We start from the raw sequence: 144,179 nt of genomic DNA, 5'->3' as shown, positions 1-144,179 counted from the left end.
ATTTCATGTATTCACTACATAATTTCAGAAACAGAGAAAATCCTGCCATTAGAAAAACTTCAGTGGACGCTATTCGGATATCAGGTCAAAAAGGTGAGCACTTTGTGGATCTGAAATATGAAAGGTCATGTTCCAAATTACAGATAAGAGATATGGGCAAAAAGGAGAACAGGATAGGAACTGAGCCTGTTCCCTTGATACTCTGTGCCATTTTCAATTTAAATTTCAAACAACAAACTACTACTACTAAGAATGTAAAGCTTCTAACCTCTCTGCAAAGGAATCAGAAAAAGTGAAGTCAGTCTGCAATGCATATGTAATAAAAATCAAGTACAAATCAGATCTTTGCATTTAAATTGTAAGCCAAACAGTGCTGAGTTACTACTGGACAATAACTATAATAATTATACTTATGGTAGGCCTTTTACTCGGGACAGCACATTCCTAAAACACTAGCCTGGAAAACAGGTATTTCATGTATTGTGGAAATAAATGGGTATTTTTTCCAGAATGAAGTAGCAGTCTTTTACAAATATTTTTGTGCCTAATTTCTTTAATATATTCTCCGTTAACAGTGTTTGACCAAGAAGATATATACTTTGACTTTATCCTTTTTACACATTACAAACAAGGAGCGAGAATGAGCTGTTTTCTACCTATCAGCATAAAAGAACCAAAGAAATACCACAAACAACAACAACAACACCACCACCAACAACTTTTTTCATTATTTTTGACAAAGTAGATATAATAGATGTAATAAGACTCAAGAGAGGAAAAGGTTTGGCTGGCAAGATTAGAAGTTCGCAAAGTTGAAACAGATACCCTTCCTCCTCACTGGTCTGCTAGGTGCTGCAGAAATGTACATGACATCCGTTACAATGGAAAATGTTTTAGCTGAGTATTATAAAAGATCGAGACTTGGGTCTTGAATCTTCTTGGGTGAAGCTTGGGTGATAGCTTTATAGTGAGATAAAAGGCTATGTGCTCTAGCATAGCAGAAAGCAGCTTGTCAGGAAAATAAATGGAAAGAGGACTCGAGTATCAGCACCCAATTTGATACAGTACTGGTAGCCATCAGTGTTGTCTTGCTCAGAGCCAGCTAGGTCTGGGGTAAGACAGGATGAGGGCCATTGTGCAAGACCAGCTGGAAGTCTGTCATTTATGGTAAAGATGAGTTAAAGTTGGGCCAGTGACAGAAAATGGCTACCAGGGGAAGTAGGGAAGTTGTGGGACTGTCTTCTGGGAGGCCTCTGCAGGAACGCAGCTTGCTTAAGCCCAACAGAATAAAAGCTGGCAGAACCTGAGACCACTTTGTATTCCTACACTGGGTGTAAACACCAGGCAGAGACAGACAAGAACTAAAAAGGAACTGGGCTAAAAACACCAAAGACGTCTCAGGTAGAACTCTTTATAAAGCCCAAGTAACTCAAGTGCAACTGCACTGTGTACCAATAATACCTCTTCTCTTAAAAATGCACTCAAGTAAAATAAAGACTGCCATGTACCTCTGTTACAGAATTACTTTTTTAATGGTTGTTTAGTAAAGATGAATCTGAATTTCAAGCACCCAGACAGTTCTCAGCTCAGAAGGAAGAGCTTGATCTTAATGGACTGAACATCCCTGAGTTTGACAGAAATACTGCCCTTCTTTACCCAGTAATTGTATCTCATTCCCAATGTATCAGTGGACTTCTCTCAGGATTTCTGTGAAAGTATGTATTCATCACCTAGTTAGGCAGACTTCTTAAATGATAAGAATCACTGAGAAAAGAGATCCCCTTTTTGTTAAGAAAACCTAACCTCATAAAATGCAAGGTGACCTTGTCATTTGTAAACTACCCTTGCCTGCTATGAGAAATTATGAAGCATAAAATGTGAGAAAGTATTGCTTTATTTCATTTGCAGACATCTCAGTCCAGAACTGCTTCATTTCATAGTATCCTTGTTTGCAATAAAAAGATGAAACATCTATGGGGATATAAAATAATTCTTAAAACAGGAGTGATAAAGCATGATATTTAATTTTATTTTATCACAATAAATAGATCAAAAAAGACCAACTGAGCTACGTCATGTCTCACTGAACTTTTTGATTCATACCCTCTAAGCATTCAAAGTGTTTTTTCCAGTCTAGCTATTAATGTCACTGGCAATATGAACTTTCACCACTTCCCCTTGGAAAGTATGCCATGGTCTGATAAAACCTTTAGTGTCGAGATAATTTAGAACAGACATCAGGAAAAGCGGATTTTATTTCATTTTCATCTTATTGCACCTCCCTCTCAGTTTTTTATCTTCCTCCACAACGTTTTATATACTCAGAGATGGTGAACATCATCTCCCCCTTTTAGGTAACCAAGTTGCATTTTGGGGTCTGAATTTTACGTGCATTTTGTAGTCGGTTCCTACCACAACTGGAGTAAGCCATTTTGTAGCTAGTCTAAGGGGTAGTAAACAATAGGCTGCTATAGCTCTTTTTGAACACAGATGTTGAAGTGTCTCTGAATAGAGTGATGACATGAGTGTGCCAGGAGTTGACGCCCACTGAAAGCTTGGTTGCAAAAGTTGAGTCATACGCACATCTAAAGAAGAACACCACACATTTTTGCAGAAGAGCTTTGTGTGTGCCTACATGTAAATTGCTGATGTGCCATTAATAAATGTGCCAGTAGGAGCATGCAGCCTAAATGCCACAATTTTGTAATCTCAAGGCGGCATGTAATACACCACGGATAACTTCTTGTGTGTAGCGTGTGTGCACGAGCACATGTGTGGGTATATTTGAGATCTTAATGCAAAGAAAGCCTGAAAATAAAAACATATACTCCAATGTCAGCCACCAGTGGACCACACAAAATAAATGAAGTGAGCTATTCTGTGATCTGCCTGTGTATGTGCACTATCATATCCACAGTGTTAGGTGGGAGCACCAGCACACAAGGCTACATGTACTTTGGGGATCTGCATTATAGAATCTGCCACAAAATCTACCCCAGTTAGAAAACCATGTTGCAGAGTCTAGAATAAGATCTAATTTTTAAAAATATGTGGGGAGTTCCCTAGCTCTTTTCAGTCACCAAGACAGCTTAGGTAGTCCTTAACCCCCAAGTAGTTCAGTGCATTGTGTGGATATGTTTATTTGCATGGTTATGCTACAAAACTAATCAAGTAATTGGTGGGGCTGAACAAAAAAATTGTTTTTTTTTCTGCTTCCATAGGGTTACTTTTTCAGCCAGATCTGTTCTTTTACTTAAGCCAAGGCACAGCAGCTACAATGACAAAGCAGAAATGAGTGGGCAAAGCAAAGGCTGCTTAAGTATTGCTGCTGTGTATGTGCAACACAGTTTTAGATAAAAATATATGCATGCTCATGTATATATGTATGTCTGTGTAGATGTGTGTGTGATATGCATACATATATATGTGCATATACATGTATGTACGTATACACTTACATACACACACACAGTATAAAGAATTAAAACAATTCTAAACCGATTTCCCAGGCCCCCTAGTCTTAACATTTGCACTGTAACAGACCTTTACCTCAATCGCAGCATTAATTCTTCAGGGTCATCTCCTTCACACTGTTTTTCATCTTTTCCCAACCTTCACAGTTTCTCAAGAAACTCAACACGTTTGTCATCAAACTTTACAAAGTTGCTGACAAAATCCAGGGAAAACAAAAATAATTATACAATGCTTTATCTACACATTAAAAAGTAAAACAAACAAAACCCACCCAAACGTTTTGTCTGTGAGAATAAGAAAAGTGTTGGAAGGTTCCTATTCAGGTCAACACATTTACAAATATCTGACAATGTCATCCTGACCTCTACTGGAAACCGTAAGTATTTGCAGGATTAAATCGTGGAACATCAGTAAACCCAGAGCAACACATCATTTAGAGATGTAACAAGTATTTCCCAGAATCTTTTCAACATTGGTTACGAGACACTACATGGAATAGTAGCGGAGAGTTGCAACACCACCAGCAACTGAAGAGGACATAAAAAAATATAATATTTTGGAATGTTCCAGTATGCTCACTTCTCCAGCTATGTATAGGGTTATGTCTTCTACAACTATATATAGAGTTTAGTAGATGCACTTGCTTTTAATCTGATCATTTATCTGTATTAATTTTTGCACGTCCGTTAAAGTAATGGAAATATAAGGGACTAGGAGTCAGAGTCACAATAGGTACAAACATTTACATCATATCATGATTCCTAAAGCCCTTAGTATTTAGAAAATTAATCTAAAATTCAAAGCGACATTCAGAAAAGGCAAGAAAATTATCTTCTGCTAAAATCTCAAGTACTTAAAAGGAACGATTAACCCTTCCAGGTTCGTACCAGAAATCACAAACGCTGCACAACTCAGCTATGACAAATCCCGGAAGACATTAGGAAACTTACAGCCTGGAAACTGCAATTGAAATTTGTACTTCTGCATTTCAAAGCAACTATATAATTTACTAACACATTAGAAGTGACATCAAAGCTCCTGGAACAGTTGTAGTTAGGCTCACTACTTTCCTCAGTACATAAAAGTTATATAATAACCTCTGAGAGGCTCAGAAAATTTCTATGTTTTGAGCAATTTTGGTGTTTGCTACTGAAGTTGCTAAAGATGAGCCAAATTCAGAATTGTTCTACTCTGCTTGTATCAGATTCACGGAAAGCCAGAGCCTGCCATCCCAGCTAGGACTTCTCTTGCAAAATCAGTATATGCTAAGTGGGATCTCAGCTGGTACAAACGACTGTAGCTCCAGGGACATGTGTGAGAAGACACACATTCCTCTATGACCAGCTCTTATGGTTTTGCATTTAGCAACCATCTTTGCCTCTGCTAAATACACATAGCTTTTTTTGATAAAACACTAAGGAACTTTATTTATTAAGTATTTCTTCAGACATTACTCTCATTGGGACCCCTTAGAATGGCCTCCCAGACAATACCCTCCTTTAAATCTTTGCTCTGAACACAGGCAAAAGTAAAGGTAGATGAATGTGAGGAACCGCAAATGGAAGATTCAGTAGGACAGAAACTCATACTGAGCAGCTGAAACCAGTGTCCCAAACTACATAGGGAAGTGTGTATTCCATATACTATTAATCAAAGCTACCTGAAGCTATCTTGACTATGCAACAACACAAAGTCTTGATACAGGAAAGCACAGAGTTGTGAGAAAAACTAGAATGTGGCCTGCTGCAGTGAAACTGAGGAAAACAAAGCTTCAGCAGAGAGCAAGAACCTTTCTGAATAGGGGCATCTGGCAAGAATACCATTCCAAACAGCATTATTTTAAGACAACAGAATGACTGGACGTAACCTAATATTAAAATGGCACACGTTTTGAAGAGCTCTTGTCGGTGCACACCCAAACGCTGCATATTCTTCCAAAGGCAAATCTAGTACTATGAAGGCTGAACCGGGAGTGGGGAGCTATCCTTCCTGCCATTACAAGTTATGGAGCATCTCACATGCCCACTTCCCTCTGACATAACATAAGGTGATAAATCTGCTTGACATAAAGCAGTTAAGGAAGAACACAAGCTTACTAAATGCATCTTTAAATCAAGGGCAGGATTCTCCCTCAGTACTAGATCAAAAGCTCAAGTTATATTTAAACTGTAATGAGAAACAGCCTTATTTATTGGTGGTTGGGGCACAGGGCCAAGAAAGCTTCTGTGTTCCAACTCTGTAGCATGCCAAATACTTTACTTTTGGACAAGACTGTGACTCCATTTCTCCATCACGTAACCAAGGATTATAGTATTTGGTTACCTCATAACAGCTTTAGGAGAATATATATAGTCCTCCTGTGTTGTATTTAATAAACTCCTACCCTACAGGATCTGTAATCTAAATCTAAAAGTTTTCAGATCAAATTGAAAAGAAAGCATGGGAAAAAATGTGAAATAGAAAAAGTAATTATTACATTAGAATAATACAATTTCAGTTCTGATGGGTTATTATAAAAACACCAATAAGAAAGGGTCAAAGAGACCCTTGTTTCACTAATTGGCATGTTGTTTAGCAATGGGAGAAAACCAAACCACCCTCCAAATGATAGGTAACCAAAAAAAGTTAATCACCCCTGGTTCTTTCTATATCAATTAGTTTCACCCACAACAGCTATTTCTTACAGCAGATTAGGCCTTCAGCAACCCACATACAGCCCAATGACACTGAGGATATGGCTTGGTCTGCATGCCCTCTACCTCCTGCTCCAGAGAGAGCCAATCCTGTAGGAACCCACCGGGAAACAACAACAAAGCCAAGTATTTGCCTGTAAGGAAAGCAGCAGGGACACTATGGCTGCGGTTCTCTGTGGAGCCACAAGCCACTCCAGATGGAACAATGAACAGGTATTACTGCTGAAAGGAGGGGAATGTGTCTGGGAGCAGCTCTGCGTACTGCACTGCAGGCTCGAGTGACAGATACCCAATGTACAGCTCTCATACATCCACAGCCAGCATCCTGTGGTGCCTATGTACACACGCTGCCTCTGCCCCCCAAAACAATAAAGTCTCAAGGCAAAACCAGAAATGCTGGCTCAGTCTCACTCTTCTCTCAACCCACTGCTGATCCAGGTGAGAAGAGAGGCTCTTCACCCTATGCTAAATACAAGGTGACTTGGAGCACAGCAGAACTTTCTCAAAGCACCTGGGTGGTGATGCAGTAAGGACACCCCTGGCAGCTGGGGAGGTGGGAGATCTGGGAGGCATGTACAGCATGAGCTGACCACACAAGTTCTGCTCAGGCACAAGATTTCTAATGGAGTACAAGCAGGTGCTAAATCCATATGTTTTTAATAACAAACATGTTTATGGTGGTGCCTTTCACACTTTATTAGTTGAAGTCTATCCAAGCACTCCCATGATTGACATTCCAGTATCATCATAAAGAGAGAGACCACCTCTTACAGCAAAGCGTTCATGTGCCTTTTCAGGCTTTGTGAGTCCAAGAATCTATCCACAGTAAAACTTTACTGCATGCAGCACAATAGAAGAAGAAGAAAGGAGAAAAAGTTTAGCTTTCAAGTCTCAGACCAAATTTGTAATATTTACATTTTGGAAAAATAAAACACCTTTTCCTCCAATTCTTCATTAACTTTATGCTCAAGGCCACTTCACATTCACATTTTTTGGAATAGAAAAAGAGGTAAGATGCAGACTTTTCTAAAGAGGCCTTGAACTTGCTGCAGCATCCAGGAACTCAGCTCTTCAGCTGTCGTCTAGAAAGTAGATGATGTATTTTCACAAAACCTCAGCGACATAAAATAGACATGACCTAATAGAATAAGTGAAGATTTTGAGTTTCAACAGTTGTAAGTTCTTCTGAACTAAATTCGATTTAATACTTCAGAGCAGGTGTAGACAGAAAGCATGGCTGCATATCTAGATTCAGAAGTTCTAGCATGAGCTACAATATCTGATTTTATTAAGTAAATCAGAAAAACTTTGGAATAAAGAAGTTAAAGCAAGCATATCATTCACATCTTGTTAGACATTTTAACAAGTTTAACATACCTGAAAAATCTTGAGTGAATCTTCTACTAAAAAAAAAACCCCACCACCACAATTTCTTGAACTGGAACAGGTTCTCCACTGCAGAATAGCAAGAGGGTTTCTAAAGATGTAAATACAGAGTTCTCCTGCAAGTCACTGTTGCTTATAGGCAAAAAGTTTCAAAATATGGACATTTGTGTTGTTTGTTAACAAGAAGCTAAATTTAACTCATAGTTTGAATGGTGCTTGACCAACAGTGCATTTGATCTGTACTTGCTGATCTGACTACTGATATTTAACATGGGAGAAAAACGTGCAACGATGACAAAAATGAATTATAGTTTAGAAAATTATTCTTTTTAGAACTATTTTCATCTTCAAAATTGCTTGCCCCCAAAACTATTTTCAACTTTAGCTTAATTCCATTTCTGAAAATTTACAAATCCAATGAAGTGTTTTATAAGTAGTAAGTGATAAGAAGGAAGATAAATGATCGCCAAGGGTCACATTACTAGGCAGAAGCTCAAGAGACTCAAGAGACTGTTCTTCATGAATCTATTTATAAATGTGATGCAACCAACTTGCTTGCACAACGGTATTGTGAAGAAAAGACTCTCACAGTCTGCCCGATAAAAATTCTACAGAAGCAAAGGACATAAAAGTGAACATACAAGGAAGAGAAAAGATTATTAGGAGGTAAAGCATTTCTTTGTCTATACAGAACACAATAAAATTCCTTTTACTAATTATTTTGACATGAAAGGTGTTCCCGCTATAGTGGCAAAATGCATATTTAATGATAAAGAGATTAATACAAAGACTTTTGAGGCCTAACAAACATTTTGTTCAAAGTCATGCCTTTTATTTCCAAGGGTGGGCTTTTTCCTTTGTAACAGTAAGATTTGGACAAGCTATAGATAAATGTTTTAAACCAGATCAGCTTAACGAAATAGCGCTATTTACACTTTAAATACAAGTGACAAACAACTTTGAAAAAAAAGAATCATTTAAATATGAAAAGCTTCTTTCAGGTTAAAACTACGAGACCCAAAGCTGGAAGCCAAACCACAGTTCTTTATATACTAGCTGCTAAAATAAGATGAGGGTTATGTCCTAGAGCGGTCTTCTATCGGCAGAACTCCCAAGCTGAACAAATACTTTCCAATAATTCACTGATCATGCTATGGACTTAAACTACACGTAAAACCTAGGGAAAGCAGAGAAGAGATGCCTTAAACTCTGCACTGAAAGTCAGTGAGATTATTCCCACCTCTGCCAAAGATTTCTTACATTATCTTTGTTATATCAACCAGAAGCAGATTTCCCAATATCCAGAAATCAAAATCCTCAGCCTATATCTTCAACATAGTTGAGTATCCATTTGGTGAGTGAAATACAGAAAAGACATCCATAGGCAGCCTGCTGCCATGGGGACACTTAAGACTTGATTCTTCAGCAACTGAAATTGTAAATTTTTTGTGTTGAGGTCATGAAAATTTGATCCTTTTTTTTTTGCGCTTCACTTTACAGTCCTTGCAAAACAAACAATACTGCTTTTTTTTTTTCTTTCCCCTCAAAGAAAGTCTTGTGTAATTAGATTATAAGAGGCTCGAATTTTGTCTCTTTTCCACACATAAAGTGAGACAGCAGAACCATAACTCTGGCTGGAGCTTTTAAGCACAACTACAATAAAAATAACCCTCCAGTCCTTTCTATGTATTACTCTTTCTTAACAGACAGTTACTAGATATGAATAAAATTATGTAAGTCATATAATAAACCAGAATGTTTTGACAGTGGAAATTGATACATTGTTTCAGTCTCAGCACAAAAGATGAATAATTCCTAACTGGTTACAGGATATACGCTATAGACAAAAATGTTCTCTATACATTTAACTCCATTTTAGAGGGGAACAAAAGGCTTTCTAAATACAGCTATATGTTTTGGCAGTTGTGACTTGGTGACAAAGCGCTACATGCCAATGACTGTCAATGTTGTTGAGACTGGAAAAAACACAACCTCTGAGTTTGCACAGTATTACTTGGCCAAAGAATATGCATGAGCAAACAGAGACCTCCAGACTGGTAACACATTTTGGGCTAGCCTGAAATGCTGTGAGGCTTGCAAAGTCAATGGCTTTGAAAGCTGGTTTAGACCCCTTTTGTAGCTCTAATTTAAACACTCAAGGTCAACAGGTTAAATCATGAAATCAGTGTGAACTTCAGTATAAATCACAGGACAGAGCCTATAAGGACTTTCCAGGTAAGCATAAAATGGTCCTAAGAGCAAATCTGTGGGCAACTTAAAGCTGACAGTGCTTACAGTTTCAAGTGGACAGACTTGCCTATTATTTCTATATAATGCTGTTACACACATGTAACCACTCTTTCTTGACGTATTATATTTATACATGTGCTATTTTATTTAGAGGATCTGTTTCCTCCTCAGGAAAAGTTAGGACTGGAGCTTGTAAAGAAACACAGTTCTTTACAAGCAATCTTTACTTCAATTCAAGTTCTAATTGTAGAACTTGACTAAAGGAAAATTATCAAACCTTTCTAAGCTTTCCATAAAATTAAAAAAGGAAAATCATACATCAAAATCATAGTCACACCTTACCCCAAGTTCAGCAACTATGAAAAAAAAATAAAATAACATCAGGTGCACCATTACTAGAGTTTTTTTTTCCTGTTTCTTTTTTTTTTTTTTTATTAAAGCCATATCTCCTCCTCACAACTTCCCTCATGAATCCCATAAAAGCAGTAGATTCATTTTTGCTTCTTGGTTATCATTCTTCCTTTTGCTTTCCTACTCTAGCTTTACTCAAGGAAATATCAATCAAGATACCACCTTTCAAAACATATTTCCATGTCTTAATTTGCATGTTCTGTAATACTCAGAGATCTGCCAAAAATCAATCCTTAATATGTACACATAATTCCAAGCAGTGAAACTACCATCAAATCTGAAAATACAAAAAGAAAGCAATCTTTCCCAGGTCTCTCTGAACACTCAGACACATCAATTTGCAGACCATTCTGATCATCTTCCAGAGGTTCAGCACACTTTGGCTGATGAGTGTTATCAAGTGAAACCTAAAGGCATTTTCAATGGGGTTGAAAGTACACGGGAAGCAAACAGATCAGAGCGCACTGTACGGAGAATGTTAAGAGGGTAAACTGCATTCATGGCACAAAGCATTTTCACTTTTTCAAAGAATCTAAGCTGTAGGCATTTTGCTGTTACAAAAATACAAGATTTTTTCCTGAACTTCAAATTTGAAGAACACAGTGTTTAAAAAGCACATTAAAAAACAGTGTCAGCAGCCCCTACCTTTTTTTCCAAATCTGAGGGAAAGGGGTACAGATCACATAAGACATATGAAAAAAACCCATATCACCAGATATGGAGTTTATCCAATAAAATTCACATGTACATGCCAAGATAAGTCTTATTTAAATTTTGTGGAGCCACAGAAGCAAGGCTAGGTTTGATAAATTAAAGTTGGATCTTACCGCTGTGCAGCTTGCACTAGTCCCTCCTTTCCCACTTGCCCCCTTGGTCCCTGGACAACAGAATGAACTCATTTTATTTACAGTATAAATTGTCCTCCTACTGAGAAGGACAACATTGCACCTCTGAGCAGAGCAAGTTCAGTACATTATTTATAGTCCAATTTTAATTATTTAATTTTTCATAACCCACTGAGAAAAAAATTAACTGAAAAGACAAGCAACATAAATGTCCCAATTTTTCCTTCTGCACACTCAGGAGAGAGATTCCCTGAGGTTTACTGTCTCAGGAACAAAAAGCTAATGCTATCCCCAAACAGAAAAGCATGTGTGGAGGCTGTCTTAAGAGTATGATGTTATATCCCTATAATATACAGACTGCTTCTTAATGCTCTCTGAATTGTTAACGGAAAAAATAAAACTCACTTCACCCAGGTAGCTCTAAAATACGTGCATGTATTTTTTAGACAGAGGATAATTTGTTGTTACAGAGGCAGAGTTATGAAATCAGGTCTCTTGTGGAGAGCCACCTTTTACATAACTAAATCAAATCCTAAGTCAATTGTCCACAGATTGGATGGATCCAAATTGGATCCAAAGATCCCTTTTCCAAGCTCTAGAAGTAGCATTTTCATTTTCTTTTTTTCTTTTTACAGTAGGCCATGGTGTCTTTTTCTGTGGAAAAGAGGAGTAATACTAACCTTGTTTTACTCATAATACAGAAGCTCCAAAATAGATCTGTTGAAGTTTGCACCAAAATGCTTGTCTCAGTCTTTGTGAAATAGTAATTTAAAATAATATGAACCGAAAACTGCTGAGCAACACTTTAGGGAGCAAGGAGCAAATACCAGAGAAGCTTCCAGTAAATGATGCAACAATCAATTAACCAGTTTATCTACATTTAAACCAGAATAACCTCCCCTTTCTTATATGTCTCTGCTTCAGTTATAGCCCTAGTTTTAAAACCAAATGGAGTATTTTAAATGACACTAAAACACACCTGATTTATGAAACACTGTTTAAACTACATCATCTTAACGGGCCAGCATTAAAAGATCTAATGGTGACTGGTGCACATCATTTACATTTCCCCCTCTGAGGGGAACAAAGATTTACAGGGCTTCATTTGAGCACTAACTTTGAATACAGAAATAAAGTGGCTTAAGTACCTTATCTTGAATTAATGAAAATTGAAACCCTTTCAACACAACAATGCTGGTTGCAAAGGCTTGCAGTATATACAACATTTACAATTACTAATGACTAATTACCTACTAATTAAACATAAGTGGCATTGCACCCTAACCAATGGCTGTATTGGGATACCACAACATTTCTTTATTCTAAATGGTTAATTACTGCAAAGCATAATGTAAGACTAGATCTACAAACAATACATGAAATGCAGATCTGCTTGTGAGGGGACAAGGCCTTCTCACCAGTTAGGCACTTCAGGATACGATTCAAGCCACCACGTTACTGAGGAGGCAGAGTTTCAACATTGGCATGTAACTATTTAGAGCTAGGTAATAGGAAATGCTGAGAATTAAAAAAAAAAAAAATCTCCAGTCTTATGTCTCACCTGGATATCAGACATTTTAATCAGAATTTCAAGAAAGTGCCCATTCACACTGGGGATTCAAAGCCAAAAAAAAAAAAAGTGTCCAAAAAATGTCCACACTTTTTCCCGTTTGAGACTTTTCTTATGGCTTGAGACTTTCTGGCTAATTGGTCCTTAAGATGGCTAGTCTCGTATCACATGCTTTCTTCCTTCTAATGAGTTTGTAAATTTTCCTAAAATTTTCACTAACAGCAAGTAAGATCAGAGAGGGGGCTGTGTTTCACAGCAAAGAGAAAGGTGTTTTTGAAAATGCAAGGGAAGTTGTCAGAAGCTTTGGCACAGGTTTACTGTGAAATTTAATGTATATCTCAAAATATTTCATCCTTTATCAGGCATAAATTGAATTCTTCACAGGAACTTAATATTTCTCTCTCCTAAAAAAGCACACTGAAGGCAGACATTAGGAAAAGGGCTCAGGCACCTCTGCAGCCTTCCTTCCTACATCATAACACAGCACAGGAATGCTGTGATCACAGAGGTATGAGACAGGAGAAGACACCGTCCAACCAGGAAGCCTGGACACACGAGGCAAAAAGAAGCATAAGGAAGAATGGCAAATTAGCTTGTTGAATCTTGTATAAAAACTGGCATATTTGATTATAGAATGCCAAGTGAAATAATTATTCTAATCATTGTTTTCCTGAGTGGTTCACATACTGTAGTGAACAGAAAACCAAAAATTTTTCTGATATCAAAGAAAATATTTTTTATTTCCATGGCATGAAACCCTCAGCTTTGATCTATTCAACAGTAAAGTTATTCTCAAAAGAAGAGAGTTCTTCACAAAGTCTTAGCTGGAGCTATTCAGCTTTCTGAACTCTTCCCTTATCTCCCTCATATGACTTGTGAAAACATCTCTCACCCATATTAACAGCAACTTCATACTTTGATGGAGTTTTGAAGCAATTCCTTATTTCTTCTACATAAGGACAAATCACTTTAAAAAATAAGCATTCCTTGGCCAAAAATACATTAAAGCATAACATAATCAACTGTTTCTCACTTAAGTGACTGAAAAATTTATAAGAAAAGGCAGGAGAGAGTGAGATGAAAAAAAGGAGATAAAATAAAGGTGTGAAGAACAGCTTAAAGAAGGAAAAGCTATAGCTTCCTAGAGGCACAAGAAAAGTAAACGTGTGTGTGTGTAAGTAGCAGAAACTCTACAGGGAAAAGGGAATGCAAGAGAGAGAAAGGAGTAGGTTTGTTTTGCTTTTAAAATACGCATTGATTTTTTTTTTCCTGGAATGACACTCTAAGGCTCACCAGTAACTCTTTTCTGATAGGTTTACGTGCTGCTTTCTTTTTCTTATTTCAGAGCGCAAAACTGTTAAAATGCCAAAGTAGTCCCAATTCAGGCTGATATGCCAAGACCTTGTCAGTAGTAGAATCTCTCTGTAGCATATAAAAATAAATATGTCTTTTTGTACCAAATCTGGTTTATGTCATGCTACAGTTTAACTATTAACATGACTGAGAGGATTAATGCAACAGCAAGTTTCCTAACTTACAAAAGATCCTATATTTTACACTGGGGTTACACAAAGACCCTCTTCTAAAACAGATACTGACAGAGACTAATAGTAGATGCTGTAACTTAATCTCAGAACCCCGATGATGTCAAACCTCTTGAGCATCATATACAGTTTATGGTACGGTATTATCACAATCCTTCAATGGAATTACAGTTTCGTAACTAATCTCTCCCTATCAGTTACACTACACAGAAACTGTGAAGTCCGCATACAAAGAGACCATAGGTGTGAATGATTGCACTTGAGTCTTTTCCCCCAACCATATTTCTAAGCCTGAGAGTAATAAATGGCGCACCAGTTATAAATGGGCAATAGGATCAGTGGAACTAAAAGCTGAGAGTTCAAAGAAAAGTCACAATTCTTAAGAGTTCAGGAAAAGGCCAGAGGCTGATGTTGCAATGCTTAATGATAAATGGCCAAGGTTGTTATACTCCAATTAGAGAAGATAGGTGATTGGCAAATAACTGCGGCAATGTGAATGCTACAGCCTCAGACCATCCAAATCACCTTACTAGTGAGTGTTATAGTTTTCCTGTATCAGTCTAAAATTTTTCCTTGACAGAAACCGAATAGCCATAAATAAAATAGCCAGAAGAGGTTCTGGTAATAAGGAAATTAATCATATGAATTAAAAATAAATCAGTCACACCTTCACTAGCCCACATGATGACATCAAAGTCTGAGAGAAGAGGGACTTCATCATTACGTCTATGAACCAGATTTATCATAGCAGACTGAAGGCCGAATCTACTGACAATTTAGGTACCTAAAGAGGGAAAAATTCAGGGACTAGAGGCATACAAGTTCAAAAGGCTGACCCAGGAACAAATTTGCACAGACACCTGAATGTCTACCTGTGCAACTCAGAGAAGTAGAAGCTGACAGCATCTTTCTTTTGTAGAAAGGGTATAACATTTAGACCATTTTCTCAGGCATTGAAAAAATTGGGTTCTAGACCCCCCCAATACTCTCACAACCCAGGTGAACACCCTACACACCAGGAGCACTTTCCATCCTGCACTAGTGTACAATCAGGAGATGAAAACTGGAAGAAGCACTGGCAAGAGGGAACTTGAGGACCTGGCCTTCTGCCATTCCCATGCAGGAAGGAAAGATAAGATGGTTCCTCATTTCAATTTCAATATTACTTCTACTTTTTAGCCAACAGACTAATGTAAAAATAGTCACCATGGTGAGGCTCGGAACAAATCTCCTTCCTGATAGATAAGATCCAGATTCTAGATAAGCTAAATTGGAGAGATCTCCAGACATCTTTAGAAACAATTTCCTGAACAGACTTTCCAAGGCTGCATTTCCAGGGTTTGTTCAGAGCTGGAGGCACCAGATTCCCAGAATCTTCTTATGTCATGATCTTATAATGGTTGAATTTGCAGGACTGGGGTCTAAAATTGGATCTCAAGAGTGATCATGCAATGCAATATACAGAAAGGTTTGCATTAGGAATTAATTACCATGTATTTTCTAAATCCTTCTCTCCAAAATAAACTTCATCTTTGCTTATTGCTTTTTATTGTATCTCTGCAATCATAACAAAAAAATAGTTCTATGTTAAATATTTTTACATAAAAGTTTGAACAGTAATGAACTAAAACCAGATATATATTTGCCAGAAGATGCTTAGACATAGAACATGAGGAAATTTTACATGAAACAGCTATTCACGCTACCTGAAAATAATTCTTCAGAGATGTACATCAGTGCCTACAACAAAATTACATAAAAGAGAACTAACTGGCCATCCTCACTTTCATATTATAGACTTACACGATGGAATAAATGTCATAGTAACGCTAAAATAATTCATCTATAAAGTGAATGATAAGGCCAAAACATTTAAAAGAACTCACCTTTGAAGACGAGAGTTGCAATGGGAATAAGAAACACTGTTCACAAAATCCAGAACATTGCTCAATGTTCTTTTAAATATCGCTATTCGATTTCCCCTATCAAATCACTCCTTACCATGGGACTCTCCCCTTGTTTTGAGAACTTAACTAAAAAATAGTATAAATGTTCTTAAGTAAAACATTCATAAGGCAGGAAATGGGGAAATTAATTCCCCATCTCACTCACATATACAGATTGAACACAGAGTCTTTATGTGCTCATATAACATTTGCTAAATGAGAGTTCACTCCCTCATTACAAATGCTAAATGGGTAAGCTATTCAGTTCTTCACTGCAAAGTCACTACCCTTGGTTCATAAAGTTCCTGAACTACAAATTGCTGGAGGTTAGGAAAATATTCTTGGGAAGTATCGCTGTATGCTGACACATTACACGTTCTTCCTCAAGCATCCACTACTGGCAACTGTCAGAGATGCAACGCTAGGCTACATGGAGTTGTGTTACAACCCCACAGGGCCACACTAATAATACTGGGACTGGTTACAGTCCTGGTATCACAAACACTACACGTGCAGTTAACACTGCTTCCTTTATTCTCGTATGTCAGAGAATCGTATTTACTGTACCAGGTTTTTTCCAGTATGGTTTGGGAGACATGCTCATCTGAGTGTAAGGAACATGCTTTCATCTAGTTGTATATTTTGACATCTAACAGTATTTAGAGGTAACTCTTCCAAATGAACCTGTCTTAGCAAGCAAGCAAGCCTGACTGCTCTGTAAATTCTCTGCAACTTAAAATGCAATTATTTCCCTTCGTTTTGTTCCAATCACTGGCTCCCCTTCTGAAGCATGCCTGAACACTCACCTGGGCACAGCATGGGGAAGTCTTGTTTAGCCTCATTCCCCCACTGCTTCACAGTCAGCAGCACAGGCAGGAAAGAGGAGGAGGCAAGGAGCAGGTGGCAGCATCTTGAGGGTAGGCCTGGGGTGGACAGGAAGGGAATAAAGCAAGGAGACAATGATGAAAGACAAGAGAACAAGGATGAAGTTACGTGGATGTCTCCAAAGATTGATCTAGAATAGGACAGTGGTTCCCATTCATGAAGAGAATGAAAACTACTGAAAAAAGAATCAGTCTGCAGAAATCCACTATCAGGTAGTCATCCTTTCCTCGGCTAACTATTTTGTAACACATTTAGTGGGGCCTACACTCATTTTGCAGAGGAGTGTATTTTTAATACATTGTACCTGGAGTCTCATTTAACTTGCCTGTAATTCATTCTTCTCTTTTGCACTTCCCTCCTTTTCCAGTTCCCTCATTACCTACATACCTTCCACAGCAAAGCTGGGATCTCAGACAGACTAACTTGCTACACAACCCTAATTCACTCCTTGCAGGTCATCTGAGCAATGTATGGCATTCAGCAAGTATTCTGCAAGTGGTAGAAGGTAAGAGAGGCGCACATGGTCACATGCCCATTTGACCGACAGTAATACCCATGTTATTACAGACTGCCCTACAAACTGACAGAGAATCCTGTGGAAGATCAACAACAAAAGCCACATCAGCACAGAAACCGAGGGCTGTCAAGGTTTGCTGTTCATTCACTATTATGGACCCAGATTCACTTCACAATACCCTAGCTCTCAGGGCACATGTCCTAGCCATCTGGGATAGACTCACACGTCTGATTTGGTTGAAGGGGGATTTTAAATGATAGAGAAACCTTTGTGTTCAAGTTGTTCCAAAAGTGAATTCTTCTCAGTGATTCAGAAAGGGGGTTTGAACATTGGTCTCCAAGATCTGAAAGCTGTAACCTGATCACCAGCTATTTTAGAGAAAGTACCTCCAGATCTGCTGGAGATATTCCACTTTGTATGAACAGTGCAAGGAGACAATGCCTGGACCACTCATGGCTGGGGGACACCCTCCAGCCATGCAGGAGGGACAGCAACCTCAGCCTGAACCCCAGCTTCCTAGTAGGAGCTTTCATAATGCCATTACTTGCTATTTGACAGTAGAACCTTTCTTTTTCCCTCCTCTTCCACCCACCCAAAGGGTGGTCAGAAAGATTTCTTATGAATCAGAATTAGATCAGATTTCTTTAACTAGACAATTACCAATCAGGTCCATTCATACAAGGCAGACAAGGGGCAAATGAAAAGCTGTGTAAGCATCCTAAGAATACCTACCTAGAAGCAGCTGACTGAAATGAAAACCAGAATTCAGCTTTAGAGAGGTCTGGTTTCTCTCCGACAATTTCAACCTCTGAGACAAAATTAGCCATTTTGAGAGCAAAGATCAACGTCGCTTCGGAGTCTAGATATCAGAAGCTGGCAATTGTTGCAAGGCAAACACTGAACTTTGAAGTCCTGCACTTTCATTTAGTACAGCAAAAGTCCTTATCACTCATACTTAAACCACAGTGAGTTTTCTACAAAGTGCAGATTGTACTGAAGCTTTCTTGCAAAAGACTCTGAACTTTATCTTCCATTTTGAGAATACTGCTCGAAAAAATACAATTTGGCACTTCAAAAGAGACACCTGACTTGTCCTTGTTTCAAATGATTGCCCTTATAGCCCTTGAGCAACTGCAGCTTTGGGAGCATTTCAAAGTGAAATGTTCTAGCACTGTGTTCATTTGGTATCAGAGAAAGTAGTTAGTCTGAACTACTATAATTCCCATTATCATCTTCTCTGCAAATGTATTACCGCTTAGTGAGACATACAGCTTAATTTTCTCAGTCTTGTTTTTTAGCTATGGTACCTAACATGGCTGATACTTAAGATGCAGAAAAGGTGTTTCAATATATTTCTTTTCATCAAATCTGAAGAAAGTAATATCTGCAGCCATTTAGGGCAGTAATAGCTGAAAAAACATCATTACATTCTTAAAGCTTGTGTTAAAATGTAATCTGTAATTCTTAAGAAAACAATCATTATCTTTCATCTCAATGAAATATACACAGTATGTGACTGTACACAGACACGGGTTTTTCTTTTTTTAAACTTAAGTGACAGCACGTGAAAACACAGACACTTTGATGTATATATACTTATGCTCTAAAATAATTTGCCATATTTGAAAGAAAAAAAACAAACCAGCAAAAAAACCCCAACTGTAAACTCAGAATTACCAATATTTTTTTGCATTTCATTATCCATACTGCTTCCTATTAGGTTCTCAAATATACTTCATCTGATTTAAAAACTTATAGCAAGGTTACCAAGAGGAACAGAATCAGGTCAGCACATTAAACTAGATTTTTCTTTTACATCGGCTCCCAGGCAAATCTTCAGATTTTCCATGTTATTTACAAGGACATTAAGAAGGTCTTGTTTTTTCTACCTCAGTGATTTAGTCTTCCCATATGCAGATGTGGTAATTCTTTAGAAGCTGGTTAATTATATGTTCTAGCAATAACAGCAGGATCTTAACAGAATAACTCTGATTTACCGACCTTATAAAAAGTCTGTCCTTACCTTTCAAAATCTGATTTTACTATAGGATATGCTAAATTAGAATAATAATTCTTAAAATAAATTAGCAAAAAAAGTCAGTGTCTGACACCTCAAGATACAGCTACAAATACAGTAAATGCTTTTACATAACTATTTGACAATTTGTTTAAAAATATTTACAAAAATAATTTGTAATATCAGAAGTATCAGAAGTTAAGCTATTATTAGAAATTACTTGGTGATGTGATGTTCTTAAACAAGCACCTACTAGTTTTGTCAAATACAATTTGCATAGCTGCAGTACACTCCCACACAAAGTTTTGTTAAGAGATGAGGGAAAACAAGATCTTCATTCAGCTAGATTTATTTTTTTTAACTAGTATGTATTTTGCATTCAAAATAGGACTAGGTTTTTTTCTAAACACTACTAAACTTAGCCTGAAGTATGAGGATTCAGTATTAGGGTGCAAATGTCAGATTTAGAGATGCTTCTATTCAGATATTTTACACTCAGACTACATGGACTCTATTCATAACCCTGATTTGACACAAACCACAGAACATCTGGAACCACATATTTTGCTGACTTGCTTCATGCTGCATTTAAGTATTTTTGGGGTCACTGGTCACCTCAGCTGTTCACTGTCAGAGTCAGCCTGGTGGCCAGAGCTCCGTCAAGTTCTTTCTCCTGATCAGGAAATAGCTGAACAGCTTCTGCCTTATCTTCCACTTGCAGAAGCTTGCAGCAAGGTACCCAATAATGACCCAACAACAACAAATAAATCCCGCCGCTCTTGTGGCTACCTAAACGTGCTCAGCAGCTTGCACGACTGGACACTAACCATAAGACCAAACCGGAACAGATTCATCCCTAGGCTGCTTTTGTTTACACTTAGGAAACAAACTGTTCTTTAGTTACTGGAAGTTACATAGCTCATAAAAAAATATTTAATATTCTTCCTATAGCATTTGATAGTACATTTCTATCAAAGATACTGTTAGCTTGGCTGGAAAATCACTTAGGAAAAGACTTACCTTATGTAGAGTAGACAAATTAAACCCAAGTTTTCAGGTTGAGACTTTTTTTTTTTCTGTCTAAGGATGAATTTATCTCTTTTCAGTTCAGTACCTCTGTGCTCTCTTCTGACCTAATTTTGCCCGTGATAAATGCCAGAGTTTCAGTGGAGTCACTTGAGCTCCTGTAAGAAAAGAACTGAAGTAAAAAATAAATGCACTCAACATTCCTGCTCTGACAGATTGCTTGTCAGGACACTAAAAGCCTTGCAAGGCTATAGGTGAGGTAAAGCCCCAGAACTGCCATTCTTCAGACAAAATTGCATTTTGGTTTTCTACTAATTATTCTGTACTAACATAATGAAGTTAAAGCTCATTCAGACTAAGCAGGTCTACAATTTGTACAGGCCTGATACAGGCTGTTTTACAGGATTCATTCCCAGGGGTATTGCATGGCTAGAGGACATTCAAATTAAATTTCAGCCTTGGTTTAGACAGGAGAAAGGCAACAAATGCCTTCTACTGAGAGGTACTGCAAAGCACAGCTGGCCAAAGTAGTTTCTCAATTTAACTACTTTTTATTCTTTCCCTACCCAAGCACCGTACAGGGAATGTTTTTCACTTGCTGATAGAGGGTCAGGAAACAGGAGGAAAGATTGAACACAGCTGCATCTGCTCTTGCAGAAACAGGCAGAAAATAACCACAGAAGGTGCAGGGTGGCTTCACATTCCAACCCTTCTGGGTGGATCCTAAGGTGCAGCAGAGGACCCGCCACCAAAGCCCATGTTACAGCACCAGGCACACATGAAAGCTCAGATGCATCAGGTAACAGAACGATAAAAAGGGCTGTGCTGGCCAGGGCCAAAAGCTCTTCCAGCCCCATATCCTGCCCCTGACACTATCCAGTAATGAATCCTAGAGGAAATACAGACGTAAGCACATCATGATTTTTCCTCTACTATATGCTCCCAGCTTTTAACATCCTGAAGCCTTGGGGCTTACAGAACCAGCAGGTGTTTCCTTCCAAGGCTACCAGCAACATAAGGGCTCACTGATCACCCATGCTAAAGCCCTCCTGGATTTATAGAGTTCATTTAGCTCTGCCTCAACACAAGATAAGCACCTCACAGAGCAAAGACTTCAACTGGAGGAGAAAACTGAAGAAAGTATATCAGAATCTCATAACCACACAACACATTTAAGGAAGAAGAGTCTTTCTCCAGAAACTGTCCCAAAGTATGTGACACCTTATGAAACAGTTGGTGGGGGGCCAACAATTAAACAATATGGGGCTATATGATATATAATCTTAAATTGCCCTCTACTGTGCTCTCGTGAGGCCCCACCCAGAGTGCTGTGTCCAGCTCTGGGCCCCCAACGTAAAAAAGGACACGGACATGCTCAAGCGGATCCAGAGGAGGCCATGAGGATGACTGGGGGGCTGGAGCACCTCCTCTATGCAGACAGACTGAAAGAGTTGGGATTGTTCAGCCTGGAGAAGAGAAGGTTCTGGGGAGACCTTATAGCAGCCTTCCAGTACTTAAAGGGGGCCTACAGGAAAGATGGGGAGGGACTCTTTAACAGGGAGTGTAGTGATAGAACGAGGGGAAACAGTTTTAAACTGGAAGAGGGTAGATTTAGATTAGGTGTAAGGAAGGAATTCTTTACTGTGAGGGTGGTGAGGCACTGGAACAGGTTGCCCAGAGAAGCTGTGGCTGCCCCCTCCCTGGCAGTGTTCAAAGCCAGGCTGGACAGGGCTTTGAGCAACCTGGTCTAGTGGAAGGTGTCCCTGCCCATGGCAGGGGGGTTGGACTAGATGATCTTTAAGGTTCCACCCAACCCAAACAGTTCTATGATTCTGTGATAAGTCTTAAGATAATTTAATAAAAACATTATTAAAGGATTGTTTACAGTAGAAACTGCACTTCATTGTGCTATTTTAATACCATCATCAGGTTCGCTTATCCACTGAAAACACTCCAAAGTTGTTTTAACTTACTAAAAAACATGCAAGTATCTGACTATTCTTCTGAGGTCTCACAGTTTGCTGAACAGACAAACATTGTGTTACTTAGTGTAAGAAAGGAGTGCCCAGTTCCATCTCCCACTAGCAAAAAAAAGAAACCCAAAACATAAAATATCTTACCTAAAGCACACGAGAACAAAAGACTGCTTACGATGTTAACACTCATTTCATATGACATGAGCGAGAAAATACTTTCATCAGAAGAGCAAGTTATCTTCCATTAGAACATCTCCATTCTTCCTAGAATGCCCCCTCAATCCTCTGAAAATAGAAAAATAAATGAAAATATAACCTTTTTTTAAGGAACAGGATTATCAGATTTTTGAACTAATAGTAAAACGCAGTATTGCAGTCATGTTAAGGGTACAGTGCTTCCCAAGTCTATATGATAAAATTCCTCAATGTCTTAAATGATTGACTGAGGCTCTGAAAAGTCAATATTTAATAATACGTCAGGTCTGACTTCCAGATGCCCAAGTGATCGTTTAAAAAAAAAAAAAAGCAATATTTAAAATAGTATAGCTATAGCTTTTCATTATTGCTAGGATGGGTAAATTCACATGACTATCGCAGAACAAAGCATACACATCGCTTAGGTATCATCAAAACTTGCAGACCTGCGTAAGAGGAACATGTTTGTAAAAGTATTTATAGTTCACATGCTTGTTTCTGAAGGAAGATTAGACAGCTTTCATATATCTTATTGCTTAAACATTTCCTCATCTCTGAGAAAGTACTTGAATTTTCAAAGAAGGATTAAGGAAATTAAGTGTTGTCCCCTATTGTCAATGATACTCAGCTGTTTACTGTAGTAGTGTCTCTTTTGAAACTCACCCTAAAATAAAAATATTCTTTTGCAACCATTAAAGACCCCACTGCTTCATTCACTTCTGATGTCAGAATAATAATTTTTCTTTTCTAATGCTATTTTCTTAAAATCAATTACACTATTACTTACACAACATGCAACTGGTATCAGAATACCAGTTAGGGAAAACACAGCAGCAATATACTCAAAGCTTCATATTGCTGCATACATGTTCTCCTAGTTTTGGTACTCCTTTTATAAAAACTTTTTAACTTATACATGAATTGTTCTGGCCCTTAAAACTTTTCCTCAAATTGCTGAATAGGATTCTAGAAAAAGCAGTTGGGAATGCAGTAGAGAAAAAAAAAAAAACAACGGAAATCATGTTTTATATGTGTCTAATGTTGTTCTTTGACTTCCATGATTACAGAGATAACAGAATTTCCAAAACTGGAATTGGAAACTGCACGTTTCCTCCACTTCAAAAATCAAGAAGGGCATTTAAATCTGAGAACTGGAGAAGGAAATTACAGGATTACATTCAGTGCTAGCTTGTAAAGCAAAATATTGACACAGAGGTTGTTGTTATGATTATTATTTTTAAAAGAGCACCAGAAGAACTTAGCACCAGAAACGAAGAGGACTAACTGCTAAAACTCGTCTTCCTTCCACGTCTGTACCACAGCAGGAGTCCTGGTAAGGCAAGGGGCTTAGGGTGCTACCTAGCAATTTCAACAGCCCAGTGCTGAAGACTTTTGCAAGGAAGCATCAGCTGCGTGAAAACAACTCCTGTGAACCTGTCTGGTTTCTGCGGCAGCATCAATATGGTAGCAGTCTAGATTCAGATCTCTTTCTTGTAAACTTTTCAGGCACCATGGAGAAAGAGTTGCCTTGGTGCATTTATGCCACTTACTCCCAAGAGGATTTTGCACAGTGGTTTCATCTACTACAACTGAAAGGACTGGGAAGCAACTAATTCTGACAGGAGCGATGACAGCAACTCTTTTTTTTCCCCCCTCCTTCAGAAGGAGATGAGTACAACTAAATAAGGACTAAAAGCTGGATTCTAGGACCAGTTGCATCTAAATGCTCATTTCAGCAAGGTTCTTTTGCATTGGTATCCAAGTTGCTGCTGCTGTTTATGCAAACAGTGATCCATGGCAGCCATGCAAAAAGCCACGCACAAAACATTCCTGACCTCCGGAATCCTACAGTTCACTTGGGACACAAAAGCCTTAACAGGGGAAAAAAGGTACAAGCTAGAAGCTGAAAATAACAGTTTAAGTCCCACTTTTCTCTTTAGTATTTACCCCAAAAAAATAGCTTAGCTGAAATTTCATTTAGCCCAGAAATAGCTAATAGCTGAATAATTCCCTATGGTGCACACACTCCAGCAGTTTTAATATGAGCATAATAAAACTGAATTTTAATTGACTTTGACATTACAATTATTCTAAAATAAGTGTTATTCTCTTTCAACTATATTGGAAATAACTTTTTCTTTCATATAACCTACAAATGCTATTCAAGAGAAGAAACACAGATTAGACTTGGGAGTGTGAATGTATCAGATACCGAAGGCTAACTAACATTCTGGAAGGTGTGTTTGCTCCACACAGCACTCCCAAAACCTGTATACTTGTATTTGACCTATTATCTCTATAGATTTTTCAGTTTCTTTCATACTTTTTATATGCTTCATTACTTTTGAAAGTGATTTTTAAAATTATTAATTTTTCAAAAATCAAAACAAAAAATCTTTAAATCATTTTTAAGGTTGCACATTTGCAGAGGTCTGAGTAGCTTTGAACAAAAATATTGATTATCAGCTTTCAAAATGGAACCACTGACCCCTTGCAAACAAATCTGCTTACATGGCAACCAACAGCCATCCAGAACTTGCTAAAATGTGAGTCTGAAGGTTTTGGTCTTTTTCTGAACATAGTTGTCTCTCTCAACAGTATATTCCATTTTCTCCTTCGTGGAGGAAGAATCAGAATACACACATAAACACACACATTTGTGCCAATCCCAGACTACAGCCAGCAACTGTTCTGTTTAATCTATAGGAGAAAGAGATGAAGACTGGCTTGACAGTAAATAATCAAGACTTGTTTTTAACATATTTCAGACTTTCTTGAGTAGGAAAGAGGGAGCATTCAATCGGCTTCTCTACAAGTGGTTCTAGAAGAAAGATTCAATACCCCAAATCAGAAATGTAGTCTTCAAACACATGGCCTAACCTTATTTTTCTTTTATTTCTGCTCAGTTTCCTTTCCCTACACTGGGGAGGACATATCTTTCTCCACTCTGTCTTTTAAAATAAAAAGATGTTCAAGACAGGTATTCACTCTTACCATTAATGATTTTAGTACACTAACAGCAGAACTTTTCTCTCAGCTGGGGTTTCAAGAATATACTCTAATGCAAACCAGAAGGTGATGATGAGACTACACATCTCCAAGTTTTGTGTTCCTCCCTGCCTCAAGGGAGTGTCAGGTCCAACTGCTGAAAGGCTCTATTTGCTCAGGGATACCTGCTCATAAACTACAACAGACAATACTTGGCTCTCCAAAATTGAAAGCATGTTTCCAAGAACTGTATCATCAGTCCTTCAGAGGAAGAATAGGGCAGGAATCAATTTTTCATACATTTACAACCCCTCATTACAACATATCATATTAAGATTTTTCCAAGTGTGCGTCATTTCAGACCGTACAGCTTACAACTGTATATTCCCACTGATCATTTCCATTACAGCATAAACTTTGCTGAATGAACCACACAAAAGACTTACAAGCCTCGATACATGAAGAGGGGATAGTGCTGCACTAGGTTAGCTTTAACACACAGGACAGTGAATCAGTTCAGAAATCTCCCAGTATATCTAGAAGTAGATTAACAACAGCAAAAAGAGAGACTATAATGACAAAAACCAATTTACTGCACTTTCATTCTGCAACAAGGCATGCATATAGCTGGTAATAATGTAAGGGCAGGTAAAGTACTGTTTGTCTGGAGTTTATAAAAAAAAATATGCTGGTTTTATCTTATTTCTCCCACCACTGTACCTACTCCATTATGAGAAATTCCTTATCTCAGTCTGGCATTCCATAGCTACAGGTTGCTCACTCCAGGCTAAACCCAGCAAACTTGCATAAAAAGAACAAAGACCCGTGTGATAAAAAAACTGAGTGTTATTACTGCACGCACTAACTCCACCCTTGACTTTTGGCAAATCTTCTCTCTGATTATTTTGTAATGAGTATGATGTGCAACTGAAGAAAGTTACTGTGACTTTTCAGCAAAGCATTTGGAAGTGGGACTATAGAAGAAGCTCAGCATCAGAAGCATGACATATTTCCTTCTATTCAGCGCCAGGATTTTGACAGAGCAGGCTGGCAGCTGAGGACTGCTGTCAGCTCTCGAGCATTCCATTTGCAAAGTGACAGAAGTCCATCGTCACCAGCCTGACAGCCGTATGACGTGCTGCCAGCAATCCGCAGCGTGACATGGCCAGGACAGCAAGGCTGAGCTCTGTGTAGCAGGTAGAACATCACCTTTGGTCAAGAAAGCAGGAATGAAAGCAGCAAGCACAGAGCAGCTGCTGGGTTAATGAAATGCATCAAATAGCAGCTCTTCAGCACGGACACCACAAATGGCCTAGTGCTGGGCTCAGTTCTCCAGCTCTCGCAAAGTGCTGTAACTTACAAGCAGTCAAAAAGCATTTATTATGGCAAGAAAGAAAAATGCAACAGGTCTTGAGAGTTGGGCGTTTTAAACTTCCTGTTGATATATGAAAACTGAATATCAGAGATTTTGTGCTGTAAGTTTGCCTTCTATTTAATATGGCAAGTTTCTTTCTTGATCATATGACTTCATAAACTATTAGGTTGTTAAGGGGAGAGAGAAGATTGCAGAAGTCCTAAAACACATCAGGCCAGGAGAAAATACTTCCAGGAAAGCTCTTGTAGATATGCTACAGCAGACCCAAATTCCATCCATGACTTTGATCATATCTAAATATCTCAGGTTATCTCTGTCATTTTCATATAGTGCTATTTTGGCCTTGCACACATGGGACTGAGCAGCACAGAAGAGCAAACATTGGGCACCACTTGAATTCATCAAGAATTAAAAAGTCACCAACAGTCCTGGTCCAAAAATTGTACAAGACTAATTGTACTTTCTAACGTGTCCAGTGTTCCTTTGTAGCTTTTGCCTCCCTCCCCTCAACTTTGGCCAGTCATTTTCAGTACTCCATAATGTCCATCTTGGGGTTGTGCATACGAGGAACTCCTTACTGTCTGTGGGATGAAGCAACTGTTGTAATATGTGCCACGGGAAAGGCAAACATTCAGCTTCCTGGTAAAATCCCAGCTAGTTTTGCAAGTGGTAAGCAATGCAGAAGGTGAGGCAGAACGCTCCTTGGGCACCACCCAGCCCAGCATTACATGCTGCGAACCTGCACTCAAGCACTCAGTGCCAGGGCACTGCCTTCCTCTCCTGTACCCCTGGCCATGGCAGAGCAGGGGCCCAGGTGTTTTCCCTGCTCTTCCTTCACCAAGGAGCCACCTGACCCTTGCCTGCCCTCTGCTTGTCAGCCCCGCAAGTGGAACCAATAGCTGCCTGCAAATTAGCTCAGTACATGCTGACATATCACTCTGGAAAGCCTATTTAAAAGGTTAATAACTTCTAAAATCCAATTAGAGAGCCTAATTAGCTAAAGTAATCTTTGCTCTGCCTACTAAATCTCAAAACTAGGTGAACACAATAAAGATTAATCTCTTCTTCATTTTTCTGTAGGCACTGAATACAATGCTGGAGAGCGCTGAACACCTCTGTTTTCAGGTAGGCGCTGCGATGACACCTTCTTCAGAGCAAGTTCAACTACTGCAGAAAAGCTCAAGCCACACAGATCTTGTGTACCACTGTCATGACTGAAGTATCATGATGCTGATACCTCAATCCTGACAAGCAGGCAAGTGACACTGCCATACATACTAGAATAGAGACAAACCTGCCATTTTTGGAGCAGCTAAGTGTGGCACATTGGGTCAAAATTATCTGATTTGCTAGGAACAGCAGCAGTTAAAAACATGTTATAGACAGCAATTTTATTTCTTCACTCAAGTATCTCTGTGGAATTCTTCTTTTGTGACTTGGACCAAGTTAGATCATCTTGTTTTCACTATTGCTTCTTCACATGTACGGATTTCCAAACAGAGAAAAAAACCTCTTTGTTACTAACCCACTAACTGATTAGCAGGTAACTGGCTCAAGACACCCACCTGCAACCCTGTTCCACCATTTCATAAACTATTCTTTCTCTTCCCTGCTAGGCATTGACAACAGCCATTAAAAAAAGTAAATGAAATAACTATTTTCCTAGAAACTTAAAAAACAACAACAAAAGCTCCCAGAAACTTCCTGTATATGGCTATCCTGAATCTGTCATCAGCACACAACCTCAAGGCAGAATTATTAAACTCACAGTATGTCAGATTATTTTTTAAACATCTTCTAATGACCTACCCCCCAGTCTCTTGTTCACAAGCACCCCAGAGTCTTGTAAAGCCCCACCAGTTTCCTAGGAATGGTTCCTGGGAGCTGGCACCTCCTGCCAAAGCCATGGGATAGGTACCAATCAAAAAGTGAATTTCAGAGCAAGAGGACCCATGACTAAAAACGTTGCGCTATCGATCACTGGCCATTTTAAAGTCAGAAAGCTGTTTAGTAGGAATGGCAACACCAACTACAGCCATTAGAGCAAACCACTGGAAGATGCTGCCTGCCCTAACAAAACACCTCATCACTTCAGGCTTCCTCTGGTAAAATCTACACCTTATTTCCAGCTCAAGGAAAGGAAGAAATTGTTCCTATTCACATGAAGGCATCAGCAAAAAGTGTGAAATTATTTTCCCTTGCTGCAACTGGTATGAAGCGTCATGAGAGAAAAAAAAAATAACGGCCCCGGGCCAGCTGCTGTGCCGTTCTGCCCAGGCAGAGCGAAGCACCGCACCAACCGCCCAGCAATCGCACCCCCAGCGTTTAATGGCTCCAGCACCTTCGGGGTTCACTCCGGAGCGCCCGGACGGACGCACGGCGCTGCCCACCAGCAGTCCGTCAGGAGACGAGCCCAAAGCAGAAGCACCGGGCAAGCCCCCCCGCCCCCGGCAGGGTCCCTCCAGCCCCGCGGCACGGCGGCAGCCGCGGTCCCCGAGCAGGGCCGGGCCAGGGTCGCCGAGCAGGGCCCCCCCCGGCCCGTGCCCCCCCGCCCTCCGCTGCCGGGCGGCGGGAACCGCTGCCGCCGCCGTCACGCGGCTCCCGGGCAGCGCGAGCGAGCCCGCCCTGGCATGACGAAGCTCCGGTGGCCTCGAAGGGCGGCAGCGGCACCTCCCGCCTGCCCAAGGGCTGAGGGCACCCCCCGGTCTGGCAGAACCACGCCCCGAGCGAAGCAACGCGCTCCGGCTGTCGGTCTGCAGCTTCCCGTCACCCAGAGCCACACTGCGGTACTTTCAGTAAATCTGTGCAAGCAGAAGAAACGTAAAATATTTCAGAATCTTTTTCCCCTGGAGATTAAAACCCCGCAGCCGTCCCAGCTAAGCAGCTGCCTCCATCGCCGAGAGAAGCACTCCCGTTTTTAACGGAGGGCGGCAGTGATACACCGCAGGCCCGAGCGGACCCTGTTCCCTGAGACTACGCATCGCCAGAGACGCTGGAGTGATCATTTGCAGAGGCTCTCTAGAAAACATAAAAAGTACAACAGGCATAAAAACAAAACAAACCCAGTTCAGACAAAAAGCCACAGACACTGTAAAATCTGCAATGTAAAAGCATTGTCAATAATACATATGGTTTATACACTTAAAGAAAGGCTGTCCAAACTAATGCATTCATTTTAAATGATTTCCTAGGTAGGCCAGCTGAAAAACTCAACAGAAAAGTTAAAAAAAAAAAAAAAAAAGAGTATGTACAGACTGTCACTGAGCATTTCATGAAAACTTCCAGATTCCTAGTTTAGGGAGATGGGCCGTTTAAGATAAGAAATAGAAACTTTTAAAATACTGTGATACAGTAGGTAAGAGCTTGGTCAAAATTGAACAAATACGAAACTTCAAGTGCATTAACTGTATTCCTCATCATTAGGTTGTCGCCACATAAGGCTTTTCAGAGAGGAAAGGTTTAATTTTCAGCATATCTGTGTTCACTTGCAGTCTGTCTGATGTCATTTTAACCCAAGTGTTTATCTTTCTCTGGTGTACGAGACCTACTACTAATGCTGGAATTTGTAACTCGGGGACTTAACGTGTAAAAGTAGCTTCCCATATGCAACCTGATAATCTCCTACACAACCCTGCTGCACATGCTGTCGGGACATTTGCTATTACTCTGGAGAACCACGAAAACTATTTCACAACAGCACACTGTGCTGGTGTTGAAGAAAGTCTAGTGCCAAGTCTAACCGCACCAAATAGTCCAGGGAGCTCCTACGGGGGGAGACCACAGACCACCAGAGCAGATATCCCATTACAGTCTTGTAGCTCTTAATGCTGCCCAAGATGGCCCTAAGACCAAAAGTTTATGTTTTATTCCAAAGATGCTTAGGTGGTGTCATGATACAGGTTTCTTGTTACTGGTAACTACTTTCCAGAGCAAGCATTACTAGTGAGGGGAGGGGAAGGAGTCAGGCCCTGCAAAGACCTCTTCATCAGTGAGCTGAAATATAAACAATAACTGTCAAAATCTGGAAATAGTGTAAAATTTGAAGGAAGGATATACATTGCCAAGAGTCTGTCAATTACAGTGTGGCTGAGACTACTCACAGCTGGATTCAGTTGAGTGCAGATTTAATATAGGCTCCTCTGCACTATTTAGGAAGCAAGAACATCACTGATCCAACAGGGCTAGTACTGTAGAAAGCAGAGGCTCAGAAGGGACTTAAAAATAAGTAAAAATGAGCTTGCAGGTGAGACACTGAGCAGGAGAGTGGCAAAGCAGGCACTCAGCCACTGAACCAGGCTGCTGGTGGACAGACCTGTCAACTCTGCACCCACTCTGCCGGTGCATGAGCCTGGAGTCGCAGCTCTGCCGAAGGGAAGGGGAACGGCCAGTGTGCAGACAGTGACTCCTACGGAAAAGAAGAGGCTTCTCCCAACTGTTGCCATCCTTCCCACTTCCAGAAGTGGCATGCCTAGCTTCCTAGGGCTCCTTCCAAAATGCGCCCATTTCCTCTCCGTCTTCTACAGCAGAATGGAGCCTGCTCCTCCACCTCTCATGGCCAAATCGAGCTTTGCCTACATTGCTGAGAAGCATGAGTCTCCTCTGGGCAAAGAGCCTACAACTGATCAAAAGAAAGATGAGGGAACGCAGCAGCCTTCCCTCTCCTGCTCTGCAGAAATCCTGATGGATTATCTCTGTCCGTTCACACCTCTTCATGTTTCTGTAGTTGATAACACCTCCCATTTCTCTTCTGATCTCTGCTGGGATCAAACTCACAATACTTTCACTCTGGAAAGAGGTGTTAAGACTACAGTACTTAGAAGCCCTCCACATTTACTCATAGTCCAGCACTTCCCTTTAGACATTCTTTGTATAACACCCTTTTATAGAGGGCTTGTAAACAGCATTTTTAACTATTAGCACACCACTTAAAACCAAATTATTCAATCTTAATAGCAGAAATAATGAGACAGATTAGTTTAAAACCAGCTATATACTAGCCTCTCTTCCACTCTTAGCCAGATCTTACCAGTATTTGATAGCTACCTCAGACCTCTTGTAAACCTCTTTGCCAAAAAACTGATTAAAAAAAAAAAAAAAAAGAACATAATAGTTTGCCCTGAGCCCAGTACTTAGTTTCAAAAGTGCTTTGGTTGGGGCAGTGGGGAATTAGCCAAGTAATAGGATAGAGATAACTGAGGATAACTGCAAAGTTTCACAACTTCACTGAACTTCTGATAGAAAGTAAGACATCTGAACTCATCATACTTTCTTATCACCAAGAATTCACCATATGCATTTAGAAAACAAGGCTCTTTAAAGAAAACATACATAAAGCAAAATACCCATAAAATTACTACACAGCAGATAAAAATCCATCATAAATACTTTTGATTATTTTTAGCTGTATGCCTACTCCAGGAAAAAACACACTATGCATGCATCTGCCCTCCCTAAGTGATTACAGCCAGTTTTAACACTTGCCTGATTTTACCTAGTGGCTTCTATTTTCTTAGAAATGATACCCAGCTTTCCTAATCTTGTGTGGCACTGTGTCAAGGGAGAAATTATTTAATTTTGTTACTAATTAGGAAACATCATTATGGCTCTTCTCTGTCAACTACAACCAGCAGGTAATTAACTCCATTGCTTTCCATCTCAGTTAATTTCACAGAGCACAAACCACTACAAAATCTCTTAAATAGCCCAGATAACACAGAGATGTCACTGTCTTCAGTGGAAAAGACAAGAACAATGGCAAACAAAATCAGTACTGTTTTACTTGCCCAGTGCAAGCATTAAACTGGACCAAGAAAAAGGGGAAAGGGAGTCAATTCTTAAAACACAGCAGTATAAATCTTTGTATGTAAAGTATATTGAGTACTCCATCCCACAGATGGATGCTGAAGCAAGAAATTGTCTGTTCAAGTATCTTGCAACAACTACATAACTAAAACAACCATTAGCTGAGAGTGGAACAAGTGTCTCTACCAAGTACAATGACAAGTCTTAATCTCATGTTCAAAGGCATTGGGGATAACAAATCTTCCTTCAGAAATTCAAAGGGAAATTGTACATATTCCAAAACAGAATGTACTTGTTTAAGATCTCCCTCAAGAAATGGGGATTTTGTTATTTGATTTTGTGGGGAGGGGTATTTTGGTTAGGTTGTTTGGTTGGTTTGTTGGGTTTTTTTTTTTAAAGAATGTGCTTCATGAGATTCAAAACTTAAGTAATCTTTCCAAACAGAAGAGCTTCATAAGCAGATTACAAGAATGTATTACCTTAAACTATTAAACGTTGCAAGACTTTCAGTTCCGTAGATCAAGGTTGCTCTCAAAAGCCTAACACTCCAACCTCTTCCCTAAGAAAGCATGAGGTTCTCTTCAAATTGCAGTACTAACACTGACTTTTCTCTTAAAATTTACTTGAAAAAGTTTTTTCCTAATCCATATAAAAGTTTACTATGTTTACATAGCAGTTCCCTCCACATTATGATTCTGTATTAGCTTTAATTTTAAAAAAATCAAAAACAAACCCGCGCCAAACTCCCACAGCTTTTCCAAGCCCTTAGTTGTGCACTAATTCAATTAAAAGTTTCACTGTTACAGATTAAGGCCACAGACAAAAGTTTTGTTTCTTGAAGGAAATGTACAGGACTTATTGCTCTCTCCCTGTTGCCTGCATGTCCATGAAATACAAATGGATTTAGAGAACTTTAACACAGATAATGAAGAAGATACAGTCCCACAAAGTGATAGGAAATACCTAGATACAGAACACAGCTATGGGTGGGGACTCCACAGATACCAAATCAGAACATAGCTGCTTTTTACCAAAATTTGTTTGACCGCAGTTTTAAAAATTCAAGACAAAGTGTGAGGATCAGGGTAAACTGAAGATTTTTCAACGTCAGGAATAGCCTCTACAGCCTTCATAAACCTGGACAGATAGAGCTGAGATACAGTGCACGAGACACCACTCACGCTTCCGAAGTGCCCAGTTCATAGTGCTCGGTTAAGACAATCTCCAACAAATTACTTACTTTTTTTTTAGCGTGCCAAGAGACTATACAAAGCCTGCAGCTTGAACTAACTATCCATAACTTTCCTATTTCAAGCACTCAGATGCTGAGTTGCCAGACAGCATGTGTGTGGTTGGTGTTATTTGACCCACAGATCCTGCACAGGCATATACACCAGACTGGTTCCAAGAAAAGCACTCAGGAGCCTGCAGAGGTGCAAATCAAAGCCCACACTGATCAGATGGAAGCAGAGCATCCTGGTTTCCTATCACTAGCTCCACCTGGTAGTGAAGGCACAGTGGTTAGATGAGATGATGAAGCAAAAACCAAACTAACTAGAAAGCCTGGAAAGTGGATACTCAAGTGACTTAAATGGGGAACAACAGGGCAGGGAGGCAGTAAAAAATGAAATGAGTAAGTTAAAGAACCATGGAGACCAAACCTTTGAGAGGTACTTCAGTTAAGATATGAAGGGAGAGATGACAGATCCTTAACATTCATGATGAATCCATCCAGTGAATGCCATTCTGAAAATAAGCCTTTCTTACTGTACTTTCCCAGCCTGTGAGAAGGGGATTTGGGTTGATCCTAACCACCAGAAAGCAAGTCAAGCTGTTCTTTCAAAGTGCTGCCTCAAGAAGCTGTTTCTGAGAAGTGAGAGGCTCTTCCTGCTACTTAACAGTGAAGACCTGAAATTCATGAAGAAGAAAATTTCATAGCCAAGTCCAAGATTTTAAGAGCACGACTACAAAGTTGAAGCGCATGCGTGTATGGTAGCAATGGCTGGAGCTATAAGAAATACAGGTGTCTGCAAAAGTTTTGTAGCTTCGCTCCCGTAAGGATCAAAACTGAAACAGGAAAGCTGAACCAAGCAGGAATGTTCTGCTGATGGAAACTCAACTAAGGGAATACCGATACCATTAGTCTGCCTACAAAGGAAGATGCTCCTTAGTACTTAAGAGTGTTTTCAGTTAATAGCTTATCCATCAAGACCAGAATTTCAGAAGACCTTCAAGGACACAATACCTAAAGGAAAAACTGGGTATCAATCACATGAAAAATAATTCTGCTTCACTTGAAAGAATCACTGCCCTTTTGAATTCTACCGACTACATCTGCAAAAAGACCTCTTTTGCTAAGAGCTTTTTCATATCTGTATTAATATCCTCTCCAGAAGCAAGTAATGGAAAGATGCAACCACTTTCCTATCAATGCCAAAACCAATACCCATTTTTGTTGCATCCTTCTAGACACAAAACCAGAATATATTTTTTAAAAATTAATGCACATATTTATGTTGGAAAGTGCTGCATAGATGAGGTATTTATTATATAGAGTGGTGCATTTTTTCATCAACATTCTTAACGTGTGAGCCTCCCACAGGCTCAATAGGTTTTGAGAAAAGAAACAGCACAAAATGAAGAATACAAACAACAAACATTGACTCTCTTTATGGACCTTTTGTTGGACAATATCAGATTATTTTTTGTGTTCTACTGTTTATGTCAGGTACCTGTCTGGAGCTGCAGTCTTCACATGCATACTGGAGTAGCCTGAAAATAATCTGAAAGATATTTAATACAGACATGATCAGATTTTTGTTTTTTAATGCCTGAACATGAAGTGTATGCTTTTCACTTTGCTTATACTTCACATTTTCTAGAGCAAATCTGTTCACTGCATCAGTCATTCACTGCAGTTAAAGTACAGATTGTCCACAAAGCAACGGTGACTCAGTAATGAAGGTCTTGTCTACCCCCTTGCATCTGGTGTGATTTCAAATATCATCACATCTGAGTAGTACAAATTAACTCCATCGATCCTCTTCATTTGTTCAGATTAATTCTGCTGCTGCTCATGGTCTTCTGCTAGGCTGGAGTGAACAGATCTGCTATGGCAGCTTTAACTAGAAACAACAGGATTTTTGGTACTACCAAAACATCAGTTAAAGTGCAGCAATATGATAGGTCAGCTAAAAAGAAGGCATATGGGTGAGGGAAACAACTGAAATTACTGAAAGACTGCAGTGCCTTCAGGGTCCTCCACAGTATGAAGCAACATCTGGGAAAAAAAAACCCTTCCGTTTACTTGACGGTGAAGGTGATTTAGTCAATGAATTTGGGTTAAATTCCCTAATCTGTGTGTGTTCTATAAACTGAAAAAAAAAAGCCTGATAAAGTCTCGTAATTCCCATACTGAAGAGAAATATCTACTTATGTAATTCAGTCACAGATTATTAGGTGCCCAAATGAACTGTGAGCTTTACTGCCTTACACAGTGACTTACACAGGTTTTGTGCTAGGCATCGTGAATCCAAGCTATCAGCTATCTTATTGCAGTGAAAAAAAAAAAATCAAGACTTCTAAGACAAAATAGTATCTTAATGATTTAAATTAAGGTTTAAATTCATACAAGATATGTAAAAGATATTAAAATTGTAGAATACATATATATTTATTTCTGCTCTACTAGAGACCTTCTCAATTCAATGCAAAAATTCAAGTCATTGCAAAAGAATACATATTTTAGTACTACGAACTACAATGGATTATTTTCTTACTTTAAGAAACAAAAAAACTGAAACAAACTGAACAAATAATCTCGTCCTTGTTTGGTTCCTTTTAATTTAAATATCTTAGATATTCTTCCCAAATTAAATACTTTCTTCCTCTTTATACCTTAAAGAGAGTGCTTTTTACCCTGTGTTTGTCATGGAAGATTACACAGATGATGAGAGTAACTGGCTTCCGCAGGTTTAGATGGGAGCTTTCCTTAGAAGTTTTCACAAATATTCACATTCAAAACCTGTTAGCAGTAAAAAATGAATTTGCTCTTTGACTTTTGTTTTTGCCATTACTGAAAAAGGCAAATGAGACGTCTAATCTGTTCAAAGCCTTGTTTAAGAATACACAGTGCTAAGCAGGCATATTCTTGAATTTCAAATCAAAGTGCAACAGATGCAAAATGTGAAATATTTTTAAAATATATCTTCACCCTTTTCATAATATGCATATATTTTTCCTTGAAAAGTGGTATTTCACACATCAATAGTTTCAGACCTAAAAAAAGGCTCCTGAGTAGTACTGCACTTGTAAGACTTCAATATTGTATTTATAAAAAAATTGATAAAATAAATGGATAGTTTGACAAAGTATGAAGCACTGCAGTATTGAAAACAGAAGAGAACATCCCTAAAAAGATTTTGAATTGAAGGCCACACTATTCGCTGTATATTGTGATGCAGTATCTCTCAAGAGTGAACAACTTTCAAGATTGATACGTCTTAAGATTGAACTCCGTCTTTTCTGGCATATGAGATGCCTACATTTATGCCCACTACGTTTTTAGGTGGTCTGAACTTAATCACTCCTTCCCTCCCTCTGCGTTCTTTCATTAGTAGATATTCGAATAAACACCACTTGAAAGCCTGTAATGAATAAGTTGAGTGCCGCTCCAATAAAAACATACAAACAAATATTCACATATTTTACTATTCTAACACAAAATGTTCTCTATAAAGAGTAGGAATCAAAATAGTGTCAGGTAACAGGATTACCTAAGGATGCATTAAATTTCTTTTTCCACAAAATAATTCAAGTTTCTTCATTAAAAGCAGACAGTATTTCAGTTCTACAAAGTGAGCCCTATAGATCCTTTCTTTCACTTCCAATAGAAATTTAATTAGGACGAATAAAAGATTTCTGAGATATTGTTGCAACAATAGCAACCCATTTCAAGTAAGGAATTAATATAAGGTTTTATTTCTGTTCATTTACATGACTAAAATACCAATTTTTAAAAATGGATTAATTTTTAAGCTTCACAAATTCCACTTTTTTAAAACCTTTATTTCCTCTGCTTAAATCAATTTCTAGAAATTTAGCTCAGAGTGTAATATATTTCTACTGAAAATACTTATAATTTTTTTAATTTTTTTTTTTTTTCTAAGAATAGAAGGAAGGTGCCATTATTGGTCTGCTTCAGAAGCCAGTCCCTATCATCAGAAGATTCGGCATGGCCACACACACATAAAAGTGTTCAAGGTGCAGTATCATACAGATCAGTAAAGAATTTACAAAAAAACATAGTGTATAATACTGTGACAGTTTTTCAATATATTCACATACAGTAATCTCTGACTACCTGTAACTGAACTGGCCATAAATCCTGAAGAACCTTGTCTATAAAATTGAGTAACCCATCAATATACTGTATCTCTTCTAAAAATACCCGTATTTTACACCAATATACAAGGTATCTGCTTGCAAACACAGAAGTAGCCATAAATAAAACTTTATTCTTTCATTTCATTTACAAGCTACCAAGTACCATGTATTTACACAGCACTGGACACTTAAAGTAGTTGCAGTCACAAAATGATCCAGACAGCTGTTGATAAAGTAAAGGATCTTAAGATAAAAGCAAAGTAATACTGTAACAGATAAGTGGCAAAAAAGCAGTTTTGCCATAATGGTCAGACTTGCATGTTGCATCAATTCTGGTTGAAACGACTGAGCGCCATGCGATTCTCAGCTTTAATTGTTTGCAGTCTGGCTAAAGTTTGTACAGTCATTTCTCTTTTGCAGTTATTAAAATAAAAAAGTTAAAAACTATAGCAGCAACAAGCAAACCCTGTGACAGGAAGGCAAGGTTTAAGAACTAAAAAAGTTTATACAATGTGCTTAGGAAGGTTGCAGAATTTATCTTCCATCGGCTGGAGTTCGACTGAGTGACAACATGATTCGGGCGTATCTTTCACACAGTTCATGTGTGGAGTAGGAGGGTAACTTTGGCGGGTCATTGAAACCTTTAATCTCTGTAGAACAATCTAGCAGTTTTGGCAGGAAATCTGTCAGCTTTTCTTGCAAGTTGGCTGCAAAAAACCCAAGAAAAACAAATATAAGCATTTACGTCTGCATGTGGAATTCTCCTTCTTCTGCTCAACATTGACTTTTTATTTGTGGGTGGGAAGAGGAGGAGTTTCACTTGGAATAATCTACTTCCTTCAGGTCTGCCAGCAATAACTAGGACATACCAATTCCTCATAAAATGTTAATATAAATGCCCTTTCAGATGGCCTAATACCACAAATGTTTTTCCATTCAAAAAGCATGTTTCCTTTAAGGTCTAATACCCCAGTGCAATATATGGAAAAACTGTTTATTTCAATATGTATGGGATTATTCAAAAGTCAGGGTATCTCAAAATACATTACCAAGGCACAAAAAGATACAGGCTCAATTCAAGAACTGAAAAGATCACGTTTATAAAAAAGGTGCACAAGGGCCTTTTACCTTAATGAATAAATAACTTACGTTCCATTTCTTGTCCAAGGTAGGAACACCAACGGTTTCTCATATCTTCCACAGCAACAATATCTTTTTCTTCCATTTCATCCACCAGTAGTAATGGCAAACACGGGACAATAAGCTCATTCATAATGATCAGGCCATTATTTACTTCCTGATCATCTCCTGATTCAAACAGTGCTGCAGCATGTTCATTTAGTTTCTTCATAAACCACCACAAAAAAGGAAAGCCTTTAAGTATACAGCATTTCACATTCTACCACGCATCAGTTTGTTTATTTTAAAGCACAGTCCTCCTACTAAGCTACCTGGTAATTTGTATTAACCACAGTTGCGCTTTAACATTTACAGCAATGATGCATATACTGTATTAAACCCCCTGATCTTGTGCCACTCAAGCCACTTCAAGTGGCCTCAAGCCACTTCATTTGATACCTGCCAACTCAACCTCTGCAGCTCTTCCTTTTCAGTCTGAGATCCTATCACCTGTTTTTGTTTTCTCACTATTGCTAGAAGTGACATAATCAAGGAAAAAAACCCCTTGTTTCCTGCTGTCTTTTTTTAAACATTTGTCTCCCCGTCAAACTGTGGCAACAGGGTGAGTCTGCTCACGAACACTGTCAACCATTATTCTTACCAAGCCCAGACACGATGGCAGTGAGCACACTATTTACAATCATAAATATGATTATTACAAAAAAAAATGGGAATAATGTTTTCCTTCTTACTTTTGGTTTTTTCCCTTATATAAGTCTAAGTATTAACTTGTTAACGAAAGGGGGTTTTAGTTGATTTTGTTTTACATGATGGCAACACTTTCCTACTAATTAATTTTGTTAAAGCTATGCAGCAATTTCAACTTTTGGAAACATACTTCACTCTTCACTTACTAGCAAACATTCTCGTCTGTAGTGAGATATCAGCTCTTCATCATGCCCTCTGTACGGGCCTTTGGACAAGAGTTCTTTGTTATTCTGGTAAGCATAGATAAGGTAGAGCAAGGCTTCCATATAGCTGAAGTAAAGAAACAAAAACATTAGATGCAACATCCAGGTATCACCTGTTTAAAGGTAACTACTGTGCTTTTCAAAGGACAGGTAACTTCACTTGCTTGTTTGACTGTAAATCCACCCCTCCCCACCAATCTCTTCATAATGTTTTTTCTACCACACGATTTTGTCTTTTATGCACATTAGAACAATTTATTTTATTATCAGGTTAGATCACTTGCACATGAAGTCTGATCCAAAGCTCACTGAAACCAATGGGTATCATTTCACTCCAAAAATAGCTTTGGATTAGCCTTGAGTATACATGAAAACTTAATTTTTCCTGTGTGCATTTATGTCACATCAGGTTTGATCTTCTGTTGTCACATACATCTTGATAGCATTCTACACCTTTAACAAATAAGATTTAAAGCTGTCACCTTATTTCTAAAAAGTAAACTCTGAATTTTTAGCCTCACTAAGTTCTTCCAAAGTACCGAAGTCTTAAATTGATAGAAGACGACACAACAACATTTCACAAAAGCAGAAGTGCTGCTGGACTCTTGATATGTCAGTCTTTAATCTAAATGCAGAAGATAAATACGAGCCTAATTGTTAATCTGCGTGTGAAGGTATCTCTGTTGATTTTTATCTGTTAGGTTCTTAGGTCCTCTGTTACTCGTCCTTTACCAGTCTCCCCTCACACTGTTGCATACCATTTCCAGAAACTTGATTCTCCCATTTACAGTAATGCCAGACAGCCACTGAAAGCAGTTCAGGCAGCAAAAAACAAGCAGTTAGAAATCTCATTTTTATTCAAACTAAAATAAAATCTAGGAAGAGAATTTTCCTAATGGAATGGTTAGAGGAACAATATGTTGTGCACTCACTCACTCCTAGTGAGAACAGGTGATCACGGTTAAAGTTTAAATTACTAAACCAAACCACCGAATGACTAAAATATAGCTAAAACATGTGTGAGCACACACAGAGCATACCTGAAAAATACACGTCAGAATTTTCCAAAGTAGACCAAACTCAAGACTTACAGTAATGCCTCCCAAGGAGACAACACAAAAAAGGAAAAGGCTACTTGAAATAGCAATGGTTCCTTAAAGCTTTACCTTTTAATATCCCTGTTTAGAAGATCAAGATGAACCCCAACACCATCATTTCTGAATCTACTGTGCAGTTTTTTTATTCCACTATGAGATCTGCTCATAGTCCCCTGCAATCCTAAATATTTTTGCTTAAGTAATACAAGTACAGTCACTGTTCTCCAACTTTTTGTCCTCAAACTACAAAGCCATGCCTTCATTAAAAGCAGTAGTCCTATTACCCTCTCCTCATGTCTATTTCTCCTACTCATGAAAACTCTTCACACCACTGATCACCAACACAACTAACCAGACAGCAGGAAACTTAATGTAGGAAGAAAGGGGAGAAGATGGTTGCAAGGAACTGGAATTGCTGGTTTTAGAGTCAGAGGAGCAGGACCTTCTCTCCCTTTCCATTCATTCCATAGTTCAGTTATTTGTGAAACTGCAGGTTGAAATTACAGCATCAACAACTCAGTTGACCCCAATTAAAAACATGCTGTATAAGATAGCGGCCTCATTCCCAGTCCCTCTCTTCCTACTCCTTCCCCCAGTTGTGTGACCTTTCCCTGAAACAACTGTAGTGCCATCTCACAGCCAGATAAGCTGTTTTAAATCATCATTACTGTACATCCAAGCTTGGAGTTCTTATGTATCTTGAGAGTCTGAGGAATACGACTACAGTGTAAATTCACAAAACAGTCTGCCTTTCCACACCCGAAGTGCACAGAACTCCAGCCTGTGAAGTCTAAGCCTAAAATCACTGAAGCTGCTCACAGAATTATGGAGCTCATTGGGGCTAGGCTTTGGAAAAGATGCAGAAAGCATAGGCTGGCTAAATTTTAGCACTGCTTTGAAAAAGTCATTTCAGTCAAAACTGAAAAACTATATTGGCTTTCCAAGAAACTTATAAAAAGCAACTGCTAAGGTCTACAGTTTGTGCACTTTTCAGTTACTACCACAAGAGTGAGCTGCAGGTAAAACTCCTGCTGAGGTTCCTTAGCTGGCTGCATTTATTTCACCCAAAGCACGTTCCGTTCCTACTCTACAGTACAGTTTGAGAAGATACGCCTGAAAAACCCTTTAATTCTCCACCCTAAGTGAAAAGAGGGCCTTGTCAACCACCTTAAGGGATCGTGAGTGAACACAAAGTAGGCATGAAAAAGATATACCAAACTACTTCTTTAATGTTGATTTTGTGTTTGTTCAATACAGTACAATTACTTAAGGAAATCAGAGACCACCTGGATAAAGGCTGATTTTCAGCTCCATCTAGAGATTGAGTGCTGCTAGATATCAACTCGTTTTATTAAAACTAAGAAAAGTTGGTCAATTGAGGGAGATAGGTTTCTGAAAAAAGCCTCAAAACCGTTCTGGTAATGGAGGTCGTATTTTAATTATGAAAGTCTATGTTTCATAAATATTTTTAAAGTTACATTTTGATTTGTTAATAAGGGAATTGGAAGAGTTCATGAATTCAGTCTCATTTTAAGAATAAGGATGGCAGTACTGCCCTCTAGAGTGTACAAAATGTGAACCTCAGTATCTCAGTCCTTTGGGAACCTGTAGCTGAAACATGGGTGCATAATTGCAATAGATGCCTTTGGAGCAGGTCAACGGATACCCAGATCCTCACCCATCCTCTAAACATGCTTAACTCTAGTCTTGCTGTCTTTGTATTAAATACCTCTTGAAGCATTTATGAAATTGCGTTTCTTGCCAAAGGGAATGAATGCTACACTACTTTGGATGTTAGATGAGTCTGATAATATAATATTTTTTATTTCTGACCAGTATCAGAGTCTAAGACTGGTCATTATAGGCTTGTTTGCTAAATTACAAAGATGTTTGGTAAAAAATGCCTCACCCTAATTCTCCAAATTATGGTAAATAATGGAAAACTATACCAAAAACACTGTTCAACACAGAGCAGAAACCTGTGCTTCCCTCCCGCCTCGGAACAATCAGAATATATTATGGTAAGAAGCATATTATTGAAAACACTGGTATTTTACAGCTGAAGGTGCGATCCAGTGCCAAGGAACTTGAAGATCTTCCATTCCTGCCTGCATGTTTAGAGCGTGCATGAAGTCTGGGGGTAACAAGAAGGGTTCCTATATACCACACCAATGCCTGTGACATTTTTGCCTCCTTAAGGGATCAAGCAATACAAGAGTGTTTATTTTTCAAGTAAGCCAGGCAATCTTCTGAACAACCTTTTTATAGAAGCTGTTTAAGACTGACAAAGTACCACCTTGCAATTTAGATTATTAATGAATGTACTATTTATTATATGGTAGCAACCAGAAGACAAACCAAGACTATGGGCTCATTGTGTTAGTCACTATACAAAAGACATAGCTTGTCACAAAGACAAGGCAGTGTCTTTTCCAATCAATCTTCCTGTTTTGTTTGGGGCCTTTCTTTTTTGGGAGCATAAGCATAAGACAAGAAAGAGAAATATGAAGCAATTTACTACAGAACATACAGAAAAGAAATCAAGTTTGATTCCCACTATAATTCCCCTACCTACTGCATTATACATGAAAAATCAGTGACTACAGAATTCTTTTCACAACCAAAAACTTGTATCATGTGATAGCTCAATTTTCGTACCACAGATGTCAGCCCCTGGGTATTTTGCAGTTAATCATTTCATTCCTTTGGCTGAGCATGGAAGGAAGAGGTACTTTTGAACAATTCCATTTCAAAGACTTTTCTGCAGAATGCTCTGAGGCATTTATACTGCAATCACCATCCTTGTTGCATGTAGTAGATCAGAGAATAAGTTTTAGTTGTAGCACGTTAAGTACATAAATGTCACCCATTTTATATAGCCACAATTCCTGACTTGGTTCAAAAAGAGAAGGGAATGAATCATCACTGCCTCAGAGAGCTAAGAAGAATCAGCTACAACTATGACAAGTTATGCATGATAGTTTTCCTCAAGTGTTTTTTCCCCAAGCTTTAAAGACCATTGCAGGTGAAATTTTGGATCAGACAAATGCAGGAGGCAAAACTTTGCTTCTGTGGAAAGACCCAATAAAAAGACAGGTAAGACAGAGACTTGACTAATTGTGATCACTGATGAAAGCAGATAAATGTATGTGCACATGTGGTGCCAGAGAGGGAAAATTTTTATGTCTGAGGGATACCCAAAGCACTAAGAGTAGGAGAGAAGGAGGAACAGGGGTGCACGTGGAGGGTGCTCTGAAAAGAGTCCATCGCTTCATAGGGAGATTGGAAAAGGAGATTAAGAATAGAAAGCTGCAGGAAATTTTGAGGTAGATGCAAGTCTGAAGACATTAATGGACCAAATAAATGCTTAACTAAAATGATTAACATGTTAAACAATTCTTAATTTAAAAAATAGCTTTACTTATCAATATTACATTTTGCTTTCAAATCACTCTACTACATTTGAGTTCTATACTACCACTTACCTCTTTTTTTGGAAAAACTCCAATCCTACCATGAGAAACATGGTTGTTTCCCTGAAATTTCTATAGTCTTGATGCCATCTCTGCATATAAGAAAGGGTATATAGAATTTCATCCACAAACATGAAATACAAATTTTTTTAAGTGTTTTTTTACCACACACTTCACTTAGTGCTGAATACTCACATTAAGTGCTAAGGACCCCTAATAAGGTTGCATGTGTGAGAAGTCTGCCTGAAACCCCCCTCCCTCAATAAAAAGAGACAATTCTTAAACATCTAAAATATTTCTAGATGAAATTATTTTTATGGAATGTATTACCATTTGAAAGGAACACAAAGCATATTTGGAGTACTACAGTCAGAATTATGAGATCCCCTTTTTCTTCTCAAAAAAGAGTTGAGAAGCTGATTGCTTTTTTTTCTTCCCGACACTACACTCAGTTATTTTCTCAGAAAGTGTTAGAAAGCTTTTTCATACACTAGATATTAAGCTTAACTTTCAATATAAGAATGACATAGAAAACACCTGAACACTTTACATGGGAAGTGACAAAAAAACAAATGCAGTTCAGACTGTGGGGATGTTTATATTGGAGCAAAACATTTATCTTACTGCATCACCATTTGACAAAGTGACTACTGGTACACTTCACAGGTAAATGCTCCAAGTGAGAAAGGCGTTCTTACTGCAGTTGGTTAGTAGCCAACTTTCAATTGCTCATGAAAGATAAAATAAGGGACAGCATACCATAATACATAATCACTTATAGATTCAATACAAAGAGCATGAGAAAGGGTCCATGAAATGCCAGCTCACTATACAGGACAAATACTGGTATAATCTTTGGAGAAACCACCAACTTTCTGTCTCAAGAGCTAAAAAAGTGGCATGTATCTGCAGGGGAACAGAAGACACCCCCGCTCCCTCACACTCTTAAAGCTAAGTCCAGAATTGCTTAGTCTACCTGTGCAATGCCATTCAGAAACTGGTAAAATACTGAGCCTTGCACAGCGTAAAAAATGCAACAGAAATTCCACTATGAGAGTTCTTTCCCCTCATAGGCTAGGGAGGGCACATTGTAATGTAGTAGCATCTGCTGTAGGTCCTGAACCCAGTAGTGAAAAGTGACAAGTAAATATTTTTCATTTAGTTTGTTGAGGGAAAGAATTCCCATAGTCCTCCTGAACAAGCTGTTTGGACTTAATAGCACAACAATGAGCTATAAGTGGTGCACTGGAATCTGCCTAGGTCATAAATATCCACTGTTAAGAGGTCTTAATAAACAGTATTACACAGAGTTGAAACTGATGCTGTAAAGCCAGCTACAAACTTAGCTTTAAGTATGAGATGAATTATTTTCACAAATATTAGTCACGATTATTTAATGTCCAAGATTTTCTCTTTTTTTCATTCCAAGTTTTTCTAAATAGCACAGGAGGAAAAATTAAATGCATAAACTGGTTATATATGGTCTTGGCAAACAAAAGAATCTGGTGTTCATAAGTCAATAGGAATGGCTGCAGAGTCAGCTGGGGGAAAAGCACAAATGTAACTGTGCCCGTGACCCAGTTATCAAGATATGTAAGGCTGGGCTTAGACCACTCTCACTCCTTCACTGCCAGCTGTTTCTGACTAGAGAAAGCCAGTTGGCTCATATGGTGATTAGTTACAAAATACTGTTAGTCATGTCGAGACACATTAAGTAGTGAGGCCAGACTCAAACTTTACATTTATTTACAGCTCAAGTCATTGGAATTACAGATGTGGAAAAAAAACAGCTTTAGATCAATAGATCAGAGCATACTTCCTACCAATAAATGGTCCTTCAATAACCATTTTTAACTTCTCGGTATAAGACAAGAAGAAATTTGTGAAGGTAAAATTCAGCTTACTGATAACTATTTCACGTTACAATTTAATTTAAAGCATAAAAATTACTGACCTCATACTCCTCCATGTTTACTTCATCTGGCTTTATCATTTCAAGTTTAGCCTGAGCAACCTTCATTATGTTACGGCACCTTACAAAAAGCAACAAGAAACCATGGAGTATTACCGGAAATTCACAAAGGATATTATCCATACAAAGCAGCCTCAAACAATATAAGCTACAGCCTTATGCAAAACAGTATGAAAACATTATGGAAAATGTGCTTTTTATTATGCATGGTATAATCAGCAGGAGGGGACTGTCCTCGTTTAGCCAGGATAGGGTTAAGTTTCCCCAGCAGTGGGGGGGGAGCTCTAGCCGGGTTATTCAGATACCATGCTGACATCACATCCTGGCGTCGAAGCAAGACGGGTTAACACGTGTGTTATGCCATCGCGCTTCTCACTGCTGTATTGGTAGATAGTTTGCTCTGTTCATTGTTATTACTGTTATTGTTATTGTTGCTGTTTGTTGTGTTGCTGTTGCACTGTTGTATTAAACCTCTCCTTATCTCAGCCCCGGGGCTTTGTATTTCACTCCCTTTGTGGGGGAGGGACAGTGGCCGCGTGGTCTCAGACCCCGGCAGGGACTAAACCACCACAGGGACATACTTTCAAAGTACGTGTGATGGAGGCCTGTGCTATTTAAGAACTACTTCTTGTTTTATTTTGCTAAATTGCCACATTGGTCAGTCTTTCTTTTTAATTTAAAGTTCAGATGGCTTGTAACTCCCTGATACTTACTTTGCAGAAGTAACAGCAGAGGATTATTCACTACACAGAAATCAGAGTACTGTTCTCTACCTCTCCATTTATTTATTTCTTTAAATAGGTAAATATATGGAATTTTGAGTGGAAAAGAGACATTGTCTTGCTTTCAACTAAGTTACCCATCTAGCCTGTAAGGCTTTGCTGTCTACTGCTGGCTTTCAGGACAGTGAAGAAATGCAAGTTACACAGCCTTACACTGTGTTTTGAAAGAAGGTACAGAAATCTACATGCAAAATTATGACCAACACTGAGTATTTCCTTATTTCATAGCAATAGAAACCCAACTTCTTGTTTACTCTTTTTTATAGAGATTTTTATAAAGATGGTATTTTTTTTTTTACAAAATAGACCTGCAAGCTATTAACTAGAAGACAAACACACACACTAGCCTTCCCTCTACTGCATGCAATATCTGAAAACGAAGGGGCATCTCCACACATCAGAAAACATTTGTGAGGACAGGAAATGAGACATGCAGATCTTATTACCTTTCATCAAAGCTAAGATTGTGATCTCCAAACTGTTCCAGTAATGTTCTCTCAATTATCTTCTTTGGCGCCTGGTTTTGGATGAAGTAAACAATTGCATGACGCAAACGGTAATCACATTCAGGTGGTGGATCTTCCTGGGCTAACTTTAGCAAACGTGTGTATTCCAATTTAATTGCCTAAAAAATTTTAAAAATATATGTTATTCTTTCTGGCTTTTAACTCTTATATGTCACAGACACTAACATAATAATTTTTGTCCCATGGCCTTTTGCCTACAAAATAATTTAACCATTCCATAGTTCACCCTTCTAACAAGTCTGAACTACGCTAAAAAAATAACCAGACAAATACTGAAGTTGTTTCTGTCTCTCCCCAACTGTATCTTGCCAAAATCCCTGGTAGACCTTTATTTCAAAAGCAGTCCCAATCCTGTGCTACATCTCCCTGAGAGAAGGTTTACCCAATCCCCAGAGAGGCTTCTTTAAGCATTTACAGTCCAAAAGCAGTATAATAATTCAGACACTTTACTTAAAGGAATCGTCTAATATCTCTAAGGTAAAAAAAGGTACCTCTAATACATGGTTAAAATGCAAATACGTGAATAAACCAAATTCTACAGAAAGTTTAATGAACATGTATGGTTTTGGAAATGCTAAGCAAGAACAGAAAATGTTTTTCAACAAAAATCGAATTGTAGGATTTCTAAAAAATATAATACTTCAATACGAATAGTATTAGTCTCCTATAGGGCAGGATGGAGTCCTCACTGAGTCTTTTAGATCAACTTTAGAGGTCAGAAGTGTTTACTTTTCCAGCTTTGCCAGTACATTAGATTTTAATGAATATCATCTGTTATGTTCGTTAGATTTTATTCACTAAAACTATACAGCATGAACAAGAGCAATAATAATTAGAAAAATAGTGACAAATGTTAATGTCTTCCATAATTTATCTCTCAAAATAGGGAGGTGATCAGATTGTTTGCTAACACTAGACGTTGACTTGAAACAAGTGACTTAACCCAGTAGCTTCACACATTAGCAAAGTTTCAATACAACATATGCACAAAATAAAGCTCCAAAGCAAGCAGAAAAATACCCTGTTCAATATTTCAAATTCCTTTATGCTGAAATACCTGGCAGTAGCAGGTAACTTCTTGATGTTTAACTATCAGAAATCTGGGCTTACATCCTCTACTAATACACATTTTGTTTCGGGACTAAACATGTGGGTAGGATACTATTCATACAGGCCTAAACACAGAGCATGTAGAGAAATTTAAAACTTAAGAGAATGTTCTGCATCAATATTTTTAAATACTAATCATATGCATTATCATTAAAAAGGAAATTTGGGAGAACTGATTATAAATATCAAAAGCCACTGAGTTTCTACTATCTTACATCGGAACAAGTTCTACCATTAGAAAACCAACATGGATAACTACACAATTAAACCCTGTCTATCGCCAGAAACAAAAAACAATTGCTATTTGGCATTTAATTTTTCAGAGAATTACTCAGAAGTACGAAAAAATGCAACACAAACCCTACATTTTTATATACATTTCTAAACAAAATAAAATTGTATACTACAGATTCAGAAATCCTCTGTACAATGAAAAAAACACCACCATCTCTTTACCCAGAATACAGGAAAAAGGGATGGTAGAAAAAAGTACTACATGCTTTCACTTTTTCACTGAGAATGTTATATAAAGATCTTAAGGCAAACATTCTGCAAGGAACTGTCTATAAAGTTTAAAGAAGGATGATTGGAAAAGGTCATTGATCAAGAAATAGCTTAGTGGGTTCATATCAGTCACATCTCAAGTCTGAGATCTAAAAGGGGAGTGAAACCTTGGCAGTAACAATGACCCACACCAAATGGGTTTTACCTGGGTTACACTGAAATAAAGACATCATAGAAAAAAACCCCACAATCTTCTGTAAACACTCATTTTCTAAAAAACAAACACATGAAGAAACTCAAGAGTATAACAGTATTAAAAAATATCATAGAAGCCTTTACAATAGATCCAATGGAGTAACACGAGATTTTATCTGATGTTTCAAAATACGAATTTTGTTACTAAGATCATTTCATCTGCCTATGTTCATACTAACGTATTCCTCAAAAGTGAAGCATGTTCCACCTCTTCTACGTTACTGCAAACATGACTCAGCAGAAAAAGAGTAAGGAAACTTTTCTAGTCTCCAACAATTTAGCATCAGAACATTTTCTCAGAGACAAATTCTGTCCCTCGTAAAGTGAAAATGTTAAAGCATTCAAAATTAGAGACCGAAAAACACTTCCACTGAGCATTGTTTTGATAACTCTGAAGCACTGAATGGATTTTATTTAACTGCATTTCTGTTTTTAAATGATCAAAAGACCCTTCATCTTCAAAAAATAATTAGGTGTAATTAGACTTTCTGGTAACGAGTTTGATTTGATCAAATGAGGGGGTTTTTTCCAACTTAAAAAAAATAAGATTAACATCATTTCATTAAGTAATACATTTGAAAAAAATCACAACCCAGCACAGAATCCCAAACAAAATCTATTTCACTAAACAGAGGCCATGGCAGGTGTGTCTCCATTCCCTGAGGGCAGGCACCGTTAACAGACAGCCCTGCAAACAAGTGTTATGGTGACAACACTTCTCTAAGTATCCATTACAAAAACCCACACAGACAAACCAACCCGTAAGATTTCAACTTCCTTACCAAGGGGTTGGAGAATTTTTTGTTCGGCTGTTGTTTGTTTCTTTTGTTTTTTACAATTTCTTCTAGTCCAACTATGCCATAACAATTAAGAAAACAGGCTACAACTCAATAACAAGCAAGAAACTTCTTCCCTCTCTCCAAATCATATTTGAGAGGATTTTGCATCATGTCAAAGTAATTCCTTTCCTAATACCCTGAAAAAGATCATGAGCTAAAAATGCTCTGAAGTTTGTGTATTTAAGAAGACTAACACATTTTTAAATCTGGTATCACTGTGAAGAGTAATAACAACAAAAAGCCTAACATCTCATTCCCAGCAATAAAACACTGCATACATAAATAGACTGACATCCATGTAGTTACACAAAAGAAAGTAATTTAGATTTACTAAAAATCTTTTAAGGAGTACAAAACATGTCTTGGAAATAAACAACAAATGACTACACCCTGATGTCCCAAACAGTCTAGCAAAGGCATGGTTTTTGTTTCTAACGGGGAAAAAAATGCATATTCTTATTGATTACACATCTAGGTTTCATGTTAATTGCTACCACTATGAGAAAGCTAAAATGCAGAAAGGTATATAAGCTACTGATATCAAGGTAGTGTACTGCTGAATCAATAGGGAAATAGCTGTCTATTTTTCAGGGGAGAAATGTCTAAATGGATGATATCATAGAAGAGTACATATAAATGCTGAAACAGTCTTAATATGCATCAAAGGGTGAGGGAAGAAGGCATATCTAACAAGAAAAGTCAGAGGAGAAAAAGTTGAAAATGTTAGTTGTACCTTAAAGAACCCTGCTTCTGGCCCACACCTGTCATAAACATTCCTGGCTTTACCTATAGCCATGATAATACCTTGCATGTTCGGGGTCAGCATGACCTGCCACAAGGGATTTAAGGTAAAAGTTTTGAATGATTAATATTTTAATGACCAAATTCAATATGCTTTTAGTCTCATGCAAGATAAAAGCAACTTAATGCATGCATACATTGAAATGGCACGTTTCAATACAGATCTGGTGTGCATATTCTGCAAATCAGTCATGGCATGTGTATGTATTTTTACTGTAACAACATACGATTAAAGGAAGCTTACAAAAAAATATTGAAGAACTGTGTCAAATACAATTTAAAAGTTACATGGTCAAAACTTCCCAGGAAAGGAACATGCATTGTTCAGCATTAGTATCCATCAGAAACTGCCTGCATACTGACTAAGTGCTACCCATGACCACCAAAGGATTAAAAAAAAGTTTCAAGTAGAAAAATCACCCAATCACACTTTATATATACTATACAAAAAACATAGTAAACTACACTGCCTGTATTTTACGCATATTTCAACATCAAAATAAGGGACCATTGCTGCAAATGCTATTGGTCCCTGAAGCATTTGCAGACAAATTCTTAAAAATCAGACCCAAAACATTTAACAAACACAAAGTGAGACATAAGACTCATCTCGCAGCTATTCATATCAATTATATACAAACAATTTGATACATCTAGGTTACTCAGAAAGGCCTTTCTCCTTTGTTATCTGTGAGCAAAGAAAAACACTCACTCTCTCCTTGCCCAGGGTATGGCCAGCACAGCAACTGGCACAGCAACAGAAGTTGAAGAACCCTAAACTCTCCAGAAAAGTTTCCCACACATAAGAAAAATGTTAAAAAAAAGTGAATACACTTACAAAAGGAACAGGGAAATAGGGAAGAAAGTTACCATCCTCTAGAAAGATAATCGCATGGGGACAAGAGTAGAAAAAAAGAAAAAACCCAAAAAAGCAGGTCATTAGGTGAGGCTAAATCCTCATGTCTTTAAAGGTGGAGACTACACATCTGTGAGAAGCCAAACTCAGTGTGATGATGTCAATTAAATCATTTTGTTCCCTATCCCATACTCCCAGTTACCACTGATCACAATTACAGGGCAGAATGACCTGAAATACCCATTTGCCTAGGGAAGCAAAAGCTCCCCATAGCCCACAAGAACACATGCTCAGACACCTGAGAATACGGGCTGCACCAACACTGTTCCCAACCAAAACAAACATGGAGTAATCTGTGTCAAGGCAGGACAGTTTGATGACCCAGCAGTGTTGGTTTCTGCTGCTAAAATAGGGCAGCAGAAAATAATGTCTCTCAGGATACATGGGCATCTCATCTGTTCCTGAAGTAGTACTAGTTACACCCTCCACCCTGGGTCTGAACTGGGAAAAAAAGAATTCTGGGTTTTTTTTTGTTTTGTTTTTTTTTCTTGAGTTTTGGAAGAGTCAGCTCCACCAGCTATATCAGTTTCAGGTTATTTCCATGGATAATTTAATCCTTCAAGTCTGAAAAGCTTAACCTTGGCAAATAAGGGATCGGACTTGAACATTAGCTTTATTGGACTGACAAGAAAGCACAAACATTAAGAACATCACTCACTATCCTGTCACTTTTTAAATAATGTAGTAGTCCACAGTCTATCACCAGCATTTCAAAGGCTATCTGGCCTAACACAAACATTCAGCTTTCACAGCTAAAAAGACAAATGTACCTCCAGTGTAAATGGTACCATGCAAAGCGTGCCCAATTAGAATAGCTTGTGCCTTCCTTTCGTATTTCATTACAAATTAAGACATTGTTAAGGTTACAAATCGCTAAGCATTTAGTTTTGCAGAAATCTGTTAGGTGTCATAATGTGCCAACATGCCAAAAATTCTTATCAGGCAGCACAAGAAAGCACCGAGGAGGAGCGGTGCACACGACTGCAATCAAATGTACCTCATCGTCATAACCCCCCTCCTCTGACTCAATCACAAAAGTCCCTACATCAGGAATCGCCACCTCTACAACTCGCTGGTTAGGAGCTGGTTGAGCTGGGGCATTATCAGAGCTCTGCAGAAGAAAACCATTATCAGTATGTGTGGGGGGAAAAAAAATAATCAGAAAATAGAGATAATTATGGAGAGATGCAAACTGATAGGCTGATCAAGTTAAAATGATGTGCATTGCTGAAGTTCTGAAGAAAGTTATAAATATCACTTATAGGCTCTAACTGATTACAATTTCGTAACACTTAAAGCAGCACATTTTAAAATTAAGCCATAATTATTTAAAAGATTTCATTTGTTCTTTATTCACTAATTACATCTCTACAGGTTAGTATGCCAGTACTGCAACTCTAACATCCATTATACATTTAAGGCAGCTGTTAAAGGATGAGTCTGTGAACCACCATGTCTTTCCATACATTTCACCAAAAAATTACTAAATATATTTGAAGTATCTGATAAATTCATAATAAGGGATGGCAACAAGCCGAAGGCTAACATTTCCTGATGCTCTGGGGAAAAAAATACAAAAAGCCTCCAGCAATCAAAATATTTGAATATTTAAAGGTGCATTACATTCAACAGGTTTATTTTTTTAGAAGAGTAATTAGACAGAAAATCAGGGGAAGATTATGCTAGTCACTGAAATTCTTGCTATGCTAATTTTAAACAACAACGGAGGCAAATCTCAGCTCCTGTCCTCTATCACTGTATAACAGACAGTTTACAACATTTACAGAACTTAAACTTTGACTCTAATCAATGCAATCAGAGTGCCCTGCTACTTGTTCTGCAACTATTACAATAGTCTCATTTTTTAACAGAGATTCCAGAAACACATAGCATCTATTTACACCCAGCACTGTATAAATACAAAGGAAGACTGTGCAATCAGAGGCAGAAAAAAGGACAAAAGGGCAGAAACTGGACATAAGTGATCATGTGGTGACTAACATACAACCCTGTTACACGGCTTTCCTTCTCTTAAAATGGACAAAAAGTGAAGGAAAGAAATATGCCTGCATGTCAGAATGCATATGGAAGTAGAATAATTAAAAAGCATGCTGATACAAAGGAAGCACAATTCTGCCTAAGTTAAATTTGGGTATGCAGAGAGCAGCTTTTAAACATTAACAGAGTACTTTCAGATCAGCTAGAAATTGGCTTTAGATTCTAGCAGCTGAAATACATTTGTTTCTAAATAAAAGAGTTTGTAGTGTTTGGGTTTTTTTGGTTTTATTTTTAAAGAGCCATCCACCTCATTGCAGAACACTGCAGTGAAAATATTAGAATGAGACAACCCGCATCTGCCTCACTAAGCTTATCATGATGTTCCCCGCGTGGTTGCTCTTGTAAAGTCCTAAGGCCTATCACTGTGCAGTGTGACATTAGCCTAAACTAAAACACGGGATCCACAGAATCAAGTCTGCAAGATTCTTCCACATCCCACTGGGACAGATGCCCACGAACCCTAGAAAGAAGACAGCATCATGCAAGACATTTTATCATGGGTTTGGTATCTTCATAGCTACCCCTTCAGCTGGAGGTAACTCATATTAAACAGACTCCCACTAAGTTGTTCTATATTCTGAAAACTCAAAAAAGTCAGATATGCAGTAGCCTGAAGTATTAGTGGTAGAGCATCTTTTCATCCAGGGCTAGATTAGTTTCCTTGTTGGCTTTGATTTCAGTTTAGCAGAGAAAGCATGCTTCTCTGCTCTCCTGACACCACAGGAGAGGGGGATGGAAAACACGTCAGGTCTATGAGTCAGTAAGTTGTCACATCATTTTCAAAGTCTTTAAGAGGACTTTCCTGTTGGCCCCAAACGTATCTGTGGCTAGACTGCTTTCGTTTGATGAGGATTCATACCTGAACTTTGGAAGCATGCTTCAAATTTTGCACAGATCTAAATTGTTCATATCTCTACTGGTTACTAGGGGTGCCTAAGCTACACTGTATATTTTGAGTATTTTATCTTTACAGATACAGTTCCAAGACAGAAGCACGTATTGCTTCAATGGCACTTGCTTTTGTGGCAAATATATTGGTCATTTATTTCTATACTTCTAGGGAAGAAAAAAAAATGCTGAAAGAAAAAAACTGTTAAATATTGGTTTCATTATTAACTCATTAAGGTGTTAATTTCCAATTCCTGTCAGTATTTGTTGCATGAAGTGAAAACACCATAACCCAACACTAATTCTTAGAAGCCTTTTAAGTTAATATATGCATCTGATGAATCACAAAAAATAATTTTCATCAAGTTGTGAATTTGCATTAAAACTACAGAATATTGTTGAAAAAACCCTTATTTTTTGAAAGCTACTTTGACTTCCATAGGTCTTTCAAGGGAACTCAATTATAATCTTCTATTTCTCAGATAAAAACATGAATGTTTAAAGCAGTATTTTTCAAGTCTTTTACATAGAACATCAATGTTTACCCCTCAAAAATAAATGGAACCATCTAACATTTTGAAAAGATGGTGGGCACAAAAACGATTGTCATTTGAACAATATGCTGTACTCTTGACAAGTACTTTAATCACATAGAGGACATCTATCTTAGTATTTTTCTTCTACTACACCCATTACTATAGTACACGCTTTCTGGATGGACTTCAGCATTGGACAGTCTCTGAAGAAGCAACAATTTTCAGTTCAAAGTTTCTACGCACACCCCCTTTTTATCACCTAATATATCATTTCCACTTGAAAAATAAAAGCAAAAGAAGTATTTCAAGCTTCAAAATATCCTCACCGTATCCATTATAGCTTCTGGACCTCTATCTTCTTGTTCAGCTAAAGCTTTATTGATTGCTTGTACAGAATCTTCTTTTAAGTGCTTTGAAATATCAGTTCTTGATGGCTGCTCTAAATATTCGGGTTCTCCTGCTTGAACTTAGTGACAGAAATAAGATAACAATTTTTTGTGTTAACATGAGCGTGAATTTTGAATTGATTTATTTGGATCACTGTCTCAGATAAAGTAACCCACACAGAAAATGCAGGGTAGGTCACACCACTCACAAATACAACTTCAGACCAGTCTGTGTCTCAGGTCATTTTGAACACTTTCATATAAATGGATCCGTGATTTTATATTAGGAACAACAGATCTGTCGTGTCTATAGACCCATTAAAGCTCTTGAGTGAGGGGTGTTGATCACCTCTCGTATGGGGGATGACTGAGAACAAAAATGAGATTCTACTTGGACTTTCTGTGGGATACAGACAAAATATATGGTATGACCTACAGCCACTTGAGTACCAGATGTACTTTTACTTTGCGAAATAATCAACACACAATATTCTTCTGACTTAAGGGAAATGTCAAAGTCTCCCCCACTGAGGGCAATAAAATTGATTAGCATAAATAGTGTCTTCTATTCCTTACATGATGACAGCAAATTTTGGCAGACATAAAACATTCATTTAATACTTTCCATTACTTACAAAAGAACTAAAACCAGTCTCAAAGTGTTTGTGAAGTCAAAACATATAGAAGATGAAGTTACTCTCCACAGAGTTTGCAAAAGGAGAAATGTCAATAAATCACTGCACCTTTTACATTCAGTTTGTAGTCATAGATAGTCATGAGAAATGTATGCTCAGTCTTAATGACTCAAATACAACAAGAACATCTGGACAGCAGTCTCACTATACAAATCCATCATGTCATCTTTCACGTAATGTACATACAGCCTTCTGCAATAGAGCAAAAGGTGGATGTAACCTAAAACCTGACAGGTTTTTCTGTGTCAAAGCAGGCATATGTTTTATAGGCAGATTGCCAGTGGTCTTATTAGCTAGGTTCCTACCAGCACTGGCCTCACTGTTGCTGTTCAGAGCCTTTTCCACAGTTTTAACACCCTCGTTTTTACGTAATATTTCTTAAGTAGGCCCTACTATTGCTACCTATTCAATACATCACACCAAATAAATTATTCTTCTCTTCTAGTAGGTCTTCTACTCAATCACTCTGAATAGAGGAATATACATCACTTATGGACTCATAAATTCTCAAAACAGGTGAGACCAGTTAATCATTACCTATCTTAAAAAGCCAAAGTTCCTATGGAAAAGAAAATTAATTTAGTAAAAGCTAAGCACAACTGGTAGGGAAAAGGCAGAAGAACCAACAAATAATTTTTTTCTTTAAATCAAAAAAAAGGCAAAAAACCCCAGACTAAACTTCAAGTACAGTTATCCTGGCCAAGTAAATAGTTATAATTCAAGATTACACAAATTAACTTTTTCTTCCTTTCTTCAACTGCAAAACAAAATATAGAAAACCCAGTAATTTTTGGTTCTACTCTTATTATAAACAGGTAGAAGCAGCTAACCTGGAGCAGGTGAAGGTGCTGGTGCCCTGGGTATCTGAGATAACAACTTCTCCTGCTGTGCTTTCTGGGCAAGTTCTACATCCCATTCTTCAAGTTCTTTTTCAAAACGTTTATTGTCTTCCTTGACGTAATCTCTTAGATCAGAAGGTAGCGTGTCCATTCCAACAAGGATCTGTCCTGTTTCTTTGTTAAATTCCTCTGCAGTACCATGAAATATAAGTTTCAGAGAAAGAAAGAACAGGGGGAAAGAAAGTATGTTCAAGAAGTTTCCTCCAGTGAATTACTGGAAACATACAGTACAGCACCAAAACCCCAAAACTGTATTACTTTTAACTGGTTTTATTCTTTGTCAGGCACTCCTCTGCTACCAAGACGTACAGCTACTGCTCTTGTGATCTTTGGATTATACGTTCTTGGGCACCATCAGATCGCTGCCCTTTTGAAAGATGAGCCTTTTGGGCCATAAGCACCCTATGAATGTGAAGATTCAGGGAAGAACACTCACAAAAAAACCATCACACTTCGATTGCATTACTGCTGCATGGAGCTGTACACAACTCAACTTCCCAGCTGAAAAGAGAAAGCAGAGTGGGCCTACAGGGATTTGCGAAGTGAACTGATAAGAACACCAGCTACATTGAGTAACCTTCCTTTTTGCTTTGAGAACAGCCTCTGCAGGAGTATCCCAAATCTTAGGGGATCAATCAGCTGTAATTGTCCCCCAGCAAGCAGGCCTCAGATTTAGAGCAGCACAGCTACCCTACAGGCCCATAAATCCTATGGCTATAAGTCCACAACTAATCTGGCAATCTAGAAATGTCAAGTTAATATCGGTTCTCATTTAAAAACTGAAAAAATGCTCACCCTAGCTTTCTACCCTATGAAATAACAGGAACATGAAAATTTTCCACCACCTCTAATTGAATCTCTGGCCGTTTTCACAGTCAGTTCCCTAGCCACCATTATCAGGCCACACAACACTCACGCTAAGGGATCTTTGCCCTCTCTCCAAACACCTCCATACAAGCCTTATAGTTACATACTACTACATGACCTGAAAAAAAATTTCCCAATCCATGTATCACTTTGGTTTCACTTGTGGTTGGTAGGGCTAAGCTATTCATATTTCAATATATTACATAAAGCTTCAAGTTTCCACACTCCAGTAAAGTTCATCAGGGTTCTCAAGCTTATAAAAAAAAGCTACACGAGGATATTAATGTCAAGAGGCTCATATCACCTGGCTAAAATATTTACAAATTAGCAAACTTAGTTTATTTTGCTCTCTTAATAATGCTGAAACATTGACATTATCTTTATTAACCTAAAAGTTGAACAACCATTCCACCCACAAAAACAATCTAACAGTTATGAGCATAACTAGAGCTTTCAATAATTATTAAAACCATTTCAAAAAACTGGAAATCCATCTGAAAGAAGCTCGCTTTGTTAATATATTCAGCTATTCTATATCATGCAAAAATCTTATCCATAATATTACCTTGTATCAAGTATTGTTCCTTGTCATTGATATACATTAAACAATATGCACTGGCATTCCTGTAACCACCAAAAGAGTCCCGTTCCAACTCTTCCCAAGTTGACTTTGTCACAGAAATATCATTGTACTTCATCCATCTGTTCTGGTGGTGGTCATAAATATATGCCCAGTAGTGTCCTGCATTAGCTTGACCTTCATGAACTAGTACAGCATGCAACCTATAAGGAACCTTAAAAAACAGAACAAAAAACCCCAAAATGTCAAACTCTCCTTGCCAGCATTTAGTTCCTACTACCTGCCAGAAGTAATAGCTGCATTAAAGAAAAGTAGCAAAAAATAAAGGTAAACAGGATCAAAACATGACACAGAGGACAAACAAAAAGGTAAAACTAGCAACCCACTAAGCAAAATGACTTTGAACTATTTTACATACCACTACTAGTTACAAGAGATCTTAGAAACATTAGTAAGCCTATAGCATACATGTCTACTGTCTTTACTGTCAGGCATCCCCTTTTCTTAATTCCTTAATATTCCTACTTTCCTTGTACCTACAAAAAAACCCTCAAATATGTCAGCCTTGAGTGTCTATGATTTGCTCCACTTCCTGGTAAATTTGTCCTGAAGTCTGGAAAGGTATATGTAAATGCAAGAAATAAACTCTGGGCTTTCTACATGCCGGTAAGAGTTTATTTACAGGAATATCTGGGAGCTGAATACTTCCATTACCCAAAGGTAAAATTCTTAGAACAGGAATACAACTGTCTTTCCAGTATTTTAAATGTATCATTAAGAGCAGCATGGAACACATGAAGAGGTCCTCTACTCCTCCTGAGACAGACAAGGAAGATACTAGTTTCTAGGATCAATGTAAAAAGTATCCCAATGGTTTCATGTGTTCACTGACAAGTAAAAAAAAAAAAAAAAAAATGGGAAACTTAGTTTCTATGTAACTAGTTGGAAATCTGAAGGAGAGAGGGAGGGAGGCAGAATGAATGAGTGCTTCCTTACAAGTCTTTCAAAAGCATCTTAGTGATTGGCTCATTTTAACCTGCTGAAACAGCACATGCAACATAAAAGGGAAAACTGATCTTCCCTGCTAGGCATAGTATGCCTGAATGACAACAGCTCAGCTAGTATGAAAAAACCCAAACCATCTTTTATAGGTGTCACAGTCTGGACTGTAGATAAACAGCCTACTTACACAGTGTACTAAATATTTGTTGTAAATACCATTTGAGCACGACAATAATCAGTAACCATAAATACATACATAACCATGACTTGAGAAACTCCTTGAAGTTATTTTTAACCTGATCATCCTCTTCCAGGCTATATGGAAGTACTGGAGATTTTGAAACCCTGAACTGTAAAGCTGACTGCACTGCAGCTGGAATCAAAGTTTGTCATCCCAGAAACCAAACCGCACTGTAGACCTCCCAAACAAAAGAAGTATACACAGAAGAAATCCTAGCAAGTCCTTAAATCTGGATGCTCTGGGGTTTTTAACATCTGTTATCAAACCAGCGTGAAAGCCTTAAAACAAGCCCGTGACTATGCACATAAATATATGCGGATCCTGATTTTTAAAAAAAGGTGAGTGAAGTCTCTTTACACTCCAACAATAAAATTTCCTCACCCTAAAAAAGGGCATTAAAATCCCAGTTGAATTTAAATCATTTTACTTAAAACCATGCTAACTGGGTCAGCTTGAGGGCCTCTACCCCTTCCTCAAGCTCTGGAGAACCAGCTGTCAGTCATCCATGCTAAGCTTCCATGAAGGTTCCCCACAGAGGTCTGTGACTGGGGGGCAGGCAAGTTCAGTGCTGACAGGTGTCTCTTGTGATAAGCCATTACATCAACAGTAATTAACAGTATAGGGCAATACAACAAATAAATAGTTGGCATTAAACTTCTTAGCTTACACTTACTACTCATGAAACAGAAATGGAACTTCACCAACATTGTCACATGTAGCTACAGAGCAGCTTATATCAGACCTGATATATCAAAAATGATGTCCCACAGGAAGACCAGGTGGGTCTCATTTCCCTACAGCAAGTTCACTGAAGGGGGCAATAATCAAATAAGCAGCTGATAAAACCTATTCCCTCAGGAGAACATGACAAAATAAGAATTTTGGGAATATATTTCATATAACAATTTGATGAAGTTTTTATGGACAACTATAGTTTCCTTTGAATCAAAGGGGATACAAGAGATGAAGACTCCTTAAATAGTTCATACAAACACTAAGAAGTACCCTGCAAAAAAAAGCTTTCCTTAAAAAAAAAAAAACCAAAAACAAACCCTAGTTTTATGTGCCCAGGCCTTATCGATTCACAAAAGGAAAGCTTTCAGTCCTGCAATTGTATCATTCAGAGGAAAACATCAGTACTGTGAAACTGCTCCCAGAAAATGGGGCAACACTAAGCTATCCAGTCACGCAGATGCAGAGGTAGACAGGGGAAAGTAGACAGCTATATGCACCTGCCTCCTTCCTACTGTGCCAAAACACCCACCGGGACAAAACCATCTGAGCTGCAGAAGGGCAGCCTTCACTTCCAGCCTGTGATTTCAAATGGGTTCAGCACCTACTTGTTCCCTAACAACCATTTAACACACACCACCACTTTCAGGCATGGCACAGGAACCTCCTCTACAAGTCTATATACCATCTTCATCCTCCTCCGTTTCTGGAATTCTGTTTCAAAACAAAAACAAATTAAAAAATCTAGTCTACATTATACAAATCTGTACTAGGACAAAGTGTTTTAATAAATCTCCTTTTTCCATTGTAATGATTGCTGACTAATATCTTTGCCATCCAGAGATACTTCCTCCTACAACACCTAAGCCAACACAGGTAGACTATTTGGATGTGAGATCACAAAATTACTTAATTTTACTGCTAGATGACATGCAGCCTGTAGCCTTCCTGTTCCAACGTAAGTATTAAGGAAAAAAAATGCCTGCCGGTTGCAAGCCTAAAGAAAGGCATCTAGGGAAGTCTGCCTGAAATCCTTCACATCAGAGTTCAGCTGCCAGGAACTATTACAAGCGATGTACAAAATGAAAATGTACCTCAAGGAAAATTGTAAGCTGAACAGATCTGACTTGGAAGGAAAATAGTTCTCTCTACTAACATTAAGTAACAGAGAAAGTAATCCTTAAAGTCTGTCAAAGGGAGAGAACATAAGTATGTGAACATAAGAAACACCAGAGGAGCCATGACTCCATAGTAAAGCATTCTGAAAATGCTGTTCAGATTGCACAGCATGAGAATCTCTTTAAAAGGCAGCTCAGACTAACAGTCAAGGTTGTGACTGATACTAAGACTAGACAGAGTTTAAAAAAACCCAACAAAACCAAAACAAAAACAAAACAACAACAACAAAATCCCGCTGGCATTATTAACTACAAATTAAAATCAGGAGCCTTGAATTCCCAAGTATTAGTAGAGAAGTTGCAATACACAGTCGCAATAAGCATCGAAGTATAAAAATAGTTTCTTGTGACTAATGCTTTGGCACCTTAAAGCCATAAGATTACCTAGCAATATGGTCAAATCAGGGTGAGAAAATTTTATTGCGTTATACAAAAACTGAAGTTCTGCATTCAAGTCAAAAAAATGGATCAGAGGCAGAACATATTTGGGTTTTTCATTACAAAGTTGCTTAAACTTAAGTATGTCACCTGTAAAATATTGTAACGCTGTCTTTCATCTGACTGCATAATTAAAAGGTTTGCAAAACCCTTTGACTTTCCAATGAAATTTCTCAGACCACTACATATAGTTCTTGTATACTTGCTCTATTTTCAAGTATCTAAGAACTTTTATTCAAGTGACAAAAAGGATTATTTTGAATTCTCATGCAGAAATTGTACTTACTTGGACCATTGTTTTGTCAGAGTACATCAATTCAATTGTCCGATGTATTCTAGATATACTTTCTTGTAAATCTAAAAGAAAAATAAAAAAAGAAGCTCTCTTCCATGAGGCTGCATAATTGCACATGGCTACATCTTTATCTTATCTCATTAAAAGCCAAACAAGGGTACATTTCACGTTTGGTGCATCTGTTTATCTACCTACATGCCAAACACTAAACTTTCTTGGATGATAAAGCAGAGAGTGTGATTCGTGATATGCTGCTGCTTGTTTCCTACAGCTCAACCAAGCCCACCCCTTCTGGAGCAGCTGCTTCCCTTGTTTCCCCTCAGAGCAAAAGAACAGACCATAAGCTCTACCCACCTCAAAAAGCCTTCACTCAGAAACTTGCTGAATTTTCCCTTATGAAAGGGGTCGCTCTACCCTAAACACGCCTGCAGAGCACCGTCACAGCATGGGCCGAGCCGCTATCACACTGACAGCTCAGACACATCTGCAGAGACGTTCTTTGGCGTGGATCCCACTGTTGTTTCACTCTACTCCCAACACCACGCACCCAGAAACCTGCACTGAAACACCTGCGTACACTTTGCTCAATGCCCACCCAGTTTGCATCTTCAGTTTATATGCCTCCAGTCTACCACAATCTCTAACAGACTTCCCTTCCTATGAGCTAGGGACAAGTTTAGAAGTACGAAGCAAGCAGCACACATGGACATTAAGGCAGTTTCCCTCTCTTCCACAAATCCTTTCCAACAGCAAACGTATTCCCAAGCTTGTGACATTACCTCTAGTGTCATTCTCTACTTCAGTCCTCCAGCGATGTAAACAGCCTTCTAGGACAGACAGCTCTTCCTCAGTGATGTGCCTTGGTGCCGGATGCATTGGCAGATCAGGAGGAATTCGCGATTGTGTGAATGGTTTATGTATTACTGATCTTTGTACAGGAGATGTGCTTGGAACATCTGAAGATGAAGGTCCCTGCTGCTCTACTGTGCTACATTCATTCAAAACATGAAATACAAAAATTGAATCATTATGTACACAAACTAATAGCTACACCATAAAAATAAGCTTTTCATCTGAAAACAAAAATTTTAAAGGTAATCATTTCCTACAGTGCAATCCAGGAAAGGTACCTACAATATCAATGTGGAATTAGCATGTAAATTCTGAAAACTTTGTGGTGTACTACGTTAGCACAATAACAACTCTGGATGCCATTACCAAAGATAAAGGAATCTGAATTGGATCAGTCAAGCCACAGTTTGCTTTACTTGAAATGCTATTCACCACTGTCAAATAATATCATACAAGTAATCACTGTGGTCTGAAACATTTAGTGCCAAACTGCAGAGAGAAAAATCACAGCAGCTCGTCTTATGGCCCATTGACCATAAAATTCAATAAACAAGTTCTCCGTTTAGTAAGTTCTTCATGTGTCTTATGCCTAGCAAACTTTCTTTTTCCAATAGCCTACGTACAAATTAAGCTAACTGAATAGCAACAATGAAGGGACCTCTGATATTTATAGCACACTGGAAATTTAGCACCAAACCATCTAAACTTGTTCAAAACAAGTCTTCTCACTTAAACAGCAAAGCAGCCAAGCTTATGAGACTTCTACAAGAGCAGCAGAATATTAAAAATGAAACGGTGTTACAGATTTCCCACCTACATGTAATCATATAAATAACAGGAATCTGAAGATTTTTCTAGCAAGCCACTGACTCTTTACTTTGTGTACAGCATCATGATACAGACTGAGGAACCTGAATTCTTCAGTAGTTTAGAAAGTTCTGAGAACATCAAGAGCTAACAATGTGACAGCACATAACATGCTGTTGTGTTTCTACAGATTGACAAAAAAGTCTTACATTTTTACAGAACAAACTTCCTATATAGAAGTTTGAACAAAGTATATTACTTTTGATATTGTATCTCATGCAAGCAATGGTAGCTTTTAAAGTCTGCCTTCTCTTATCAATCATCACGATTTCTACTGGCATTATATCAGTAAGACATCGGAAATCTTCTTAAGGCTTTGTAGATTCATTTACTTCATTGTTCTAAACTACAGAGTTAACCATCTTGACTGGACGAGAACCTAGAACCCTACTTTCCAAATGCCATGTAAAAAGCTCTGTTGTAAACCGTTAGTGACCACCTAGTCAAGTCCTAACCTAAGTTAAACTCTATTAACTATTACTAATAGTTACTAGCTTTAATAATGAGAAAAATGACATTATTGGACCTTTGTATTTCCCTGATATTTTGGCTACTCTGTATTTAAAAATTCAGACTGTTATGTTCCTGACAACTTTGGTGAGAAGGGTAAGCTGCAACGGAGAAAAGGAACTTAATTCCCAGGCAAAATTTAATAGATAAATTGTACATCAGAAACCCTGAAGCTCTGTGGGACATCCATGCTGCCCAAATTCAAATTCTTAAACAATACATTTGGGATGCAGTGACCTCACCAGATACTGTGTCTATTCGGAATTGTAAGCAGAATTGTGCTTTGTTTGAAAATAGTAATTTTCCACCTAAAGACATTTTTATATGTACAGGAGACAAACCCAGTTTATTAACATTTCAGTTTGTTTATTCAAGTTTGTCATGCTTAAAAATACTTCTTGAAAGAGCAGAAACTTGCGCTATACCCCTTAGGAGATGCCTAGTTATCTTGTGAACAAAACAGTTAAACTTCCTGCCCTCTCTCAGCAGCTGGGTTTGCACCAAGGGAATGACTGGCCCCACTTTGGGAGAGCGGGAGGCAGCCCTTACCTGGGCGAGGTCTGGGCCGGCAACGTGCCGCTGGCAGGGGCACTAGCACCCAGGTCATCAACAGGAGACGTGCACACCGGCTTGCTGGAGGCAAACTCCAAGGCATACTGCAGGACATCTACCAAGGGGAATCGTTTAGGACCAGAACCATAGCTTAAATATCTGTTAACCATAAAATGTATTAATGCCATGACTCACAGATACCAAAAAAAAAAAAATTTCTGGTTGACTGCAATTAAACAAAACAAGCCTTTCCTAGCATGTTTCATGCATTAGAATCACTGTGCTTATACACAGTTTCCAAAGAAAACAGTAAAACAAGAGAAATACAGAAGGGAAATCTAGAGCAAATAGCTACACACAAAGTGTACAGTTGAAAGGAGTTATTCTATGTAGCCCATAATAATATATGCATTTACACAGTAATCTATAGTACCGTTCTAATCTCTGTTGTAAAACTGTGAGGTACTCTTTGAGTCTCTTGATTTCATCCCGTTTAATTCTTGTTATTTCTCTGTTTTTGTGCATATACCTGTAAAACATGAAATTCAGAAAGAGGTGTCAACCTATAGTATCCCAACACTGAAACAGAGGTCTGTACCCATCAGCCATACTGCTTAATGCTAACAAAAGCTCATGCTCTCTAGAACCAGCAACATATTAAGCAGTAGAACAGAACTGAGAAAAAAAATGGTAAACCCATTAAGCCAGAAGATGCTTCTTCGCAGTGTCAAAAGCTCTGTTCATACCATGGATGACAAACATGTATTAGAAAGCTTCTAAATTAAGTGGTTTAAGTAGCAGCCACACAGTAATACTCCTATTTCATTGTTTAGGCTCACAAATAACATTCAGTATCTAACTGAAAGCCATCATGGTATTTTACCTCTCCACATAAACTGCATGCACTGATGCCTAGAATCCTCTTCAAACCACACAGTCTGTCTGGAACACCATGAAATATCTGACTTCTCACCCTCTTTCCCAGATGGATCCATAAACAGTGTGTTTTTTCACAGTATTTAGCCCGTGTACACAACTACCTAGCAATCAAAGAGTGAAGTGCAAGCAGGTTTTGGCACAAAGCAGCAGTGTGTCTTAAATTGTCATTTATGTGTATTTTCTGAAACACATAAAACCCATGAAAATTTTAACCTGTCTAGCTAGAACATAAATTTACTGTGATTTAAGCAAGTATAAGATGCACCAGCAACTTTACCAAACTCATGAGATTTAATTTATATTCATACTAGGACTTTGTTGATAATATTATACTGTACCTGTCCAGATACAAAATTGGAGGAAACTCTAATTTGTTGTGTATCTTCTCTGGTCTCCCCAAAGCCTGATTAAACTCAAATCTTGATAGCTCAAAAGTTAAGACAGGAGGAAGCTCAGTGAACCAGTGCTGAACAAAAGAAAAACAGAAAACCCCATAATGAATGCCTTCCAATAGCAGAACTTTAGTAATATTGGTACAATACCTGGAGACTGACATAGCTATGGGAGAAATTGGGTTTAGAGGGTGGATCAGCATAAGCTTTCTGAAGTTCCCATCTTTCCCCTTCACTGTAAACAGAGACTATTTGTCACCCATGATGCATCAGAGCTTTTCAACTCATCTATCACTATTTGCATTAAAGCAGAGTAGACAGGAAGGCTTCTTCCTTTCACATTTGTCTCACTTGTCCTAAAAGCAGCCTATGCTTGAACCTACCTCTGCCTTGCCAGCTGTCCTGTTCTCTTTTAACTCTCCAATGCCACTGAAAGGGTTGTTTACACTTTATCAAGTGCTCTTCCCACTAGTCCCCTCAGACTCGACTTTCTGACCCTTTCATTCACCTGACATCACTCAAAGTTTCTAATGACCTCATCTGAAGCAGGACCACCCTCATCTGGGCTGGATCAGACAAGCTCCCTCAGCACTGTAAAATCAATACTTTTTCTTGAAATCTCCTCCATACTAACAATTTCTTCTGAAGTTTCTGCTCATGTCTGTAATCACTGCTAACCATCCATGGGCCAACCCCTGTTATCATCACCTTATCCTGGTTTTCTTTGAGTATTCAGTAGAGGTCTATCCTTAGTCCTCATTTCTTTAGTTATGTAATTTGTTTCTCAACAACAAGACAAATTCAGCTCCAATTCCAGCATTAGAGTTCCTTTTTTCTCTCCCAATTCTACAACATAAAACCCACAGTCTGTGCATTTAATGTATTTTGGATGTCTAACCATCAACTCAAGCTTTGCCAATTGCAGCAGACACCATTGCCACATATTTCTGACAACAGTGCTCATAGCCCAGATGTGGCATTTGACTTGGGGCTCACTTCAAGCTCATATCCAGCCAAATATCTTGAATAGCCTTTTCACACAATACCTCCAAGACAGCCTTTTCTTCCTGTGCTCATAGCTAAAATTTGGGTCCAGGTTCTCATCACTCCACACCTCAGTGCAGGGTTTCCTCTCTTCTCCTCTTGCCTGGAGTTAGCGCCCGTAGCCTTGTCACACTAACAGACTTCCAGGATGTTGCTGAATTTTCCCAGTTCATTGCCTTCAGCACCACTCCTCTCATCAGTTTACATGCAAAGTGAGCTGCCTTCCCATTTCTTGCCTATATCAGCTTCCACTAACCACCTTTTCAGTTTTAAAGAAGACAATCATGACTCTCTCTTGCAACAACTTCACACAGCAGTAAACCTCGATGTTAAAGTCAAAGCTACAACCACAACCCTTCCCCCTAAACCCGTTTTATTGCAAGACCCCCAAACCACTTAACAATGACTAAGATGCTGATGTGCTGAAGTTCAACCACCATGATGCTGACAAACATTATCTCATTTACCCCACGCTCTTAACTTCAAGTATGTGCATTGACCTCCACCTTCTTTCGAATTTGGATTTGAGTTCCTTGGGAAAGGGAATATCTTTTTTTCTGTTTGTACATTAGCTTGCTTACACCCTACTCCAGGACAGAGGTTTTTAGGCATCGTGATAATAATAAGAATGATTATAATAATGAACAACAAGCTAAATACCTCATTAGAGCCAATGGTGGGAACAAGGAAAAAAAAAAAAAAAGAATGTTACTTTCAGGGTCTTTCAACACATGCAACTACCACATTAATATTACTCTCTTTAAGCTTTGATATCTACCAGCTCAGATGAATGTTACTTGAAGTCTTTCTTCACTGGAGACAGACTCATTAAAACTACAAGAAATTCAACTTCCTTCAGTATTTCCAAACCTTCCAATGCACTGTAACATCTTTGAGGCATTACATTTAAACATAACTACTAACAGCAGCAATCACTATAAATAAATTACTTCAGGGAAATGTAACCAGTTTACTTGGCCCTGGTAATAATGCAGTAATATTTTTCTAAATTAGGACTTAACACATTACCTTTCTTGTTTTGCCACTGTTGTCAATCTGTCATATGACTATTTCACTTCCATTTCCACATGCTAAGAAGCCAAGCCGATTAAAACCCTGACAGTTTCACAGAATTCAAAGCTTAACACTCCAGACCTGCACATGACTATCCTTCTGTTCCCCATAGTTTCCTGACATTGCAGGTTAAAAAAACTTCAAAACCAAAACAAAACCAAACCCCAAGTCTGACATTTCTACTCAAGCATTTATAACTGAACTGACATTTTACACATGAATGCACACAGGTTTTAACTGCAAGACAACCTTCAGTCTATAAAGTGAACAATTGTGCTCTTGTGGTAGGTACACCAAGATTGCACCTTGCATAAACAAACTGAACTTTGGATTGTACCAAGATATTTACAAGATTTTTTTTATTCTCCCAGTTGTATTTTAGGAAACATGCTCATTGTAAGACAACATTTCTACAAGTGCTAGAATAAAAGCAATTTAAACATCCTGTGAAAGAACACCACATCCAGTAAGATGTGTAAATACATTTGAAAATGCTTGTTAGTATCTGATTTGCTTGATCAATATTTGATCAACAATAGCTGACCAGAAAAAGGGACTGCAAAAGGGATGATATAAAACTTATGTTGGTAACACAATATTGGAAATAGAACTTCAGACTGGAAGATGATTTCAGTGTTCATCACTAGGCTTGGTAATTAAACTCTGTGCATATGCTGATATGATTAAAGGAAGCAAAATTTCATTACAGCAAAAGACTGACATCAAGGAAGACACTATACCTGAACATTTTACTTAAGTAGAAGCAGCCTCCTAAGATTTCACATCTTTAACATAACTTTGATGAAACATGAACAACTGTGTAAGGAGAAAGTAGCTCAGCCTTTACAGGCAATGGGTATTCCTGTATTTCCACATCAATAACCCACAGATTATTAGGGAGAGCTCTGCCAGAGAAGAATGCTGGGCATACACATGCATGCCAGCAGTAAGAGGGGACACTTCTGAGGACACCCTCTTGGTTCTATAACCACCATCGGTCCAACTACCTCTTTTCCCTAACCTGTGACTTCTGCACAAGTAATCTCATTTGTAACCTCATCCCAACACCATACACTGCATAACCCACTTCTTAGCAGGGCTCCATCAGAATTCCTCCACCCATGCTTCCAGCATGCTCTGACTTTTGGCAGCTCCTGCTCTAGCAAGAGCTGTCCTGAGAGGAACAGCAGCCCAGAGCAAGTATTGTCTGTCCACCACCACAAGCAAAAAGGAGGAGAATTACCCACTGTAGGGGGCAAAGAGGAGGATGCTGGGAAATGTCAGTAAAAAGGGGAGAGGGGAAGAAGGCTAGGGTGCTGAGGAATTACAAGACAGAGGCACAAAGGAATAACAATGCTCTGAAGTGATGCTCAAACGCACAGCTCATGGTTGCTGTTTACAGCACAGGGCGGGCAACTCAGAGCAGTGGTCAGCTACCACAGGACATTATATCCATGACCTCTCTGGAGATCAAGTATCAGCAACAGGTGGGAACCACCCTGTGCCAAATCACTGTACGTGCTTAATTGTGCCAGCTTTTAATAAGCATGAACTTCCTATCTTATGAAAAATCCAAAAAGATGATACTCTGGATACTTCAGAAGAGATATGAACCCTGCAAATTAACATTCCAATTATGCCAGACATCAGAACCTGCACAGAAGCAGGTCACAAAAAACCACCATGAACTCCAATGAAAAATAAAGAGCACTACAACAACATCCTGAGAGAAGCCCACAGGAGTACTTAACTCACCTCCTGACCAGACTTTGCAGAGTTTTCTGAATGGAGAGATTCAATTTCCCCTTCAATCATTGCAGCTTCTAGGCACTCATGCAGATCTTTAAAGCCATTAACCTGGAGTGGATACTGGCCAAACATTTCTGTGTTTTCAAATTTTTTACCTTCACAGAAGAAATTAAAGAATTAAGGTTTTAGGAACAAATGTTTACCTTTAAAAACCCCTAACAATCCTAGGTCACCTAACCTAGTCTACTGAACAATACCTACATTTTCTTATTGAACAATTTAATTATATGTATGAAAACAACTTACTCAAAAAAGTCTCGCGAACATAATATTGAGAAGTACTGTATTTTCCTCTCCAGCCCATTTTTTATATTGTTTTTGCATCTACTGGTAATAAGCAAAACTCAAAATTACTTGGCACCACACATGTATGGGAATTTTTACACATATATATCAAAGTCCTCCTCCTGCAAATAGCAGCTTAGTAATACAACTCTACATTGTATCAGCAAAGTCAGTGGAATTGCTGGTATGAAACAGCCCTTTGTATAAGTACATTTTGCAAAACTACACCACAAAAGAGAACATTCATGTTTTCTGTCGTGAAAACGAGATCATAATTTGGTTAACAGTGCACAAAGATATAAGCTCAAACATGAGGAGAAACATGGGCGACAAGTGATTTCAATCTACAATTTAAATATATTTCATCCTAAAGTCAATAACAAGTCTTCTTACATCCACCAGTTTCTTTTCATTGATTTGGTTTTTACATATCTCCTCAGTTAAGATGAGAACGTAAAGGATTAAAGTAGCCAAAAGCAAAGGAGCAAGAATGCTAGCTAGAAGGAAGAAATCTGCAGAATGGTTTTGAAATTTGACAAGTCATTATACACATTGTTCCATGCCGAGGAACAAACTGGAAGCCACTTTAAAGATTATAGGTGCTTCATTCAGCCACGTCCCAGGAGACATTCACTCTTGGGACGGTGGACAGAATCACCAACATTAAAAATACTTTCACAACTGATGACCTCCTGGAAATAGAGAACCCTACAATTCTGCCGATCTACTAATTACATGCAGGTAAGCTAAAGGGAAGCTTGTTGTACAGTCTCTTCTTCCTCAGCACTCTGACACTACCCTTGAGCAGGTTTTCACTAACTTGCTTTCAATGAACTGTACTTTTAAGAGGCTGAATTATCCATACCAGAAACTGTGCAGAAGAAAATGCAACAGTTCAAATTCTAAATTGCATTAAATGAAGCAGAGAGAGTGCGAGAGACTAGCTCACTGAAATACAGTAACTTGCCTTCTGTATAGCATTAGTAAGTGGCAAAAGTGCCCTGATAATAACTTCCTGCAAGCATTTGTGCTCAGCATTTCACCCTAATTTCTAGTGCACTTAAGTACATACACTTAGCTCTTGAAAGTTATCAAAAGAGTCTTTCTGGACTACTGCAGCTCTCTATTTACCTTCAGTATCATACTCTCAGGACAAACCTTCTGTCACAGACTGAACCCATATTCTCCAAGTATACTTCTGCAGAAGTAGCTAAAATGCTGTAACTTCATCATTCACAAGCACTGAACAGACACGAGCACAGAAGTCAAAGTAAATTCAGATGCATACCTTCAAGCACACCTACTGCTAGAAATCGTCCATAAAACAACTCCACCATTGGGTTCTTTGGTTTCTCTCCATCCCTGAAAACAGAAAGCGTGTTAGTGCAAAAAAAAAAAAATCAAACAAAGCTACGAACTCTTATAAAACTATGAGCAGAATACCCTGAATTATGGAAATGCTGCCTATTTTACTCAGTTACTGTTCATTTAGTTTTGTACTTTCCTCTGAGGAATAACAATGATTCACATATTTGCAATAACTATATTCTGAAAATTTAGTTTCAGAAGTGTTTCATTCTAGGAAAATTTATGTAAATCAATTTTAAGTGGTTGAATTGTACAAAACCCTTGTAAAAACTATTTCATGCAATACCCTAGAAACAATTATTTATTCAAAAGACAGTTTACAGATGTTCACTTATACAAACAATGAGTATTCACTTCTGAGAAGAGAAACAGGAGCAAGGTTTTGAAGTATTTAAACTACAGTATTGAAAAGGAAAACTGCATTCAAATGAAAAATGTCTAATTGGTTATGTACAAAACATATGTGTACTCTTTATATGCTTTGGACTTCATTCAGCAAGATTTCTAACATAAAATAAGAAGGTGAAAAAAGACAATTCATGAAAAATAGAAGGTATTGGCACATATGGAAAAAACACTTGAGCTAAAACAAGCTACTGAGTTGGATCTTTTTCAGCCAAACAGTGGGAAGTGATTTTTGGTTGTTTGGTTTGCTTTTTCTCACCAAAATGTTCAATGTACAGAGCTAGAAAAACATCTTACCTCTCTTCTTCAGCTTTAATTTGGAAGGCATCTTCTAGCCAATCTAATAATTTGTGTGTAAATTCACTAACATCTTGCTGTTGAAAAATACAAAATGATCAGTATATGACCACATATGTAACAGAACACAATGAAGTGTCACCTTACAAGATCAATACAGCAGTATTCCCCTCCACAAGAGCACCAAAAAAAAAATTTTAAAAAATTAAAAAAAAAAAAAAAATCACACCGTGTCTAAGACTATGCCATGATTGGGGGTTTTTTATGGGTGGCTCTTAGAGAACACTAAGGCTCTGGTGGTGCTCAGTCATTACACTGTCCTGTGATCCTTATTACTTGAGCTCAGCTTTCATACCACGCTAGTCCAAAGGCATCTTATGAATCCCATTGTTCAAACCCTTTGGTATCTAACAAATGGTGACTAATATTACTTTCATCAAGCACTAAACTCACATGCTGTTGTAATTAAACACCTTAGCCACATAACCTCATGTGGGAAAAATAAAGCATCTGAAGAAAAGTGGTTCTCAGAAAAGCCCACTATGATTTAGGCAAGAATCCTGAATATGAGTATTAGGACCCTGCAAACCAATATCTACACAGACAAATACTATACTAGGATTGTACCAGCCCTGAATGTACTGTTAGATCAGAAGAATAAAGGTCCCTAAAAAAACCACAGTCTTAGAAGCTAAACTAAACCCTAAAAGCAAGAATGTGGAACTATTAGTTAGTTTCTAAAATAACAGGAAGAAAGTATACTGAATAAAATAGTCACTCTATCTGGAATTTTTGTTTTCTTTTTAATAAAAGTGACTAGAGATCACATAATATTGTAGAAAAAAACTCAAAGAATGTGATAATCAGAAGTTTCTTTTCTGTGGACATTCTGACTGTCCATTAAGTATTTCCTAATGCCAGATGACCACATGAAAACATACCTAAGCTTGAATGAAAATACATAGAAATTACCTGCTGGGAATCATTTGATTTAAAAGCATCTTTAAGGATTTCAACTGCTCTTGATGGGTCAACATATTTTCTCTTTGAACCAACCAGAAGTGCAAACAGGTACCTAAGTTCACGCATGAAAGGCAGATTCCTATGTTCCTGTATTTGAAGAAGAATTAAAAATATTTAACAAAGTGGTAACAAAAAAATCTACTTTACAGAAGTGTTACTCAATGAACCAAGCATATACCCATCCAATCATCATAATATTATATAAGCTTACTTGTAGTACTACCAAGGTAGTGTTGCATACTTTTTACTTGTCAGTTTTACAAAATAATGTCATTTTCTAGGAAGAAAATTACATTTCAGAAACTGAAAGCTCCCTGAAACCACATCTAGATGTGGCTGTTTGACTTGAAATGAGGCTGAATGGACAAGCGGACAAATTGAGTTGCATTTAAGACAGAACTGTTGTTCCCAAGACTTACAAAGCCTTAAGTAATACACTGCAACAATATGCATTTATTTTATTGAAATTAGTATTCCCCTATATATGTAGCAGAATTTCTGGTGAGATTACACACTGACTAGTACCTTTTTAAGCTTTTTTTTTTCTGAAGATGAAATTTATAAGGTATACACAAATCATTATTATTTCTTATGATAGAAGTAAGAGAAAGAGCCTGTCTTCCTTTCTACTCCATTTTTGGGTTTTTTTAAGCATAGTTCATGAGGAATATGGAGTTCTTTTTCTGGTTTCCAGGAGAGAAGCAGAAGAAATACTTTCTGCCTGTATAATGAAAAGCAAGTAAACTGAAACACAAATCTGTCATACCATAGATTAAACCACAGGTTACAAATGCTGTGGAGATTGGGTATCCCTCATACTCCTAAGTAGATAGTTGACAAATACTTGTGAAATTAAAAGCCATGTAATATCCACACGTATTTAGAACAAAGTATCATTCAAAGGCAGCACAGATGTCAGATGCTGGTCAAACTAGAATTACTTGGTGACAAACTATTTCACATGCTCAAACAACAGACTTGTTTAGTCACTCGTATGTCAATCCAGCACGCATAAAGCTTCTTGTACATAAAGTCTGGTTTATTTCAGCTTTAAAAACTGTGCATGGTGAACTAGAACATGCTCCACATAATACCTAAAAAATACTTCTAGTCACATAAATTCTTAAGTTTTACTTGCTCATCTAGTTCACCTTGCAAAACACCTGCCAGTTATAAACAATGTTCACAAAAAAAGGCTGAAGAATTCATGAAATATCACCCTAATGCAGCATTAAATCATCATAACTTAATAAAACCAGTCTCCCATTTACATATTTAAAGCACTTTACCACAACAAAACAGGGAAACAAATTGTGAAAGTGATTTTTTTTTTTACTCTTTTCATTAAGTGATCTATTAAAAATGAATAGAATTTCAAGTTTTAGATACAGATATATTTTATCAAGATACTTCAATACCAGTGATAATACGTATGCATAATATACATGATGGACCACAGAATACTCCAGGTCTCACCTTCCTTTTGTTAAATCTGAGTACGTGGGCAGTGAGTATTATTGCACTACTTACCCAAATTTACACTACTAATTTGGCTGAGTTTTAAGCATACTTGTAGCTTTAGGTTGAACTGGCTAGCGATGTCAGTAGGATTACTCAGAACAAGTTATCTCTGTAAACCCTGTAAAAGTTCTCTAAAACTAGAAAAATCCTTCTTGTATTTTTAGAAAGCTCGATTTAATGCATTAGGCATGATCCTTGGCCAGATTATGTGGGCATTACCACAACAAACAGTGCTTCTAACTAAACAAAGCCTAAAATCTTCAAAAGGATGTGAGCCAGTCCCCAAAACAAGGTACACAGTTCCACAAAGGACTTGTACAGTAAAACAAAAGAAATACTAATGCAATCACAGCACAGCATATGACCAATTTTACAGCATACTATAAGGTGCACCAGTACAAAAAAAGATTAAAATAAATTTTGAAATAAAAACTGTATGGGAAGTTCATAATCTAAAACATTCTCTATTTTATCACCTATCCTGCCTGCATAAATAATTTCTTAATACACTGATGTTGGAACAATTTATGATTAAGAAACGCTTCCAAAGCAATCTACATATTTAATACACAGCAAACATTCATTATTCTCAATCAGTATTCCAGGTCACTGGCATAACGATAATGTTGAAACTGGGGGAAGGATGTGGTAACCTGTAGCACAGTAACCCACTTCCTTTGATAATAAAACATTTCCTGAAGGGACTGTCGAGGCTAAATATTTAGCTGGCCTCACTGTGTACAGCAAAAAAAGATCTGTTCATATGACAGCAAGAGGTAGGAGAACTGGGAGAGGAAATAATCTGCAGCAACTATAGAGAACCGTTATCTGTTCTACAGAAGGAAGCTGAGGAACACACCAAGGAAAAAAAAATTACTTTCAGATTAAAAAGAAAAAAACAGATTGGAGATTTTAAGTGTACGGCCAAGTTTAAAATCCAGAACAACAAAGTCCAATTAGCTGAGGTAATCAATGTGTGGTTGTTGTTTGTTTGGGGGCTTTTTTAAAGTCAAAATTTATACCAATGACTTCTGGATTAAACATTTTACATGCCAAACTGTCAACAGCATTTGGATTCAATGTATTGATAGGAAAAAACACCACCACCCCACTATGCAATATTCCCTGAACTACAACCACACGCTTTAATTCTAAATCAAGAGATTGTCATGACCATAACATTAAACTCTAATTTCCACCAACTGGAAGAACAACAGGATGTAAACAGAAGTGCTGAAAATCTGGGATTATTAAAACTTGGTCTTTATTAGCAAGGAAATTTGATCCTAGGGAATGTTAGTCACATACAGTACTTAATACTAGGTTAAAAATAAAAACCAAAACAAAACAAAGTTGAGAGAGTTTTAAAACAAGCAAGCAGATGGAAGTAAATTTCAGGACTTTTTTTTGTCAATTGATATCTTACATTACAGCTTTAAATCAATTTGCCTCTACTTGCCTTCACCTTACAAAGAAATAAAAGCACCATATTTGGGGACATGCATTCCTCCTATTTGTCTAAGTTCCAATTAGTGAAGCAATCTTGTTCAAGGTTAAACTTTTAGAACAATGTAGAAATACTATGCTTAGGTCAAGAAAGACGTTCTTTGTATATGTTAAAGCCAAAGGCACCCCTAATCAGACGAACAAGTAGATAGCCACCTTTGAGCAAGGACATCCCGGAGCCATTAGACCTTGCAGAAGGTACACTGCCAACTTGGCAAGCAGGCTCAAGGTCCGTGTACCCTTAGCTGAACTACAAAAATCACGCTTATAGGTCAAGACAACCCTTACCCAGGTGAAGACCCTTCCCCTGAGCATGCATAGTAGTAGAAATATTGCGTTGGCAGTATTATAATTGTACGTAAATTACTAACAAATCATCTTAGAGAGGATGGACTTAGAAAACTACTAACTCTGCAAGTTTTGTGTATAAATATAGTGTGAAAAGTCCTGTTGGTGTGCTTGATTTGTGGGAAACCACTGAGCACCTAGGCTTGTGCAACCCTAAAATAAATAAGCGATGTCTCTCCCGGGCGTGTGATTGTTGACCTATTGCACACCGGGCAACAAATCCACTTTTTGGACAACAATGTATTTTCCTAAATTCTCCCCAAAACATATTTCAACACTATTTTCAGCTGTATATAGAACAGCTAAGTACATCAATTAATAATGTTATTTCATTCTGGAGTTTAAGTTAACAAAGGAGAGGATACAAGCTACTGTCAGAGATTCTTACCAGCAGGCTTGCAGAAAGCAAGGTTTCTGCACAAATCCATAGACTTGCCTGGTGTCACACCATTTCACACAGCCTTAATATTGTCTGCCATGGTCAGAATTTCTAAGAAATAGAGCTTTAGAATTGCTAAAGAAATTCGGTTCCTAGTGTCAATGCTTGGGCAAGACACTCTTCAAAGACAACAGCTTATTACTATATTGCATACCACCTCTTGGATGTCAACTGCTTTTTACGCCCGAAAAAATGAAGGTAAAGAACCCTGAGTACTGGAGGATACTACTAAAACAAATTATATGTCAAATAATGAATACCAGGCAGAAAGTCAATCTAAAAATAAAAAAATAAACATTTACTTCAGTACAACTCTTTAGTAAAGCATAACTTCATCCCGTCTTTCTTACCAAAATACATTGTCCCATCACCCTCTTGTGATATGTTCCTAATACTACCCATGCTGTATGTGCACATCATCTCATGATCTACTTTCTTCCTAAAAAAACCTCAAGTGACAACTTGCTTTTTGAACCGGGGGGAGGGGGGGGGCGGGTGGTGTTGCAGAGGTGAGAGGGGGTGGCAGGAAGGTGGTGTAGAAATTATACAGTTCTGACTGAACATTCCACTTCCCTTTTATGGTACATACCTAGAAGTTTAGAAAACAGACACTATCTTTTCTATGTCTGTTTTCTTTCGTTTTTTTAATTGCAGATCTTATTTTTGCTAGTGAACATTCCAGTCAAGCCTGAAGTGCCAAACAACTAAGAACAGGCCAACAACACGCTCCCTTTTTAAAAATCCAAAAGAAAGAGGCAAAAGGCAATAGTCTAATTTCTAGATATGGAAGAATTCACTGCTCTGTAAGCCCTGGCTAAAAATCAGGACATCGAGTGCCTTCATGCTTCATACAGCCACTTCCTCTTCCCGTTTCTTCCTCTCTATTTCATAACATAGAAACCAAGGTGCCCTCATGCATCCTTCCTCAGAGGCCATCACGAAGGAAGAAAAATTGGTCTGTTTTAACCCTCAGTCTATGACCATTCCCCCCTTGACAGCCTGAGGTCACAAGAAACCTGAGCTCTCCCCTTCCCCAATCCCATACAAGTACCAGAATAAACATGGGAAAATTTATGCTTACAAATCACCTCATGAAAAGGCCTAATAACCAAAAGCTTAATCTCAGATCATGAGTTACAAGTAATTAACATCCCCAAAAAAACAGTGAAGTGGCCAGGCCAACACTGACAATGCTGCTGGCAAAGCTACACAGATCAAGAACATGCAGGTAACCAAAAAGCATGCCAGTAGCTGCACAGTGTGAGGGAACTTGAATAAAATATGTTTTCTAGTAGAAGCTACGTTCACATTAGAAATGCTCACCCACTAGTGGCAGTGCTGCTACAGCTGTGTCGGCAAAGCCCTTCCACTGAACCTGGTGTAAGCAGCAGTATGGTGCAAACTCTGCCTCCCTCAACACCCTGCCCCCTACTCTACTGTGAGGCTAGCGTATTTTATGTAAGATCCGTAATAGGAAGCTCAAATAAATGTTAATTGGTACCTGTAAAATCCGTGCTAACTTGAGCTAGAGAACAGTGCAAAATTCGATTCCTAGAGAGAAATACCCTTATCAGCCACCAGGGGAAGTTAGCTTCTAATTTTACCTTTTGGTTTCGGGGCAAGTCTTGAGCATTTGCAGGAGGATTGAAATTCAAAACTAGTCTTCGAAATTCCAGTAGGTTAAATAATGACTGAAAAGAAAAAAAAAAAATTAAAAACGTTTAAGCACTTCTACAAACAATACAAAATTTTTCCAAATGTGCCTTAGTGAAATGAGATGTTAAACATTTGCAATACTAAGGTTTCATTTCAGAAGGTACATTATTTCACTTACCTTTGCTAGACATTTTCACCAGAAGACAGTTATTTTTGCCAAGAAAACATCATAATCAACAAAAAACGTCTTTACACTTAATCACATAAACAATAATTTTAGATAAGAAATTACTTTATACAACTAATAAAGTTCTTGTAAAACTGTCAGTTTTCTAATTGAAATTAAAGCCTATTTAGACATGTAAAATTCATCTTGTAGCCCCTCTATCATCTACCTCCTCAGTGCGGACAAAGTACATTTTTGCATATGCAACTTAAATCCACTTGCAATTATCTGTACTTTTAAAATTCTGTCCACTTCTCCCATTATTATAGAATCTGAATGATATACATTAGAGTAAGGAAACTGGGTTATACATCTTTGCAGGTAAGTTACAGCTGATAACATTCTCATTTTACAAACAGGTGTCTACAGGCACACCCACTGTGTAACAACACTGTAAGAACCCCACAGTGTGACACACAGCCTGGAGCCAAGAGAGTACAAGAAAAAGATGACTCTGGGTTGCAAAAACAGAAGTCCACAGCAGTGGCTGAGAACTGAAGTCCTCAACATTTGTGTAACTGCATCGTTGCTTTTCTGTACAGGCAGAAAGCACTTTAGTTAAAAGTTTACTTCATTGCCACAGACTGGCACTTTGATGAAGAAAGGGTAGCAGAAAAGGTCTGAAGTATTTTAAACTTTAAACATCAGAGAAACACAGGAAAGATTTGCTCTCTTGCTCATACCCTTTCGTTTTACAATCTATACTGAACTTCCCCCCCTCCCACCACATAATAGCTATTTATTTTGGAAAGGCAGAGCTTGCCTACCCCAGCAACAGACTTTGATCCCACAACTTGTCCTACACAGGTAAAGGCTTCAATCACAGACCACGGTGGGTTTAATAGGATTTCAACCCCACAGTGCCAAGAAAGTGAAATTCAAATTGTGAAGAGGGACTGCATTTATTCTAATAATTTAGAACATGCTGGAAGGAAAAAAAGATTAATTTGTAAAAAGTTGCAATGTTTCCAACTGTCCTCATGAAAGAGCTTGTACTGAGTTTAATCTCGTCCCATACCCCACCATATAGAGCATCTCCAGCAACATGAAAAGGCTAAAGTGGTCTTCCCTAACATTTTTAGACTCAAAAATAAAATAATTTAAAAAAAAATTCTAAGTGACCAACCGAAAGACTTTTCTGACCTTGATAAATCAACACAGACAATTGAGTAGTCAAGATTTTTTTTTGATGCTCTGCTGTTCAAAATACAGGTTCCCCTTTTACGTGTCCTTGCAGAGAAGGGAGATTAAAACAGAGTCTTTTGTTTACTTACTCAAAGCATAGAAAATGTTAATATTTAATTCAAGTGTCATTCTAGAAGTTGATACTAATTGAAATTATGTCTCATGATGTAACAGCATTCCACTGGTGGAATCTTCAAGCAAAACACAGCAAAGTCTTACATACAAAATAAACCAGCTGTTGAAATACAGTGTCCAAAGACTGACTTCTCTCCATGACTAATCCAAGTGCCATCAGAGTGCCAAGCAGCTGAACTGGCCAATTTCATAATACATATACATAAATTAAGTACACAAAACTGTAGTTAAGTTCAGAATTTTTGCCTGGCACGCAATCCACAAGTTTTTCACAAAAACTATTTCTTTAATCCAGAACTCTGAACTGTGAACATATAACTCTATGCTTTACTAAGATGAATGAACCTATTTCTGTAAACTGCTGAGAATAATTAAGAGCATTCTGATATGCTCTCTTCTTCTTCAGCTTTGTTTTACTCAAAATTTCTTATGCAAGATATTTAGTTATTGAACTTTTCTCCAAAACAGCTTACACCATACATGGCTGTACTGAGATGCAGCAGAACACTCACAGTTAATCTACTGCCAACACCACTAATGCTAACAGGACGGTATCATGCTGTAGCTCTTCTATACTGAGCTACATCAACTTCAGGAAACTTCTATCTTCATAAAAATTAAGAAGATAATTTCCCAGTGTAAGCATAAACAAGTACACGATAAGTGTACCTGTGACCAACCAATTTTTGTGCCAAAGCATCTCAAGGAGGAACTTATGGTTCTTCCTGAGGTAAGGAGATATAAACGAGCTCACCTAAGCCCTCACTGCTGCAGAGGCATTCCATAGCCAACCACCCCAGCGCCTCAAAAGCGGGCTAGGCAAAATAAATCCCAATTTGCTGAGCCATGTGTTGACTAGGCTTCCTACACCCAAGGCTGGCGACACCATGGAGCAGAAGCTGTTCTTCTGCAGCCACCGAGAGACATACAGCAGAGACTGTCCCTGGCCCAAGAATCACCCGCTGGCCCCAGGCCAAAGCACTGGCCTTCCAAACACATTGCATGGGGCAGCACTTCAACTCTTACCCACTTGGCTTCAGCTATGGAAAGGTGTCAGGAGTCCCACTGTAAGAGAACAGGCTGGATCTAAAAGGGGGATACTTCATATCTACTGTTCTTGACCAAATGTGTTTAAAATTTATTGAAGTATGCAAAACTTACACATGCAAGAAAAAGTCGCGGGGGGGGGGGGGGGGGGGGGGGGGGGATTTTTTCCCAGTGTATTTAAACCTATTTAAAAGCTGTCATCTGGAAACTTGACCAAGCTAAGGCTAAGGCAAGTTACATCAACTCAAATTATCATAAAAATAACAGATTTTTAGAATATCTGCCTCCTATTATGTCAGTTTGGTGGCTGAACAAGATAGCAAAAGAAAATGAGAACAAACAATAACAACAAAAATCCAGTTTCAGTTTAGGGTGTTCAAGCTAACTGTGTTGAATGACAACAGACATACCGTGGCTTTCCCTGGCTATAGGTGGTGATGTAGACATATTTTCTGTCACGCTAGAGAGAGCTAGGTAGAGTTGTAGCTTCAGGACTTTAAGATACTAAAACCATTCACTTATCAGTAACAACCACCCACACTATATAGAGTACAAACTCAACTGCAGAATATAAACTGCCCTGTTTCACCTAGAACACGCTGCTTATCCCTTTTCCCCCCTTAATGTCTAAAATTATCAAACTTGAGGACTGTGGCAGAATTTAGGTTGCCTGAGTAAAGGATTAATTCTTAACATTCAAGAGCTGTGATGCTGCATTAATACTACAAGAATATAAATTAGTCAGCATATTAAATCCATAAAAGTTTGGCATGCAACACAGATCATTAAGAGCCACCAGCAGAGTCCTAAAATAGTAAAGTTACTGATATCAACAATACTTGGAGCAGGAAACAGTACTTCTGCGTCTAGATAAAAGATGACCTATCAAGCTGCTGCACAAAGCTTTAGACAAGCTCTCTGATGGATTCTTGCAAGTTCTGTAAGCACAGGGCACTAAAAGTTGTTTCACCAACAGATGTATGAAAACCTTTTGTTTTCTTGACTAGCAATTTTGTATTTGTTTCCACCATTGAGAACAAAAAAGCAAAAAATTTTGCACAAAAACTGGGGAATTTTTAATATTGATCACCTTTTATACAAGCTTACATGAAAACCCTGATTTCATAATACAATGAACACAGCTGTCTTCCTATTCAATTTGCAAAGGTTAAGCTTGGAAGGAAGGAAGGACTTTCAAATTGTTCTGTGAAACACACATTAAAGTGATTCAGACTACTAATTCTAAACCAGTCAGCAAGATGACGAAAACATTCTTATTTGGCAGAAAATCCATCTAGGATGCCAAAGTAGAATGAATACATTTGACCAGTGCTGCAATGGCTGCAGAAAACCTCAACTTCTCCTAAGGTGGCAAGTAAGAAAAACAATCACAGTTACTAATGAAGCTTAGCAAACAAAGTAGGACATACCTACTGGCACACAGCTGGAACACCACCAGCATATTGTGAAACGCGGTCATCATTCACGTTTCACTTAGAGCAGCCCCGAGAAGAGCTGTGAAATTTCCATTCTTGTGGCAGGGCAGTTATAGGCTCCCTTTTACCAAAGTGAAGGGGATTAACAACAGGCAAGGATGCCATGACTAGTGTAGGTGTGCATATGTGCATAACGATACCTATGTGTCAGCAGCAAATACTGGCTAGGAATTTGTCCAAGTTAGTGCCAAGGCTTGAGATTTAACATGAGAAAAATACAAAGACTAACTTGAATTTTAGCAAAGAAAATTTAGGCAGGACTTAATTTGGCTAGTACCCAAAAACTAAATATATCTTATTAGTACAGCCTGAAAAGCAACTCTTCAGCAGGGGGAAAGAAAAGTTTGCATTCCTACAGAACTCCTAAACGAATAGCTAAATGCCAGTACCCAAAGCAAAAACATGACCTTGTGTAAGTTGAAAGTTTATATATGCATTAAGACATCGCAACACACATTTGCCTCGTTTAGTCATCTGAGGCTTTTATGCATTTCCAGTTTTACATTTTTTCAGACTTTAAAGCCACAGAGACAGTATCTACCTTCACTTTGTATAGAAGCAGAGAGCAATCTTAAACAATGAAAACATTATTATTCTAAAAATAAAAAGCAAAAATACAGCCCTGCCTATGTCATTAAGTATATTATTTTGATTAGTTTGCCTCTGTCAACAAGTTAGACTTACGCTCTTACTTCACTTTATAAACAATTTCAGTGTTTTACTGTATATAGAGCTAGTTTTAGTGGGGTAGATCGACCAGTATTAGGGTTAACTTCTTATTCATGCCAATAATTTAAATCAAAGAAAATGCAGAGCTCTGGAATGTATGCTCCCACCTGCATGCATTATCATATGCTTGTTCCAGTAACATTAAGAACTTTCATTTTACTAGTTATCAATATTTGAAGTGCTAAAGGTTCAAAATAAAAGTACTCCTAAATACTGCACTTAGGCTTACTCGTGACTTAACACTCCTATATGCCTCAGATTAAATATCAGTGTCCAGCAAAGCTTCACATTGCAAAAACATACGCAACTTCACTGGCAACTAAGTCTTTTAGACTCTATATCACTAACTTGGGAGAATCACTTCTCCTTCCTCTTTAAGACCCTCCCCGCTTTTTCTAGTTACTGATCTATTTTACTATTTTACCTTTGGTTCATACCCTTGAACCGACTTTTCTTACAACAAAGCCCATGAAGTAGCTGTTTGTTGCTACTGCACTGGCCGCTCTGCTCCTGTGCTACACTCCTTTCCACCCAGCACCTCCTTATAACTCACACTGGGGCAGCCTCCTACTCCACTTGTGCATGTCTTATTCATGTAAGTCGTATATCCTGTTTTCAGAATAGAGAGTAATGATGGACATTAAACGTGATCATCAGGCCTATATTTGAGCCTATCCATGCACTGCATAGCAGTAAAAGTCAGCAAGCATAAATACAACAAGAATTCTTCCTATAATGTTGAAACTAAAAGGAAACCAACTACTATATGGATATGCAAATTAGCTTAAACACACTTTACTTACAATGTAGAAAATAATTACTGTAACAAGACTATAGAGAATTTTATACACTTTCTCTTAAGCAGATAAGAGAAAGTATATTTAAAATATACTTTCTGTATAAAAAACAGGAAGTGTTGTCTTCTACCTTTCAGAGGAAAAAAAAAAACCTTAAGATAAGGAAGTTACCCAGAATATATACCTGATACTGCTTCTTTCCATAAACTGAGAATTTGGCACAGTCAAGAGCCTTCCTAAATATCCTCACATTCTTTAGAAAATTGCATGTAAGGAAGAGGGTAGGGAAGAGAGGAAAACAGCTTCAAAGCTGGGACTGGAGCAGGTTCCTGTTCAAACTTCATTGTGAAAGTATAGGAAGAGGAGTTTTTTTTCCTCTCTCCCTCTCTGAAACAAAACTCCTACAGACAGATACAACTGTTTCATGGCTGAACTTCAGCAAAACAACCCCACGTATACAGTGGTAGCAGCCAGGAAAACATTCAGTATTTTCAAAGTCAAACAGAGATTCAATCCCAGATCTTAAAAGCTTTGGAAAGTATCTCAAAAAAGACATTTTTATTTACAAATAAACAACAAAACAGCATTCCAAACTGCTGAAAACCAAAGTAAAAAATGCAGTTTTAAGCTGTCATGTTTTGCTTTTCCAAAAGGCTGAGGTGTAACATGGAAGAAGACGGAAAACAGCTTTCATACTGGTTGATCTAGAAAGTAAAATTAACTTAAGACCTCTAGCAGACTTGGGTTAAGTCAACACTTTAAACAAATAGTTCACCATGGTATTACTAGCCTGCATTTAGAGAACATTTACTTCTTTATAGCAACAAACTCAGAACATTACTGCAATTCAGAAGGCAGGTAAGTATGATATGAGATGTGTCCAGAAGAATCCACTTTATACTTGTGTCTTGGCATGTACTAGAAAATGCCATTCAACCACTCCTCTATTACATGTTCAAAGCAAGGGGAAAAAAAAAAATCTGTTAGGACATAAAATAATAGCCAACATTTCCTTACATGGTTACAGCTTTCAATTTATTGCCTAAATACACAATGTAAAATAAGTTTGTGGTATAATTTTAAACAACACACCTAAACAATGCAATGGTTTATACCCTTCTAAACCTAGAAACTGCACATAGGATCACAACCCGACACTTATTCTGTATACTTTATTTTAATTAAGTGAATAACTATTAGTCAAAGCTAAAGCTGTCATCCGTTAAAGCTTTCCATCCCTTCACAACAGAAGTTTTTCAGTATTATATATCACTAAATGTAAGGTAAAAGTTTGAAAATTCACACAAGCAACCTGAGGGCACTGGAGACCACAGAGAACAAAAAGCAGGAAAAGGAATATTGGGTCAGCAAATATCACAGGATGACTGAACTTGGAAGTAACAGGTCACTCTCTACTCTACACGGGAACAGAGGGAGACAGCGGGAGGGAAAGCAAGAAACTAGGTTTCAAACATTGTTATTCCTTTGCCCATGAAACTCTACAGAACAGTTTACATCATATTCCTCACCCCCCTCTCCACCCCAGGCTATTCCACAGAGGAAACAGTGGAAAGAAAATGTTCCATCAATGACCATTTTAACTCAAACAGGGATTGCACAGTGCGTGTTCTTCAGCATGCAGCTTTCCACAGCATGCCCAGGAAAGCAAGGCAGTAGTGTAGACTTACACATATGCAACTCTTACTGTTTAATACTAGGCTTTTTGGTATTAATGCACTACCACATCATCCACCACAATCCTTTCCATTCAACATGATAAATAGGAAAACCAAAACAATGCAAAATTCAGATACTTGTGGTAGGCTGCTTCAAAGATGGTAAGAACAATAGCTGAGCCACCAGCTGGGAAGAAAATACTTGCTTGGTTCTCACCCATCAAGCTGTCTCATTTCTTCCCAGAACTAGAAGCTTAGGACCAAATGAGATCCTAACCCCAAATATACTGGCATCAGAAAAGCAAGAAGGCTGCTTCTAAACACAATGCAACACAGTAAAATGCCAGAAGTGGTATTAGGGACCCTGAAAATATAAGTTAAAAAGCAGCCATGGAGATTTATGCTTGTAAGACAGTAGCTTAATTCTTTTTTCTGCAAGCTATGTACTTTTGGGGAAGAAAAAAAAAGCCTCATTTTTGAATGACTAACCAGATTCTGACAGACTCCCAGAGAAAAGGGTATGGAGATGCCGAATCCCAGCTGTCCTGTTGGGATAACTCATCTGGTAAAGGGAGGAGCTACAATCCAGACAGGCTCTTGGTAAGTCATGAGACCCAGGAAAACACTGCATCTAGTACTTTAAGTATGGGACTGGGGGGGAAGGAGAAATAGAGCAGCATTTACTGTACACAATTTTCACATGATTCCCCACACACTTTCTTCCTTTCATCAGAAATTTGTCTTAGTGCACTGAGTGGACAACATTCACTAAACAACCAACTACTCAGTATCTCCCATGACACCTTTTTCAAGGGGCAAGTACTGCCAGGGCATTACTTCTCACACAACTGAAACCCTTCTTGGAACTCCAAGTTAGTCTTGTACAATGTCTTAAAGCAAAACACCTGGGAGACAACTTGCACAGGCAGCAAGACTACAGACATGATTCCACAGCACATCCCTGCAAGTTACCCACTCTCTACCTTCTGCAAACACTTAACTCATACTCAGCATGACACAAAGAAGTCACTTCACAGGCACAGTAAATCTACTATTTATGTGTCATTTTCAGACTATAAGCTCTTAAAACCAAGGAAAACCGTGAAGTTACCTTTTTATGAGGGAGCCACTGAAATCTACTGCAAAACCAGTAGTAGAAACAAGTAGTAGTATATTCATGTTTTGTTTCTTTAAAGAACTTGTGTGCAGGGTTTGTATGTGTGGTGGGGTTTTTTATTAGCAGGAGAGGCAGCCACAGTGGTGGCCCCCTGTGAGAAGCTTCTCAAAGCTCCCCCCGCTCCAAGCTGGACCCACCTCTGGCCAAGGCTGGGCCAATTAGTGACAGTGGCTGCGCCTTTGTGATAACATATTTAAGAAGGGGAATCTGGGAGGAGCAGTTGGAAGGAGGAGTTGCGATGAGGACACCTATGCAAACGCTGAGGTTAGTGGAACAAAGGAGGAAAAGAGGAGGGGAGGGGGTGTGATGGTGCACCCCACCGCTGCAGCCCGTGGTGAGAGGGCAGGCTGTGCCCCTGAAGCCATGGAGGTCACCGGTGGAGCAGATGCCCACCTGCAACCCCACGCTGGAGCAGGTGGCTGCACCCAAAGAAGGCCGGGACTCTGAGAGAATAAGCCCCCGCTATTGTAGTTTGGTGGTGGGAAGACCGCAACACGCAGGAGTGACCCCCGCCAGAGCAGCATGGGAATGGCTGTGGCCCGTGGAAAGGACTCACGTTGGAGAAAGTTTGCAGAAGACTGTCTCCTGTGGGAGGGACCCCACACTGGAGCAGGGGAAGAATGCGAGGAGTTGTCCTCCCCCACTCCTCCCCCAAGGAGGGAGAAGCAGCAGGACTGACCACACCCCCCATTCCCTGCCCCCCTGGGAGGGAAGAGGTAGAGAAATAGAGATATCAGGAGCAAAGCTGAGCCTGGGAAGAAGGGAGAGGTGGGGGAAGGTGTTCTCAAGATGTGGTAACACTTCTCGCTGTCCTACTCTGTCTGTTAAATGTTGCTGTTAGTGTTTGAATTAAAGTGATGGGTTTTTTCTTCCCCTAATGAGTCTGTCTTTTGCCCATGACCATAATGGGTGAATCATCCCTCTCTATCCTTATCTCAATTCCTGAGCCTTCTGCTTTATTTTCTCCTTCCCAGTCCTGAGGGGGATGGGATGAGTGAGCAGCTGCATGGTGCTCAGTTGCCCTCTGAGCTCAAACCACAACTTGATATCTTAAGTTCTATTTCAAGAGCAGACATATGCAGTTACAATAATGAGAATTTAAAAAAATAAACAAACCCACACAAACAACCTTCTAGAAATATTCTAAAACCTCAAGATTTAGGGATCCTTCTATAAAAGTTAATTTAACTAAACAGTAGCAAAAACATGTATGGGTGAAACTGTCAAAAATGTAGGTTTATTACAAGTTCAAGAGGAGGTGGGAAAATCGCTGAGGGACTTGATTGGTTTCTTGGTAGGTAACGAAGAAGTGAACATGCTTTAATACAGTTTTGTTTTGACATATTTTCTTGGGGACTCAGTTTTAAATTCAAGTTTATTATTAAGAGTCTTCAAAAACAGGACGGATTTTTAGAAGTTATACTGTGGAAAAAATTACTACTGTTCATTCTAATGATGCTAAACATAACTGTTGAAAGCAAAACTTTGTTTTGGAGCTATCTTAAGTGAGAGTCCCTTCTTCCCCTACGGAGTATGACGACTTCCACATGTGTGTATTTCTCTAATGCACAAATAACTACTGATTAAAAGGTAGTATTTCTAGTAATGTTTGAATCTTCTTGGGGTTTGCTGTCACTCACTGCAAACATGTCTTAAGGAATTTCAGGCTCTTAATGCAAATACAACAAACCGTGACTGGATTTGACGAAGGCAGCTAACTGGCTGCTATATAAAACAACATACGTTGCATAAGGAAACTGTCAGAATGTCAGAAGTGGTTTTTTTCCTTAACAAGCACCCTCTTAAATAGAAGGAAAAAGATTCTTCTTTCTTTCCAAGTTAGTTTTCGATCATATTACACAATGTATCATTGTGACTGACAGTAGTTAACATTTAGATATTATTGACCTATGTGATGTGTCAGGTTTCAAAAGACTCCTAAAGAAAGCTTGAAAATACTTCTACATAGTCAATGTAACCCAAGGAGTCAATCTGTCCTGTGGATAAATAAATATGGTATTAGTTAATACTCTAAATTAACATGCATTAAATTTCCTGGGATGGTTGTTTGAAACATAAATCTTCCTGGCTGGCAGACAATATTAATAATCTAAGTTTTCAACCAACTGAAGTTATAAATCTTTCAACGGTTCACTTGCATTACATTCTATATACAGACCTAAATACAGAAGTTTAACTCTCTTTTAGGATCAAACCATTACAATTTCAAATGCCAGATTTTCACGTAAGGGCAGTGACCATAAGAACTAGCTAGCCCTCTTTATAATCCGTTTTCAAGGTATAAAGTTGCACATCGGGTGTAAGTAACATGAGATCATAGGTCTACCATACGTTTTTACATTCTCTAGCCTCTGTTCTCATCCCTGTGGTTAATTAATTAAAATTCAACTCTCCTTGAAAACATTTATTTAAAACATTTGCAGTTTCCTATGTATAAATATTTCTTTTACAGAAATGCACATAAACATGAAATCAGTCATCTTGAGATCTGGGACTACTATGAAACATAAAATCTGATTACACAACAGAAAAGGTAAAACACCAAGTCATATTAGCTCCACAAAGAGCTTTATGGAAACTAAATGTTTCTCTCTATTAGCACTAAGACAATGTTTCTGCCATTGGGAAAAAAGCTATGCATGTGAAGGAACAAAGACAGGAGAAGAGATGAACAAGAGAAAAAGATCTCAGGAAAACAGAAAATTCAAACACTGGATAGATTACTAGATGCTGAAAGGAGAGAGGCCTAAGAACATAAAAACTTCAGTGGGAAGGGAGGTGGTAGGAGAAATAAAGAAGGCTTTCCATTTCATTATCTACAGCATTACCCAAATATTACGTGAAGGTAAGTAAATCCTACCCGTAAAAAAAAAACCACAAAACAAAAACCAAACATAAAACCCACCACAAATGGAAGAAAACCCCACCCAACACCAAGAAGTCAAAAAGAACATGGATAACAGCAATGCAATTTCTGGAGTCCACTGGGATCTCACAGTAATTTCTGAAGAAGTCATTCAACAAAAGCTTTTAACTAAGCAGCAATGAGTTAAGATGGAAGGTCCAGGCACAAATAGGCAATCAAGAAGAAAAAGAGGGCAGAGGCAGGCCATCTGCTGCAGCCTGAAGGAAGGTTACTACAAACTCACACAGTCTGTGCTGGTAAGTGAAGTGCTAAGGCTTGGACAATAGGCCCACCTACAGGTGAATCCTGTATATTTTATAACTGATAACCATTGTGCTAGTAGGTATTATACTAAGTTATAACAAACCACCTATTCTGATGTAAAAAATAGAAGTATTGAAACCTGAACAACAGGCCCTGAGCCAAAGCTGCTAACTCCGTATGTAATCATTAGTGAAATATGTATGGAAGATGTAGCTCTCTTGAATGTATATTTATCTTTCTTTGTGTGTGGGCAAGATAACAGGGTCATGGAGACCGTTGTCTGTCACTGTGGCCTGATGTGACACCTTGCGCATAATCCAATTAGATAAGCAGGGAAACTCCCTCAGCTTCTCCCTTGAGCCCTGGCCAGGCTCTGGGGGAATCTAATGTGAAATTGAAACCAGATATTTCCGCTTAAAACAAAGGTGCCAGCTATTCTGGCTTGCTGATTTTTGGGTATATAAGGCTGGACCCGCTCACAGCGACTTTGGAAGCCTCACCTATGGGTGGACGCACCACGTAGGATTTCCCACTTGCCGGGACAGGCTCTCCAAATCCTCGCTGTAACCGGGGCTGCCCAGTGTCTGCGGGTCTGGATGATGGTAACGTATGCAAGTGGTGATGTATCTTTCTTAATCACTATTGTCTCTCTCATGTAGTAATGATTTGATCCATTACCCTGTATTTTCCTATTTGTTTGAGTGCACTATTCTGTCTTTTCTTACTGCATGTTTTCTGTATTATTCTGTTATATTATTTAGTTATTTCTAGTAATACGCCTGCTCTTTTCACTCTGGTGTCTGAGTTTAATTGGTATCCCTAATCAGCAAAACAGTAAGCAAAATTCATAAGTGTTCTAGACAAGAGAGCAAGTGGCAAGATGACCAAGTTTGCTCAGTAGAAAGATATGCAATGTAGTAAAAACAAGAGCTGGCAAAGATGAACTGATGTAAGGATCATATGGGACTGAGGGACTATGTAATAAGAAAGCGAAATTCAACACAGATAAGTGTACAGTGAGGTACAGGGTGGAAAACAACCCTAAAATTTATAGAAAATGACAGGCACCAAGCTAACTAATATTATTCAAAACTTTGAATTCATGACAGTTCCATGAAAGTATCAGTTCAGCGCATGAAGTAATTAAAACCAGAATAAAATAATTAAGAAAGGAAGACAGAATGAAACAGAAAACATTACTATAAGAATCATTGGGTAATTCAGCTCAGAAGGGATTGATGGAAATCTCTTGTCAAACCTTCTGCTCAAAGCAGGAGTTCATCTGTGAGATCAGACCAGGCTGCTCAGGGCTTTTTCCACGCACGTCTTAAAAGCCTTTGAGGTTCAACAGAGCCTGCACAGCCTCTCTGGGCAACCTCTACTGCCTGCAGGTCCTCATAGGGAAAAATGCTTCTTATATCCAGGCTGAACCTCTCTTATCTCAACTCACTCTCATTGCCTCTCATCCTCCTGATATGCACTGCTGTGGAAAGCCTGGCTCCGTCTTCTCAAGGGTCAGCTAATGCAGACCATCCCATAGCTTCTCAGGTTGACTTCTTTGCCTGTCTGCAGTTAATCAGAAACCTCTTTGATTCTCCATGACCTTTCAAAGATGATAGAGAGCAGCCTTCCTAAGACTTTACCCTATTCTCTCAGCACCACTGGATGCAGCTCAGTGAGTCCTGTAGAATTACATGGGTGAAGTTTCCTCAAGTAATCTCTGACTCAATCCTTAACCACTGCTCAGAGTTCCTCTCCCCCAACTAAGCACAGTGGTCTGAGAGATCTCATCGGTGAAGACCGAGGCAAAGCAAGGCACCAAGTACCTCAGCCTTATTTAAGTCTGCTGTCACTATATGACCTGCTGTATTCAGCAACAGAACCGTGTTCTCCTTGCTCAGCCTTTTATGACTAGTGTAGCATCAAAACCTCTTCTTACCCTAGACATCCCTTGAGGCCTCAACTCTAGATTAGCTTTCACTTCCCTAACACCATCCCTTCATGCCTGGGCAACATTTCCAAACTCCTTCTCAACAGCCCATCTCTGCTTCCAGATCCTGCACACTGCCTGCTTGCACTGGAGCTTGGCCATGAGTTCTCTGAGCAGCAGAATGGATCCTTCTTGCAATTAGAGGATACTGACAGCTTTCCTGAGCTCCTCTGACTTTCAGAGCTGCCTTTTATGGGATCCCAGCTACCAACTTCCTAAAGAAGCCAAAGTCGGCTCTCCTGAACTCTAGGGTCTGTACCCTTCTACTCCTTGCTCACTCCCACCAGGATCTTGAACTCCACTATTTCATGGTCACTGCAGTCAAGAGTACCCACATTACTACATCTCTAACCAGTTCTTCCATTTTAGGGAACAGCAGATCCAGCTATGCATCACACCTAGTTGGCCCATCAGTACTTGGATCAAGAAGCTGTCCCTGACACTCTCCAGAAATCTCCAGAAAAGTTTTGCTTGTGTCCTGCTGTGTTGGACTTCCAGTAGATGTTGGGATATTTATTAAAGTTCCTCATGGGAACCACAGACCATGATCAAGAGACCTCCTTGCTCTTAAAGAAAGCTTTGTCCACATCCTTATCCTGAGGAGGGTGGTCTGTAACAGACTAATCAGGGTGGTACTCTTACCAGTCTCTCCTCTGATCCTGACCCACAGACTCTCATCTTAAACTGTCATCTTATCCCACACAAGTACCACATATATTTGATCTGCTCCTTCACAAGGAAGGCAACGCTCTTCCCTGTCATCCCTACTTGTCTTCCTTGAAGAACCTGCATCTGTCCATCTACCACTTCACAGATTCACAGCCCACTCATACCTTGAAAACTTTCCTGGTCCCCCAACTAAAATGCTAATAGAGCTAGAAAAGATCTGGATAACAGCAACAAGGTGGATCAGAGATTAGAACAGATTCTATACAGGCAACAACTCAGCAGTCAGCTTGGAAAGAGAGACCACTGACCTGGAAAGAGCATGACAGCAGTCCACAGAACTGTAACAGCAAACAACATTTAACTGTCTTGTCCACCAGGAAACATGAAGGCCACCAGAAAAAACTAGTGGGAGCCAGGTCAAGAAAAACAAATAAAAACAAGGTGGTTCTTCGTGCAATAGCGAGTACAACTACACAATTCCTCCCCAGAGAATCCCATGGGTGCAAGAAGCTTGCAAGGTTCAAGGGAGACAAGTACATAAAAGAGAGGTCCACTGGGGATTACCAGCTAAACAAACTGCAAAGGATTAAGAAACTCCCCCAAGATGAAAGCAGCTGGAGGTTGGGAGTGTTTTAATAGAGCAGTATCATAAGTACTGTTTGCACTCCTCCATAAGCACCCATTTGCAGAAATTGCTAGGCAGAACGTTGATCTAAGTGAACTCAGCCTGAAGTACAACAACCATCAGTATGAAAGTAACCATATTAGTTTATCTGACATGCTTCAGCCTGACAGTAATTTGTTAAAAATGGGTATTAAATATTTAATTTGCTTTGTCACAAAATGTCAGACTATGAAAAGTTATGATATGCTGAATTAGCTTCTTGAAGACCAAAAATAAATTTCCCCCTACTGTATTCCAGTTTGACCCACAGTCTTCTGTGGGTTTGGATGCTTCTAAATATATCTACAGATTATTTACAGACATGCAGATTTAGCAATCACTTCTAAAAAAAAAATATTGATATTAGAATATTAGATTTCACTAGACAAGTTGCAGTATCTGTATTCATTTCCCTATTGATCCCATGTTTAAAAAAAGGTAGCTTTTAATTAAGCTACATATACACAAAAACAGACTAAGAGCCCATATACTGGCTGTGTTAGGTAAAGCAACCCAAAACAGACACAACTGCATCCATATCAGACCTTCACTTTCCTCCTTCTCAAGCTTCCTTTTTTATCACTTATTCCTTCTTTTACCCTACTAAGCTATTTCCTTGTAGCTGTTCTAGTAAGCACTCCATGATTGAGGGTGTCATTTCCTCTACCTACCTCCATTGTTAGCCACCCCCTCTCCGTCACTTACATGTGTTCCTTTTAATATAACAAGTCTGTTCCTCATCTCTAATTTAATTTTCACATGTTTTTAGGCATCCACAATTGCCATTGATGTCAGCATGAGCACCAGACACCCAGGATCTTCAGAGACTCAACTTGTTGTCTTCAACAGCTTTTTAATAAGAAACATTTTGAAGCTTCACTTAGCTATGCTACAGTACTTTCTACACTTCAGACTTATGGATAAACATGTTAAGAGATGCAATAAATAAGTAATGCTCAAAAAATCTCATGCAGTGGCCTAAACTTCCCAAGAAAACAGATATCTTAAGTTATCCACTTAAAATAACTCACCTCACAATAACAACAATGAAGAGCATACACAGACAATTGAAGAGGGTGCTTACCTGGATGACAGCACTAAACCAGCATGTGTTGCCAACATTCTTTAATCCTACTGGACAGTTGTCTTGCCGCTTTCGATCATAAGGGTTTGGAGAGTCACTCCATACCTCTGGATGCGTCCTCTTTAAACTTGCTTTATTTTCTGCAATACTGGCTTCTAGAACTCTTTGGGAACAGAAGTGGGGGAAAAGTGTGAGAAAGACAAAAAAGAAGACATAGTAAAACACCTTCAGTTACTAATACAGACATCTTAATGACATCATTTGATAGCTTATTGTTCCTGAGCTTGGTTTTAAATTTATATGTAATAATATGTCTTCAAAAGTAACATTCTATTTTACTTTTAGATACGTCACAGTAATTCCATTACCTTTTGGAAAATGGTATCAGTGAGTGAGTGAATCTCCTGTGAGAGCTCTAGATACAAGAGCCATGTCTGTAAGTCATCAATTATTTAAGAACCAGATTCATATAGGATGGATGAGAAATTTTAGGCAGTACTATTAGTGCAGCGCTTTCATCTACAAATGCTTTTATTGATATGCAAAGCACAAAGTCACCAATATTTATTTAACTGACAGGAAACCAAAGCTAGCTAGGCAACTTTCAGAAATGGAAGAAGCTTTTTTAGTTTCCATTTTTGCAACTTATGCAACTGTATTAATCACTTTACGTTGCCAGTAATTATTTTATGAGCCATGGAAAGACATCTCTCCACAATTTTTAAAATGCCACCCAACAAGTTAATTGTACACATCAGTGACCACATTCTTTGCAGGAAACTGCTCCTACATGATTTATGCTGAATGTCCGTATTTCACATGACAGTAATCTGTGGTAGCCACATATTCTAAATAGAAAGATGAAGATGGATACATTCAGGTCATAGAACAGTGGCTGTAATACGTAAGCCAAGTTGCCTGGCATGTGCACTGCTGACAGTGGTCACTATCCCCGACCATCTAGTCCAAATACCACATAGAATGCTGAGCTGCTACTGAACTACTACATTCGACAAGCACAGGATTTCAGGAGCTGCATGACAAGCATGTAAGCAGTCTGAGCAGCATGAAGGGTTGTCCCCTTTGGTTCTAGACTCACTAAACATCAAAGAAAGGCAGGTTTAGGCTGGTCTGTAAATGGCATTCCTAAAGGACAAAGTTTGAACACCTTATAAAAAACCAAAGAAACAGGAGGGGGGCAAAAAAAACCACTCTAACCGTAATCCCTCAGCTTCCTAACTAAATTTTTGTTTCAAGCTATGCTCTTGTCAAAAGAAAGAAAATGTATCTTACAAGAAATACACGAACTATGAAGCATTATATGTGCTTCATATGAATTCACTGTAGATAACTGCTTTGGGGTACATACTAATTTGTTATTGCTACTTATTTTGAAAAAAAATAGAAGCAATCAGAATCTGGGAGACCATTAAGTATAAATACCACTTCTGTATCAATACATCTCAGGAAGAACCTAAAACTTGTAATTTCCTACTGATTAATTAACTTCTGACAATTTTTTTTTTTTTCGACAAGTAACCTTGTAAACAGCACTGAAAGGACAGGCATATAATCCTCTAAAACTTTCTGCTCTGACATCTCTTCAAACACTGCACAGGGATGGAATCTGACTCTTCAGTAGTTCTTAGTTGTCTTTATAATAACGTTATCTCCTAAGCAAACCCCAAAATGTAAAGAAACAGTCAAATTCATTTCCCTTCTCACTGATACAAAAGTGTTAGATGCCCAACGTATGTCTGCTTTGAGAGTAAAAGTTATTTGACACAGACACTAAAAAATAATTCAAAACAAGTGTCATATGTATTTCACATAATTTCTCATTCAGGTAGAATTACTTAAACTCTCATTTAAAGTAAATTGAAGGGACATGTAAAACTGATGGGAAGGCTGACAGACCAGATTAAATTTAGAATGATGTTGTGTCAGGCCTACAATACCTATTCCATACCACTTTTGTTTCAGGGAAACAAACTTTTTTCCCCCCACAAGCTCAAGAATATTTCAAGATATTTCAAGATTTGAGTTCATAAAAAAATATATGTTCTCAAACTGAAACATTTCCCTGACCCGAAGGGTATTACCATTTATCAACTTAATTACCTACTAAAATTCCTTCCTTTTATTTGTTTTTGTATTTCTTCAGCAGGTAAAGGATTTTCTCATCTCTAGTTCCATCTCAAATCTGTTTCCGTGTCTTAAAGTACTTGATTCTCAAAGCTTCATGATATTTTTCCTTAATTTTACCTGTAATATTATCTGTCCTCAGAGAGCACATGCAATAGCTGGACACCCTATGTGCCAAAAATAATTTTCAGCCATGATAGCTGCGATGCAAACTGAAATAAAAGTGAGCACAGTATACAGGAACCTAATGATCAGCTCAGAAGCTACATAAGTAAGTGTATTTACCAGCATAGTGACTGTACCTCTTACACTATAATGTTCACTATACTATAGTCATACAGTCCTGATCTGGGAGACTGCTTTGACAAAGAATCTTACTCACACATTGCTCTCAACAAAATGAACATCCTTCCATAAAGTTAGTACAAGGATTTAGCAATTCTGATTATGCAGCCGAAACACCCTCTTTGCAACCCTTGGAGACCACAGCAGCAGTCACTAGCAGCAGAGCTGTAAGCTACGTGCAGGGTATGGCATTCCTCTAGCCTCACAGGACCAAAGGCTTCCCCACCTCCAAGTGTTGGAATCTTGTTTGGAAGGAAACTCTGGAGTGAGGATTAGTTAATGCCAGGCTTGGCATGGGACCTGAAAGCAGTGTTTTATTTCTCTCTGTAACAAACTAGGCATAGCCAAGCAGCTTTGCAGAGCTGCTTGCATGGGGCTAGCCAGACAATGCAAGAAGCCTCAGGCAAAGTGAGTCCACAGCACAAAAGTTCAGCCAAACCGTTCTGAGGAAGCCCACTAAACATGATGCAGAAAAGCCCACTCTGGCAGGCTACTTGGCTAAAAGAACAAGGGAAGGTCTTTATACTGTGACTGTCTTACAGCTGGACACCCAGGAATATCCCCAACCCTACATCCCTCCCCAGTTTCACCTTTGATCTATACACACAATGCTTAACCACAGTGCCAAGTCCCCAACAGTTTCAATGACCATGTTAAAAAAAAAAAAAAAAAAAGAAAAGACCTAGGGATGGTGCACATCCTTATGCACTCACAGTATGGGCTCTCATTTTAATACGGCTACTACCCTAGGCATAACACAGCCCAGCTAATTTCTCCTTTCAGTCGTATCTTACAAGCTTCCCCAGTGATGCCCTATCTGGCCAGTCTCATTTGCCATCAAAACTAATAAACAGGAGAAACTTTTTCGTATTAGGAAATACACTGATCATGCACATTTCCTTGTGAGATTTAAAAAAGGCAATAGTAAAAAAAGTTAAACATGCCATGTACAAGATGTTCAGCTTGGGACACTTGGACATTTCAGCTGCACTCCTCTAAACACCTACATAGTAATCAGATCTGTCCTCATTAAGTAGCACAAGGCAATTACATTCAGGAAGACAAATTCTACGTGCATTACAACATTAATTACACAAATCAAGAAATTCCATTAATGTTTCCTTGGAAACCATAACAAAATCAGTGCAAATTAGGTTCCAAACCACTATGAATACCTCTGAAAAAAATATCCTCCACACCAAAGACTATTTAAATACACACACATCCTAGCATTATTAAAAATGAAAGATTTCCACAGTTTAATTTGCTTATTATTGACTTCCTATTTGATTTCTGCTTCTTATTTAACTTGGAAAAACACAAGTAGATGGCTGCAGCTTGATTTGTTTACAACCAGTGTTCTACTTTTTGTTTTGAGAAGTCCTGCACAGATACTGTGCTTTCTATTGGAATGCCAACATTCTTCTGTGGGGTGTTAACTACAAAGTGATTTTTAAAAATTTTTTTTAAAACAGTCTTAAATCCTGTCATTAAGGAAACTAATTGAACAGTTCAGATCAAGAATTCAAGAATTCTGAACTTCCTGTATTTGTACAACTCAGACATAATTTGCCATCAACTCAGGGTACATCTTGGTATGTAACTGAGTTGATCTAATACCTCAATGTTGCCAAAACCCCCAAGATTCTCACTCTTCTCTGCCTCCATTCACAAGCAAAGTCCCATTCCTGTGCCATCATACACTCTGAATCTTCTAGTGATTAGTAATATTTTTCTATGGCTTTGGGAAATGAATTCATGTCACAAATGCTCCAAAGAATACTACAGCAAGTATAGAAAATGTGGGACAGTGTGCAGGCCATATCCCCCTTGGTAGCAACAAGCTCTTAATTTAGCAAAATTACACACAATAGCATGTGCCATCACATACACATCTCTCAACAAAAGACCAACGTTTTCTCTGTATATAACTGAACAGATCATCTATATGCCTTTGTACACACAGAAAAAAACCAGCATACTTTGTTTTTCACTTCTCAGACTAAAAAGACCTGTTTAGTCTTACCTGCTTAGCCCATAACTAAATATTATAAATACATGCTAGTTAAATTATGGTGCATTTTTTCCTAGTTGCAGAAAATAACAAAGTCTACAGGAAAAAACCTAGAGCTTCAAGGCTCCCAAGAAGTGAGCACAACAGAAGCAGTCAGAGCTTGGAAAGGAAATAAAAAGGGAGAAGGATTTCCATATCCAGAAATAGGTCCATCTTTCCCAGTGCCTGCCTAAATCACAACTCTCTTGTTATGACAATTCTATCCTTCAGAAGGAACATGCAAGAGGTGAACTTCTGAATCAGAACTGGACAGAACATCCACCATAATCTTGTATACATGCACATACTGAGGTCTTAGGAAAAAACCCATCCCTTAAAATCTTCCAATTATTAATGAGAATATAGATCACACTCATCCCACCTTTCTCTCCTAAACTATGTTATCTTAAATTCATACAAGATGGCTTTTATCACAAATGGGAGGATGGAGAGAGGGGTATGTTTATTCTCACAACTAGTACATTTGTTTTTCAACAGAAAAAAAGAAAGTTACTGTGGATAAAGTAACACTGTCCATATTCTGAGAGCTGGACTTTTTTGATAAGCCATTTAGCCTGTCAAATACAGTGAGCCAAGAATTTTTGTGGTGAATCTCCCCCACCTAAATTAATTTTTTTTATAAAATTAGTCTTTTACAAGGAGGAAGGACTTAACCTTCTAACACAAAGATCAAATCAATGCCCTTTTCCTCTAGAACAAGGCCAGCTGCAAATGAAAACAACCAACATCCCTCCCAAGGCCAGCCACAGATGAAAAAAACCAGCATCCCTCCCACACAACCCTACACTCACACTTAGTTCAAGTCCCAAATATTTCATAATTATATCTATATTTACATATAAACACACACCGTACAAAAAGTTATCGTAAAATCTGATCAAAGTTAACTTACAGACTCTTAGCACACCCAAGTTGAGCAAGTTATATTCATAAAACTTTAAACCAAGAAGTTAACTTCACTCAAAGCTTACAAATCCTATTTGTTAAATAGGTTAATAATATACTTTATCAGCTAAAATACAGCAGCTGCTCTTAGTATACTCAAGTCATAGCATTACTGCTCCCTCCCTCAATCTCAGCCTTAGCACAGAGGTGAGAAAATGTTATTGTAAAATGAACACTGCAAAATACAGGACAAAGAATTTATTAGCTTCTTAATTATATTTTGTTTTTATTGCTTTTTACCTGATACACAAAAGAAACTTTTTGGTTTAGGTCCTATTTAAATATGACCATACAACCTCTATCTCCATCCACTTCCTCAATATTTAAACAAATACATCAACATGAAACATACTATTAAATCCTAGCTCACACATAATAGACTATTTTCCAGTGCAGAACATACAATACATTAAAGCAACATCCTGAAGCCAGGCATATCAGTAGCACAAGTGAAAGTAAATAAGTTATTGTTTGTTAAATTAAAAGTTTAAAAAAAGCAATACAGGCCAATCTCCAACTCTTTAATTTAATTTCTGCTTTATATAAGTTGTTCGTTTACCTGCTAATGGCTTGTTCCTCATCTGTTATTCCAGTCTCCCTGAATGCCCTGTTTGATTCCTCCAAACTCAAGGCAATTGCCCTCTGAAGATCATCTTTATCATCTCCAGTGAGATCAATCACATCTGAAAAGCAAAACTATCTTTCTCAAAATTAAAAGTGAAACAGAATGAAAGTCAAGTCTTACTGTAGAGGAGAGAGAGCCCACGTGGATTGCTGACCACCATTCCAGTTCATCCCTCCAGTGCCCTGTGCTCTTCCAACTTCTAACCCTGCTAATGGCTCCCTTCCACCTCCAAGCCAGATAAAAACCTCAGCAGCTTTCTCTTGCTAAGATATGATGCGCATAGCCTTCCTTCCTCCTAATGTTCTTAAGTTTCACTAAGCTATGGGACAAATTTAGGAATCCATGGTTTCTGAAAGCCCTCTTAAAGCAATACACTTAAATGTATTACTCCAGCTACCATAATAAGTTGCTTCCAGGGAACACATGATGAAGACAACCTTATCTTAAAAAGGATACCTTAACTGAGCATAGCTGTTTTTTCCCTCCTCGTGGAGTAACGTGTGCAGAGTTTTCCCAATACAGACCCAAATTCTACAAGTATTTCTGTGCACTGGTGAGCCAAATACTTTCACACGGTTTCATAACATGTGAGAGAGTTCCTTACTTAACCTAATTCTTTTCTATCCTGTCTGTGCATTCCTTTCCTGAACATATTTAAATCCAATTTCTGTCTACTGGAAGTATCCCATCTCAGCAGTAGAATTAAAAAAAAAAACAAATACTGAAGCCAAAATGAGGATCCATACTTGGACACATGGGAAATGCTGTACAGGCTACTGACTGAGTGAAGAAGGTGAAAACAACCCTACTTCTGCCTTCCTCTCCAGCTCCTATTATCTAAAGAATCAGATACTAACGTACCCCATGAACCTTCTTATTTCCTGAGGGTAGCGATAGCACTCGCCCTCCTGAGTAAGGAGAGATTTCATTACCCACATCACACCACGACACAAATCATCACCCCGTCGGGCACAGCTGTGCTTTCAGAGCAGCCAGGGCCAACAGGAATGTCCTGTACAAGTCCTTCAGAAAAGCCAAGGTCGTTGGTTATCATGATTTCAAGGGCCAGAAGTCTCATTTTGCAAGTCAGCCAGACAGAAAGTGAGGGGAAAGTGCAAAAGATACTTATGTGCAATATTACGGAGTGTTGGCTGGTTTCAGTCTCCCTCCTCCAAGGCCAAAGTTTACCCAAAGAGCTATGAAAGGGACTACTCTCCAGCCTGGGGTTTGGACATTAGAAACTAAAAGACTCTGGGAGGAAGCGATACACATTTAAAACTGATGATTGCTCACAAAGAGAGATGAGCAGCTTGTCTGCATTTCTCCTTTCACAGGCCAGCTCAATTACTCATACCCAAAGAGCTTCTCCATCTAGCCTCTGACTTTTCTCCTATGAGCTGACTCACTGTAGAAACAGCTTCCCCTATCTCCCTGGGCTTACTTATCTGTGACATTTCTCATTGGATCAAAATAGAACACTGAACTTATGATATAAAAATCACTGCCATAGCTGTGTATGAACAGAAAATGGGATGACTTGTCCTCACAGAAAGCTGAAACTGAAGAGAAGTTGTAAAAGAAGCTTTCCTGTTAGCACCAGCATCTTGAAAAACTAGTTTTCAACTTAGTTTTCAAATAAAGATGTTGAAATTTCTATTTTACTTAGTGAGCCTTTAAAGGGAAGCACTCTCACCTGCAAAGTAAACTGGGCAATCTGTCATGATCTGGAAGTATGGAAAAACATTATGACCACAAAAGGAACACTTCATAATTTTATTCTTATGTCTTTTATATTCAGCTCAGATCTTCCAGTGTATCAGAAGAATACTTCAACTCAGATGCCTGAAATTCTCCTTCAGAAGTACTAAAGCAATTACAAGAACCACCAGCAGAAGTCTCACCCAGAGGAGTTTTGATATATGAGCTGCCATGTTGAGAACAATGTAATTCGGGCTAAAACAATACCTCAGCCTGGGTCACATGCAAGCATGGCTCTGTTCTACAGCCTGAGCACATAAGAAAGGCTAGAAAGGTCAACAGTAATTGGAGGATCCCATGACCACGCGCTACCTATTACTCTCTAAAATGTCATACTTTTGTTGTATTTTCTACCCATTTGCAGGTAGTCACACACGAGCACCCCATCTCCACTGGAGATGAGCTGTTTCTCTGAAAGTAGCAACAGTGGTCAAAACTGAAGATGGAGTAAACTGCAATCCAGCAGTCACACATGCTGATGAAGAAGTATGGGATTACTCCGATCACCTACTTAGAGGGAAATATTCCTTTAGCTAGTCTCTAGTCAGGTAAGAGTGATGAAATTCTTACACAACCATAAAGAAGAAAGTTAGGTTAAGAAGTAAACTCCTTTATATAGGGAGTATTCTCCAGAAAAGAACTCATACCCTAGCTGAAGATTATGTGGTTAACAAAAGTTCCCACTGTTACACAAAAAAATCTATCAAGGTCAGCTCCAACCCACACTTTCATTGAATTATTCTACTTCTTTGCACCTCCCTAGCTCCTTAATGTTTATTAATCTATACCACCACCCTATGTGTTCAGAAGTTTATTACCATTCATATTGCCAGTGATTACATCACTTTAATATTAAAACCCCAAATCCTTGACTTCCACCTGCTTTCAGAAAGCAGATCAAACACAACAGTTTCCTTTGGCATGCAAGGGTTTTGGAGCAGACAATACAGGATTCTCTTTAGAAGTGTTGTTCTCACATATACATTGTTCCTGATCTGCATGAAAAAAAGACAATACAGCAAAGAGCTGCTGTCAGATACTACCACCACGAGTGGTGCAATCAATTTATGTCACAGGGGGTTTACCTAGCATAACTTATGTCAGAAAAATACATTTCTGAGTATCAGCTGATCCATGGTAACCTACTCCATGCAAGCTTTTAGTTTGTAGCAAATGTAAAATAAAAACATTTTGGAGATTTAAGCTAACATATTTTAGCTCATGTTTACTGTACTTGGAGCAGGTCCAAGGTCTTTCAGCATCTCAGCTGACATAGTAACTCATTAAGCTGCAACAGCTCAGGTATGACTTGAATCCTAAATCACAGGATTATAAAGAGCAGATGTCAACAGAAGTCATAACAGAAGGGGAACAGTCTGAGACTAAACTCTTTAAAAAAACCAATACATATATATACACACACATCAGTTTGCACAGTTTACATTCCTGTCAGTTGGTTATAAATTATACAAATGTACATATACTACATGAAATTCATGCAGGTTTTTTTTGTTTTAAAATATCTTCATCTTTTGAAATTCTTACATGGGGATTGAACAAAAAAAAAAAGCTGTCTTTTACCCAAAGTATTTATCAGACACACATGAGCTTCCTGTGATAGGCTGAAGGAAGCATTTCTTAAAGGTATTAAGAATAATGCCACTTCTCCAAAGTTACGGTTACCTGACTTTAATATACCAATTTCGTAACATTCCTCTCATTTAAGGCCACAGAATGCTTTAGTTCTCACTGGCTCATCCTCATAAAGGTGGTATTTATTGTATACCACATAGCCTTAGAAAATGCAAACATTTTTAACTAAACCATGAGAACTACATAAACAAAATTGCTTGCTTCTGAAAAAATTCTTAATGAACAAAGAAACTACTCATCAAAACAATCTGGCTTAATGCATTCATAATGTTTATTCAACTGAAATTAACATCCAAAATTAATCAACTGCTTTACTAAGAAATATATTCTTGGTTTATAACATTATTATATAATAATGTGTGCTTCTGGTACATAAGATCCAGAAAGTTTGACATCGTTTGTAATTCTACAAAGCAATTTTAAGTTGTACATTGAAATTTGTGACAAATATACTACTGTATATATAGTAAATGCACACACTATTTATCTATCCCCATATATCTTCTTTCTTTTCTAAAAAAAAACTTATCAAATCTGTTTACTTAGGAAGTTTCTATCATCATTTAAATAAATGGTTCTTACTTGGTAATTGCCTAGGTCATTAAAATAATTACTGTGTTATTAACTTCTTACTTGTACCAGGAGGAAGCAGAGAGTAGGAACTTCAAACTTAAGTAGGCTGGGAAACTCAGCACGAGGGACAGATCTGAAGTAGCAATTGAACCCAGAGACAGGCAATAAACAACCACAGTGATGCAACCACTGGCAAAGGGTGAGGAAAATGAAGGGGCAGACCTGATGGGTTCAATGGACTGGTGCCAAGTACGGAAATCCAGCAGCAAGACTGATTTCAATGCACCAACAACATAAGAAAAAGAAAAAGAAAAAATTAAGTTGAGACTACATCAGTTTTGCTTATTACAAGCAGAGCTAAGCAAGATCCTATATTCTACCATCTATTCTATGACGTTAAACGTCATGATGGTCTCTTGCTCCTGCATGAAGATTTAAAGGAATTTAATTGGCTGTATATGCCAATTCTGGTTAAAACTGGACAAGGAAAGAATACATAATATCCCAGCAGCTTTTTAGACAACCCAAACAGCTCTACTAATGAAACAGCTAGCAAGTGTTAGCCACCGCTACCTTACAGGAACTTCCTCATCTCAGCTGCATTTATGCTGTCCTAGGATAACAACATCTTAAACTGATGATTCTCACACTGACAGGGATGGGAAGGAGAGAGGTAGGCATAGAACAAAGGAACAAGTCTCTAAGATGAAAGGAGGTCCTCAAGGTACAAGACTCTTGACATTTTGAAGTAGGGACCCTGCCATACCAAGTTGGAGACATTCCCAGGAACCTGGACAGAGATGACAAATAATCTCTAAAACAGAAGGAAGCGTCATGAAGACACATAGCGATATCCGAGTTAGGTAAGGTGACAGAAGAAACTGGTGTCAAATTTGTCTCGCAGAAACAATACAATGGACAGCTATAAAATGAGGACCTGTGCCAAGAAGGATCTAAGAGCTACAGCTAATTCATGTTCAACCTACAATCTGCATCATCACAGTGTTGAAGAAAGTATGAAGTGTTACACTGAGGTATATTGTCAGAGTACTACATGGACATTTATAGAGATTCACCCATTTTTCGTAAGAACTCAGCTGAAGTCTTATTATTTTGAGTGCCACAGTTCACAAAAAAGACAGAACCATTACAGAAGGTCTAGAAGAGATAAAAAAAATGACAATAGGTATACGAAATGCATCCAAAGACTTGGAAATAATTTGGGCTGTCTAGTTTAGATCTGAGACAAGTCTGAGGGGACATTATGACACACCATCTTCAAGCATGCAGCACTCCATCTGAGATAAAAAGAATCAGGTGTACTATAACCTCCGCAGGGGACAGCACAAAGAATAAAGAACTTAACCTGAAGCAAGAGGGATTTAGACATTAAGAGTCTAAAAGTAAGGACAGTGAAGCACCAAAATAAATTACTCTATAAACTTTTTAGAGTCTCTAGAATGGAATGGCTTTTAAGCAATGTTATATAAACATCACTTCAGAAGTCTTAGGTGCAGTTAAGTCTACCTCATTGGAAAGTTTGACTGAATTACTTTTAAACCTATGCAAAGGCTCCAACTCTAGGAACAGGAAGATATAAAAAGCCAGGTTCCCCCAGAAGCAATTAAGTCTACAACCCTCAAGTTGGTGTGCATGGCATTTTATAGTTACATTGTACTATGTCCCTATAAAAGGGACTGAAGTCTTTTGTTTTGGCTGTGGAGTGTGCAATTGCAAAGACTAATAATTCAGTTTTTGTGAAAGAATTCTGAGTTTTCAAAGGGGAGGGAGAGAATTTGTCTTGACAGCTATTTCATCTGAAGACAATACAACTTCTAAATACATGTCTTCTCTTCATTCTGGTGCCTCCTTTAACCCTGGGTTCTGCAAGTTTATCAAATAAGGAGGGGGAAATGGATAAATGCTTAGCAATGCAACAGTTCTGTTGTGCAGCCATAGATGAAAACACACAGAATTACTTTAAATGGGGAAAAAAAGAAGGGTTTCTAGGGAAAGTGAAAATATTGGAAAGTACTACTAAACTTCTTTAGTTTTCCTTTAAGTGCAGTGCCTAGGATTTATGCTACTATGCAGAACCTTAAAGTGATCTTAGATTAAACGTGTTTATTTGTTCATTGCAACCCTAATGCTTAAGTACTTTCTGCTCACTAACACAGCAAGAAGGAAAAAAAAAATCCAAAAGGGTAAAACCACCTTTGCAAAGGGATTAGATAAAGCATGCATCACTCTTGAGGTGAAAGAGCTACACTTGCAGGTGTTTGCACGTGCCATATTGAACAGTCAAAAAGGCAAGCATCATGAATAACACTTGATTGTGTAAGTCGGTCTTTGCTTTTAAAGATGGAGTAAATCTTATGCAAACTCATAAACATTTTTGCAGCTGCTGAAATGTTGCATTTGCCAATTAGAGAAATCAGGTTTCCTACACCTACTGACATACAGGATGTAACTCTGAAACAGCTGAATGATCACTGTCACTTTTGGAAGAGCCAGTGCACAATCCAGGCTAATCGCTGACTGTTAAGGCATACTTTTTTCTTTTACCCCTTTACAAAGTAACCATTTTAAAGAAATTTAGTCAGTAAAGCTTGCAGAATACATTTTATATACCTTTATGCAGTCAAGCCTGCATAATACATTCAAGGCATACATTCAAAAGCTTTTGTAAGTGGCTGGAGGTTTTCTGTGGCATAAAAGACAGTTCTGATATTTATCTGTAACTCACTCTCATCCCCAGTTTGGATGATTTAACTTGGTGGGACCACAAAGCTCGGTGAGTCATAACATCCTAAATTCCAAACGCACAGAGGTAGTTAAGTAGGAAGGAACAGTAAGGGTGAGTTATAATTATCTTCATGTAATTATACCTATGTGGGATAGTAAAAGGGAGTCAAATTTGAAAGGCATGATACTGTCAGCAACTCAGCATAGTTACTGAGAACTGCTAATAGTCTTCTTTGCAGAAGGGAGTGCTGATGGCTGGAGCTATGACTGCTGAATATGTTTGCCGTTTATGCTTACCCTTCCATTCCTTTCTCCCAAGTCATCCGCTTGCATGACAGTCCTTAGTAACATAGGGCCCTGAAACTTGTCCGTTTTAAGTGTACTGCATTTTTTAAATTCATAATCAAAATAATTACAGGCAAGCAAATCACAACAGAACTGTAGGTTTCTGCAAAAAGCTTTCACTAGATTTCTACAGGAGCGGGGCAGGGCAGGGGGGGGCTCTGATCAGATTGGCCTAGACTTTTGTTCTGCTGTAGGTGTTGTTCTTGCCCCCTAAGTCTTCCAATGTGAAGAAAAGTTGGCCAAGATGGCTTTATCTCATGTTCTCAGTCTAACTAAAACAGCAAAGGCTGGCTCTCATCTTTGTTGCCAGCGGGGATCTGATGAGACACTAAAGATGTTAAAAAAAAAAAAAATCAGTCTGCTTTTTCCACAGTAGTCGGCGCTTCTTGATTACTGACTTGTAGTGCTGTATAACTGTAAAAAACCTGGGACTGCCTTCAGTCCTCCAGAAAAGAGAAGAGAATCCTGAAATTCAGCTTGCAATGTGCAACTCAAGACTTACACTTGTTCGACCATCACTCACGGGTAATGCAGACCCTGCAGCCTTGACTCTTCCCTCTCATATGCCTTGTCACCTCATATCTTCAATAAGGTTGCATAGCACAGTAAGTGACAGCAAAACTAAACACTTCTATTAATGCAATTGCTAATAAATCTAATTAAACACAGACTGCAACAGAACCCAGCTTACTATTCCACTGCTGTAGTAGATCTTTAGTACTGGAGACTATGAAAACAGTGGTAAGATTGTTGAAAACAGTCTCCGTTTCCTCAATGGCAATTTTCTTACACTGAAAATTAAATACATGTGGGGTATTTTGTGTATTTTCTTTCCACAGGAAAAAAAACCCAACCCCCAAAAAACCAAACCACCCCCCACAACTCAATGGGGGGATAATAAAACTACCTATAATGCACGCAGGGCTTTTTATACAGGGTTGTTAGTAATACCAGGGATTAAAATGCAGTTTCCAGATCTAAGATGTTGAGAATAAACTCATCTTTAAATTAAAGAAAAAAGTTTTAAAAAAAATCCAGATGCTTATGTCAAGGTGCCATAGACAAAAAGACAATTGTACAACTGATAAGATCTAAATTTCTTTACAATGATGCCACCATAGTCACCCCAATACTAGTGAAACAAAGGGGAAAAAAAATCCTACTGCAGGTAAGGCTAAATAATGCTACTCATTTAATAAAAGCTACATAGGTGTACTATGTATATGGTCAAAGGATCAATATATAATTCAAATATTCTACATTTATGTTTAGAATGTTGGAATGTAAATACAGTATTAAGAAACCCAGATTTTACAGAAATCATTCCCACTGCAAAACTTCCTTTGATTTTTTCTTTCATGTTATTTCCCATATTTATTTGCAGAACACATTTAACACATTTTTCTCCCCATAAAAATAACTATGCACTTAAGCAAAAGAACAGAACCTGCAAGGCTCAGATAAACACAAGTTATGGGATCTCCTGTATCAACTAAATAAAATCCCTTAAAATTAAGTACATTTAATTTCACATATGAAATACCTACTCTTTTACTACAAAATGCACACCTAACCTCCCGCTTCTCCCTTTTGGAAAGCCATCCCTGTCAGGGAGAAGCTACTCTTAAGCATATTAAACTTTATCATATTAAGACAGACATTCACAGACTCTTCTCCAATTTCTTTTTGTTCTAACAAAAGAGTACCCAGCTTTTGCCTTTCATTATTTACTGCATGACCCCAAAAACAATCCTATAATAGGGGAAAAAAAAAAAAGAAGGAAAAAAAAAAGATTGAGAACCCAGTTATTCACCCTCTGATCAGTACCATACACACATGTAAAGGTAATACTTAAGGATAGTTCAAAAAAATACACTGGAATAAGGAAAGAAAGAATATATAATAATCTTAAAATTGTTAATTAAGAATATCAGCAGATTAAGTCATTTTACAGGCAAGCTTTTAGTTTCCTTGCCTTTAAACTAATCTTACAAAAAGAAAAAATACCTACTGGTGTCTGCCTGGCTGCCCACGCTGATGTATCTGTCATTTCCAGGAAGGGCTGTTTGATAGTAAGTTGCCTCCTCTAGCTGGGGAACCTTTGCATTCTTTGCGGTGAGGAAAGCCACAGCCAACTCCAGATTACCATTGCTGTCCTTTAAGCATCAATAAAACAAGAAGTGAGAGTTCCCTCACCTTTTTCTCATTTTTCTTAACAGCAAAAGACAACATTACAAGCAACTTGTAAGATCAACAACACATTGTATTTTCAGGTGAAATACTGATTAGAAAAGAAAGTTTCCAAACTTGATATGTTCTGCATACTTCACAATTTTTAACCAAAATAAAGATAAAACATCTTATAAAAATTTGATATGGTAGAATTCCACTTATTTCAGGGGGAAAAAAAAAAAAAAAAAAAAAATCAAAGGTCTTGTAGTGTACATCAACCCCTTAACAAGCATAATCAGCACACTCAGACTTCAACAGCAGTCAGCTCAATTCTTTGGAAAATCTACCATTTCATTTTTAAAGCCAGAAATGCTGGCTTTTGAGGGGCAGTTGTGTACATGATTTATGCTGAATCTGAAGCAACAACTATGACTTAAGATTCACTAAATGCTCATTTACCATGTATAAATGGCTAAAAAGCTCGACTTAAGGGAGACAAGAGGGGTTTTTTTTTATTTTCATTCATATTTGGGAAAACAGAATGCAGAAACCTGCCGATCTTGCATCAAAGAAGTCTTCTGTGCTGTGAAAGAATTTACGAAGTTTGAAAAAACAGTGAAACTATAGCAAATTAGCAAAGGGTGGCCAGTTCAAGGAGAGTTCTTCATTCTACATACTGAGCAGGACCTGCGCATGATAGAAAACCTAACTACACCTTGACAAGAAAACAACACTTAACTCATCAGCAGTTGACCAGCTGTAGTAGAACAAAACCCTTTACCCAAAGGTTAAAGTAAAGGCAAGTCATACCATTCCTGTCTTTTCATTTTTGAACACCAGCTTAATTTTTATGTCAGTACCAAACCAGAACAAGATTACTTCTAAAGTGAACAAGCCATCAATTATTAGCTCTTTTACCCTGAAATACATCCAAAAAGTATTCAAACTGGGAATGAAAGGGAAGGAAGGGAAGACCAGAGTAAGAAAGGGTGGGGTTTATGGCTTTCACAGGCAGTTAAAATGTATACATTCAGCTACCAGTCAGACACACCCATCTTACCTTCAGAGCCTGTTGAAGTACCTGGATGTCATTGATACCAGTGATCTCCCTCAGCTGATTTAAAAATGTTTGCTGGTGCTAAAAACAAAAACATCATCAAAATAAGGTAAGAGCCAAATAACAGCAAAACCAATTACTTACAAGAGTATGTATCTCTGCAAACATTAAAAGTATCTCCATATAAGCTTTATGTACCTCAAAGGGGTAGAGCCTTCGTTATTCAAGTTTGACTCAGTTTCTGCAACTTGGGCACTTTTAATTCCCAAATGTAATGGTTTGGGGATTTGGTGGGGGTTTTATTAAAAACAGAAAAATTGATGATGGGTGAGCTTACACAAAATGGACTTAAGGAGCCTATATAAAGCCACAATTGGCTCTCCTAAACAAATAAAACTCCATAGTTTGGTCCTCAAAGGCAGTATGGGGAATAGTTGACTAAACTCCCACCAAAACCAATTTCTTCAACTTACAATTATTCTCAACCCCACTATGTCCTTAGCATACATAATTCTCAGCCATTCCAACCTCAAAACTAAGAAATTCATCTTTACTGATCATTTAGGTGTTTTAAGAGAAATACTGTAAAAACGTCCACACAAAACAGTTTCTCGAGACTAAGCTTGTTGAATCCAACTCTCCCAAGTCACAACATCAGTCAGAATCCATGAGTTTAAAGTAAAACTTGGAATTACAAAAAGAATAACAGGTTCTGGATCTCTTAAATACTCACTTCATAAGAATTTTGAGGCTTTAAAAAAAAAAAATCTGGTCCCACTTCTGTTTAGAGCCAACAAATTATTCCCTTCACTCATGCTCAGGTATCACATCACAGAAGCAAAGAAGCAAGCACTAGGCTGGAACAATCCCTGAACTCCAGTTAACCATTAAAATCATGAAAACACTGATCATTGTTCCATACTAACAGATTCCATTCTTCCTTTGGCAGATGGGAAAAGGAGAAAAACTTGGTATCTGCAAGTGTTTTTTCTTTTTACTGTTTGCCCACCACATTGTGAACTCAAAACAATAATTCCATCAATAAAAGAGAAGATTTTGTAAAGTACAGGGTTTTGCTTGCTAGACCAAAAGCATATTTCCTATCAGTGACAAAAACATTCTCATGTTACTCTCCAAATTCAATTAAAAAACCCCACAACTGTAATTGTCTTGCAGCTACCTCTAAAATACTTCTCTTTAATTATTTGGAATCAAATATTCAACTATCCTTATTCTCCTCTTATCACAGCTTTGTATAGAGGAGGAAATTAAGAGGTGCATGAATGCTGAATTCCCCAGTGTGAAATTAACCTGGCAGGCACTCCTTCATGCCCTAATATGTTGAAATAGAAGGAATATAGTTCAGGATGTTTATGAATTACATACACAATCTTCCATTCACTTATGATCCTAAGGGACACTGCTAACAATTCAATTTGACTTTTTTTTTTCCTCTCTTTTCTTTTTAAAAACTCTGCTATTGGCACAAGAAATGTGAAGTGATGCAGGAAAACAAACTCCCACTCTTCCCCCATCCTTCTCCCCCCTCATTTGTTTACTCTGTGCATTTCATAGCACTGTACAAAGGCAGGACTTGTTTCCCCTATAAAGTTGCTTTCCTGCCCCTGGGTCTGGCAAGAAGCAAAGAAGAGAAATAAGAGTATTTGGGAAAAGTAATTACAACAGCATTAAAACTGGCAGTAGCAATTCAAGGGCAGTGCATGGCAGCAAATTAGTTTGCTTTTTGTATTTGCTACCAACATGATGGTTAATAAAACAGAAAATAGTTTCACTATAATTTATTATAACAACAAGTTATAACAGATTTCTGTATCTTCCATAATATATACAACACTTGGAAAGGCTGACTGGAGGATATTCATTGTTCACAGAGACTGGGAAAAGACAGAAGAGACATAGTTTACCAACAAACAATCTCTTAGCAGTTCAAAATATTGGCTGCTAATTTATGAGCACAGCTGTGACTTATAAACCTAGACATCTGTAGTTTATATCCAGATTTCAGTATTCCGGTATACAGCTGTGGTTCAAGGCTCCCTTCCCAAGGACATACACATCTGACAGATCAGAACCAGGCCCAGAGATGCTCCTTTCTCACCAAGAGATGATTTAAGTACCTAACTTCAAGGACAGAAGTTGAAGGCACCCAGCTCCAAAATTTCTAAGTGGTAATGAAGTGAACAATACAGAGAATCCATAAGCACCCTAGTTAGAAGGGTCAGAAATTAAAGAGGAAAACTAACAGTTACCCTGAATACCTCAAATGGAGCTGGACTGCTTTGGGGCCACAAACACCTCCTTTAGACATCACTGGCTTTTTGGGTAAATGTGAACAAGCTGCCATTAATCTCTAATTGAGTTCTTTCAGATCACACAGAACAATGACTATATACTCCCCTTCCTAGAAGGAGGAGGAAAAAGATAAAAACAAAGCAACAAAACTATAATTTAAATTGTTTCCACCTGATCAATGTGTTCTCTTGATACCTACCAATAGGCTAATGGGTCTCCAGAAACAATTCTGAAACTGCATGGGGCAGCTAAAAACTCCTTAACACACCATTTGACTGGTGGCCTTCTCTTCCATGTATTCACCATGCTCCCCTCATCCTCTCACATTTACATCTGCATCACCTTTACTGCATACAGACCTTTCTCGCAACTGCATATTTAACTTTGCCATTATTCTCCTTTACTGTTATATTGACAATATGTTATCATTCATGAAACTGTATTAACACAGGTAATTCTATTTCTTTTCAGTACAAATGACAGTGCAGGCAACTACTATCAAACCCTTGTCTCATTAATCAGGGGGCAAGAACAAATTTTCTTTTTGCTTTTCACTTCAGAGGTTTATGAAACATAATCGTACCCATATTCGAAGAGTTAATACTACTTAATTCTTGATGTAACTTTGGTGCACCTGTACCAGAATGCAAAAGTCAAAACAGGTAAAGTTACTTGTTTTGAATTATATTCCTTTAGTATAGGCTGTTGTGGCATACTGGATGATTTAAAAAGATTTTATTTTACTATTACCTATGGCTGAAGTTTGGATTTCTAATACAACTGCTAAAGGACTAAGTCTAAATTTCTAATGCAACTGCTAAAGGACTAAGTCTCTTCCGTACCATAACTAATATTTAATACAATACTTAGGACAGACTTCTACATATGAAGCAAGCCACCCTCCTTACTCCTATTAATATTCCTTCCTATTACATCTACCCTAGACACTTTACTTGTGTGAAGCTTGGGCTAACTTGAGCTGAAGTGACTGTAGCATATAGACGCTCAAATATCCACAAACACTAATGTAGATATTCTAAACAATTAGTCATAATTCACTCAAAGGCTTACCAAAAATACCCGAAAGAGCTCACCATACACTAAAGCAAAGTTAAAAAATTAAGGTGGCGGCATACAAGTATTTTCAAGTGTCTGAAGTATCTACACTAATGTGTGTTAATTAAATCTGGTCAGTGAGGGAAGATCCAGAACACAACTAGCAGTCCCAACATAAATAAGCTGCCATCTTTTCAACACAGCTCTCCCCCGATTCCCTATTTTTTCTAGCCTCACATTAGTAGAAGTTCAGTTTCTGAATTATAACTCACCATGCTTTAATTCAACTTAATAAGCAACCTCTCTCTTCAAATGCAGATCCAACAGAACCAGTGCCACTACGGGTGCTAACAAATCCACTCCAATTCTTTTGGATCCTATTTGCTGTACCCACTTCTGTTTGCCATACTTTCCTCAGATTTACATGAAAGATTCCATAGTTTATCTATAGCACAGATTCTCCAGTTTAGTGAGTCAAAACTGCACATATATCTGCACTGCAGCACCAAATGTGTTACGTTATACATGCACACATATATGCATACATCTACACGCATACTCCATGTAGCTTGTATTGCATTTGACTCAACTCTAAACAGGCTCCAGGACTTGCTCTACGACACCAGACTCTGCTGGTGCAATTGCTACAAGGTAACCCAAACCCTTGGCCAGACAAAGGAGATGGTCCACTAATGCTACAGCTGCCCTGAGATCCAGCTGCTCCCACCCCTCAGCCTCACCACATCACACAGCAATCTGTTCCCCAGGGCTTTCGTGCACAAGCTATTCCCAGCCTACCCCCTTCCTCCGGCTCCCCGAGGTATGCAGTATGTATCTCCAGGCTTTCAGCTCTTGGAAGATTTTAACTAACAGGAAATTCTCCCATTTTCCTGGATAGAAGCCAAATTTGTATATTAGGAATGCATGCCCTTACTTCCAATTCTTTCCTTTTTCAGCCATCCCTCCCTTCCTCTCAGGAAATGCCCAATTAAGATTATCTGGTTTATAACCTCACACAATAGCATATTCAGTAGCTGTGCTAGCGCTAGTGAAGCAGAAAAGGATCTACACTATTATCTGCTTAGGGAGATGCTGTGCCCAAATTAGTTCCACAACAGTACTGTAGACTCTGATAACTTACCAAAATCAGAGCAGAAAGCTAAATTACACAAATGCTTTTTTGGACAGGGTAAATCTCATAAATTGACTAATTATGAATTCTACTGCAGATAAATTTGCAGGGAAAAAAATTAGCCACCTTTTGATCTGCTTATTTTCTCATCTCTGTCACTTCTGAAGAAGTACATGTAAGCTTTGGCTTTACTCATGGCAACATCCAAATATTTGTATTTGCAACACAAGCACTTTCAAACTTAGAAGATAAAACAACCCTCTTCAGTTTCCAAGCACAGAAAAAATCTATGTTTAGTAGTAATTGAGATGGTCCAGCCATCACCAGGAGAAGGCAGGGCCTACTGCCTCACTATTCAGTTCATTTAAATAGTACATAATGAAAATGAACTATGGGAATCCCTTCCTTCTCAAGGGATGAAAACTTGTACTAGAGACAAAAAGAAAGGGGAAAAAATGCAAATGCCGAGAACAGCATCTTGACTCTCCCTCCACACAAAACCTGCTTGCTTTACTTTCCAGCACAACACTGATTTATAAAAGCTGTTGGAAAAGCCAAATGACATTGCACAAAATATTTTACATTAAAGACAATTGAAATGTAACCTGAGCTGCAGAGGACCTGCTAATGGTACCATCTGCAGACAAGTAGCTAATAAGGTACTTTCCTCACATGATGTTGCTTTAATGAGAACACCATGTAATCCTCTATAAAAAGGCTTTAAGTTTTTGCTACAAACAAATAAACAAGAAAATAGTTAAGGTACAAAGGACGAGCATACTAAAGATCCTCAATTTCTACTGTGAATGTCATTTTCTGCCACATTAATCGTATCTCCCAGGAACAGTTAAAGGCCCACATACACTGCTGAGCATTATGGCTTCCAGCAACACAGAAACATTAACCATCTTCTAAATAAGCTGTTGGTCAAGTTTCAAACAGGCAAATAAAAAATAACTCCTTCCATGAAGATACTAAGTTGAAACACGGGAAAAACACATAGTCAACTTCAGAAGGCTTTGTTGCATGTCTTTGCTCTTACCATCTCTGTCCTGAAGATTTTTCTGTGTGGGAGCGTGTGCGTGCAGAATAAACATACATATATAAATATGTAAATTAATAAGTGGGTATATGTATACATATATTTTTAAAAGCAGTATTTTGCTGGTGCAAAGACCAAGTTAAATCTCTGCACTGGCTTTACGGTGTTCATTCTTACAGTACCTCCTAAAGCACAAAAAAATTCAGTTCCCTTGTCTGGTATCTGCTAACTGGATTTCCTCTGGTTCAGTCATGAAAAGGGTAACCTCTTACATGACATTGTATCCTCTGAGAAAGTAGGTAAAGATATTTTTACAGTCACACAAATGCAAAATGCATCTCAGCTTTGGCTGGGGCAAAATCACCTGTGGAGAGCAAAGGACATGCAAAGAGACTGCAGATTTTCAGTCTGGAACTGCCCTGTGCAGACTGCCAAAACTTGCCAATTACAGCAGCAGCTTGTGCAAAGTGAATAATTACACACCTGCAACTCGACTGAGAGCAAAGTTACTTCAAGGAAGCAAAAGGACACGCTGTATGGCAGTAACTTTCAACCAAGCACAGCCTGGACCAAATAAAAGCTTTAATAGGGAAAAAGGCTCGAGCATTACTTATGTGCATACAGTCCTCCCTGAAAAATTAAAGGAAGGATCCTATTTAATCATAACAATATATAACCTATATTCATCATAAGAAAACACTCAGAATACTCTCACCATATTTCTATGGTTTCCATGAACCATAACAAAGCTGTACTACTTCAACTGAAAATGCTTTAACAAGTGACTTTTCAATGAATTTCCAGATTTGGTATTACGGATTCTACACAACACAAGAGTATGCATTCATGTAAATGCTTGCTATTCTGAGCCTCATATACATGGTCCCCAAAAAAAAAAAAAGTCTCATTTACTCTCAACATCTAACACTTAAATATTAGCTTGAATTAAAATAAATTTAAAGTTTTTGAAATGAGATTTTTAAAGAGAAGCTTGAGGAGTTTGGTTTGTATTTACTAACACTAAATATAGGCAAGCCCACCTCAGATAGTCATACACATTTATAAAAAAACAGAAGTTAAATGTGAGCCAAATCATCATCACCTATGTGGGGAATATTTCTGCAATGAGCAGGAAACCCAGTCAGTTCACAGGGGCAAAGTCTGTGACATTCCAAATACTCCACCCATAGGCAGGAAAAGTGGCTTCACACCCTCTCTTCCACATTCACATGGACAGGACAAGGAAGGAATGAGACCCTAAAGCCAAATTTCTTACACAGGTCAGGGGTGAGAAGAGTAAAGCAGGGAGAAGCAACACCTTATCATATGGATCCTCCTAGGCAAATTCTGGGGTGCTAAAGAATTGGAGTAATAATGCAGCTGGAAGAGACACCACTGAGTGCACACATAACAGTAACATGGAGGGCATTCAGAAAGCAACAGAAACACACTTTCTTAAACGCATTTAGTGGATTTTTCTCTCATTTTCCCTCAGGCCCAAGTACTGAAACTCAGCCCTGGACTCCAGGTCTATTGCCTGGATTACAACTAAACATGGTCAGTTTATAGTATCAAAAGATCTGGTTTTTCCCCAGTGAAAAAAAGCAAAACAAAAACAACAAAAACAAAGAAAACAGTGGCTGAAGGCAGTATAAGTAGTCATAAAGACAAAGCAAAAGCAAACACTAGGAAGGCAGCAAAGTCATTTAAACTAACTTACAAGAACACAATTATAAACGATGCCATCTACCACAACAGAAGTGTGAACTGGCTCAAAAATCTTATCTCCATCGAAGCAACATGGTTTAAAACCAATCCTCCAAACCAAAAGAGGAGCAGACAACAGAAATGTAACTAAAGCTCTATCTTAAAATTAGACTATGAACTGGTTTATGAATACTGTTGCTTGAGTGAAGAAGCATGTGAAAAATTGTTTAGTTCCACATTTCCAGCTCTTACTGAACAATTCCTAAATAAGCTTCAGTGACAGTCTTATAATCCAGAAAGGATAGCAGTCTTGGTACTTACTGAAAACATAAAAGGTGTCAAAAATGTAAAATTATTGAGAATTTTGAGGTTCGGGTGTTTTAAACCACCATCATGATTTCTCACACCCTGCTCAGCACAACAGCAAGTTTCCCAATAGTAATGACAGCAGCTCTAAAAATTAACTAACTACTGTAAAACCAGTAAGATCTTTAGTTTCACTTAACAAGATGCAAGTGAACTTCAGGTTGCATTCACCAGAACAGCCATGGGAAAATTTGCTTCACAAAAATCACTTTTGATTCTTAAAACACTCCAATAACTGTGACAGTAATTAGCAAAAATATCTGTGCTCCAATCTAAACCTGACAGGTGATCGGAGTTATTGGTAGCAGCAGGGTGGTCTTTCAAAGCACCAGCACATCTTATCTGTAAGTTACATATAAAATTCAGAAGAATTCCTCCGACACCCCACCCGTGGACAAAAGCTGGGCAGTGCCATGTCCCAGTGGCACGCTCCAGCCTTGGTTCACATCCCAGTCCCACCTTGATGCGTTCGGTCCCCAGCATCAAGAGAGCTGCCAACAGTGTGCACAAGCCACAGCAAATTAAAGTCAGTAGGCTCAATGATAGGTGATGTTATTGTCTTGGTTTCAGCTGGGACAGAGTTAATTTTCTTCCTAGTAGCTGGTATGGTGCTGTATTTCGTATTTAGTGTGAGAATAATGTTGATAACACACTGATGCTTTAGGATAAGCACTACTTAGCAACAACTAAGTTAAGGGTTTTTCAATTCCCCATGCTCTGGCAGCAAGCAGGTGCACAAGAAGCTGAGAGGCAGCATGGCCAGGACAGCTGACCTGAACTAGCCAAAGGGATATTCCATACCATAGAACGTCATACTCAGTATATAAACTGGGGGGAGTTGGCCGGGAGGGGCCAATCACTGCTCAGGGACTGGCTGGGCATCTGTCAGCAGGTGGTGAGATTGCATTGTGCATCACTTGCCTTTTCTGGGTTTTGTTCCTCTCTTTGTTATCTTCCTCTTCATTACAATTATTATTATATTTTATTTATTTCAATTATTAAACCATTCTTTTCTCAACCCATGAATTTTCCTTTTTTTTTTTTTTTTTTTTTTTTTTTTTTTTTTTAATTCTCCTCCCCATCCCACCAGGGTGGGTTGAGGAGCAAGCGAGTAGCTATGCGGTGCCTTGTTGCCAGTCAGGGTTAAACCATGACAATCATACGGTGTGGTGGTTTAGTCCCTGCCGGGGTCTGAGACCATGCGGCCGCTGCCCCTCCCCCACAAAGGGAGTGAAATACAAAGCTCCGGGGCTGAGATAAGGAGAGGTTTAATACAACAGTGCAACAGCAACACAACAAACAACAACAACAACAGTAATAACAATGAACAGAGCAAAATATGTACCGATACAGCAGTGAGAGGAACAGCTGCACAAACACACACGCTCACCAATTCTTCCCGCGCTATCGGCGCCCGGAGTTGACGTCAGCATGGTATTGAATAACCCAGCTAGAGCTTCCCCCCACTGCTGGGGAAACTTAACCCTATCCTAACTAAACCAGGACATATGGATAGAAAGGAGAAAGAGGCTGGAGGATGACAGATATACAGCTGTGTGCATAAATATACCCATACATATAAATACATATTTTCCAATCACTCCTGGCTACTTCCTATTGTAAAAGTTTCCTTCTTAATTTTTTTCTTCTGTTCACAGACATTTACCATCATGCCTAAGCATTAAATTTTACAGTGTCTGCCCAGGTAGTAGCACCAAGACACAGCTTTCTCCTCACAGGAAAGACTACTGCCAGGGTATCACAATTTTACTGTAGCAGCTATTAAATACATCCTTTCTAATCTCTTTTAAACAATTCATAAAATCTTGTCTTTCTGAGGTCTAAAACAATGCTGCAAAGATCCACATTTTAACTTCCCTCTTTGAGATATTTTCCTTTCCATCCCAATCACAGTTGAACGCATCACACCAAACACAGATATTCTGGCTCACATTTGAGGCACTTTACAGCCCTTTCATCACCCATTTATTATCTGTCATCGAAAGGCTAAGACCTACCACTTGACTCAAGAGGGCAGTCCTGCTAGCCCACTGAAGTGTTGAGCTTTATGGGTTTTTTTCCAAATAGCCATCATGATAATCTCACCCAGCTCTGAACAATACAGAAGAGCCCCCAAGAAAACAACATTAAGCTAGCCCCTTTGTTGTCCTCGCTCTGCTGTTACGATAACAAGGACAACTCTAGGAACAGACAAACCAACTCTGGAAGCTGCAAGTGCCCTCAGATCAGTGGGATCCCAGTCTCTGCCATACTTGCAAACAATAAAGTTCAAACGGGCTGTCAGACCACAAGCTGCTTCCGACGAGTCAGCTCTCCTTCCCAGGCTGTAGCTCCTGTCAGGGCTGGCCAGCCTAGGCTGGTGTTGCCAGATGCCACCAGCTCTAGCCACAAGCCACTCCTCCCTTTGAGCCAGCACTGCCACCTGCTTGAACCTCCAGCAAGCCAGCCCAGGCTCTCAATAAACCAGCAGAAAGCCGCTCTTTGCTCTTAATTAATTTTCTGCTGACTTAGTGAGAGCCAGGGGTGAAACAAGGGAGAGGACAAGACCAAGGCTGCACCTATTTCCACTGGATTAAACTGTTGTGGAGTAGGAGCCTTATGAGAATGAATTGTTTCTCTGCCTTTATTTTAATCCTATTTTTATCCAGTGAAACTGAGAGGGCATAAAAAGTCTCCTGCGGTCCTCGCCCTACTTAGGTACTATTGCAGAAAACCTACTCCAACAAGAGATGAATATAGAATTCATACAGTAACAGGGATCTGATGCACCTAGCATGCCTTGGTGGTCAAAGCTGCACACCACAGAAATGAAATCACACACTCAGGCCCGCTCCTGCACGGGCTGAAACCCCACATGCTGTTCTCTGCTCTCTGGTTTAGGTCTTCACATCCAGAAAGATTTCATTTACTGCAACTGTTAATGGCACAAGTATCAAAGATCCCACCTCACCTCAAACAACACCACTATGTGCCCTAGGTCAGTGATACCAGGGAAGATTTCACAAATAATTTCTCCACACAAAATTCAGAATAGTACAGCATGGAAACCCTAAATAAAAGTGAAACGGCACATTTTGAGAGGTCTGTATTACAAAGAGTTCAAGATATTCAATAGCAAGGACACATTTGGGCAAAGAACTCAGCTGTCTGTTTTTGAATAGAAAGAAAAAAAAAAACTTAACAGAAAGCCTTTCAATAAAGGCTCTTCCATTTAGTCCTATCAAAAAAATTACTAACCTGATCTCCTAAAGAAATGGGCCTTGTGATCACAGTGTGCACATGTACCCAGGCACATCTGCCCTCCCATCCCGCAGCCCAAGGCCACCTCCAGCAGCTTGGCCCGATCCCAGGGCTCGCTGACACCCTCAGCAGCACCCCCGGCTCCCCAGCAACTCAGCCAGCCAGTGTGCAGCTCCCAATCGCACTGCCTGCTGCTGCCCACTTCCCAGGCCAAAAGAAATTAGGTGAGACAACACAGGGCACTGGGAAAGAAGAGAGGAGGGGAGCACCTCCACCCCACTGCAGCGAGGTCTTCCAGAAGTGAACTCATCCTGCAGCCTCAACTGATCACCCCAACTTTTAATCCAAGGTGCATTACAAGACGAAATTACATCAGAAAAGTCATGCACCAATACTTGCAGCATTTAGTAAGATTATTTAATAGTTTATCCTGCCCCTTACTAATCATTCAAAAAGAAATCCTGTGAAGAGACACGCATTGTTAGCTTGAAGGGGAAAAAAATTTAAATAAATTCTGCAGAAGAACGAGAGTACAGATAACATTAAGTCACCCAAAATCTGCAGCAGCATTTAACAGGTTGCCTGCAAGGTGATGGGTTTCTGACAGCTGTTCCAGCTTCTCCAGCGAGACAGCCTTTCCTTCCTGGGTCAAGCGCCAGGAAGCCGCCGGCACGTGCTGTGTCCTTGCAGAAAGGCCACTGCCAACACCACGGACGGCCACCCTGTGAAGGGCAGCGAGCAGCTCTTATTTTCATTAGGTAATAACCTCCACAGATGCAGATGACATTAGAATTAAAGTGAACCTCAAACACAACAGAGACACTATAGTATTTAAAGATGCATTAAGATTTGTACTGAGGATCAGCATATAATTTTACTACTTCACAGTTAAAGAAATAGTAAATTCAGCAGTGCACAGAGGGCAACTGAAGTTTTCTAGGCTGTTTTCTTCCAAAGAGAAAGAGAAAATAGAGTCTTGAGAATCTCTAGGGGTTTTTTTAATGGACTTTGAATTACCTTATACTGAAATGCACATTTGCCTCAGCTCCCACAGAAAGCTGAACATGTTATATTCTAACATGTTAGGACATGGTCTCAGGAAACTTAGGACAATTTTGGTTTATAACCACTATTTGTTATAATTTAGCCCTGTCAGTCTTCCCTGTCTTGGTGGTATTGTGCCAATATCACCAATAGTGACTTTCTGACATCCTTCATCATCACATACCTAGCTGAAACTTCATAGGCTGACCTGAGTAAAAGGCTCACATAAAGAGTTCACGTTTTTGAAAAATAATTTGAAACAAAAAATTAAAATTCTGTGCTGCCTTCCTAGCAGCAGTATTATGCTAACATACTCCCTATCCAACAGGGATAATAAACTCCAACAGCAAAATCTTCAACCCTTTTCTGCTCAGTAAGGTCATGAAGCAGCAGTCTTCTGCATCTTTGCTGGGGATTAGCATGTGGCTACAAACTCCTTCCCTGGCCTGTAACAGGGCAGCAGAGCCTAGACACTGCACACGCACCCCCACTCAGCACTAGGGTAGGTAGCACATTTACCAGTCGTCTTTAAATCAGCCCCAGAAAAAGCTTCATGGCAACATGCCAAGTTAGCAAGAGCTGGACCTGGTGACGGCAGAGAAATCTGTCCATCTTTGCCATCAATAAATCCAGAGGTTAACCCAGCAGACTGTACCCAAAAAAGCAGCCCAGTCAGCTTCAGGCAATGGGACAATTATGGTCCAGCCAGGGGTTTTTTTTAAAAAAAAAAAAAATCATATTTACAAGCTTAAAACCTTAAACCTTTCTCTTACATATTTTCCCATGATTCTGTACCAAAACAAAGCAAAAGTTAAAATCAGCAAAATATAGAATTGTTTTTCAGTCATAACATAAGATTTCTGGGACATGATGAAATACACAGTATTCAGTCCTCTAACCAGGCCATTTATACCTATGCATTTTGTAAAGTGTTAAAAAAAAAGTCCATTTCTAACAGCTGTGGTCCCAGGAGAAATTTCTTTTTGCAAAGCTGCTAACTTTCAGAGGAATAAAATGAAACCAAACACAAAAGAAAGGCAGAGTAGGAGTCTGTTCTTGCCATCTTCTCTTCTGAAGAGAATGAAGAATGCCACGTGCCTGTGCATACCCAGCTTTTTCCAGCTGCTTACTTTAAAGCACTCTCAAAGCATACACCTGAATGTAAATGAATACTATTGTCAACTTCCATGTAGCACTTTCTTTCCCTGGCTTAATCCCAGTAACAACACAGCTAAATCTAAACTTCTCAAATTACTTTTTTTTAATTGAAACTTTATGGAAATTCAGAAAGACTCATTTTTGGTTTGAGAATAAGAATAGAAGTTTTCAGCACAGCTATGTGACTTTTCTTGAAGTCATACAGCTGTGAGAAGAATAGCTATCGCAGAAACCATGCGCAAAATCAAGCCTAGCATTTACTATTCACCTGAAGTTATAGATGGCATTGAATATAGCTACACAATTCACAATCCAAAACTTTTACATCTCAGACCCTAATGTCAAGCATCCTGTTTTAATTAAACGGAGCCCTCCGGATTATGGGGTGCAATGCGAGTGAAATGACCCATCAATTGGCAGGAAAGAGCTGCAGAGGTATATAATGCCATTATATCATGTGCACTGATTTCCAGGAATTCTGCTTAGACCAAGGTTAAGATACAAGGGTCAATTAAATTTACATAGTTATTGATCATGCCTTGATAAAACTAATGCCTCTCTGAAAAGCTTTTATTAAATACTTTCTTCTGTCTACATGTGCTTACTGTAAAGCTTAAAAATGCACTTTCACCTGATGGCTAAAAAAAGCTTTAGTCAAGGATATTTTAAGCACAGTCTTCATTTGATTGACACCTAAACTTTGATAAGCTTGACGGTTGCCAATTAGTTGATAACAAACATTTTAAAAGAAATGTTGTGCAGGGTATAATTTTTTTCAGCAAGAATCCACCAGTTAAAATAATTCAGAAGCCTACCATAAACAAAACATCAAGTCAAAGCTGTGCATCTCAGAATAAAAACCATTAGAATTTGCATACCAGTACTTCTGCTGCCTTAAAAAGTGTTTTACATACACAAATCTGTGTCAGGTGATGTTTCCAAAGTTAACCTAGTTGCACTCCAGCCTTCAAGCTGTTCCACATCACATGTTCTTTGGACTCCACCTCTCCAACATCCTTACTTCATTCAGAGAGCTAGTTAAAACTGTGGACACTCAGTGTTGCCACCTCTCACAACAGTGCTGTTTCTGTTAAAGTCCCATCACCAGGTTTCAGGAAAACTCTCATGTTGATGGCTTTAAACATGATCCTGAATTTCATCCATTATGGCAAAGAAAAGTAAAAGTACATAGCTAATGACATTTTCAAAAGAATGAAAACTATGAAACCTAACCGGAAAAAAAAAAAAAAAAAAAAGAGTGCTGCCTTAAACTGCAAGAGTTTACATCTAAATAAATATCTTCATAGTGATTTTCAAATGCTTGGAATTAATGATGTTACTAAATACATTGAAAGCCAGTTCATAATTAAGTGGACAAGCCTGCTGCAGACAACTGAAATTATCAGTGTCCTACTCACAACATTTGTGTCTATCTGTCCTTCACACCACCTTAGGACCCAATTCTTCCCCATATCACTCCACAGAAATCTCAGTATCGACTCAAAATGTTGCTTGACATGTCATTTGTGTTAAAGCCTAAAACCACAGATTCTGCACCACATTCACCAGGGAAATTGCTACGTAGTTCAGCATGTTAAAACCACTCCTTTACCAGATGATACAGCCCTGCAGCTATCAGCAGAAGGCAGCATGCCTCTGCCACTCCAACCACAGATCAGTGTACTCACCCCGAATATCCAGGCAAGGAGGCGTAACCTGCTGCAGCAAAGAGACAGACTTCCATTCCCTTTATTCACTTCTGAAAACTGCGATGGTAACATACAGCAGAAAGGTGGCATGGGCAGGATTACTCAAAAAAGAAGTTTCATGAAAATTTTCTATCAAAAGTCTGTGAAGCCCTTAGTCTATTGCAAGTCTTGAAGTCCTAAAGAAGTGCAGTGATAAAGAGATCTAAAGCCAGCAGTAAAATGAGTGGAAATGTCAGTGCTGTACTCAAGATTGCACTCAACCACAGCACACACTACCGCTGCTCTCCATTCTACCTGCCAGCTTGGCACAATACAGCTTATGACAACATTTATATTCAGCACAGCATTAACGTAATGTAACATTAAGAAATCTGACATGCACTTTTCAGAATGCACTGTCGCCAAATTAAAAGTTGAAAGTGTTCACAAAAAATAGCAAAAGATGCCATTTGCCAGCCTGATGCAGGAAACAGGAAAAAGTATTTCCATTGACTTGGCATAAAGACTGAGTTTGTACGATTATGCAAGGCATGCCACCACTATCATGTTCAGCAGTAAAGCATCTCACCTCATCTTTACTTCAGCCCCACAGCTTTAGATTACTTTGTCACCGTATTTTCTCCTTTTTAAATAATAAAAAAGATTAAGAATTTATCAGAAAAGTTTTAACTTTACATACTTTCACATACAACTAACTATTGTGATTTACAGTACTAGCCTTTCCCTATTAATTACAATTGACCATCCGTTACCACTCCACCTATTGCACACTTAGCTCGCTGGCAGAAGTCACACGAGTTAAATTAGTTTCACCGAACTTGGTTAAACTAACATTCACTTCAGTCAAATATTTTCTACTCTTGGCAGATACTGACTTCTTTAACCGCACCACAACTGATGAAGCGTAATCATCAGGTAACAGAAGCAGTCTTTATTTCCTAACGGGGAAAAGAAGACTGAAGTCTACCCTGAATTCATAAAATCAATTTGAAATACGTTGTCACAACAGCCTCTCCTACATTAGTCACCTAATACCATGGTTTGCTATTTGCGTGACGCTAGGAGTCAACAGCCCCCTGGTGAGAAGCCGAATGCTCTCAAATTACAGATGTCTATCTGCTGACTGAAGACCATCACATCGGTAACTTCGTCACTGCGTTTTGGTGGGGAAGCTTAACACATCCATTTAAAAGAAAAATAAAACCACCAAAACAAAACCAAACAAAAAACCCCAAAACATACACAAACCTTCGTTGTGACTCAGTACAGCCTTCCCGGTCCTTACATAGCACACTGGCTACCAAAAGAGAATGAGAAAGTGAAAGCGCTCAGGATACTTTCGTTTCCCAGAAAAGCTGCCTCCACACATGAGGTTTTCCTACTCAGTAAAAGTAGACTTTCCTGTCTCGGTCCAGGTCCTGGCAATACACACACACCCCCACACACACCCCGCCCCCCCCTCAGATTTTTAAGAGCTCTGTTCCATAGTAAGTACAAGTCAATAACAAAAAAAAAAAAAACCACACCAAAAAAAACAAAACCCAAATGAACAGAACCAAAAAGTCAAGCTTTTAAAGGAATTTCTTCCTACATGAAAACATGTAAGTGAAGACACTGCTCTTAAACTTTTTGTTTACTTTTTATGCTAAGGAATATCAGGAATGTCACATTTGGCTCTTAGCTTTTGCCAGATGACCAGCTAGGAATTGCAAATCAGCATCTTCACTACAGAAACTGAAGAGCAATAAAACAAAGGAACCCTGGAAGCACCCCTGGGTGCCTAGATAATCCCTCCATCACTGGCACCACCAGCAACGGCAGTAAGGGGGTGACTGATGCTGCACCCCCAAACAATTCCTGGCACAGGTTCTGGAAGATTTCCTGGCACAGCTAGTTCTGGAAGATTTCAGCCCAGCCTGAAAAGGCAGCCTCCAAGTCAGCTGGGGCATCGGGTCAATTTAACAACTCGGCCACTACACCGGTCCCCAGCATCCAGGATGTCCCTCAACCCAACCATCACATCACTGAAGTTACGGAGCCAGCTTCTTGCTGACTGAATAATTGGACTGTCGCCACTTGGGTGGGTTCTTCAGCCAAGATGAGAAGATTTAGCCAAAAACAGGACAGAAACTGTATCTTTCATTCTATCTTTCATTCCTCTTCAGTTAGAGAAGTCCACGAACATCAACTGAATTTACAGGATTAAGGAGATGCTACTTCCTGCCTTAACATCTTTTTTTCAGGCATAAGAGAGCAAAAAAAGCAACTGTTCAATTATCCTCCCACTTATCTTTACAAAGCACTTTTTAAAATGTGGAATATTTTTCTATTTTGAGACATGGGTAATTTGGTTTTTGACCTTTTCATAGAAGCTGATGGGTTTTGTCATCTTTTGTAGCTGCTGCTCCTACTAGCTATAGATACAGGGTCATACCAAAAATATATTTTTTTAGGAAGTACTAAAGATATTTAATTACAAAAAAGGTTAACGGGAAAACGTATAAACACAACATTTTCATATTCTGAAGCAATATTTTTCTTTCAAGGTGTGGACCAAAAGATATTTAAAGACATTATTTCAGACAGATGCTGATGATAGTATTATAGTTGTAAACTCCTGCTACCACAACTGAAATCATTACTGAACTTTTGTGAAAGGTTTTCTAGAATGCAACAGGTTTTAAACTGGTATTAAAGATTTCTGAAAGGTGCAGATTGATATCATATTATACAAATAAAAAAATTCCATGATTCAGCAGGATTCAGCAAGATTCAGCTGCCAAAAAAAAAACCACCACCAAATGTAACCACACATACACACACCCCCCTCCCACCAAAATCCATCAGAACGTTCACAAAACCAGAAGGCATTCAGCATACCAGTCTGACAAGGGCTTTCAAAACTGCTTTGAATCAGTGACCTTTGCACCTTGCTCTAGCTTTCAAAAAACACAAATAGGAACCTATGTAGAAGGTGTAACTACAAGTAATACAAACTTTTTTAATTAACTTTTTTCTTTTAAATACATAACAAGATGTGTACACCTAAAAGCATAACTTCATTGCAAAAATTATTTGAAGTGCTTATTACTTAGTAGCTGGTGCAAACACTTCCAGTAGACCAGTCTGGTTATTCTGCTAATCCTGGTCAAAAGAGCTAATAAAACTTTCAACACCAGCAGTAGCAGGTATAGCTCCCCCGCCATACCCAAGCCCACCGTGCAAGGAGCCCTCCTGCCAGAGAGTCCAAACACAAGCAGCCTGTTTGCAGGGAGATCTGTAATCCACCCCCATTACATGACCCAGGGCGCATTGCTCAGGTACAGGAGGACACCTGCATGTTGGTCACAGGCAAGAGCAGCTCTGTCTGCGTAGTGAGAGCAGGAGCCTACAGCCTCTCAGATCCACCAGGCAAATGGTCAGTCAGGAAACTCCAAACTCAACTGATCAAAACACAAAGATTTTAAAGGCTGTATCCTTGGAAGGTTGCCACCTATTGAGATAAAAAAAAAAAAAAAAAAAAAGAAGAGCACAATTCCCAAAATACCTTCCTTGCATACCAAGTCCTCAGTGGATATTCTCTGCGACCACCTCCTGCCATTCAGGACTGCATCAACATTCTTATTTCAGTTGCTGGAAACATACGACAGTATCATCTTCCCTATGAACAACTACCACAGTATTAAGAAGTTAGTGACTATTGCTTTCAGGAAAGAAGAGCAGGCAATACTGTGTTATTAACTAAATCTTTCCATAATAAGTACATCAAATACACAGGACAAGCAGAGCAGAAGCACACACATAAGCTAGCACAATTTTTTCCTTACTACCCCAAAAAAGAGCAAGGGAGAAGTAGTAAGTAGCATTAGACCTAGCTTTAAGCCATGCATTATTTCACGTGGTAAATATCCTTAAAGGTTTGTGCTTCTTTTAAAAAAACACCAAGCTGAGCTGACACACCTAACTTTATTCTACTATTCCTGTGATTACACTGCCAACATGCTGCTGAATCACAGGTCTGAAATAACAGTGGGTGTGGGAAACCAAAGGACAGATAAAACAGACTTCAAATCCACATATCAACCAACACTCGGCCTCTCTCCAGAAGCAGAACTTGATAATACACATTGCTGAGAGGCCAGCTAAGTGTCACCCTTTAAAACCCAGCTTCTTCAATCTGCTGTTCTGAGACGACCATCACAATAATTATTAGAGCCGAGACACTGCTGAAACATGTATGACCAGTCCACATAATTTCTTCCAATTACTAGAAAAACCACCATTCACCCCAGCCGCTCTTGCTGAACCCGCTGCGTGATGGACGCTGGCCGAGGGAAGGGGGCAGCCTGGGTCTGTCTTTCTCCGGGAGGAAAATCAACGTACGCTTGCACCAGTGCAAGCTGCCCCCATGGTAGCGGTGCAGGACTGCCTGGAGCACGAGTAAATCCTGCAACATACATGCCTTAGCTCTTCAGCAGCAAAATGACGGACAAAAAGGATTTTACTGGACAGAAATACAGCCAAGACAAAATGAGAATCTACTTATTTTAGCTTCCCGCACCATTTACCTTTATTCACATGCTTTAGCCTTGATTTGAACACTACGGATAACCTACAGACACCTAACGATGTTAGAGAAGCACACAAGAGCTGTGAGGAACAAGAGTAACATGATTAATTATTTGCTTCAGGAGATAAATTACAAGTTTTAACTAGGAGTCAAGATGACCAGTAAACACAAAAGAAACAATTTCTTTTGACCCGATCCAGATGCTTTCACTTCACAATAAACTAAAGATAGCTTCAGTGGGAAATGGGCTGTTTGGAGTTGGAGCACTTCCTAATACAAACTTGCATCTCCAAGTACTGCTGAAGTTTGACACATACTTCCTGTATGACAGTAAGAAAACATCTGATGAACAATGTTGGGAACCACAGTTCTGAATAAGGTATGCTGATGACTCAGGCATCTCTTAGAAATCCAATATATTTCTGCTTGTATGTGGTTTCTTCACACTTACAGAAAACAATGATGACAAACTTCGAGGTCTCCAGAACAAACTCTCATTATTTGTGGAGCACAGGATTCTCTTCTTTTAAGGGAAGATGATGAGTTAGTGGTATGGTAACCTCTCCACCTTTCAATCATGCATCAGCCCACTGTACCTTCACAATTTTTCTTCTTACATGCAAATAAGATGAACAATGTCAAAGTTTGTCATCCAATTAGCTATTTGTTCAGTCTCACTAAGCAATGAGATACTCACTTTGGAGTCAGATAGTGGTTTTTTTTTAAATATTCTCAAGACTGGCCTCCCCCAAGCATGCAATTAGGGATAAAATAGGTAACAAGGAGTTCCAGATAATATAATAACCAGATGATTCAATAGAAATAAAAAAGAAAATCCCTGCCATGAAAAAAAACTTGTTATTTTATACAGTTTCTCTAGATACTTAGACAAATAACCATCATCCATAGATGCTGATTACAACTTTAGAATTATTGCTAATTTCATTTTTTTGTTGCAGCATGGATTACCAGGTGATCTACCACAGTCAATCTCCAACCACCATTTGATCTTATCCTCTATTTGAAACTAAAGTAGTCCTGAACTACTGACCTGCAAGCAGTAGTTTAGCTGAAAACTCTAACACTGCTTTTTCAGGATTATTGACAGAAAGTGCAAATAGGCAGCTCTGACCAGTGTCTACCAGGTATTACATGACAGCGTATCCGATACGATAATTAAGGGATATTTAAGTAAACCGTCAACACCAGGTTTTGTAGAAGATAACCTTGCTCACGAAAGTTGTCAGGTGCGCAGCAGCAACAAATGAAGTTGTTACACAAGGAGGACACACATAGCAGGGGGCCTGGCAGCAAAACTCTGCTACATTAGCCTGCGAGCACACCCCAACTGACCAACGAAGAGACAAAATTAGCCTGTTCAGCCCTTGTCTTCCTGCTGAAGCAGCCAAAATCAGTGCTAACTACTTCCAACTATGATAGCAGTCTTGGGCGAGACATGCCTCTCCCTCCAAATGAGCTTCCTGAATGTAAGTTGTACCACTTGAACCAATTACGCCTTAATCACCGCATTCCCACTGTCCACTCCTGTGACTGGAGCCATTTAACTTCCACACCGAGTATATCAAAACACATACACCTTTACCATCTTAAAAAAGCATAACATGCCATTAAAAAAAAAAAAAAAAATCGGGGAAGAGGCGGCAGACATATCACTAACCAGAACAGTTGCATTAACCAGCAACAGCTACCTTTACAAAGAAAAAAATAATTTTAAAAGCAGTGCGATTTAATTGCAGGTTTTTCTCCTGCCAGTTCACTTCAAGCAGAGAAGAGCTTTAGAAAGGGTCCATTATTTTTATCTTTTTTTGACAAAGAAACATTTTCCAGCAACTCCCGGTGCGCAGTAGGAGATTCCCAGACGCTGCCATTCTCTTAACCCCGTTCCACGGTGCCCGTTAACACGAGTCCCAGAGCCCGGCACCGCTCTACTTCAGGAGCGGAGCGTGGCGCCGAGCCCCCGGCACACGCGCGGAGCCGCGCTCTCCCCCCGCGGCCGCGGATGCCGCCGCGGCAGGGTCAGGCCGTACGTGTGCGGCATCTCCCTGCCGGCCCGCTCCGGCGGCTCGGGCAGGACCTGGCGGTCCTCACCCACCCGCCGGCCGCTCCCCGTCCCGCTGCTCTGCAAGTGCGACAGGCCCGACCGCCCGCCCGCGGCCCCGTCCCACCCCGGGAGCGGCGGCTCTGCCCCGAGCCGCGGGGCGCTGAGGGGAGGACCCGGCCCGCAGCGGCGCGGGGCTGACCCGGGGCCGGGGTGACGGTGGCTCCCCGCGGCCCGGCCGCGCCCCCCCGGGCGGCTTCGCGGTCGCCCCGGCCCCAGCCCGGGGCTGAAGCGGCGGGGGCCGGGAGAAGCCGGGGCGCGGGGAAGGCCGGGCCCCCCCCTCGGCCGGGGGAAGCTGCCCCCAAGCCCGGGAGGCGGCGGCGGGTGGGGAGGCTGCGCCCCCGTTACAGGGGGGAAAAGTTGCGGCGGGGCGGGGGCCGGGTGCGGGGGCAGCCGCCGGGGCCGCGCAGGCCAGGAGCGGCCCGGGGAGGGGAGCGGGGTGGGGGGGGCAGGCCCGGCCGAGGCCGGCAGGCAGGGGCGCGGCGCGGGGCGCGCAGCCGGGTGCCAGGCCGGGCCCTGGCGCAGCGGGCGGGCCCCCGCGGCACAGGGTGGCGGGGCCGGGCCAGTGTCTCACCTTGGCGGCGCCGCCGGGCTGCAGCACGTTCTGCTCCACCGTCATGTCCCCCGCGCGGCTCCCGGCTGCGCCCCGGGCTCGGCGGGCAGCGGCGGCGGCGCCGTGCGGCAGCGGCTGGGCCGGGCCCGGGCTGGGCGAGCGGAGCAGGAGGAGGCGGCGGCGGAGGAGGAGGGGCGGGAGGGGGAGCCCGAGTCACCGCCAGGCGGGCGGGCCGCCGAGGCGGGCGGCCGCCATGGGGCAGCGCGGATCCGCTCAGGCCCCGCTGTCACTCCCAGCGCGGCCGCCCCCGCCGCCGCCCAGCGTGCCCGGAGCGCCGAGCGCGCCGCCGCCGCCGGCCCCGCCCTCGGCTCGGCCCGGCGGCGGTTCCCCGGCGGCGCCGCCCCGCCGCCGCGCACCTGCCCTGCCCCGGGCGGAGCCCCCCCCCCGCCCCGCTCCACCGCCCGCCTCGCTCGCTGCCGGCGGGACCGCCGCTGCCCTGCCCCTTCCCCGCGGTATTGACGCCGGCCGCCTCCATCTTGGCGGCGGCGCCCGCCCCCGCGGGACAGCGCCGGCCTGGCTTTGGCCGCGGCGGGAGCAGCCCGGCCCCGCCGAGCCTCCGGGCCGCCCCGGCGGGTGCGGGCTTCCCTCCGCCCCCCGCCGGGGCAGCCCCACCGCGCTGCCTCCCGAGGGAAAGCCAACGTTGCCCCGCTCCGCAGCGGCCGCCCCGGGGAGCCGCGGTCTGGCCACGGCAGCGGCCCAAGGGCGAGCACCTCGGTGCCGCCCGGGAGCGGCAATCAGTCCCGGGGGTGCGTGGGCCGGCCGCAGGCTTCTCCCCGGGCGCGGGAGGCGAGGGCGGCCTGCCCTGCGTTAGCCCAGCCCGACGGGCACCAGCGTAGTTCGGCCTCAAGAACCCAGCGCTTTCCCGTGGGTTTCGCAGGAAATTCCCGAGGGGCCCCCGCGCTGGCTACTCGCATCGACCACAGACCGTACCCCCCAGCAGCTCCCGCTGCCGCCCTGCCCCTCCCTACTCAGGTTTAGCCGAGCGAGCTGGCAGGTGATGGCATTTAGCCTTCAAGTTAAACGGGAACGTCCTTAACTATGTCACTGCTGATGAAAGCATGGGGAGGGCTTCAGGTGTCGGCGACCCACCGTGAATTGGGGCACCGCAGATAAACGGTGTGAGGAAAGCGATTGTCCCTCTGTCACTCCGCTCTGTGGAGTCAGGGAAAGGGCTCGGCGCTGGGCATGGGCCCAAGCAGGGGAAAGCCAGGCTTGGCAAGCCCCGGGAGCACTGGGCCGCCCAAAATGCATTTGAGCAGAAGCAGGTGCAGGGCAGCAGAGGAACCCACGCCACGTTTTGGGTGCCTGCACAGTTAATGGTAGCTGCATCCCGGTTTGTTTTCTCAAGCTGGTGAAGCTCGGTCTGTAGGAAAAGCTGAGCAGAGAGAGCAGCACGGTTCTGATAGCCCCAAGGACCGAAAAATCATGAGCTGGGAGCCTAATGCAACGACATGAATTGTGGCAACTGCTCGTCTGTCACACGCAGCCTTAGCATTTACGACTCTGTAATTCAATTCCCCCCTCTGCCCACAGTAGAGTATGAATCTTTTAAAGCTGAGATTATCAGGTAATAACACTGCTGCAAGATCTTGGACTTAAGTAAAACACCAATTTTTGCACAGCTCGTGATAACCTGCAAACACTGCCTTATTTCACTGTGCAGGAGAGGTTGCAATTTGATCAATATTTGCTCTTCTAAGGTTTGTTGCTCATAGATTGTATCAGTTTTAATGTTTTGCCTTTTATGCTGCAATATACAAGGTGATTTTTAAAATTAATGTTCCCAAAGAATTTATTGTGCAGAAGTCAAGAAAATATGCAGATAATACAATGAGATCAGAAATGGCTTGCAAATTACTTTTCTGACGATAAGAGCAGAAAATATCTCTGCTCAGACTGATGGCTACATTAGGAAAGATAACAGTAGTAGTTTGGGGTTTTTTTAAGCGATGCTTTCTGTTGCACTGCTGTGCTGGAGTGCTAGACCAATTCCTCTAACCTTCCAATTTATAGTCACGCTTTTTCTCCTACAATTTTACAGCTCCTACACTGTGTTTTTGGCATAGGCTGCAGTATTTGTGTTCGGATAGTTTTTATCAAAGCTATTCACTGTTTAAATTATTTGAAAATACTTGCTTCGGTGCAGCATTTAAAAAAAAAAAAAAACAAACCTTGTCTTACAATAATTTTTTCAAGTCTTTCCTCTGTTTCATTTAACTCAGTGGAATAGCGTCCCTGACAGAGTGTGTCCAAAAACAAAGTGCTGGAAAGAAATTCTACTTTTTGTCCGATTCGCTGCAAATCAGGATGGGATGACAAAGTATCATCTGCCATTAAATTCCTTTCCTTCTCCCACTCCCCACAAAATTATCACTTCTAAGGGCTCCTCCCCATCCTCACTTCCTGTAAAATGAAAAAAGGCTGAGCAATCCACTCCTGAGACAGGGATTTATCCCTGAAATACTGACATAATCTGAACCATAGCCATGCAAATTAGGATTCTGTCATACATATGGTGTTGCTGGAAACCAGACAGAACAGAGTTTCATGTTCCGTTTGCAGCACAAGCTCTGTATGAAGTACATTGAGCACACGACCGGAATTCGTACCTCATCAGAAAACACTAATGATTTTGTCAGGGCCACAAGTTAGAAAGAGCTCTTGACTTGACGATATTAGTATTCCTTTGTGTCTATAATATATTAAGGAACTATAATTTCAGAAGAAATTAAAAAAGCAGATTTCTTGGTATCACCCTTTGTTCCTTTTCTGCCTTCAAAGCCTGTTGACTGGAGCCCAGATGAATTTTGTGAGAACCTAGCAGAGAATTCAGCATGATAACTCAAGGGTCCAGAAGCTGTCACACCTGCACAGTCCAGCACAAAAAGAACCATATAGGGGACTTGCTTTTTTCATTTATGTAATGCCATCTCCCACAGAGCAGTGCCTGTAAAGTATTGTTTCCAAGACATGCTACCTTAACAAAGAGCCCACAGTCTTAAATTTCTGAGCTCCTGTTGCTAGTCTGCAGTAATCATTTAGTTGTCACACTTTCAGAGCTGCAACCATTTTCTTGCTAGTCTTATTGATGGTACTACTGCACAGTAAGAGAAGTGATCAGAGGTTGCATGATGACATTTGCTTATGAGTCTCAAGAGATGAAATTTATTTCTCTTTTTTTATCCCTTCCTGTTGTTTATATTGTTGGTTACAAGTTGGGCAATGTACCTTAATGTACCTTTAGTATCTTAAATAGTATAAGGCGTAGGTATACATATTTTCCCAGAAGTTTATCATATTTCCCCTTAGTTGCTCCTCACCTTTTAACAATATTACAGGGGTTGGTTATTAAACATTTGGCAATGCATTGCACCACCTCTGCCTCCAGCTGGTTGATCCCCTTGGCAAGGCCACCCCTGTTTGCATGGTCTCCTCACCAGCAGCGCTGGAGAAGAGGTCCAGCTGAAATACAACCACAGCCTCCCCTCCCCCTAAACCAGTTGTTTGCTTCTGCTAGATCAGTTCCCCAAAATGGTTCACTGACTGGCTATACAAACAGCTGTGCCGGCCCAAAAGAGAAGGTGACACAGGCTCAGCGATGGTACCTGCTGAGCTTCATTTCAGCTATTTCTTAAATCAGTAAGTGATTGTGCCTTTCTGATCTGCAGACTGCCTGCTGGATGCAAGCCTTGCTCACAAGGCTCCTTGTCTTCCCACTTTTGTGAAGAGCAAACAATGCCAGCCAACCACAAAACACTTTAGCACATGTTTTATTGTATACAAAGATCATGTACAACAAGAAATAGCTCATTATTTCCCTCCATTTTCAATAGGCTTGTTTTTGTCTTTAATTAAGTGCATCATTTATTTAGGGCTTTAATTATACTGTGGCTGCATTGGTTACAGCTGGGGAAGTACAAGTCAGGACTTCTTGGTTTTACCAAATGTGTAACCTGCTATATTGGCCATGAGAAAGCACTGCTTTAAAAAGTGGTGTAAATGCTACAAATGCACAGCTTCTGTAATTAACCCTAGAGAAGAGTTTCTCTGGATTTGCATTTATAAAACCCATTTTGGAGCACTTTCACTTGGGCCTTTTTGCTTTGTAGCAAATAGTTCAGCCACCTGAGACAAAACCACTGCCACTCAAGAAGCTTTTTAAGCACAACACCTTTTAAATCACAATTTGACTATTACGCGCTATGTCACTGGTAACCATTCAAACACTGCTTCTGTGCTTGCAAAATCTTGTGTTTTGTTATGTTTCCCCAAGGGAATCAAAGCAAAAACTAACCAAAGGTGTAACTCAGGAAAGAGAGCAATCATTGTCTGAAAGCCTTTTGAAAATCTAAGAGTAAAACTAAAATGATGTGAATGCAGCTTTTGTTGCTGTACAAAACACAACTTCACATTTTATTGTTTATGTATCTTAAATTGAAGGTCACTAACCTTCCAGTTGCCTCCTGACAGTAGATGCCTATTCATGTGCCTTCTAAAAGTCAGATGTTGCATTCAAAGCAAAAATTCTGAGATTCACAGGACTGAATCCATGTAACTGGAGCTGAATTCCACAGAAATTATGGATTTTCTGAGAACCTGGTTCAAGTGCCTTACATTTAACCTTAGCCGTCTTTACATTTTATTTACTTTCTTGACCACACTTGCGCATTGATCATATATTTCACACAGCTTTCCTGAGAAGCAGTAAGTTTTTTTCCTATGTGGCTGAAGGTAATTTAGAGCTCAGCAATGAATACGAGTCCTTCCAATATGTATTACCCACCATTTATCAAGCAGTAGAAAGTTTTGGAACTTTTCTGCAAAATACGTCTTTCTGTCATTGAAAAGGTAACTCACTTAAAGGAGCATGTTTCACAACAAACCGCTGTCTCTACTGAATTTCCTTTTAGGTAAAATAATAATTAACACTCCCCATTTTAGACTTCACCTAATGATTACTTCCAATGTTTATTTTGAAACTATTTCAGCTCAGACGTTTATAATTTTTATCATCACAAGTGTGTAACAGATACTGAAGGTCTAAACAACTTATTTTGGATTACAAAGTAATTAAGCCAGTTCTGCAGAAAATTCAATATTTTTTTTAATTTTTACTTTGAATATATTTTTTCAAATGGCAGGACCTCCTGCAATGTAAAAAGTCACGTTCTTGTCTTCATTTTCTTAGTCATTTCTTGCTTTCTGTTCAAGCAAATGCTCATTGAACATGATGACAGCCTATCATACCTCCTGGACAAGTTTCCCATACATGCAGTCATGTACATGCACGCACTCTTCCTTAATTAAATAATGACAGACAATTGCTTTGTTAGCCAGTGACCTTACATCTGATGTCTACGTGGATAAACGAGGTTGCTCTCCATCAGGATCCTGTAGTCCACAGATAAAGCTAGAAGACAAAACGTGATGGGACTAGTACAAAATTCACATTTTTTGCTTCTGTCATTTTTTTGATACCTGTCTAGTCAGCCATGATCTGCTACTCTAAGACAGAGAAATGAAAAGACCCAGACCACTGAAGTGCACTATTTCACATAGGTTTTGGGTATTCAGTTCTTAGGGTAACACCAAAACACCACGGCTAGTTACCTAAGCTCCCTGCCCTAGGTACGGAAGGGACTCGGATGCTGCAAGCTGGAATCCACAACATCCAGCAACCTCCGACTTGCTAAATTGCTGAAAGAGGCACGTGCCTAACATCCTACCCCTACTATGGACTGGGAAGCTACTTTTGAATAGGTGGGAAGCTGCTTTAGATAAGGCTTCGTGTTTCACAACTGAAGCTTAATGATTCTTGCTCGCGTCCAGTCACACCACTTTCTTATCACAGCATGGTCTACAGCCTCGTCGTCTGGCTGCTTCTCTGGCATGAGGGGAATGTTGACACCAAACCCCTGATGGTGTAGGTGGACATGGCACGCAAATTTTCCATCTCCTGGGAGAGTACTCTAAACATGAGGAGATTAAATAAGGAACAAACATCATTACCACCTCCCTCACTGGCTGTGTCTTTAAATGTAAGCACCCAAGGCTGCTGCTGTGTGTCATGTTGATTCATTCCCATCAGCGTGCTCAAAGCATAGCTATCAAGTGGTCTCAGGGAAGATGAGCTGGGGAATACCACCACTTCCCTTTTAGGGAACATTTCTAGGCACTCAGCCCTGGCAGGGTGGAAGCACATACACAGAAAGACAGCTTCCCCAGCACTTTACTAAGGAAAATTTGTTTGTCTAAAAATTTAGGTGGGACCTTGCATTTTTCTTTTAGTTTTAGAGCTCTATTTTCAGTCAACCCAGCTGTAGACAGATAGCTTTCTGCAGAACATGGTGGCCGTTAGCACAAGGTTTGTTGTATTCCACCCTTAGAAACATTAAGGAAAGCTCAGACAGTCCCTCACAAATGACCATGACCACCATGACAGGACTTGATTACAGCTTTTCAAGGAAAAAAGAGGACAAAACAGAACTTTCAGATTTTAACAGGATCTTGTCGGATTTTTATAGCATAAAGTTTTCATGCCCTCATCCCAGAGGTTTTTTCAAAGTAATATTTCTCAGTCTGGATCACACAAAACTACTGAGTAGTAGGTGTAGTAAATTCTTCAAAATTAACTGCATGCTTATTTTATATTGTCTGAGAGGTTTTCTCTCTCTTATATCCAGTTATGGGACCATGTGTCCTTCATTTTCTTGAATAAGTGTCTGTTTGGTTTGTATCTTATTGCTGACCATAAGAAATTATATGTAAAAATTCAAGTAGATGTGAAACATTACTGACATATGTGCATGGTCAGACTCATAGCATCTTGTATTTTTTACCTGTATGTATAAAATAATTTTAAAATATTTTTTGACAGAAAATAATATATTCTCCATGTTATTTCAATGACCCATGGCGTTTGACCACATTTACTGACTTCAACAATAGGAGTTTTGTAAGTCAGAAGGCATCTGAGAAAACAAATAAGTATTTGTTGTTTTTTTTTCTTGTCATGGTTTTAACCACAAGCCTGCTTCGTTTAAATTTTACGGAAGAACACTAACAGTTGCAGACCATTTCACCTGCCATATTTGACTTGTTTTATCTGAGCACAGTGGCATTTGGGTGATTAAAAAATTAACATTTTAATAATTAATATTGGGGAGATTGTCTACCAGGAAGAAAGAAAAAGAAAGTTTTTAATCAATATAAAATGGCACTTTAAGACTTCCTTATTGCTATTAACTCACTCAGAGAAGCACTGAGGGTAGTTTGTGGCTGTTGTCACTGGGTGCTCTAGACACAACTGTATGACAACCTCCAAATAAATATGCAACTATACTCTCTGTGTATTCACATGAAGGACAATACTGGGCTCCAGGAGTACAGCTGGCACCGCAAAATCTGTCACTTTATATATTCTAATGAGATTTCCAGTCCCGCTTGTGCTGAGACAACCAACTGAGAGCAAAGTCATTTAATACGTGCAACATTTAAAGCTCTTCTTGTCAACAGACTTCACTATGACTCTTCCTCATCACGTTTGGTATATAAAAATGAAACCCACCTAATAGTAAAGTCATCTTAGTGACCTTCGCTACTACACTATCAGGCACAGCAGACGCAAAGCCTTTAAATGTTAAAACATGGACAGCTGGGGTGAAACATAAGACTTAAAGGGTGACACATTAGGTAAACGGGAGGCTGATGAGATGAGATGGGACCATAAATTGTGTTAGTCACACTGTTTGACAAATGATCTCCAGTGGCACTTGCTTCTCATTGGGGACTTTCATTGATGATCTCTAGTACTGCATTGGTAAAACTTTATTCAACTTGTTACACTATTGCATCTTTGGTACATGATACCAAGGAAAACCATTCTCAGGGCAAGCTTTACTGGCATTAAACTCAACATCTGTGCAGAAAGAGGGGAGTGCTGCAGTACTAGGACTCCGTACTGCAGTTACACAGTGGTTAATTTGGGGGAAGGGAGGGAGAGTCCATAACTTAAAATGGAGACAGGACTGAGGTGGTGACATTAGACAATGGTTTTGGGGAACCTGGATGCAGTAGTCTCACCAGAATCATCACATACCAATTGACAACAAGAGCCACTCTAAACAGCAGTTCATGTATGTTTTATTGAGGCACACTCCACACTCCACAATTTAAAACAAACTCAACATAGTATTCCAGAGAAGCAATGAAGCAAGAAAAACTCCAAAGGCAAAAACCTAAGGGAAGTATTTATTATAAAAATGGACAAAATAAAGACAATAAAATAATTCATCACATGAACAGGATGGGGACTTGTTGTGGTTTAAACCTGGCTGGCAGCCAAACACTATGCAGCCGCTCGCTCGCCCTCCCCCACACCCGGGGAATGGGGGAGAGAGTTGGAGGAGTAAGGGTAAGGAGACTCATAGGCTGAGATTAAAACAATTTAATAACTGAAATAAAATTAATAATGATGATGATGATAATAGAAAATACAAAAGAGTAACGCACAATGTGATTGCTCACCACCCACTGACTGATACCCAGCCCATTCCTGGCTAGTGATCCCAGAGAAGAGAGAATCCTGAAACCACCATGCCAAAAACTTGAGTGGAGCTTCCCGATCAACCCTTATCTATATACTGAGCATGACATTAGATGATACAGAATATTCCATTGGCCAATTTGGGTCCATTGTTTTGACTACGCTCCCCACCAGCTTCTTGTGCACACTAGCAGGACATCGGAAGTTGAAAAGTCCTTGATTTCTTAGCAACAGCTAAAAGCATCAGCACATTATCAACATTCTTCTTATATCAAGTCTCATACTGAATCCAAAACACAGCACTATTCTAGCTACTAAGAAGGAAGGAAAAAAAACGCAATTAGCTCTATCCCACCCAAAACCAGGACAGGACTGATTATCTAAGCATTAAGGCAGAGACACAGAATATTTTTTTAACAGTAGCTGGTCAGCATTAGAGGTAGGTGAGGTCTCATACATTTAGTTTAGTGGTCCATCTAGAAAATGGGGGCAGAGCTATTAATTCTGAGGGCTCGCTCTATTTTTGTTAACCAAGGCTGGGAAATGGTACAGCTAAACAGTACTAAGGGATGGCAAAATGTTAACTGCAGAAGGACATATTCAATAGCAAGGAGGGAGTGTGAGGAAAAAAAAACCCCACAGCATGAGGGCAACCAGCCCTCTGCGCCAGGCTAGGTGACTGGTGTAGAAGTTCTGCAGCATACAGCCT

At 39.2% G+C, this 144,179-nt stretch overlaps 1 protein-coding gene across 4 annotated transcripts; it reads right to left on the bottom strand.

The window, feature by feature from the left end:
• Positions 1-38,396: 38,396 nt before the first annotated feature.
• USP25 (ubiquitin specific peptidase 25) lies at positions 38,397-135,051 on the bottom strand. Of its 4 annotated transcripts, none has more exons than XM_074858106.1 (26): positions 134,887-135,051; positions 112,839-112,916; positions 111,618-111,762; positions 102,467-102,590; positions 96,399-96,561; positions 80,282-80,368; positions 74,813-74,950; positions 73,841-73,917; positions 73,059-73,132; positions 71,432-71,580; positions 67,505-67,632; positions 66,661-66,756; positions 66,225-66,386; positions 64,226-64,434; positions 63,438-63,508; positions 59,546-59,774; positions 58,045-58,242; positions 56,460-56,599; positions 53,649-53,762; positions 51,668-51,763; positions 48,146-48,324; positions 46,900-46,978; positions 44,958-45,037; positions 40,319-40,442; positions 39,435-39,630; positions 38,397-38,992 (listed from the first exon to the last, which is right to left on the bottom strand). In XM_074858106.1, the coding sequence occupies exons 1-26, from the start codon at positions 134,929-134,931 to the stop codon at positions 38,820-38,822; spliced, it is 3,354 nt and encodes a 1,117-aa protein (XP_074714207.1). In that variant the 5' UTR covers positions 134,932-135,051; the 3' UTR covers positions 38,397-38,819. The 4 variants fall into 4 exon arrangements, with proteins under 4 accessions (XP_074714207.1, XP_074714209.1, XP_074714208.1 ...); XM_074858108.1 differs by lacking the exon at positions 134,887-135,051 and adding an exon at positions 127,603-127,620; XM_074858107.1 differs by lacking the exons at positions 51,668-51,763; positions 53,649-53,762 and having other exon boundaries at positions 134,887-135,049.
• Between the last annotated feature and the right edge of the window lie 9,128 nt (positions 135,052-144,179).

This window comes from Strix uralensis, chromosome 2 (assembly GCF_047716275.1).
Source record: "Strix uralensis isolate ZFMK-TIS-50842 chromosome 2, bStrUra1, whole genome shotgun sequence".
In the NCBI taxonomy this organism is placed as follows: Eukaryota; Metazoa; Chordata; class Aves; order Strigiformes; family Strigidae; genus Strix; species Strix uralensis.
The sequence above is the reverse complement of the archived record's forward strand: the minus strand, read 5'-3'. Positions and strand labels throughout refer to the sequence as shown.

Excerpts from the sequence above, each read along its gene's own strand:
- USP25 (XM_074858106.1), bottom strand. The coding sequence starts at position 134,931 with ATGACGGTGGAGCAGAACGTGCTGCAGCCCGGCGGCGCCGCCAAG. Across the intron at positions 111,763-112,838 it reads TACTTCAACAGGCTCTGAAG|GACAGCAATGGTAATCTGGA; the intron begins GTAAGATGGGTG and ends TGATGCTTAAAG. Across the intron at positions 39,631-40,318 it reads ACAGACGAGAATGTTTGCTA|AAACTAAATGAACATGCTGC; the intron begins GTAAGTGAAGAG and ends TGGTTTATGAAG.